General features: G+C 39.9%; 13 protein-coding genes across 17 annotated transcripts in view; 11 read left to right on the top strand and 2 right to left on the bottom strand.

The window, feature by feature from the left end:
• The window catches only part of LOC114568021 (Na(+)/H(+) exchanger beta), a 16,472-nt gene extending 6,094 nt beyond the window's left edge, over window positions 1–10,378 (top strand). The window contains exons 2-12 of the mRNA XM_028597364.1: window positions 65–525; window positions 1,908–2,158; window positions 2,988–3,205; window positions 3,665–3,861; window positions 4,590–4,679; window positions 4,861–4,931; window positions 5,644–5,817; window positions 6,438–6,552; window positions 6,893–6,991; window positions 7,387–7,459; window positions 8,439–10,378. Coding sequence (XP_028453165.1) covers window positions 65–525; window positions 1,908–2,158; window positions 2,988–3,205; window positions 3,665–3,861; window positions 4,590–4,679; window positions 4,861–4,931; window positions 5,644–5,817; window positions 6,438–6,552; window positions 6,893–6,991; window positions 7,387–7,459; window positions 8,439–8,692 — 2,003 coding nt within the window. The 3' untranslated portion in view covers window positions 8,693–10,378. The remainder of the gene's footprint in view (window positions 1–64; window positions 526–1,907; window positions 2,159–2,987; window positions 3,206–3,664; window positions 3,862–4,589; window positions 4,680–4,860; window positions 4,932–5,643; window positions 5,818–6,437; window positions 6,553–6,892; window positions 6,992–7,386; window positions 7,460–8,438) is intronic.
• A 127-nt stretch (window positions 10,379–10,505) lies between these two features.
• Window positions 10,506–11,881, top strand: fabp10b (fatty acid binding protein 10b, liver basic). Its single transcript, XM_028598230.1, has 4 exons — window positions 10,506–10,674; window positions 10,767–10,939; window positions 11,479–11,568; window positions 11,709–11,881. The coding sequence occupies exons 1-4, from the start codon at window positions 10,551–10,553 to the stop codon at window positions 11,757–11,759; spliced, it is 438 nt and encodes a 145-aa protein (XP_028454031.1). The 5' UTR covers window positions 10,506–10,550; the 3' UTR covers window positions 11,760–11,881.
• Window positions 11,882–12,454: 573 nt separating this feature from the next.
• Window positions 12,455–19,936, top strand: srsf10b (serine and arginine rich splicing factor 10b). 3 transcript variants are annotated; one of them, XM_028596707.1, is made up of 6 exons: window positions 12,455–12,660; window positions 14,921–15,219; window positions 15,717–15,823; window positions 16,653–16,824; window positions 16,918–16,968; window positions 18,723–19,936. In XM_028596707.1, exons 2-6 carry the CDS (start codon window positions 15,191–15,193, stop codon window positions 18,949–18,951), a joined length of 588 nt encoding a protein of 195 aa, XP_028452508.1. In that variant the 5' UTR covers window positions 12,455–12,660; window positions 14,921–15,190; the 3' UTR covers window positions 18,952–19,936. The 3 variants fall into 3 exon arrangements, with proteins under 3 accessions (XP_028452508.1, XP_028452507.1, XP_028452506.1); XM_028596706.1 differs by lacking the exon at window positions 12,455–12,660 and adding an exon at window positions 12,828–12,982; XM_028596705.1 differs by lacking the exons at window positions 12,455–12,660; window positions 14,921–15,219 and adding exons at window positions 12,828–12,982; window positions 14,639–14,743 and having other exon boundaries at window positions 15,720–15,823.
• A 3,804-nt stretch (window positions 19,937–23,740) lies between these two features.
• gja9b (gap junction protein alpha 9b) lies at window positions 23,741–26,458 on the top strand. The gene has a single exon (XM_028596704.1). The coding sequence runs from the start codon at window positions 23,741–23,743 to the stop codon at window positions 25,247–25,249; it is 1,509 nt and encodes a 502-aa protein (XP_028452505.1). The 3' UTR covers window positions 25,250–26,458.
• Window positions 26,358–29,031, bottom strand: mycbp (MYC binding protein). The gene is made up of 5 exons (XM_028596708.1): window positions 28,700–29,031; window positions 28,386–28,458; window positions 27,366–27,414; window positions 26,668–26,797; window positions 26,358–26,560 (listed from the first exon to the last, which is right to left on the bottom strand). Exons 1-5 carry the CDS (start codon window positions 28,712–28,714, stop codon window positions 26,516–26,518), a joined length of 312 nt encoding a protein of 103 aa, XP_028452509.1. The 5' UTR covers window positions 28,715–29,031; the 3' UTR covers window positions 26,358–26,515.
• Window positions 29,032–30,691: 1,660 nt separating this feature from the next.
• On the top strand, window positions 30,692–48,916 carry si:ch1073-513e17.1 (sialin). Of its 3 annotated transcripts, none has more exons than XR_003694265.1 (12): window positions 30,692–30,935; window positions 36,703–36,744; window positions 36,957–37,096; window positions 37,560–37,777; window positions 38,294–38,527; window positions 38,909–39,083; window positions 40,009–40,127; window positions 41,163–41,324; window positions 42,352–42,484; window positions 45,753–45,900; window positions 46,179–46,272; window positions 46,404–46,490. XR_003694265.1 is itself a non-coding variant. In XM_028597871.1 (12 exons), exons 3-12 carry the CDS (start codon window positions 37,012–37,014, stop codon window positions 47,741–47,743), a joined length of 1,533 nt encoding a protein of 510 aa, XP_028453672.1. In that variant the 5' UTR covers window positions 30,692–30,935; window positions 36,703–36,744; window positions 36,957–37,011; the 3' UTR covers window positions 47,744–48,916. The 3 variants fall into 3 exon arrangements, 2 of the variants coding, with proteins under 2 accessions (XP_028453672.1, XP_028453673.1); XM_028597871.1 differs by lacking the exon at window positions 46,179–46,272 and adding an exon at window positions 47,576–48,916 and having other exon boundaries at window positions 46,404–46,494; XM_028597872.1 differs by lacking the exon at window positions 46,179–46,272 and adding an exon at window positions 47,576–48,916 and having other exon boundaries at window positions 36,954–37,096; window positions 46,404–46,494.
• A 13,793-nt stretch (window positions 48,917–62,709) lies between these two features.
• On the top strand, window positions 62,710–66,443 carry LOC114568102 (elongation factor 1-alpha). The gene is made up of 8 exons (XM_028597489.1): window positions 62,710–62,817; window positions 63,666–63,820; window positions 64,358–64,537; window positions 64,627–64,923; window positions 65,029–65,179; window positions 65,295–65,551; window positions 65,653–65,887; window positions 65,993–66,443. Exons 2-8 carry the CDS (start codon window positions 63,677–63,679, stop codon window positions 66,112–66,114), a joined length of 1,386 nt encoding a protein of 461 aa, XP_028453290.1. The 5' UTR covers window positions 62,710–62,817; window positions 63,666–63,676; the 3' UTR covers window positions 66,115–66,443.
• Window positions 66,444–66,640: 197 nt separating this feature from the next.
• On the top strand, window positions 66,641–79,438 carry LOC114568100 (elongation factor 1-alpha). Its single transcript, XM_028597487.1, has 8 exons — window positions 66,641–66,748; window positions 67,838–67,990; window positions 69,381–69,560; window positions 69,651–69,947; window positions 70,198–70,348; window positions 74,490–74,746; window positions 75,691–75,925; window positions 79,289–79,438. Exons 2-8 carry the CDS (start codon window positions 67,847–67,849, stop codon window positions 79,411–79,413), a joined length of 1,389 nt encoding a protein of 462 aa, XP_028453288.1. The 5' UTR covers window positions 66,641–66,748; window positions 67,838–67,846; the 3' UTR covers window positions 79,414–79,438.
• A 1,342-nt stretch (window positions 79,439–80,780) lies between these two features.
• LOC114568101 (elongation factor 1-alpha) lies at window positions 80,781–90,090 on the top strand. The gene is made up of 8 exons (XM_028597488.1): window positions 80,781–80,933; window positions 81,628–81,780; window positions 82,767–82,946; window positions 83,421–83,717; window positions 83,794–83,944; window positions 87,353–87,609; window positions 87,885–88,119; window positions 89,768–90,090. The coding sequence occupies exons 2-8, from the start codon at window positions 81,637–81,639 to the stop codon at window positions 89,890–89,892; spliced, it is 1,389 nt and encodes a 462-aa protein (XP_028453289.1). The 5' UTR covers window positions 80,781–80,933; window positions 81,628–81,636; the 3' UTR covers window positions 89,893–90,090.
• Window positions 90,091–90,845: 755 nt separating this feature from the next.
• LOC114568181 (cyclic GMP-AMP synthase) lies at window positions 90,846–99,528 on the top strand. Its single transcript, XM_028597612.1, has 9 exons — window positions 90,846–91,197; window positions 92,431–92,581; window positions 93,202–93,434; window positions 94,542–94,764; window positions 94,930–95,060; window positions 95,919–96,072; window positions 96,252–96,351; window positions 97,195–97,317; window positions 98,595–99,528. Exons 2-9 carry the CDS (start codon window positions 92,461–92,463, stop codon window positions 98,998–99,000), a joined length of 1,491 nt encoding a protein of 496 aa, XP_028453413.1. The 5' UTR covers window positions 90,846–91,197; window positions 92,431–92,460; the 3' UTR covers window positions 99,001–99,528.
• A 431-nt stretch (window positions 99,529–99,959) lies between these two features.
• On the top strand, window positions 99,960–103,872 carry rpl11 (ribosomal protein L11). Its single transcript, XM_028597613.1, has 6 exons — window positions 99,960–100,038; window positions 100,770–100,920; window positions 101,391–101,497; window positions 101,841–101,972; window positions 103,395–103,505; window positions 103,796–103,872. Exons 1-6 carry the CDS (start codon window positions 100,033–100,035, stop codon window positions 103,823–103,825), a joined length of 537 nt encoding a protein of 178 aa, XP_028453414.1. The 5' UTR covers window positions 99,960–100,032; the 3' UTR covers window positions 103,826–103,872.
• A 909-nt stretch (window positions 103,873–104,781) lies between these two features.
• klhl43 (kelch-like family member 43) lies at window positions 104,782–117,849 on the bottom strand. The gene is made up of 7 exons (XM_028596533.1): window positions 117,588–117,849; window positions 110,929–111,421; window positions 110,535–110,683; window positions 109,531–109,877; window positions 108,187–108,486; window positions 107,919–108,094; window positions 104,782–107,078 (listed from the first exon to the last, which is right to left on the bottom strand). Exons 2-7 carry the CDS (start codon window positions 111,225–111,227, stop codon window positions 106,301–106,303), a joined length of 2,049 nt encoding a protein of 682 aa, XP_028452334.1. The 5' UTR covers window positions 111,228–111,421; window positions 117,588–117,849; the 3' UTR covers window positions 104,782–106,300.
• A 1,344-nt stretch (window positions 117,850–119,193) lies between these two features.
• On the top strand, window positions 119,194–138,529 carry eloa (elongin A). The gene is made up of 13 exons (XM_028596534.1): window positions 119,194–119,322; window positions 123,398–123,454; window positions 124,036–124,148; window positions 125,890–126,329; window positions 126,408–126,548; window positions 127,991–128,307; window positions 130,140–130,251; window positions 132,130–132,282; window positions 132,638–132,735; window positions 135,699–135,879; window positions 136,023–136,152; window positions 137,020–137,174; window positions 137,284–138,529. The coding sequence occupies exons 1-13, from the start codon at window positions 119,251–119,253 to the stop codon at window positions 137,343–137,345; spliced, it is 2,031 nt and encodes a 676-aa protein (XP_028452335.1). The 5' UTR covers window positions 119,194–119,250; the 3' UTR covers window positions 137,346–138,529.
• Window positions 138,530–140,749: the final 2,220 nt, after the last annotated feature.

Here is a 140,749-nt window from a genome sequence, read left to right as displayed (position 1 = left end):
ATTTTGACTTGCCTTTCTCTTAAGTTTCCAGGAGTAAAAAGTTCAAATCGTTCTCTCCCTTCAGGTTTTCACATTATTCCCGGAGTGCAGAACATCGTCCCGGAGAGTTGTCTGCTGATCGGCGTAGGTCTGCTGGTGGGCGGCATCATCAAAGCCATCGGGGGGGAAGCCCCCGTCCTCAACACTAAGCTCTTCTTCCTCTACCTGCTGCCTCCCATCATCCTCGATGCCGGCTACTTCCTGCCCATCCGGCCCTTCACAGAGAACATGGGCACCATCCTGGTGTTCGCGGTGGTGGGGACCCTGTGGAACACCTTCTTCATCGGCGGGATGATATACGCCGTGTGTCGGCTTGAAGGAGGCCAGCTGGCCAGCGTGGACCCGCTGTCCTGCCTGCTGTTCGGCAGCATCGTCTCGGCCGTGGACCCCGTGGCCGTCCTGGCCGTGTTCGAGGAGATCCACATCAACGAGCTGCTGCACATCCTCGTGTTCGGGGAGTCGCTGCTCAACGACGCCGTCACCGTGGTGAGCGAACTGGAGACGGGAGGGGGCGAAAATATGAAATTGCGATTTTATTTTATTTTTTTCTGCCAGATATTGCGATTATGATTCGATTTGCGATTATTATTTTAAGCTACGTATGGCACCTTCTGAGTCATGTTAAAGGTGCTCCAAGCAATGTTGGGTGATGTTACTTCTTGTTGACGTTCAAAGTATTTTCAAACAAAACGAAGACTAGCTCGCTCCTCCCTCCTCCTCATCCCGTCCCCTCCCTTCTGTGCTTCTTCTGGGCCACTGCAAAGGCCTCAGCCTACATGGGGCGCACGCTCTTACTAGAGAGCTAGAGGTCGCCCCTCCAGCATTTATCTTATTAAAAAACAGTAAATATAATAATGAAAAGAGGAATAAAAAATGTTAAACCAAACATTCAACTAAACCATTCACATTCGATTAATCGCGGTCTTCACAATTAGCTAATCGCATTCTTTCAAATTGGGATTTCGATGTGAAAACGATTAATCGGTCAGCCCTACTGGAGGTACTGGTACTTGTACTTAAGTATTTCCATCTTCTGCTACCTAACACTTGTACTACATTCCAGAGATAACTATTGCACTTTTTATTCCACTAAATTTATCTTACATCTGCAGTTACTGGTTACATTTTAAATCGAGATTTACAAAAAAAAAAAAAAAACTGCATAATCTTATAAAATACAGCACATTGTTAAAGATTAAACCAGTAAATTCAAGTTTATATCCTTATTTTTGTTCAGTCTGTATTCATTCGCCAATCAGATCAGTGATCTTCAGATTATCAGATCAGTCCTCCTTAACGGGCAATCACTGAGAATATGGAGCGTACAGTAATCAATTTTCAACTAATTCACATTTGTGCTTTCTGTTTTAGAGCTGCAGAGGCTGCTGGAGATTACATGTGGCTGATTGTCTAAAGCATTTAGTAACAAGTTGTTCCTGTTGAAGTGTGTGCAAATATATGATTGCATGACCTGCTGTAATATTATCAACATTATTTGAAAATTAGTAACATGTTTGGAGAGAAAGAAGAAGCGTCGTCAGCTAAATCATAAAGTTTAAAAAGAAGATAAATTCACAGGATTCTGATTCAATTATTTTATTACTGCAGTGGAGGGAAGGAATCATGTAATAAGAAGGGAAGTAAGAAAGCAGGAAAGAAAGAAAGGTAGGTAGAAAGGAAGGAAGGTAGAAGAAAGCAAGGAATGAAAAGAGGAGGAAAATCCTGGATCTGCATGTTTGATCCAGAACAGATAAACTGTTCATAAACAAACGAAGAACGCGAACCTCCTTCAAGTGCAGGGTTGAGAGCCACGTAGACATTTTCTAAAAGTTCTCAGTCTCAGTCCGTGTGTTTCTCTCTCGGTGCAGGTTCTCTATCACCTGTTCGAGGAGTTCACTCACGAAGGAACTGTGACTGTGGTCGACGCCGTCCTCGGTGTCGTCTGTTTCTTTGTGGTTTCACTGGGAGGCATCCTGGTGGGAGCCATCTACGGCATCCTGGGTGCCTTTACCTCCCGCTTCACCTCGCACACCCGAGTCATCGAGCCCCTGTTTGTTTTCCTCTACAGCTACATGGCTTACCTCTCTGCTGAGGTCTTCCACCTGTCAGGCATCATGTCGTGAGTGATCAAAACTTTACCTGAGTTTGTGATAATTCCTCCTGTGTGTACGGTATGGTAATTCCTTATTAGTAAAAAAAAAATGTTTAAACCAGTTGATCCTTGTTGAGGAATAGTTTGGCATTTTGTGAAATGCGCTTATTCATGGAGTGAGATGAGAAAATCGATACCACGCTTATATCCGCATGTTAAATTTAAAGCTGCAGCCAGTTAGCTTAGCTTAACATCAAGAAGATGAGATGAAGAACATGTACACCCCCCACCCCCTAGGACTCATTAATTAACATGTTAAATGTCGTTATATCTTCATATTGCCTAAAAACCTCTCTGTTTCAACGAAACTCAACAACAGTCCGGCATGCAACCCTCATAAAACCACAACTTTTGGTTTTTAAACTTCAGTTTTTGGACGGATTAAGAAAAGGAGATATAACATGTTAATCAGTGAGCTTAAGAGGGGCTGGTAGGTGAATTTAGTTAATTTCAGACAGTGGCCAGGCTAGCTGTTTTCCCCTGTTTCCAGTGTTTATGCTAAGCTAAGCTAACCACTCTAGCTTCATATTTAAGACCCAAACATGGGAGTGGTATCATTCTTTTCATCTAACTCCCGGCAAGAAAAAGGGAAAAAGCACATTTCCCAAGATGTCAAACTACTTCTTTATGTTTTGACTTCCTTATTGCAGCCGAACTTTATGATTTGATGAGTAACCGTTGTTCTTTTCCGGAGGAATACTGTTCCGTGAAGCTTTAAACCTTTCAGGAACTAACTGGCTGCCCTCACTCTGAGTTGTTCATAGCGCTCTCCTTGTTTCCTTCCCGTCACACACAGGTTGATAGCATGTGGCGTGGTAATGCGGCCGTATGTAGAGGCCAACGTCTCCCACAAGTCGTACACCACTATCAAATATTTCCTGAAGATGTGGAGCAGCGTGAGCGAGACGCTCATCTTCATCTTCCTCGGTGTTTCCACGGTGGCCGGTCCTCACGCCTGGAACTGGACCTTCGTCATCGTCACGGTGGTTCTCTGCCTGGTGTCCAGAGTGCTGGGTCAGTAAACCAAACAAGACATGGTCAGACAGTGACGGAGCAGATTAAAATTTTTAACATCAAACACTTCATTTTCGGCATTCTGGTGACTTTTTCTGCAACAAATTGTGCCTTTTCTGCATCAACTTATGGTGCAAATGTCTTTTATTTAAGTAAAGGAAATTATAATAGGTTTTTGGGTTGAGTTCCACTGGACAGTTTTGATTATTGGGGGGTTCAACCCCCCTATCCCTCCTGTAAATTACCCTTATGAACTTTTTAAATACTGTACTTTTCTGATTGTCCTGTTTCTGCACGAATGAGTTCAACATCTTTTCCCTGTAAGAAAGAAGAAGAAAAAAAAAGATAAAAAGGAAAGATAGTTAACCATAAAATTGAAATAAAGTACTGTGATAACATTTCATTTTCCCGTTCCTTTTCCTATACAAACTGTATTATGTTGTTTTCTGTGTTCTTCAGGAGTCATTGGCCTCACATACATCATCAATAAATTCCGTATTGTAAAGTTGACCAAAAAGGACCAGTTCATCGTGGCCTACGGTGGCCTGCGAGGTGCCATTGCCTTCTCACTGGGGTTCCTGCTGACCAACAGCGAGATGAAGAACATGTTCCTCACCGCCATCATCACGGTCATCTTCTTCACTGTCATTGTGCAGGTGAGAGGGCTCGAGTGTTTTATATCACAAACATTTGCATTTCTGTGTTTTATTTGGCTTGAAGTAACTCATGACCAAACCTGACTTTTTTTAAGTTAAACAGATGGTTTCGGATTTTTTGGAGTGGGGTTGTAAGAGGTACTCATGAGTCAGTGTATAACTAATCTCACTTTGCCAGACCTTCCTTCACAGCTCTGCGGAGGAGGGTCTCGCTAGTCCACACAGCATTCCAGGATGGGAGAAAAATGTGCTGTGGTTTATTGGCATTTCTTTAAACCAATCACAATCTTCATGGGCAGCGTTAAGCACCGGGCAAAGACACAGAACCGCTGCAAAATAGCCTCGGGAAGGAACTTGTTTTGGTGGAACATGTTCAAAAGTTGTTTTAGTCGTGCAACAGAAAACTCCGATTGGACAGATAGTCTAGTTAGCTGTCTGGATTTACCCTGCAGAGATCTGAGGAGCAGTTAACCATAGTCCTCAGAAATCCACCGGAGTTTAAAATTCAAACACGAAAGTGTAAGGTAACGGACATTTCCGGCGGCAGCGGAGCAATCCCGGAAGTGCAACGTCGTTGATATAGACTGGTGTATTACCTACAGTAGATGTTCTGCTATAGACGAGGGCAGCATATTTTAGCCCCCTAAAAAACACGGGATTGGTGGTCTGGTTTTTTGTTGTTGTGTTGTCAGTATCCACATGACCTCACGTCCTGTTTCTGTGTTTAGGGAATGACAATCAGGCCTCTGGTGGAGCTACTGGCCGTGAAGAAGAAGAAGGAGAGCAAAAGATCAATTAATGAGGAGATTCACACACAGGTGAGACCAATAATAATTTGTTGCACAATTTACAATAATTGGATAAATAATACTTTAAGTTTTTACGACGTACAATAGAGGAACAGAGACATAAAAGAATATAAAAGATCAAACTTCTGTTTTGCTTATTGTTCATCTTTATGCAGAATTAACCGCATATAAAAACTTGTTTTGTCTTCAGTTCCTGGATCATCTCCTCACAGGAATTGAAGACATCTGTGGTCATTATGGACATCATCACTGGAAAGACAAGTATGATTTTCTTAACTTGTCCTCTGTCTTGTCCCTGTTACGGTCTTTTATGAGGAAAGGCTAAAAGAACCAGCCTTTTAGTGGCATCAAGATTTTGGTTTTAAACATCCAGGGATGCCACTTGTGTCCATTTGTGAGCTGTATACGATGAGTCGGGTTGTGAGGATACTTACTAATATTATATTTTGTAAAATCAATAAATGATGATAGGAGGGAATTAGCTAAAAGGCTGAAAAGTCCATCTGAAGGGGACTTTTTTTGTGTGTGAATATGATCCTCCACAAATTCTCTCATGCTGCTGCTGCTGCTAAGGTTTGGTGCTTCAGAGTGACAGGGAGTTGTTTTGCCAAATTAAAAGTAGTTTCTTGATGAAGATTGAAGCCTCTTTCCCCTCATCTGATGTAATATTTGAATTGAGTATTAGTGATAGTGGGAGCCTGTCAAGGTTCATTTATTTGTTGTTTTACAACACAAGGTTGCCCAATTAAATGTAATCTGTAGCCCCTTCGCGCACCACACACATAGAACATATACACAAATATTTAAATTAGAATAAAATTAAAGAAAATAAACCAATATATGCAAGTGCTTATTTATATATACATAGAGAGACTTTGGTTTATAGGGGGATGAGGGTAGTGCATGAGGTAGTGGTGTGGTAATGTGCAGACAGTATAAATGTCAACATGAGGGCTTCCTCTGCTGCACTCAGGCTGAACCGCTTCAATAAGGCCTACGTGAAGAAGTGGTTGATCGCAGGCGGGCGCTCCACCGAGCCTCAGCTCATCTCCTTCTACAACAAGATGGAGATGAAACAGGCCATGATGCTGGTGGAGAGCGGGAGCGCCGCCAAGCTGCCCACGATTGTGTCGTCCGTCTCCATGCAGTAAGTATCAGTCGTAAGAGGACAAATTATGTTTTTCTCCTAGTCCTGAGGTCGAATACTGGCAGTGATCTTCCTATTTACAAAACTTTTGTAGGACTTTTCTCTCACTATGTTCATTGTTATGAACCAAAATACCAAGGTAAGTTCCTTATACGTGAAAACCTATTTGGCAATAAACCTGATTCTGATTCTGAATATTATGGTTTTTGTTCCAAAATAAAACACAGGAAGTTAGTTTTAAAAGTCCAAAATCTTAAGTAAAGATGGTGTCATTGGTATCGATCCCTGGTGAACAATAGAGAATAAAGGTATGCACACATCCAAAATAACTCTTCAACAGGGGCTGGACCAAGCAGGATATATCATATATTATGTTTTATTTATTTATTTACTGCAATGAATAAAAAAAAAAAAAAAAAACAGGAGCAAAGCACTACATGCAGGTGTTACTTTTGGACATAATATTGATCAGTGGTTCCCAACCTAGAGGTCTGGACAAAAAAATAACATGACATTATTTTTTTTCCTTTTCTTTGTAAATTACGTTTACCTCTGTTGCCGCGTTTTTTTTAAAGTTTGTTGTTTTAAGTAGTAGTAATATGTGATGTGTGTCTCCACAGAAACATTCAGCCGAGAGGGCCGACCAGACAACGGGCCATCCCGAGCATCTCGAAAAGTCGTGAGCAAGAGATCAGAAAGATTCTGCGAGCCAACCTGCAGAAGACCAGACAGAGGGTAGGAGACAGTATGAGTCCAGCATGCATGCAGGTTTTTGGCATTTTAGGCCTTTATTTGTGACAGGACAGCTTAGACACGAAAGGGGAGAGAGAAGGGGAATGATGTGCAGCAAAGGGCCGCAGGTCGGAATTGAACCTGCGGCCGCCGCTTTGAGAATTCAGCCTCTGTATATGGACGCATGCTCTACCAGGTGAGCTACCCAGGCGCCAATGCATGCAGGTTTTGATAATGTTGTTGAGCAGAGTTGGTGTTGCAGGCATAGTAATAACTTATAGTAGTAGGTAACCAGTAAAGAAATGTGTTTCTTACGCTGGCGTTCATGTCTTCTTCTCCTCAGCTTCGTTCCTACAGCAGACACGACCTGATGATCGACCCGTTTGAGGACAATGTGAGTGAAGTTCGCTTCAGGAGGCAGCGCGTAGAGATGGAGAGGAGGGTGAGTTGAACAGCGACTGTGATTCTGTATATGAGTGTTCGAGCTCTGGAAATACAGGATAGTCTCTGTTCCTAAAATTAGCTTCTGTATGTGATCTTATTTACAGTTGTAGTTCTTTGTTCTCAGTTTATTCTTTGAACCTTCATTTTGGTTGCTTGTAATGCTGTTGTAATCCCATTCACTGTGATTAAGAGTGTTGACTAAATGGTTTTCATTAATTACACCCAAATGTCCGGTTTGTGTAACGATTCAATAAGAATGAATGAAGTGAAACTAAATGGCAGTTTGGTCTAATTTAACAATGTCGATTTGTGTCTCAAATTTTAAGAATATGATTATTGGTTGGTACTTAACTTTGTGATGAAGTCCATCCTAATTCAGTGTCTCATTCACAGATGAGTCACTACCTCACAGTTCCCGCAAACCGCCAGGAAACACCGCCAGTGAGAAAAGTTTGCTTTGAATCAGGTCAGAATTTATCTCATCGTATTATAAAAAGTGTATATGGAGAAATCTGCCTTTTTCACACTGCTTTAGAGTCAAAGTGAAGCAATATTTTTCTTTAATTCAACATGTTTCTGGGTAAAAACAGGATGTTGATGAACAGGAAGGGATCAAAACGAAAATACGTAACAGTCATAGTAATACTTCACAACTAATTTGCATGATGAAATGACAATTAAAGCAAGATTATCCATTAATTAATTTGATCAAAATACACATACCTTGGTAAGTAACAAAACGGTGTCGCCATTAGATCATTTGTCCACCAGAGAGTGCTGACACGTTACATTTTGTACTGTGAAATGTTCTGCTATATCCAGATCGTAATTTTATTTAAGAAATTATCATTTAAGATCTGAAATCTGGAAGAAGTATTCAGATATTCTACTTACATAAAAATAGCCAAACAAATCGGAAGGTCGTTAAGGATAAAAGCGTCCGCTTAATGAAATGTAATGTGAAGTCCTGCATTTAAAATCTTGCATACTGAGTAAAAGTACTCGGTATGCAGAATGGCCCATTTCAAAATCATATATATTATAATATTGAATTATAATTATTGATGCATTAATGTGTTCATTACTTTATTGTTGCAGCTGGTTTAGGTGGAGCTGATTTTAGCTACTTTATTTGCTGCTTGGTAGCCTAAAATATAAAAAATATATATCTGCGTTTATTGGTTGACTTATATTTTGTATTTATTATCTAAATCTGCAAAGCAACTAAAGGTTTTGAAATAAATGTAGTGGAGTAGAAGTAGAAAGTGGCATAAAATGGAAATGCAAAGCTGTTGCAAAAGCACATGCAACATCCCCAAAACAGCCCTCACTGAAGCCCAAACTGCTGCAAAAAAAGGCACGTGTTCATAAATTTGCAGCCGCTTGTAAACTGGACTAGATGTTCAAGCACTAATATGTCGCTGCACTGTATCTGTATCCACCAGAACACAAGGTTTACACGTACGATGACAGCAAGAGTCCCCTAGGCCTGACGGCTGAGCCAGATCCCAGCCCTCCTGATGCCGTCAGCCTGTTGAACGAATCCTCCCAGAGGGCCAATCAGAGCAGCGAACACAGAGCCAAACGCAGCAATGAGCTGAGGGCCAAAGTGCCGGATGAGAAGGAGGAGCAAGACCAACTGAAACTATCACGTTGCCTTAGTGACCCCGGTCCAAACAAGGAAGAAGATCTCTCATGATGAAGCACATATTCACAGTTGTTGAAAGCAGAGGATGAATTCTCCTCTTCATGATCCTCTCATGGGATCCCTAAATGAACGGGAGTCATAGCAACGTTTGACATTCATGAAGTCTTATTCAGTTCCGTGTTCTGTTGTTGTTGATATGAGATTATGCAACAACAAAAAATGTTTTCAAAAGTTCATAAGGATTTTTGTCATAAAACACACTACCATGCACCACTGCCTATTTGCTATTTCAGGATTTAATTACAGCCTGAAGTGAGCAGAGTGTCAGCATTTTGGGTCTTAGCAGGCAGACTTGCATCAAATGGTACAAAAAAAGACTTGTTTTGACAAGCTTGAAGCACCAGATTGGTGGAGTCTGCCCCCTAAAAGCACAGTTTAAAGAATCTGTAAAGCAGAGGTCGACCGATACATCGTCTCGGATGATATTAGCCTATTGCAGATATATCAGTATTGGCATATCTACAGTATTTGCCAATGAGGAGCAAGAAGTTGCTGCATAAAAATACCAAAGAAATGTTTAAGGGGATTTAGAAACTGTGTCCGCCAGTTGTAAGCTGTGCTAGTGGCGTCACTAAATGAATGGCAATGTCTGTCTGCCAGTTGGCCCAAACTAAAATATTATAACAGCTATTCGATGGATTTCCGTAAACCTTTATTTGTTAACACGCTAAACTAAAATGGTGAACATTATGTCATCTTAACATGAGCATGTTAGCGTACTGATGATAGCATTTAGCTTAAAGCAGAGCCACTAGCATGGCTGTACACTCTTAGGACTGGGTTATGCTAGAAAAAAACTAGGCTACAGTGTTTTTAGTTGTTCTTACGCAATATTATTTAAATGCGGGGATAACGGTGCACATCCAGACAGCCTCTCCTGGAATACATTCATTAAAAGGTGACAGAAATAGTTGAATGAAAGAAGAGATTTTAGAGAAGTTCACACCCTGGTTCTTTTCTCACCTCCGCACAGCTGACCAATCCAAAGTGGGTGTGAATTTTGAATCTTTGGTCCCAATATGTGCCCGAAAAATCCTTATTGATCGGGCTGTACTATCAAGTATAAAAAACTACAAGAGGGTATTACTTTTAAAAATGTCCTGATGAAATACATGTAGAAAGCACAAATCTGGTGATCCAAGATTGTTAAAATAACTTAAGTCAAGAGTGCTGACCGAGGTCTGTGAACAAGCTTGTATTTAACATCGCTGCATGACTGATCAATGTTTTCTCAGGGACTGCAACACGGCACACAGAAAGAAAATAAGTGTTACTGTCCAAAATGTGCTCCACTCGTCTACTTATAATGTGACTGTTTTGTAAGCGTCCGTGTTTTAAGCTTTAGTAACATTCCAGCAGAAATTGACTTTGTTACATTTGAGCATCTTTGTAACAAAGCTCTACATATCTGTGTTCCTGGTAACTGAGCATGCTTTAAGACTTTTATTGGGAGGTTGAAGAGGTGTATCACCTTTTCATATCTGCCGAGCACTGGACTGCCTGAGCTTTTGCTGCCTGCACATTTGCCTTAAAACATATTGCTTTCTGTGTGTTTGCAATTGAAGTATTTTTATATTTTGAAGGGGAAAAAATTCAAAGTCAAGTCATAAATATTTGCCAAATGAAGCAAAGCTTTTATTCCTGTCTGAAATAAAGATATGTCATTGCTAAATTTCAGTGCAGTGATTCTGTTTGTTTTTTAAAAGAAACCTCCATGCATTCTTGTATCTGGTGCCATATTTCATCTGTTACTTAATATCTGTTGTTCAGCCCATCTTGCCTCTCTCTGGAAATTCCATTCAAAATAACAGGGAGTTTCAAGTCCCCATCATGCCAACCAGCAGTGTGTATGATGCGATTAACAACAAGAACAACAAACCTCCTCGGGCAAGCAACACGACCAGACATGGACTTCAGCGGCACTTGGAAAGTTTATTCTGAGGAAAACCTTGAGGAGTTCTTGAAAGTAGTAGGTAAGAATGTTTTTATATCTAAAGGATTTATTTGCTTATGTATGGTTACAAATATTTCAAATATAATTTTTTATTTTTAATATGCCTTAAAGGTGCACCTGAAATGATTGTCAAAATGCGAAAGGAACTTAAACCAGTGTTGGTGATCGAGCAGAATGGCAAAGACTTCAACTACACAATGAAGACTCCCATTGGCACCAAAGTCCACTCATTCAGCCTAGGAAAGGAGTCTGAGATGACTGCTGCGGATGGCAGGAAGATTAAGGTAATTCAAGGCTAAAAATCTTCATGCGTATTATTAGCACAGAAGGGAAGACCTGAGAGTTGGACGTGAGCCGATGATGCAAAATGTAGTCCTGAAAAGTGTTTTCATTCAGGAAACTATGTAGGCTTCAGTCAGCAAATTTCAGCAAGGCCTAAGTCCTGTTCTTGTGCATTTTTAAATAAAGAGCAGGATGCAAATGATGGAAGCAGCAGCAGATATATCCCTCAGTGTGGCCACATGCAGGTAAAGTTAAAGAAATCTGATTAATGAAGAAACACAGAATACTCAGACACAATAACATAAAAATTTTTTTGTATCCATCTTTGGTGGATGGATACATTTCTGACAGTATAGAAAAGTAAAACAGGAAATGCTTAAGCAAATGTCAGTCATAACTGAAAAAATGTGTGTGCGTGTGTTGGGGGGGGGCAAAATGGCAATTTGGGCAGTTTAAATTGCATTTTTTCATTTGTACATTATTTTTTATTGGTTGCTATAGAACCACTTCCATCACTTGCAATGTTTTTGGTCTTGACCAGTGCACTGTCAGAGAGGAGAACGGGAAGCTGATTGCTGAGAATGAAAAGTTCACCTCTGTCCGAGAGATCCAAGGGGACGACATGGTTGAGGTCAGTGGCTTTAATTCTTTCAATAACTGCTGTAACGACGAGGGATTTGGTGTGACAAAGAAAAATAGACTGTGATTACGTTTTTTTTAAATGTGAAACAGCCGTGTTTTCTTTCTGCCTCTGCTTTATCACGTCTCCAGACTATCACTGCTGGCTCTGTAACTTTCATCAGCAGAAGCAAACGAGTCTGACCCACACCTGGCAGCTGACGGATTCCTTTTACACCTTTTCAGCTTCAAGCAGGGAGCCATGGGGAAATAACACAATAAAATGTTATTTTTTTATTTATACATTTATGAATACATTTGAATGATTAAATAAACCAACGTGATTGTATCACATACTACTTTGTACTACAATGTTTGGTTGCTTTATCATTGGTGGATGATAACTAAATACACATTTTAGGTACTTGCACTTTACTTGAGTATTTCCATTTTATCATAAAATGTATACATTCATTTTATGATAGATTACATTTTTATGCAACTTTATACTTCAACTACATTACATCCCAAAGGGAAATATTGTACTTTTTACTCCACTAAATGTCTGACAGAAACCAACAGTATATAAAGGAGTTAAAATTAGCACAACCATAAACATCTACAGCAGTGAAATGCAACATACACATTATCGCAGCAGTAATATTAATCCCAAAACATAATATATAATAGTAAAACACTGACAGGGAACATTTTACTGCACAATGAATACTTTTACTTTTCATACTTTAAGCTGATAATGCTTCTCCCACCTGTGGTTTGTAGTCAGTTCAGTTTCTGCGACTGCCACAGCTGGGGGTGATGATCTCAAACGACAGGGGGCGCTGGGGTTACTTATCGCCCAAATATTTCGCATATCTCAAGTTTCAGCGATGCAGGCGGATGCAGGTGGAAATGGGAGAGATACCTTGAAGAATAAGAAGGGTCAAGTTAATGCCGGCATACTGGGTTAATCTTCAGGCGCATTGTGATTAACAATGTAAAGACACATGTTCTTACCCAGAGAGACCACCTTTTTTAGAAACTTCGTAAGGCAGACCACCACACTTTTTCACTGTCAGGGCTTTTGGGGAAAACAGCAGGCAAGGTATATCAAAATATGATTAAGTTTATAAGAGAAACTGATTTAGAAAGACAATTTAGTTAATCTCTGTTTTTCTCTGCACTGATTTCTCGTTCACACACTCCAGTCCAGTTGGTGGCGGTAATGCACCTTTAAGTTGGTTTGCCATCCGACCAATAAACCATAAAGAAGAAGAATAAGAAGAAGGAAGCAGAAGAAATATTTTCGCTTCAGATTTTCGTTCACGAAAAGCATTTCTTCTGTTGTGTGAGTGTAACTTTATGGCCAAATACATGAGGCCCCCAAACACGTCTTTGTTCGTCAGAAACATTTCCGATGAGTCCAGGTGAGTCCACATTCAGACGCAATGAGAACCACAGATCATCCGCTAACGTTAACTAACGTTCAGCTATTCATGTTAGCGATAGCTAACGTTAGCTGACTTAGCTTAGCAGCCAAGTTTAGCCTCCTTGTAGGAGCCTCAAGTTACGTTGAACCAGCGTGCAGGGCGCATTATGTTTAAAATATTTATAAACTGCAGCTCACATATTTCAAATGTATAAATTACAAAAAAAAAAATGTTATAACGTGTCTACGTTATGATTTAATATGTTGGTAACGTTTCTTTGTTTGCATTGCGTTTCTGTCAAACGTTCACTGTGCTCGGTTACATGTTTATAAATAAGATAACGTTAAAGAATGAACAATATTACAGTAAATGTTTTGGTAATTTGCAGGTAAAAGACGTTAAACTTAGTATGTCATTTGATCAGACTTCATTTTAACTAGCCTAGCTAATTGTTAGGTTACAACCAACCCGTTATTTCAGTTAACCGTTAACATTTTAAGTTATTACACGGCTTGGTTGAATACTCGATTCTGATTGGTCCCTCACGGCATTCTACGGTCTGTTATTTGAGTTAAGCGTTATTAGGTAAGGGAGAATAATAGAGCGAGCCAGTCATTTGTGAAAATTGGAACCGCGACGAGGGGCTTCGCGGAGGGGTCTTGAATCAGCCTGAAGGGTGTTCAAGTAAGGGTCAATGCCCGACAAGGTGACCATTCAGGAATTAATTAACAACGGGAGAGGCCAGAAAGCTGCGTTTGTTGTGACTCCACACATTGTCACTTAAAAATAGTTTATTTTTTATTTGGAAAATACTAAAAAGGATAAGGATGTCCTTTTGGCAAACTGAATAATGGGATTTCAACACGAACTTCAAAGATGCTTAAAAAGAATACATATGCTACCTAATTCTAGTAACATTATATTACAGTAAAGTAAGTTTAATATCAGCCTTTTACCCGCACATCATCAAACAGTGGCAAAGGTTTCCCTAATCCCTATGCACAACAAAAGAGACGTCTTAACAAATGCTGTATAGAACTACACTTTTCTAATGTGTGTTGTCACACTTTGGGTTGGGTCAGAATACATATGTGAACACAAACTACTTGATGTTGACGCACTTTGTGTAAGAATGTTTGACAAGCATGTTGGTGCTAATCTTAATCTATATTGTTCTCTTCATCGTGGTAACGTATTGACCCATGCCCTCCAGACTTAATTCGTTTTTATTTGCTGATAAATTGAACTTGAACATTTATAAAAATCCAACCTTAATAGAGCAACATTGCTGCATCTGTTGATGTCAAGTTGTAGACTTGTTAGTGGGGTTTACGTTGAATTGCATGTTGAACAAATTGGTGTACGTATCTTAAAGGTCAGTTTACCCCAAAACACAATATAATTGTTCCAAATACAAAATACAACCTCTAGAATAAAACAGCAACAGCCGAACTTGACATAATAACAGAGAAACAGTGTGGACGGATGGGTCACATCACCAGGTAAGAGGTAAAATAAACTGTTTTGGGGTGAACTGTCCCTTTTTTTTAGCCTTCTCATCAGCTGCTCTCCCAGCTGTTGTTACTGGTTAGTGATGTAGGTAGAGCTTCCCGTGATGGTCAGTTGAGTCACACTTGTATTTACGGTGTTCAGGCCTGAGGATTTGCGGCGTGAGTTTGGCCGATATGGGCCAATAGTGGATGTCTACATCCCACTTGACTTCCATACACGTCGACCAAGAGGATTTGCATACATTCAATATCCTTTCCCAATGACTTTTTTCATTTTTTATTTTTTTTTTACTGTTTGTGCTCCTGCTAACAAAACATTTTCATTTTCATTTTCATTTCAGCGGAGAAGATATGCTTTTGTGACGTGTTTTTCACTTAATTTGATTGAATATCTAACACACATATTTCTCTGTTATTGCTTCAGAAAATGTAAAAGCATCCAGTTGTGGAACCGGCCACAAAGAGTAACAAAGACCCGTGTAGAGTAGCTGTAAAGACAAGTCACACAGACCTTCAGGATCAGAGGGAGGGAAAAGGTTGAAAAGAGAAAGTAAAGCATGAAGAGGAAAAGGGAACGGAGACAAAGCTTGGATATGGCGGCAAAGAATTGGGAAAAGAAAAGAGTTTTAAGAGGAAAAGGCAAGCAGGAAACCCGAGTCTCTGTGGGAGTCGATTAAAGAGTGTAAAGATCAAGATGAAGTTCAAAGTCAAGCATGGGCAAAGGTAACAAGTCTGAATTATTTTGTATCCTGACAAGACAATTCCACAAATTTGACATGACCACAAATTCAGCTTTCTTTGTTATATCAATGACTTTTGTAATTTTAATTCAATGACTTTAATAAACTATTTAATGTATTTGATTTGTTTTATACGTTTGTAGTCCTAGTCCCTGAGACAATTATTTGATTTCTTTGAAAAACTTGCTTCATCTTTTATCTCTACAAAAATGAACAGAGGATGTATTTGTTTGATGCTTTTTCACCTGCTATATCATATCAAGTAATGTGTAATTTGTGCCCATTTTAAACTGTTGTCTTATATCTAATCTCTTGATGATGTGAGGGGTGGGACATTGAATTGCTGTTTTTATATTTTATGTGAGGAGACCATTGTTTTTCCTTCTCTTACTTCACCCTTCTGAGAATTAAAAAAAAAAAAACTTGATTTGTGTGGCTTTATCAAAAAATGACAGCAAACAAAAACCCTTAACTACTCAGCATATTTGAGGATGTGCGTGATGCAGAAGATGCTCTTCACAGCCTGGACAGAAAGTGGGTTTGTGGCCGTCAGATTGAAATCCAGTTTGCCCAGGGTGACAGAAAGAGTAAGTGTTTAACGTTTTTATTTATTTTTGCCACCAAATACTAATGGAGTTTTTTTTAGCTGTTTTAGTCAGTGTCGCTTAAATGATACAGTGGGAGATAGAGATGTGGGAGCTAAAATGATGGCATTAAGCCATCTTTAACAGCATGGTGTTAGAGCATCAGTGATAATTAGATTTTCTGCTGACGGAACGTGTATACGGCTGCACAAGTGGTTCAAATTAAAGAGGTGGGATAGAGGGCGTTGATAATTGAAGTGGGTGAAATGAACAACAGTAACAAAGTGCTGTGGTAGCAGGATAAAATAAAAAATAAACGGGAGGAAATATTCAGCAGGTGTTTCCTTTCAACGGAAAAATGCTTACTATGACTGACTGACAGAACCTTTATCGGTTTTTCTTTGCAGCTTATAACATTATTAATGGCTCACCACCATGGCTTACTTGTTAAACTTGAGTGGAGTTATGAGTTCAACTGGTACTCGTCTTGATATGACTCATTAACATGTTCTTCAAGACCGATTTGTTAGCAGTGCAGTGAGAATTTATCTTCTAATGCATATACTCACTGTAGTCACCAACCAAACTAGTCATGGAAGTGTTAACTGGTTCACGTCTGCTGTAATGCTTGATGTAGAGGTGCACCCTGTATTCACTCTGTAGGGCTCATGGGACAGAAAGCACCTTTATTCCAAAACTGAAAAAATACAATAAAAATCTTGCAGAGGAGCTCCCAGTGGAATTCTACACCAGCTGTAGCTCGTGGGAATGTTTGGTGCGTTGTGTTTTCTAGTCTGGGCTCTAACAACCTCTCATCTCTGTCTAATTTCAGCACCAAATCAGATGAAGTCAAAGGAAAGGCATTCTCCAGGCAGGTCCTCTCGATACGACGACTACGATCGAGACAGCCGGCGCAGACGGTCGCGCAGTCGCAGCTACGACCGATACAGGTCACGCAGCCCTTCTTACGATCGACATCGCAGGCGATCGGAGAGTCCTCGAGAGTGAGTTTTACTTTCAGCAGGCTTGTTCCTCACAGTTGCCGTACTTAAATGTTTATTTGAAAGGGAAAATAACCTTTGCATGTCTGTCTTTAGGTCTCGTGGACGAGGGTATGGAGGAAGAAGCAGGAGCCGCGAGGATGAAAGGTACAACTTCTCTTTGGCTGCTTGCAGAGGTTGTGGTTTGCATCCGTTACTCCCTTTCTGACTTGGTCATGGTACTGTCTGTATTACACCGCTTCCTAACATAGAGCGAGGGAGCATACTGTGGCCAATGGGATGTGAAAAGTTGTCCAGATATACTACGAGTTATTGCGCACCACGAGGAGGGGATGGGATTTTTTTTCGTTGTGATATTTATCCAACGCTGCTCTTTTTCAGTCAACAACAGTCATAGAGAGGGTCACAGAAGCCTAATTGAAGGAGTGAAGGTAGATGTGATGTAACGTTTCCTCTTATTGTTACGATCCAAGCAGTGTTGGCTAAAAGCCAACACTGCTTGTAGAGTCTTTTAACCAGACCTACATGAGGCCAATGCGGCGCAAGAAAGGGAGAACTTGTTCGGACGCATGTTCTGGGCTGCCAATAAACCAATGTCCATTACATTAATTAAAGGTGCAATATGTAATATATTTACTGTATTAAATCCAAAAATGACCACAATATGTCATCAGATGTTGAGGAAACCTGCTACATTGAAATACTGTTTTCTGACAATGGCAGTATTTTGTACTTTTGAAATTTCCGTTCCGTGATGAAATTTCTGTTTCTGTGTTTTGATCTGTGTGTTGTTATCAACGGCCCAGTTTGACAGCCAGGCCGGGTTGCCAGATATACCTTTTTTAAAAACATAAACCCAGCGCGCTACAACTGTAATGTTAGTACAGCCATGTAAGCAGCAAACAATCAAACAGGATCAACGGAGATGGATTCTACCCGACCTAAAAAAAATCTTGGCATGTTTCCAACACTTGCATGACCAGAGATGTAATAAAACCCTGGTAAATATTGGAGATGTATGTGAAAGATGAAGACAGCTTAGAGCCCAAAAGGACGCAGAGTTGGCTAATTTCCTCCTGAACAGGTAATAATAGGGGTGTCACGATACTCACAAAAACAATTGAGACGCAGCCAGTAATGTGATTTGACTGGTCCTGGCTAACGCCGCCATGCTAACACGCCATAAATGGGTGCGGTGACCCATTTATTCAACGACGGCATGCTCACCGTAGCACAGGTATATTTCAGTATATTTAATTTCAGGTAAGTTTCAATCTACTTTCCAGTTAAACACAAATCAAACAATACCATTGACACGCCACGCTGACACGGTAAAAAGCTGTTTGCTTTGCCCTTTGCCATACACCTGTACCTGTTGATTCCCTAAATGTATTTCCGGTGACAATGCTCCATCCTGTGATCATACCCAAATCTCCATCGGCATTCATGTCACCAGAGTGCTATATAATATACATATGGCTCCAACACCGCTCTTTTTCAGTCGACTAAAATCCCAGAGAAAGCCGGTCAACGTTGCCTTGACAACTGCTGTGTTCCTCTGAGACTCAGCCTGGTTAGCACTTTACTATTGTTCTGCTAAGGTAAGTTACCTTCTGTCAGCCTTGTTTCTATATCGTTGGAATGCAGTTTCATTTGTCAATTTCGACCAATGCCGTTGAGGAAGTGCGTGAAACTTCACAAAAACAGAGGCAAGGCGAGCTTTTTTTGCCAAAACAATCTATTTGGCCGTTCGCATCGCGCCCGGTTAGGAAGCGGGGTTACTGTACAAATACAGACTTTCTTGGAAAGACCTATTGTACATTTGAGACACAGGACGGTTATGTGGACAGGAGTTTAGATAAACACAGAAGTGTCTAAATGGTCTCATCGTGTGTCTTCAGATACAGGCCGAGGCCTCGGAGAGAGTCCAGAGGAAGATCTCGTTCACGCTCAAAATCTGCATCTCCACGAGAAAACGCCAACCCAGCGTCGACTTCCCATTACACCGAGGAAGAAGTACGACGGACACACTCCCCATCCCGCTCCAGATCCCGGTCTGCATCGAGATCCCGCTCTCGTTCGCGTTCTCGGTCCCGATCCTGGGCTGGGCGCAAGTCGGGCGGACGCTAGAATAGTACCTGCTCGCCCTGTTATCCGTCTGTGTCAGATGCACCAGAGCTGGTTCATTTGTCAAGAAATGTTTGTTTTGACATGAATGTAACATTGTAGACAAACATTTGTAGAAAGCTTGTTTTTGCGGCTCTATTTTAAGAACAACGGTGGTCCTTTGCTTGGTTTTATAAAATTTCATTGATGAGATTTTCCCGATTTTAGAAAGATGAAACGGTCAGCGGCGGTTTCTGTGTTCAGTGGTAGTCTGCCAGGAATAATTGTCTTTTTTATATACGGTTATTGATAGGTTTGTTTTCTAAACCCTATGCACCCATTTTTGCAAAAAGAACATTCAGTATTTTAAAATGAATCCAGTCTGTTGATGGACCAAACCAGCGTTTTCTGTGTGCTTTATCGCATTTATAACAAATCATGTACTTTTTACTCTACTGCTGACCACAGATTTTTCTTCCTTTCTTTCAGCCACAGGTGTTCATTTATTTTACTGTATCAAAGTAAACTGTAAATTCAAGTTTTAGTCTCTGCAAGACAATGATTGTCATACTTTGAAAATGAGTCTGTGGCTGCCAGGAAGAAAAACATAAAAAATGTAAAAGGATATGGTCTGCGTTGGAAAATGATCAGCACTAGCGTCAAGTATGAATATTGAGGCAAAAATACACACAAACGCTGCTGTGGTCCTTAAGTGTTAAGATGTTGTCGACCATTGACTCTAACCACAAGCTGTTTATAAAAAAAAAAAAAAAAAGTACATTAATCTGTTTTTAATTTTGTGGTGTTTTCTGTACGATTTCCGAAAGTATTTTATTTTCCGAATAGTTCTCCAAATTTTGGTTGAGAGGAGGAACAAAAGTTGCTCATTGGTGTTTACATGACTGTGGTTTCCTTCAGAATGAATCTTGTCACTGCATGTTCTATTCTCTAATCTTCTATCTTTAGTAGGAATAAACTGTTATTTTCAGTAATAAATGGATAACATTCAGTATAAGGAAACTGTGTGTGGCTTTAGTTCGTAAACTCTGCTTGCAGATACAAATTGGTCCACTGAAGTGTATTAATATAGGTATTTACACTAGGCAGCCAAGCTCTATCTAAAGATGAAACTTAAATTGATAGTTTGGATCTGGGGTTGTATGAGGTACTTATCCATGGTCTGTGTATATATAGATGGAGGTCGGCCCCCAGTTTGGAGAAACGGACACTAGTTCTGTTAAGGAAGCTAAGCAATAAACTGCTGTGGAAGCAAAACATATTTTAGCCACCTAAAAAAGGACCCACTAAAATACCAATATTAGTTTAAGTATAATGGGTGATGATGGCGCAGTGGATATGGTGTGGGAGACCCAGGTTCAATTCTCAATGTGTCCCTGAGCAAGACACTTAACCCCTAGTTGCTCCAGAGGTGTGCGACCTCTAACATACGGTATAGTAATTGTAAGTCGCTTTGGATAAAAGTGTCAGCTAAATGACATGTAATGTAAAAGGGTACGCTATGTGTAAAATATTTTCACCACTTTACCTTCAGTCAAACTGCCCTTTCCGATACTGGAACTGAAGCTGCTGTATCGCTCTCTTCAAAGCCACCACACTCCTTTAACAAAAACAGTAATTTAACAAAAACAGTGGTGGCTTTGAAGAAAGCATAGACACAACTGCTTCAGTTCCCCATCAAAAAAAAGGCTGTCTGACAGTAAGGTAAAGCAGTGAAAATATTCTAAATTTAGTGTACACAGATATACAGTAGATTTTTTTTTTTTCAAGGTGGATAAAATGTGTGTTGCTCCTGCCCCCGTCCTCAAGCAGTCCATTGCTTAGCTTCTATGTCAGGATATCTGTCTGTTTCTCCAAACATAAATATACACTGATGAATGATTTGTACCTCATGCAACCCCACTTTAAAAGACCCAAACTAACCCTTTGATTAATTTGTGAATTTAAGGAGACAATATGGAGGAAACATCAGGTGAATTAAGTCAGAGGTTCCCATCCAATAGCCTGATGTCCAATAGGTGTTTCAGTATTATGAGAATAAGTGAAATCACAGTCTGCAGTCATCTGCATGGAAAATAGACCAGTCCAGCCGTGAACATCGATTTCCTTTTTAATGGATCAGTAGCTAGGGTGAACTTAAAATTAGATTCACAGCGAAGAAGCAACCATGTATGAAATCGGACGTGCCCCATTGATCCCTGTATTGAAAAAAACAAACATTGATTAAACGAGTACAATGACAGCATGGAGGCTTGACGTGAGTTACTTTATCAAGAATATTGGTATTAAGCACAGGGTTGGTACAAATACAGAACAGACTGAACCGAGATAGTACTGTATTAATGCTATATGACTGAGATATGATCTCACCATTAATAATGGGGTTGCTGGTTCAAGCCCTGCCACTCTTGCAAACTGTTTTAAGTCTGTGTAGACTCTAGCATTACATTTGTTGTGCCCACCATCTCTGATCCCCTGCTCCTTGAACTTTGTTTTGTACCTGATGCTGCACTGTCGCCCCCTGAAGATGTACAAACGTGCACAAGTTGAACATCTATTGAGTCCCTATTCACCATTCTGTCTCTGTAAGCAAACTTGCTGTGATATTAGACCTGAAACAATTAGTCGATTAACAAAAAATGTGTCTGCAGTCATTCAAACAAAAGGGAACATTGTTTGTTTTGTTCTGTTATGGACAAAACAAGCAATTTGAAGATAATAAATTGGGATGGCAATATTTACCCATTTCTCAAAAAGTCGATAAAATAAGTGGGATTTGTTTGGATTTCATGTAAATAATACCTTATTATAAATAGTAAAAGACCAATGTTTTAGATTATATGCTACCCAGTACAATGACTAACACAGATTAGATTTGTAGTGGCTCATGAAGCTGGTCTTTGGAAGTTTTCTGTAGTGAGGAAGGAAACTAAATTGGTGTGTCTATGAACTCTCATCTGTGTGAATGTTCAATCAGTTTAATTAAGAATGTAATAAAGTATTTCAATTAGGTGACAGAAAATTTTAATATTCTTCAAATAAAACTTCTAACAGTTGCTGCTTTTCCTCATCCACCATTATAGTATATTGAATATTTTGGGGGTTTGGACTGTTGGTCACAAAAGTCATTTGAAATTTTGAATGGCATTTTTATGCCAATTATTTTCTCAATTGAATCCTTTTGTTTATAAAATGCTAGAAAATTGTAAAAAAAGAAAAGAAAAAAAAGCCAGTTTAGATCATGCCTTTCGATTAATTTATTTGTCAGCTTACTATCATGTAATACAAAGAAGAGCATAACATCTCCACAACTAAGCTGGAAGCAATTAATGTTTGCTTCTAGCTTCTTAATGCATGCTTGCGGAGAAAAAAAAAGTATGAATAGTCTATCAAAATCATTGTAGATTAATTTGTTATTAATCAATGAAATGATTCAGCTGCTCTAGCTGCATCAACAGCCACCATTCAACACTGGTAACAGAGCAGTGACCCGGACATGAACTTGTTGTGGCTCTAATGCATTATATCTCGCTGTTTTAAATAAGTGTGGGATATCTTGTATTTTAACAAATCCTACAATGTCAGGTCTCAGATTAAATCAGGATATTGATCCTCTTCAGAAGCATTATATCGATCATTATCCACTTTCAAGGCATGATCAGATGCAAGATCCCCATCAAAACCAGTGCACCACTTGTGTCCTGTGTGAATTTAGAGGATCAAATCACTTCAGGGTCTTTTAGGTTCAACCAGAAACGGGCGGCAAACTCTTGCATGCTTTGCAACACATTTCACCCCTGATGACTATCAGGAACTGGCAGTCAGTCAGTCCATTCATACTGCTGCAAGGTAAATGGCAACAGAGCATTGCAACAGTATCGATTGGGTTTGTCTTTCACAGGCTATAAGTTGTGAACAACAAGAGCCAGCAGGGATCATTTGTTTTTGTCCAGTTTTAACCAACAGTGGAGACTGAATTCTCGCCTTGTAGAAGAGGATAAAAAAATATCAAAGATGGGCCTGTAGGATTGTGTTCCACAGCATCAGCACCATTATTGCAAAAGGCCTTTATGGTTATATTTCATATCTCAGATGAAAGGTAAGTTAACTAACTTTAAAATAAATCTTTGACCGTTTTGTGTAAGTCATGTCATTTTGTTAGATAATTACAATGAGCTGAATAGATCAGCTTTACGTAGTGCAATGCTTTCCGTCTTTTGCTGTAGGAAGACTTTTTTTTTCAGTAACTTTTTATGAATAACACCATGGATTAAAATGATTGACTGTTTGATATGATTTGTAATGTATAATTTTTACCAATTTAACCAATATAGCTTGTATCGTTTTAATAAGATGCTGCTCAATGTTGCCATTCATTTCACTTAACACTGGGCAATAAGAACACATTAAAAGTCCTAATGCAGCTATTTAATACTGGTTGTATAATTGAAAAACTAGTTCTGAGCACTGGTGGAAGAAGTATTTGGATCTTAGCAATACCACATTGTAGGAATTTCTGTGTTGCAAGTACGTAAATTAGTACTAGTATTTATATACTTTAAAAAACAAATCAATCTGTTTCAAGATTGTATTTGTTGTATGTATGCATCTGTTGAAAATACTATCAGCCAATGTATCATTTTCAAATTTTTAAATCATATTTATATATACAATGCATATTATATATCTTTTTATATTGTTATCGGCCTCTAAAATCCAGTATCCGTCTGGCTTTATTAATAATCGTAACTTTGATTTTGGCTCTTTATTCCTTACAGCACTTCGAATGTAAAAAATGGGAGACTGGAACTTCCTCGGAGGCATCTTGGAGGAGGTGCATATCCACTCCACCATGGTCGGCAAGATCTGGTTGACCATCCTGTTCATATTCCGGATGTTGGTGCTGGGCGTCGCAGCCGAGGACGTGTGGAACGATGAGCAGTCAGACTTCATCTGCAACACAGACCAGCCCGGCTGCCGCAACGTCTGCTACGACCAGGCCTTCCCCATCTCCCTCATCCGCTACTGGGTGCTGCAGGTGATCTTTGTGTCCTCGCCCTCCCTGGTGTACATGGGTCACGCTATCTACCAGCTGCGAGCCCTGGAGAAGGAGCGCCACTGCAAGAAGGTGGCTCTCCGTCGGGAGCTAGAGGCGGTGGACGCCGAGCTGGTGGAGGTGCGGAAGAGGATTGAAAAGGAGATGAAGCAGCTGGAGCAGGGGAAGCTCAACAAAGCGCCACTGAGGGGCTCTCTGCTGTGTACCTATGTGGTTCACATCGTGACTCGCTCAGTGGTGGAGGTCAGCTTCATGGTGTGTCAGTACATCCTCTATGGACACCGCCTGAACCCTCTCTACAAGTGTGAGAGGGAGCCGTGCCCAAATGTGGTCGACTGCTTCGTCTCCAGGCCCACTGAGAAAACGGTTTTCATGGTGTTCATGCAAGTGATTGCCTGCATCTCCCTCTTTCTCAGCATTCTTGAGATCATGCACCTGGGATACAAGAAGATTAAGAAAGGCATCCTGGACTTCTACCCCCATCTGAAGGCCGATCTCGACGATTATTACGTCGACAAGTCACAAAAGAACTCCGTTGTGCATCAGGTTTGCATAGGCACATCTGCTGGTCGCAAGACTACAATTCCCACTGCACCATGTGGATACACATTACTGTTGGAGAAGCAGGGCAACGGACCTACCTACCCTCTTCTTAATGCCTCCTCTGCATTTGTCCCAATAAAAGGGGACCCTGGGGCAAAGCCAGACAGCCACAAGGACGGCAAGGAGCGGGTGGCGAGCCCCACAGAGCAAAACAGCAATTCCAACAACACAAGCAGCGAGACACGTTCTCCTCCTGCAGACAAACGGGACGAGCCAGAGGAACAATCTTCACCCCATCATGAGGACATGGAGTGTCCCAGCTCGGAGTACCCCACCCTCCCTGTAGCAGACACCTCCTCCTGCACAACTCTGTCAGGCATTGTGAGGAAGTCCCGGAGGGTCAGTCCACCGTGGAACTGCTCCACTCTGGTAGAGGGGAACGGCTCGGACAGTGGAGATTCCTACCACAGGAACAACAGCGTGAAGCCACGTGGCAGCTGTGGCGGTCCCCGAGCAAGACGGCTCTCTAAATCAGACATTAAGAGACCGATCAGGTCTCAGAGCCCGGACTCGGCAGGGGAGCTGAGCTCGGTATCTCGACACAGCCGGGAGAGTAACAGCCCCGTCCCCTCCCCTCCAAACCGCAGAGTGTCACAGGTGAGCAGTTCAGGCAGCAGAAGAGCTCCAACTGATCTGCAGATATAAACAACAGACTGTACGCCCATGCCACGTTTGGGTGCAAGTGAACACTAACTTACTGCACTTTTCACACATTTAAAGTTCTTTAAAAAACAAGCACAAAAGACATCTGTTACCAATTGCTATAGAGATTATGTTCTTGAAACCTGTGGAAGAAAAAGGCCCAATGAACTGGCTTGTTCAGATGAGTTTTATTCACTGGGCAGTGGAGACAGACGCTCACAAGAAGTTGTAGGACAGAATAGTCCTACTATTTTATTGAAATATTTAAAAAAGGTCCTTTGATTAGGTAAGGTGTGAATTTTCGCTGGAGCCGACTTGGGCTCTGAACAAAAGGTCTCGCTGACCAAAGTGAAAGGCACAGTAGAAATGTCATACAGAACAGCAGGAGTTTGATCAGTCAACAGGAAAGAGAATATTAGGATAAAATTAAACCCAAACTCTTAGGTAATTTATTCTCTTCTACAAACCAAAGAACTTTTTCCAGTCATTTAAATCTGCAATCTAACACATTCTTCTCAGATTTTAACAGGTGGTGGTCAGACCACAAAGGACTGTTTTGTTTGTGTACAGTAACAAGTCTGTCACAGAGACTCAGATAGACATTTCATGATTTGAGTGTATACAGCAGCTCTGTCTGAATGATTAGAGGGTAATGGAAAACTGAACCACAAATCTATAATGCAGTTTCAGGTCACAACATGCGGTTACGCAACCGGATACTTTTAAATCCGTGACGCTGCCTGAATTCATTCATCTCCCATTTAACAACACGTCTGAGAGATCTTCTGTAAGAACATTTAACATAATTATTCTAAATGTCTGTCACAATAAGAAATGAGTGCTAAATATCTTAGTTGTTATTGTGACCAAAATGATGTTATGGTGTCATTTATCATACTTTAATTTCCCTTCAGGCACTTGAGCAGCCAACTCTGAATTATTGCTTAAATGACAACTTTTTACTCAGTTATGTAGTTGATATCAATTAAAATATATCTTTGAAAAAATTAAAGGCCTAATTCTAAAAATGTTTGTGTATGTAAGCAGAAGCCTTTGGTTGGGAACAGGAACATTGTGAATTTAGGATATCAAGTGAATTACTGATGCCAAATGCTGAAAAAACATTTATTTACGACAAAGGAAAAGTTGCTTCTTGTTACAACAAAAATAACAGTGATTTTGTGATTATGCAATAAACATTTAAATATTCTTCAAAAAGGCTACTTTTCTCTTTTTACCCCAGACAGCAATGAAAAAAAAAACTCCGTTCTACTCTGGTGCTCCCTCTTCAGGTGACGGTTCATACTGCATCAGCTGAAAAATGATGTGAAGTTAGAGGTTAGAGGTTACAGTATGAGCAGCACACTCAAACACAAGCAGACCTGGTTATCTGTAAATTTAGACTTTTACCAGCATCTCACCCTGTTCCTCAGCTCTTTGTTCTCCTCCATGAGCAGGTTGCATTTCTGTTGTAGGTCAGCCAGCTCCATGCGAAGAGCCACAGCGTCCGCTGGCTCTGGAGCAGATGCACCGAGGTGTAGCTTTATGAAACTGTGCCGGTGGTTAAGGTCACTGTGTGCTATCAATAATCAGTCTACAGAAATCTTTGATTTTAACCAAGCCAGATGGATGAAGATTAGTAAAGAAAAGCAACAGTGACTTGTTCCCCTCTAGGGCCATCCATGTAACACAACATAATGAACTCCTCTGGCTCAAAAATAAGCTCCCTGTGAACTATACTAATCTTCTGCCAAGTGTACTGTATGGAAAGTAAAGACTTTGGTTTCTCACAACACTTGGGTTCCAGAAATTGAAGTGAAGGATCAAGTCACAGAATAGTGCAGAATTTCCAGTTATACGTGTGTGTGGTTCGGAAAAGGACTGTGGTATTCAAGGTGTCATTAATGACCGCAACACACAAACGTACAATAAACTAAAGCCTGGTGTTGATGACACATAAAACTGCAGGCAATGCCGGTTTTAATTATCCAGCAGTGTTTTTCACACTTTAGTCTCCTATAGAGAAAAAAAAATCACGTTTCCACACGTTTTCTCTTTTCTGCCATTTTTACACATAGATCTATGTTATATAGAACTGCATACATGAAAAAAAGGATACTCCAATGCATTGTTAGGTTTGTCATTCTCTTCATAAAGTGTTACTAAAACTGCAAAAAGAGAAACGAAATGGTGATAAAATAGCACAACAGGTATATCGGTGAAAAGTGAGTGAATGTGTGGATTTAACACCATATATTGGATACACATTTACATAGGCGTAGATTTCGGGGAGGGGGGGATGCAGGGGATATGTCCCCCCAATATTTAGAAGACGTAGATTTGTCCCACTCAAAAAATATAAAAGAACCCGGTCCCCAAAAATGGTAAAGAAAAAAATAACCTTTCAGAGGAATCAGACATGTATAAAGTATATCCTTCCCAACGATCTCAACTTTGAACCTTGCAGCAGCACACGGACCGTGTTGCAGTGTCACAAAGCACAATCCCTCTGCCCCCCATCTCTCTCTCTCTCTCTCTCTCTCTCTCTCTCTCTCTCTCTCTCTCTCTCTTCCAGAAATGTCGAGATCTATAAATGATTTGATGAAAAACGGTAGCTGTGAAACATAAAGTCTACTTGTGCTACATTAGGAGGTTAACGAACGCAACAGAGGCCTGACAAATACAGATGTGATGTCTTGTGATTTTGACTTTCATGTCTTTTATGTAGATTTAAACTTATGGAGCGTATGGCTTTAACAAGGTTAGCAAGATGTAAATGATTCCTAAAAAAAAAAACATCCAGAAACATGTGTGATGTTTTAAATAAGCAGAACGTTTCAAACAATACAGGAGAAGAATTAGATTCAATATCAATTTAGATTAAATTAACTTTTTCATCCACCAGCCACATAGCTAATGAACGTTCAAATCTGACCAGCCACTCAATACATTACTATTGTTTTGTTGACTGGTGATTGAAGCAAATCTTCCAGTTAATTGCGTATTTTCCCAGCATTTGGGACGGTGGATAGTGATAATTTTGAACCCTGTCCAGAGATGCCCCCCCCATGTTGACACAAAACCTACGCCCTTGCACTTGGACATGTAAATAAGGTAAGGTAATTGTTTGTATACCTACCGCTTGTTATAGCGTCAAGAACTCCAGATTTTTCCAGATATCTTCTGAATTGCTCTCGTTTCGATTCTGAGGCCTGAAACATGAAACATGAAGCAACTATTTAACTTACACATAAGTTAGCAGCACACGTCTGACTGGTTTTATCCACTGGCTATTTAACGCCCCCGCTTGAGGGAAGTTCACTACTTCATGCAAACAAGCCATCATTATGCTAGTTTAGCTAGCTAGTTAGCCCACACTTCGAATGAGCAGCTACAACATTTACCGAGTAAAAACAATTAACAGCTACAGAAAGTATGACACCAAATACTTACTCTGTAATGGGCCATGGATGCGACGATGTATGTATAATTTACAGAGTCTTACAATTAGCTGAATTTAACTCTTGGCAGCTGGGCTGTAGCTATCGTTACGTTTACTTCAGTTTACAACACTGGAGGTGGATTTCGTTGCCATAACAACACATTAAAACGGCTGCCGGAAATGCATTTCTTCCCGAACAGGTTGGTAAAAAATACAATTTAAAGGAAAAACTACGACTGCTTAGCAGTGAAAATACGTTTTAAATTTGGTTAAATTAAATTATTTTTTAGCACTTCTATAAGCTGACCGTGGTTGAAGCTCGAGCAAGAGAGCAGTGCCGGCCGCAAAATTACGAATCCCACTATGGCCACGCCAAGACCCGCCCTACGAAGCAGCTCGATTGGTTGGGGTTAGGCATTTCACCTCGAGTGGTTAAGGTTAGGGTTAGGGGATTGGTCAGGGGATAGGACCTGTACATGTAAGCATGGACGCCTGGCCAATAGTAGTGTGTGAACGCTATTGAAGGGCGGGTCTTGGCGTGGCCATAGTGGGATTCGTAATATCGCGTGCCGGCCAGCCGTTGGTCACGTGCTGAAAACGTCATATCCTTCGTACTGACAAAGCCGGTCTACGGAAAGTTGGTGGTCTTGAATATTTACGTTTGTGTGATTATAAAATAGAAAAAAATCCCTTAAGTTTATCTAAATTCCACAAACAAATTCTCTTAGCATGGTCATTAATCTACAAACATAATTTCTCCCCACATAGGTGCTTCATCTGGAATAATCGGCTTATTAAATTCAAGAATAAATCTTTATTCTATAAAACTTGGTTTGATAATAACATTATTCTAGTGTCCCAACTACTAAATGGTAATGGATCATTGCTGAATGATTCTGATAACTCCCAAGAGAGTTTGCAATTGTTATGGATGCCACCCCATCTGGTATTTTAACTCTCTTAAAAGGGACTGGAAAACCAATTTGCTTACCAGCTTTGGACCCTAAGTTGACCTCAATTGGTAATATGTGTTTCGCTTCCACAACTAGAAATAATAATCGTAACATTCGCTCTTTATTCCAGAGAGAGGTCACCAGCACCCCTAATGTTGTTCCCTATTGGTCAAACTTTGTTGACAACCTGAACTGGACGATTATTTGGAATCTTCCTTACAAGTACCTCCTTACGAATAAAGTAAGAGAAGTCTCTTTCAAAATCATACACAGGTATTATCCTGCTAAGCAATATCTCCTTAGGTTTAAGCTTGACATTTGTGTTAACTGTTCTTTATGTGGAATATGTCCAGAATCATTGGTGCACCTGTTTTGGCAATGTCCCTATACCATCATGTTCTGGAAGGATTTATCTCGATACATTACTGATAAACTTATCGCTGATTTTTCTTTGTTGTGGAAAGATGTAATGTTTGGTTTCCATGACAACAAAAGTAAAAAACAGAAAGAAATATAATTATCTAGTAAACTTATTGATCATTTTAGGGAAATATCATATTCACAAAGCCAAATTTAGTAACTCTAAACCTTCTTTTATTGCTTTTGGTAAGGAAACGGAGCAATACATCAAAACCATTTATGACTTAAAAAATAAGAAAGCTGCTAAAACCATTCAGTTATGCTCTTTTTTTAATGTTTTTATTTGAATCTCCCCGTGGCTCTCTTCACTAATGTGTTTTTTTTTCTGTATTAATGATTGATTGTTTATGCTGTACTGTACTGTTTGTATCGTATAGTTTTAATAAAGATTGTTTAAAAAAAAAAAAAAAAAAAAATAGTGAAAAAAGCTAGCGGTTAGCCGAATTAGCTGTTAGCTAAACTAACGTTAGCTTCCCGGTGGAGGATAGCCATAGGCTAGCGTGGAACAGATCGTGCAGGTCGTAAACAGTAACATCTTGCGCATGTGCAGAACGGATCGTGCAGGCGGAACCAGAGAACGTCTAATAAGGGGAGAACTTCCACTCTCGGGAAAATTCCGGGTTGGTACAATGCGGCTAATAGGGAGTGAGATAGGGAGTGAACAGGCTCTCCATAGACAGGCTCTGGCAGAATGGATCGTGTACTGACCACTCCAGTGTTTTTTAGCTTTGTGTTTCCTCATAGCTTAGGTCATATGACTGACTCGCCGGCTGTGAGAAAGACACAATTGATATGATACGGTTCATGTTTCATGTTTTTTTACGTTCAGGCTGCCTTCAACCACAGGTGTCTTTGGTTTAAAACCCTTCACAAGGTAAGATGTGTTTGACGAAATATCCATAAAACTAAGTCGTCGTTAAAACAGAAACATTAATACACGAATTATAGTTACATGCTAAACCATACTGTAACCTAGCGGGTTCAGGGTAACTTTAAATCATGTGTGGTCTTATGCTAACAACCGTAGACCTGTGTAATGTTAGTGTTTTTGTTATAGCTATATTGTCTGACACTTGGCACATAACGGACACCATTCACACATATTTGAGGATTTTCCTATGTTAAACTAGCTTGAAATCAATCAAGTTATAATATTAATAATAATTTTATGCCTTATCAGAATGAGATTTTCGCCATACTAATACTTTTTACTGCATTGAATTTGTTTTGGTGTGGGTGGTGCATACATACAATAAACATATGAAAAAGGGAATAAACAATAGACAAAGAGCAAAGTAGGCTATTGCAACAGTCAATTGCATAAATATAGACCGTATAAGTAGCTTTTCTTGGTATTGATCTCGATCATTGATTAAAAAAAACAACACATTTTGCACTTTAATTTCCACTTGTTTTGTTGTTAATTTAAATTACGTAAAAAAATGTAAAAACCTGTAAAATCAATAACGTACATTATTTAGACATATTTGACAATGTTGTCCTTTAATGCAGTAAGCAGTTGGGTTTCAGAAAATTAATCCAATTTGTTTATTTAAAAAAGGGCTTTACTTTCAGCCCAAACAGGTTTAGTAAGCAAAAATGCAACTTGAAAACTTAAAAACTTACCACAGTAACTGACCTTTTCTTCCCCAGTTCCCCCCTAACAAGGAAGAAAACAAGGGGTCTTTAATACTAGATTAACAGTTTCAGAAAAAAAGAAGTGAATTGGGCTTTTTCTCTGAGGATCTCATGATAGGCTCAACACACACACATAGTTAGACAGACATTCTTGTAGACATGTGTCACATGGTAATGGCAAAAAGTATATTCTTTGTCATGCATACATACTTGCCACATAGCACAATGTATTTGGGATACACAATGTGTTGGTCACCTTAATGGTAACTGCCAATAATTGTTTAAAAACAACATGTGTCACACGGATGTTGTGACACAATTTTCTGACATTTTGTAGACCACACGATTATTTGAGAAAATAATTGCCTGATTAATTGATAAAGAAAATAATCATTAGTTGCAGCCCTGAGAAGTTGCCATTTAAAAAATGTTGTGGCAAAACCAATGCTACATGTCATAATAATAACCTTTTATATTTGTTTTAAATAAAATGGTACAAAGTTAAAGCACTTTTAAATGCACCAAAAAAAATGCAATAATACCAATAAAGTCCAGCAAAGCACTTAAATAACTTGAAATGAAAGGAAAACATAAAATGTGAAAATTTCTATGAAAGTGTCTTGAGAATATAATTGATCAATTTCTATAAGATTTCTAATGAAAAGTCCCTGCATGGGGAATGCTCATGCTTTGGATGAGTCAAAAGGTCAGAAATATATTCAGGGGCCAGGTCCGAATGTGCTTTGGGACACATATACTTGGAGGTTTATTCCTCGACGCAGAGGTCCAGGGTTCGAATCCGACCTGTGACGATTTCCAGCATGTCTTTCCCCCCTCTCCCTTTCCCCATTCCAAAATAAAGGCGGAAAAGCCCAACAAATAATCTTTAAAGAAATATATTTCTTTAAAGATATTTTTTATATATATATATATATATATGCACGCACACCTTATTTGACACTATGTCACTGACTGGAAACTTGACAGACCGATCAATGCAAACATTCAAGATGATTGAGCCACATTTTGTACTCAGTAATTAGAGCCACAGATGTTCACACAGTTTTTCCAGTTTGCCTTTTTCTTATACACACTGACACTTACTGTAAATTGTAAAAAAAAAGAGAGAAAACCACTTCCTGAGAAATATATCCTTTTTGGAAACACTTAGTCGATTAATCAATTAAGTTGATAGTCAGAAAATTAATCTGCAACTATTTTGATAATCAATTAATTTTGTTAAGTCACTTATTAATCAAAATTGTGAGTTTGAGCTTTTTTAAATGTTGAATTGATGATTTCCTCTTTTTTGCGATTGTACTTGTATTTGGGTTTTGGACTTTGGGAAATGATTATGATAATTTAGGGTCAAAAATTTGGATGACACATTCCTCAGACAATATGTGTGACCATGAAATGTGAAACATGTTGAGATTGACTGGACAGATGAACTGTAGCTATAATTAAAGGGTTATTTATGATGTGATAACCCCCAGACCAGCTGCTTCAGGTGATCTTTGGCCATTCTGGTCCTATTACTGTATGTACTGTGATGATAACACTGTATATCTACTGTCATGAGAAACTCTTTTAGTGTTATGAAACCCAGCTCGACCCCCACAAAACGTTTTGGATTGTGTCAAAAAAGTATATTTTTCTCAGTTCCTTAAAAGCAGTTCATCCGAAAGGTTTTCTGCTGCCAGCAACATCATGAGTCGTTACTTTTCTGCACATCAAAGCTAACAACAGCAAGTGTAAGAAGTGAAACTCAAAACAATGACTCAGTGTTATTATCCTGGCTATTTCTTTTACAGACAAATCCACTCTATAACATTTAGCACTTACTATACAGAGTCATTACTCTTTGATATGTTTGTCAATGCCACAAATGTCTTTATATTTCTAGTTTTGTCCCACAAACAGTCCCAAACCTACATATACTTTCACGTATGACAAAGGAAAAACATCAAATCCTGATATATCATGAGCTCGAACCAGCAAATATCTGCCGTTTTTGCTTGACTAAATTACTAAAATTGATGAGATCCATCCAGAAATGCTCAAGGCTCTGGGTGTGGAGGGGCTGTCTTGGTTGAAACGCCTCTTCAACATTGCGTGGAAGTCTGGGACGGTGCCAAAGGAGTGGCAGACTGGGACGGTGGTTCCCCTTTTTAAAAAGGGGAACCAGAGGGTGTGTGGCAATTACACGGGTATCACACTTCTCAGCCTCCCTGGTAAAGTCTACTCCAAGGTGCTGGAAAGGAGGGTTTGGCCGATAGTCGAACCTCGGGTTGAGGAGGAACAATGCGGATTCCGTCCTGGTCGTGGAACAACGGACCAGCTCTTCACTCTCGCAAGGATCCTGGAGGGAGCCTGGGAGTATGCCCAACCGGTCTACATGTGTTTTGTGGATTTGGAGAAGGCGTATGACCGGGTCCCCCGGGAGATACTGTGGGAGGTGCTGCGGGAGTATGGGGTGAGGGGGTCCCTTCTCAGGGCCATCCAATCTCTGTATGACCAAAGTGAGAGCTGTGTCCGGGTCCTCGGTAGTAAGTCGGACTCGTTTCAGGTGAGGGTTGGCCTCCGCCAGGGCTGCGCTTTGTCACCAATCCTGTTTGTAACATTTATGGACAGGATATCGAGGCGTAGTCGGGGTGGGGAGGGGTTGCAGTTTGGTGGGCTGGGGATCTCATCGCTGCTCTTTGCAGATGATGTGGTCCTGATGGCATCATCGGCCTGCGACCTTCAGCACTCACTGGATCGGTTCGCAGCCGAGAGTGAAGCAGCGAGGATGAGGATCAGCACCTCTAAATCTGAGGCCATGGTTCTCAGCAGGAAACCGATGGAATGCCTTCTCCAGGTAGGGAATGAGTCCTTACCCCAAGTGAAGGAGTTCAAGTACCTTGGGGTTTTGTTCGCGAGTGAGGGGACAATGGAGCGGGAGATTGGTCAGAGAATCGGCGCAGCGGGTGCGGTATTACGTTCAATTTATCGCACCGCCAGGACGAAAAAGAGAGCTGAGCCAGAAGGCAAAGCTCTCGATCTACCGGTCAGTTTTCGTTCCTACCCTCACCTATGGTCATGAAGGCTGGGTCATGACCGAAAGAACGAGATCCAGGGTACAAGCGGCTGAAATGGGTTTCCTCAGGAGGGTGGCTGGCGTCTCCCTTAGAGATAGGGTGAGAAGCTCAGTCATCGATGAGGAGCTCGGAGTAGAGCCGCTGCTCCTTTGCGTCGAAAGGAGCCAGTTGAGGTGGTTTGGGCATCTGGTAAGGATGCCCCCTGGGCGCCTCCCTAGGGAGGTGTTCCAGGCACGTCCAGTTGGGAGGAGGCCTCGGGGAAGACCCAGGACTAGGTGGAGGGATTATATCTCCAACCTGGCCTGGGAACGCCTCGGGATCCCCCAGTCGGAGCTGGTTAATGTTGCTCGGAAAAGGGAAGTTTGGGGTCCCCTGCTGGAGCTGCTCCCCCCGCGACCCGATACCGGATAAGCGGACGAAGATGGATGGATGGATGGATGACTAAAATAATTATTTGGTGATCAAAATATTTGCCAATTCATTTTCTGTTTGGCAGATTTATCAAAAAACTACTTTTTTGGGTCTGGGCAAGCATTCACAGCTCATTTCCAAAGTGAATGGACGGCGCTCAAATGCCTCCGGGCACAATTGGATAGTCCTTCAACCAATCAGACCAATCGGGGTGACGTAGCAGCGACAGCGGCATCAACGGGTTGCTGCGCTTCGGTGGCTGTCATGTTGAATGTACACAAAAAGCTGCTTGCCGTCGCTGTGCTATCGTCCTCGTGTAAAGCCCACCTCAACGGTTGTGATTGGTGCCTCAATTTGGAAAAATTGGAAATGGGCTTGAATGGGCTCTTGGCCAGACTGAAGGCCTTTTTATAGTTGTGCGTCGAATCAACGGCGTAGGGTCCAGACCCCTCTGCGTCTACGCCGGATCCTACGCCGTAGCCTGACACGCACCTCTCGAAAAATGTAACTACACGTCACAGCAACACACGTCGCTCGGCCGTGGCTTGGTAGTGTTGCATTTTCCCCCGACTCATTTCCAGGTTCTCCTTCTCCATAAACAACATGAAATCAAGGAGAGGGTTAAATGTTCCTGCTACAGATTTCCCACCGTGGTCAGAAAGAACAGGGGAGACACTTTGTTTGTCTCACTAGGACTCTAGAGTCGCTACTCGCTCCGAAGATAATCGCTGGCACTCTCTCACTTCTCCCTCTACCACACACTCCCCACACACACACACACACTCACACATGCGGCTCGCATCAGGCCACTTTTTAAGGCTACGGCGAGAGCTCTGCGTGGAGCCTCCGCACAACTGTAAAACGGCCTTGACTTGCAGAGCAAATCTCAAATTTGCCGGAAGTTTGTCAGGGTTTTTCCCAGGCTAACTTTTACTGAAACCTTTAGGCAAAAAATACAGGAAGAGAAACAAAACCTCATTATTAAAAAATACTATCCTTGACATTAAATGTCCCACTTTCTCCACAAAATGATTAATTTATAAATAATACTAACATTTGTATGCATGATCCACCAGTACAGCAAGAGTACTGGGTCCCAATTGATTTTTATTTTCTGCTTAAGCCTTATTAAAAACAAAACTAATTCCAGGTCACTGAATAGGTGACGTTACAAAGTGTTTCCCAGGCCTTTACCCACACCTCCTCAGGTATTTCCATTACTATCTGTTTTTCCCAACTTTGCCTTTACTGTGTTGAGCTTTTTATGTTTCAATCTGACCTTTGGTTTCATAAAACCTTTTTAATAAACACTTTGTTAAGCTTGTAAAGAGATGTGTGTGTTAAGTCAAGGACACAAGTCAATTTCTTGAAAAGTAGACATTTGAAGATCGAACAGACAGTTTGTTTTGTTGTTATGTGACCTTTTTATTTCATGTTCACAGGTTCCAGTTCAGTAAAAAAAAAGACAAACTCATGCTGAGCTTCATCATTTCTCTCTTCCTCTCTCCGCAGTGTATTCCTTCTGAGCCTCAGTAGACTAATCATAATTTGCAGGTATGGTTAAACTTGTGTGTGTGTGTGTGTGTGTGTGTGTGTGTGTGTGTGTGTGTGTGTGTGTGTGTGTGTGTGTGTGTGTGTGTGTGTGAGATATAAAGCTTTTTATCTAACTCAACTGATGTGTTGTGTCACTTGACTTGACTTGTCTGTGTCATGTGTTTATCTCACAGCCTCTTCCTTTCTGATTACTACTTTTATCCGTCCAGCAGGTTTCGTTGACACAATGGTTCAGTGACTTAATATTTTCCGGGTCAGCCAAGTGTCATGCCGCAACCAAATGGCTACTCCATCAACTCGGCCCCTTCGGACGAGAGCGAGGACATTGAACCCCTCATTGAGAATGATGCAGGTGTTTATTTTTGTAGCAGATCAAAAATGTATTGTAATCAAGATTTTGAGTTTGCTACATGCAAATACTCTCAAGATAAGTTCCAAGGAACGCTTCACAATTTCCCAGATCTTAAGGTGATGAGGTCATGAAATAACTTGTTTGGTCCAACCAGCAGTCCAAAACCTAAATATTCAATTTACTATAAAGTTAACATATTTTCACATAAAGATGATGCTGGTTGTTCTTTTACCAAAACAACAAAACTATTAAAAAAACTATCAAAATAGCGGCAGATTAATTGTCTGTCAATAGACTTATCGTTGCTGTTCTTTCTATTCTATATTTTTATTTAACACAACCTCTGGTGCAAACAAAGAAATTCTCACTTCCAGCAAAACATTAAAACATGAATTATGCTTTAATAAAAAGATGTGCTCACAGTCCAGACTACATGTAAATATCATTGTATTCTTTATAACAGTTCCTCCTCAGTGCTGCTCGGCTCGCCTCAACCTGGCCTTCCTGATGTTTCTCGGGTTCGCTGTAGTCTACGGTCTTCGTGTCAACCTCAGTGTTGCCATGGTAGCCATGGTGAATACCACTGACCCCAAACCAGCCCAGAACACCTCCGTAATCTATGCCTGTCCACTGCCAGCAAGGTCGGAAAACACCAGTGACACTTTCCCACAACCTGAGGGGGTAACAAACTTCAAATCTTACAAATCTTTTAAGCAATTTTCCTTTCGCTGATTCTTAAACATGTTACTATATGTGTGTAGTTTGGAACAAAACACTTGATAACGAACCCACTTCAAGATACCATGTTGTTAGTCCGTTTGTTTCTTTAAATTAAGTAAGTTATGTCCAAATAACTGCAAATCTGACTGGATAGCATCAGAAAAGGTAAATAAAAGAGAACAGAGAAGGGGGGAAAGTGCAAGTACTTCTAATGAGTGGAAAATTCCAGTCTGTGCGTTTTGATAAGAGTTGATTTGCTATATTTCAGATTCCTCTCAGTGTTTCCATATATGAATATGGATCTCAATTCTATCTGCTTTGACCCTATTTACACATTTAAAGACACACTGTACACAACCTATATCACCTTTACCGGGTGGTGAAATCTCATAGGTGTAAATGCGAGTAGGGTACTTGTCAACAGTGTCTGAATGCCTTTTACCGTAAACGGTCCCTCTCTTCGTCCTCTGGTCCCAGACCCCACAGTACCCGTGGGACTCGAAGACTGAGGGCTGGCTGCTGGGAGCCTTCTTCTTCGGCTACCTGTGCACACAGATCCCGGGGGGCTACCTTTCCGGTCACTACGGGGGGAGTATCTTCCTGGGTTTGGGTGTGCTGGGCACTGCTGCCCTCACGCTGCTCACCCCTCTGGCTGCCCAGATGGGTTCGTACTGGCTGTTTGCACTACGAGCGTTGGAGGGCTTTGGAGAGGTAAGAGTGCATGAAGCAGGACACAGGAGGCTGCAGGGAATATGATGTGCACAGTTAGGTGTTTGTAATCGTTTTCCCTCTGATGCTTTAGTTGCTTTTACACTAGAACTGCAACTATCAATTATTGTCATAATTGATTAATCTGCTGATTATTTTTTTGATTAAGTGTTTGGAGTATAAAATGTAAAAAAAACATGACTTAAATGATTAATAGTTTATCAAAAATATTTGCTGATTCATCATTTCAGCTCTGTTTTACATTGCACAATATTTTTTATAACATTGAAACTTTGGATTGCTACACATCTACATTCCATATGTACATATGTTTCTGTCTCACTCTCTGCCTGTCTCTCTGCCTGTGTCTCCATGTTTCACCAGGGTGTGACGTTCCCGGCCATGATGGCCATGTGGGCTCGGTGGGCTCCTCCTCTGGAGCGCTCTCGCCTGACGACCCTGTCGGGATCAGGGGCCAACTTTGGGGCTTTTTTGGCTCTGCCGCTCACCGGCTACATCTGCCAAACCTTAGGCTGGCCCGCTGTCTTCTACCTCTGTGGTGAGCGAGGGAAACCCAAACACAATCACATATAGTACATCATGACATACCTTACTCTCTCACAGGAAAGATGGTTAATGCTGTACAACAATGAGACATTTAAACATGCAGATCATAAATTCCCTATCTGATATTAATGAATAATATGCAAGAAATGTGATGTGACCAACATAGTTGTTGCTGTATGACACTAAGAACACCAAGGCCCAAAAGCAATGGTGGAAGAATAACTAAGTAAAAGTAGTAATACCACATAATATACTAATGCACAGTTTCTTATACAAATAGTTTAACACTAAAATTAAGTTTAAATTAAGACTATAGCAAGCATAACTTTTCTAACCTAATTAGTGAGGCAATAATGTGTACATCGCTTTAATGTTGAAACTTTAAGGTCTAAAGGTACCATAAAGGTAGGGCTATTACTTTATATACTTGCTTGTGAATTTCCACATCAGTAAGGTCTTATCTTAACCTTTTAATAATACAAATATTATTAACTAAAGTTATCAAATAAAGTACAATTTTTGCCTCTGAATTGGGATGGAGTAGAAGTATTAAGTAAAAGATGGAAATACTCAAGTACCTAAAAATTGTACTTAAGTACAGTATTTGAGTTAGTTACTTTCCACCATTGCACAAAAGTAATTTTATGAAAAAAAACTAAGGTATTTATCTCACTTTACTGACCTTGCTACCTTTTATACAGAATGTTCATAATCATCACCATGACAGTGACAATATTACTTTTCCTCTGATTGGGCTTTCAAAATAATCTTCTCCTCTTTGCACGATACATTTGGAGCAGTTTGATATTGTTATGACCTCAAGCATTCACTGTCAACCCTAAAAACCAGCAGCTTTCCTTTTAATTATTCACCAACAATGTACAATAAACCTCTCTCTCTCTGTGTGTCTCTTTCAGGAGGTGCTGGTTGCCTCTGGGCAGTCTTTTGGTTTATTTTTGTATCCAATGACCCTCGCACCCACCGTCGAATCAGTGAAGAGGAGCGAGATTACATCATAAACTCTATCGGACCTCAGGTGCACATCAAACATTGACCAATGTTTTATGAACTGACGTGCAGCTCACATGTTTCAATCTTGCTCTACTTTTTCTGGTCATAATGTAAGCTGTAGTGATTAAAAATGACAAAAGATGTATTAGTTTAAAAATGTTTAAACCAGAGGACCCAGAAGAATGAGATGCCCTGCGTTATTGCTGCTTCTCTTCGTTGATAAGATATTAAACTCTGGCCTATTGCAGCTTTAAATCTTCTATATGAATACATGAAACAACAAATTATTACTCGTACAGGTTCCCTGTATTGCCAGTTGGTATGGAAGCTGCAAAGAAGGTGTTTTATTCACTTATCAAAAGTTTTTTTTTTTCTTTTTTGCTGTATGTCTGAAAGGGAGTTTTGGATGAATTGAAACTGAGTTGTCCCTTAACCTCTACACCATGTTGAAGAGTTTTTTTTTTGTTCTACTTGCAGTGTAATGTTGTTTTTAAGTTCCCTCTCAAACGTCCTGTTACCTTTTTACTCTTCTCTGTTTTTCGTACTTTCTCTTCCCCTTTTGCTGGTGTAATGCCAACAAATCATTTTACATATTTAAATCCAGCTCTGTGTCATGGCAGTGTGGGCAGATGAACAGTGTGTGGCTTCCCTCCATGGCTGCAGCTCACGGATGCTCCCAGCTGAGCAGATCAGCGGAGGTCTGCCAAGATTCGCTGGATGACACCAAACGTGTCACAGAGGCCGCTGAGACCTCGGCTGCTCTGAGCTCCTTGCACTGGCGCCACACAGGGATGCCAATCACCGTTCTTCTAAACAATCTGCCCACACAAAGATGACACAGAGCTGGATTAAACCGGCAAAGTATCCCTTTAGTGAAAGCTTTCCTGTCAATCCATGTATGTAATATTTTAAGTTTACTTGCTTACTAACATTTAAAACCTGATCAAAGCTATTGAATAATCTTTTCTTTTTTTTGTATCATAATATCAGTGATAACGAAGGATTTAGTATAGATCGTATATGGGTAGTGTTTTCTAAAGATTTTGTCATGCACCTGCAGGGCACAGGTCATGGCTGGTCCATGCCCTTGCGGCCCATAATGATGTCCGTCCCTCTGTGGGCCATCATCATCACCCAGATGTGTTCAAACTGGAGCTACTACACCCTGCTCACCTCCCTGCCCACCTACATGGATAATATCTTGCACTTTGACCTACAATCGGTAAGGTTTCAATTTATTTGTTCCCACATTTCATATTTAAAAATGAATAAGAAATGTTGGTAAGTAGTGATTGATCTTGAATTACGTTTGAAGGTTGTGTGTAATTTACTAAAATTAAACAGTTGTAGTTGTGGTTTCTTACCTGTACATTTTCCAAAAGTAAAACGTTAAGATGTATTAAAGTTTGAATATATCAGTCAGCCCGGTTTGGAACAAAGTAAAAAAAATATTTATTATATATACATATTTATTAATGACCTTAAGAGCTGCTGGCAGGCCATTTTTTAGCCTTTGAACAGAGCCAGGCTAGCTGTTTTCCCCTGCTCCCGGTCTTTATGGTTAGCAAAGCTAACCAGCGGCTGTTTCATATTTACTTTACACGCATCAATCTTCTCATCTAACTCTCAGCAAGAAATACAATAAGTGTGCCAAACTATTTTGTTTTTTAATATTACTAAAGGTCATAAATAACTTTGGTGGTCTCATCACTTACATGCTGTACTTCTCCCATTCAACCCCAATGCTGTGTGACAGGGCACTGTAATATGCTTATTATGCATCTCTTAAAACTGAACAAAGACAAGGCTACCTGTAATCATCAAATTAGAGCTGCAAAAATGACTCCATTCATTGATTAGTTGTCAACTTATGACTTAATTGCATCTATTTTGATAATTGATTATTCGTTTTTTTTTATGGAAAAAAAGTAACAATTCTTTGATTCCATCTTTTTAAATGTGAATATTTTCTAGTTTCTTCACTCTTCTATGATAGTAAACTTAATATCTTTGTGTTGTGGACAAAACAAGACATTGGAGGACGTGATCTTGGGCTTTGGAAAACAGTGATTGACATTTTTTACCATTTTCTTACATTTTATAGACCAAACAACTAATCAATTAATCAGGAAAATAATCAACATATTAATCGTCTATGAAAATAATCATTAGTTGCAGCTGTACATCAAATCCTTATATAGTCCAAAATAGGACAACAACTCTGAAAAAATCTCTGTGTCTCTGTCCAGAATGGTTTCCTCTCCGCTCTGCCATACCTCGGTGCCTGGTTATTCTCGACTCTGTCCGGTGTCGTAGCAGACAGTCTGATCGAGAGGAAGGTGTTCAGCGTCACCAACGTACGCAAGCTCTTTACACTCGCAGGTAAAAGAACCTTTTCCTCTCAGATCCTCTTTGTTTATGTCACGTATACAGGTTTATATGCTGCATGTTCTGCATGATTGCTTCTGTGTCTGTTTTTGTTTTGTTTTTTTATTTTGGCCGATTTTACAAGAACTTACAAATGACAAAGTAAGACAAAAAAAAACAGCCATCAAGAACGACAACAAAAAACAGAACACAAACAACCAGCAGACACTCCATTCAAAGCAAAGAAAATGTGGAAATGCACATGCCAAAAAAGAATAGAAAAAAAGGTCATGTCCCAGTTCATGGTTTTCCCTTCCGTATGTACTATATACTCAGTGAAAGGGACCCAAATCTTCTTAAATGTATCGTGGGAATTGGACAGCTTCTGTGTCTGGTTGACTGTCACAGGACAAGGGATAGATGTTTATGTGGAAGTTAAGGACTCGGAGAAGCAATTTACATTGGACCGTTTGACTTCATTTGTGTCAACAAGTGCAGTCTGTATTTCACTTTTGACAGTATTGTTTTAGCTCTAGCATGAAGTGTTGCTCTTTACTTCCACTTTTGATGAACCCTGTAGAGGTTGTGGCCCTTTTTATACAAACCCACACTGATCACGCAATAAGGATGGGGAAGCTAGAAGTCACATTTAACCACAGTCACACTTTCATCTGGATACAATGTGCTGGAGTTTAAGGGCAAGACAATAAACACGTTACTGTCCAAATATGCACAGACTGCACTGTGTATTTTTCCATTGTACAAACAGTGGAAATCAACAGTTATCAGTTACAATTATCCTGCCTGTCTGATGGAAAGTGTGTGTGATTTATCATCTGATATTGACGCGCTCTTTCTTTTGAACTGCTAAGACTTAAATTCTTCACACACTTCCACTTACCAAAGATCATTTTGGAGTAATTACTGGACCATCTGCAACACCGAAATCAATAATGTAACCTACAGGGGCCTGTTTCACAAAACCAGGATAAGGGATTAAGCCTGGATTTCCCAGTTATCCTGGCTCAATTTAGCCTTGACTCGGTTTCACAAAAGCGGAGGCACATAAATCACCATGGAGATTTATTCTGTGCAGCTAGCCTGCTCCTGACCAGGCTAACAGGATTTATTTAATCCTGGAACCTTTTCTGATCACCCAGCAGTGTTCACCTTATTGTTATCAGCCTGGATTAAAATACAACAGGTAGGCTACATATTGCTGTTCATTTAAGTACTGTTATTAGTTAAAGTTGTGACCATTATTTTTTTATAATTATTCATGTGACCGTCATTGTTACTGTTATATTGCTGTATGAAGACTGCTGTTCATATTGTTGTTAGAAGTTTGATGAATATATTATGGCAGTTGTTGAGATAATTAGAAAAGGCTAATAACATTTCAAATGTGTTTTAAATGAAGTCTGTTACTAAGGGCAATACATACAATGCTTTACATTTCTATAGTTGACCAATGCACCTTGAATTATTTTAGTTGAGAATTTTTTTTGTATTATTCTTTAACAATAAGGATCATGTTTATTCGTCTTCCATGTGCATTGTATTTGGCATTCTTAGCACACAATTTGTGTTGTCCAGTAAACTGGGACTATAATTTGGGAGGATTGAACAATTTTAAGAACATATTCTTTGTACAATCCTCCCAAATTATAGTCTTAGTTCACTAGACCAATAACTATCTAGTGATGTAGGCTACTGTACATTCAGGTAACAACAGGGAGAGGACACCTTAATGGTTTTTGAACTTTTTTGCTGGGGGGATATAACTGATGAATATACTCTGTTCCATTCATGTTAACAGTGTGCATGGAATTTATCACTTTATTATCTTTATAGTTTCTAGATTTTAGTCCAATTTCTTCAGTGTCTTTATTTTCTATGTCCATACAGTACATCAGGGAGCAAGGCATATAATATGTAGAGAAAGAAACTCGTCCTCCTATAAAAAATAAAAAACGCCAGAAAAAGCGTGGCAGATAATAGCGGACTGACTGAATGATATATCTAAAAATATACATTTATGAAATACTGCTCTTAATTGAAACCATTCAATATGTAACTTGTCATTTGCAAAAACGAACAGTTGTACACTTTGCATTAAAAGCAAGCAGTGGAAGTTAATATGACTTAGGAAATTTTTATTTTAGCCCATGAGAGAGAGAAAGAGGGAGGAACAGAGTGAAAGAAATATTTACGCATCATATTTTAGCGGTGTAGAAAATGGATCTTGATGGTAAATTTCATGGCAAACTAGGCTACTGTTAATTTGTGAAAATGATTAGTAGCCTAATCATTGAATGGTAGGATTATGACTGTTTCAATTCAGAGTGGTCAGTTAATGTATATGTTTAGGCTGCTTACACATTCAGTCGGTCCGTGATCGTCTTGCTGCGCTTTTTCTCGCTGTTTTATTACAGCGGCCGTGTTATTCTCTTTTTATACAAATAATGTGTTTCACGTCATCATACTTCCACAAGAAGCTGCTGCTCACTCTGTATAAAGTATGTACAATGCGTATTCTCCATTTTGGCATCAGTAAATCTGTGATCGACCTCGCGGTCCTTTTGAGGAAATCCGTGGACGCGCATCTATCTGAATTAGTTCAGCCTGGCTCGACCTAGTCGCTCCTCCTCAGCCTGGCTTGGCCTTCGTGAAACGCACCAAGCCAGGATGCACAGATTAGACTAGGTCAAGCCTCGCTTTATCAGTTATCCTGGATTTATATATTCTGCTTTTGTGAAACAGGCCCCTGAAACAGGTTATGATTTTATGTACTCCAAATGTGAAGGTGCTTTGACGCAAGTAACTGTTTAAATGTACTGTATGTTTACTGGAGTAGTATTCTATCATTACACTTACCTAAGGGAATTATATTTTCACTTGTCCAACACAAAGTCTCAGTTTTCAGCATGTTCTTGTGACAAACAAATAAGGAAGTGTCCTCTACACAGGAATCGGTATGTTGGTTTTCAGTTAGTAAGTAAAACATTTAAGGAGAAATTAATTTATTACAGACAGAAAAACAAATTACAGTATCTCTCATGACTCAGGTTTTGAATGTAGTGATGCTGCCCTCATCTGGTTTAGATTCAGTATTGAAAGAGTCACACAGATATCCAGATATACAAACAACGTGTTTTATGGTTTACTCATTGACTGTAGAGAACGAAAGAAAACCAGCAATACCAGTGATGTTTTCTGTACTGGTATTTCCTTCATTTTTTTTTAACATCCATCTCTCCACACATCCCCCTCCTCTCTGCAGGTGTGTTGCCAGCGTCAGCTCTCCTCGTGGCTGTGAGTTACGCCGGCTGCAGCCACATCCTCACCGTCACCTTCCTCACACTCTCCACAACCATAGGAGGGGCAACCGCCTCCGGAGTCTACATCAACCAAATAGACATCGCTCCTCGGTGGGTGTTACCTTCCATACTGCTTCCCCACTCTGTCTGTTTGTTAGGATTAGGGCTGCATGTGGCCATTTCAATTTTTCAGAATCTCAAGGTCCAGAAATGTCCAGAAATATTCAGTTTACAAAGATATGAAACGGATAAAAGCAGAAAATCGTGTAATTCACAAATCTAAAACCAGAGAATGTTTTGCTTTATTTGTGGAAATTTACTAAAACTTAAATTTAAACTAGTTTAGATAATACAGAATTTTCTTTCTGTTCATCAACTAATCGTTTCAGTTGTGATGAAGACTCAGACGTTTGAACAGTAATATTATGATGTGGACAAGCTTTCAGCCCAATCCTTCAGTTTTGGTCCTCCTGACTCAAACTTGTACGTACAATACTGTATGTGTGATACACATTATGATTAGGCTAATTTCCTACAGTCTTTGTATTATAAAGAAACACTGAAGAATATTTTACCTCTCTTTCTCTCTCTCTCTCTCTCTCTCTCTCTCTCAGATATGCAGGATTCCTTCTAGGAATCACCAACACATTTGGGACCATTCCTGGAGTCTTGGCACCCATTGTTACAGGGTACTTTACTAAGGATGTAAGTCTCTAAAAAGGAATGATTGTTTCATTCCCTTAAATTATCATACAGATGGGGTGCCTGGATAGCTCACCTGGTTGAGCGTGCGCCCCACATACAGAGGCTCAGTCCTTGCCACAGCAGCTGCACGTTAGTTTCCGACCCACAGCCCCTTGCTGCGTCTCATTCCCCCACTCTCTCCCCCTTTCCTGACTTCAGCTGTCCTATCTAATAAAGGCCTAAAATGGCCAAAAATAATCTTTTAAAAAATACCAAATATATGAGGCTTGAGTTCTTTTAATGACATTCTTTGAATGGCTGATCTTTCATCCAAAAGAAGAGATCAGTTTTGTGTATTTTAGTTGGAGTGCAAAAGCCTATGAAACAACATTTAAACTGTTACAGGACTATAACATTTTAAAGTAAAGTTTAGTTTATTATGAGGAGGAGGACATTAAATTACAATCCTCTACAAAATTAAATAAATAAAAGCACTCTAATCAAACTGCCAAAAATAAATCATTAAAAATGTACACAATTTATAACTGGTGATAAAAGAGTTTGGGTGTTTCCAATAAGCTGTAATTTGAATAATTTAGAGGATTGTACTGTTGATTGGACAAAACAAGCATTGTGAAGGTGTTACAGTGGATAGGTAATTGTTAGTATTTGAGACTGCATTTCTCACTTTTTTCAAAATGTTTACAAACCGAACAATCAATTGATTAATCAAGAAAATAATCAACAGATTAATCCATAATGAAAAATAACCATTAGTGGCGGTACGAAACAAAATTTAACAAAAATGAACTCCACCCCAACCAACTACAACAGTAAAATCCTGCTTCTACATTAATGCATGAGTATTATACATAAAAGTAGAACAGACACAGGGGACATTTTAAAGGGGCTGTACTCGACATTCAGAACATTAATATAGCACAAAACAAATATTTGCTTTGTCAAGATATAGTGGAGCAATGGCGTCCTGAGCAGAGAATGAAGTCACTCTCTCGGTGTACAAGTACCCCTGGTTGGGAATCACTGCTGTACACAACGGGGCACTGAAGTAATACACTACCTCTTCTTCTGTGGTTCTTAGCACACCCTGGCAGGCTGGAGGATGGTGTTCTGGGTGGCTGCTGGGATCCAGGTCGGCGGTGCTCTCGTCTACACAATATTCGGCAGCGGGGAGATCCAGCCGTGGGCCGGCACCGAGGAGGAGAGTGCAGAAGCTAAGAAAGACAGGAGCAGGTCCGTCTCCACATAAAACATACAAGTTCAGGTGAATACATCTGACAAACACAAAGAAAAGTGGCAGATGGTGTACAGCTTTAAAAGACCGTGGCATATATTTAAACCCAGGAGAATAGATTTGAGTACTACCTCCTATGAATCGATGCAGTATTCACAATCAACAAATATGAAGAATGGGAGAGGTGTACCGACAATATTTACATCAAGCATACAGTAGCTTAACATTTTTATCCGTGGACCAGGATTGTTTGATCAAGAATAATTTTAAGGTTTTTACATTGTCTGTGGAGTTTTTATCAATAATATCTTGCAATGTTTACACTCAGGTGGCATTTTAACAATAATTCCAGCAAAGCAAATGATTTTATGCACATTTTTATAGTAGGCTTTTAAAGTAGAAAAATTACCTCTGCTGGATATTTAATGCCTTTACCAGTCAGAAACTTGTGAATAATAGTACTGTTCTCTTGTACTGCTTTCTGTTGTAAAAGGTCACAGAAACATCATTTAAGCTACAACTCTTTTTATTAGACTAATATTTACATTATAATCAGTGATATTTGCACCCAGGTTAGAGAAAAACAAATGTGTATGATCTTTTTTGTGTTTTTTTTTTTTTTTTTTTTTAAGTTTTTCTTGAGCTGTGAATGAGATGAGACCACATGTATAATCAACCAAACACTTTAAAGCTTACACTTTGCTTATTCAGCTGCTTCGTTTACAACCGTATATGGTTTCTGACCACTTCTAGACTGAAAATAAACACCAAAGACCTTATATTTGGTAACCGTTCCAATATTGTAATAAATCATCTTTCTAAGAGATTTTAATCAATTATTTAGAAAGATGAGGATTTTAAGTTTTAGTTTCATCCAGAAAACCAAAGCACTTTATACTGCCAGGATTTGAATATTTTTACTAAAAGTGCCATGAACTATGACTTACTTTTTGAGTAATGTTTCTAAGAAATATAGGGATTTGCAGTGTTTGTAATCTGTCATACATTTTTCAACTACAATAATTAGAAAAGACAAGTCATGCAGTATGTCAAAAGTGCAATAATTTATTTACCTTCTGTGTGTGTTGAAAATGTGTGAGGTTGTACAATATGTAAAATATGTTTTATTGTGAAAAGAATCAAGTTTGTATTACTGAGCAAAACTAAAATATGTGGCATCAGAGTGAAGTCTGTGTGTTTATATTTCTGTTCAGACTATTGCGTTGTTGCAGATTGTTGTAATTTTATAGTCAACTATAATTAACACAGGAAATGTACGTATGCGTGCATGACACTCAGATTTTCAGGCAACAAAGTGAGACAAAGAGACAAAAAACTCCATTCAAATATTTCATACGCTAAAACACCACATATGCTTCACAACTCTTTATAAAAACTGTAATTTTCAGATGGTAAAACCTACAAGGACAGGTCCTCCTTGTTTTTCTCTGTCTGTTAAGTATATATGTTTGGGTTTAGTGTGTAACCCCAATCTGTGATCATCGTATGGGTAATATACTACCAGTGTTAGAAGTAAAATACCAATACCATAATTTAAAAATACACTCTTACAAGTAAAACCCCTTTATTCAAAAGCTTACTTAAACAAAAGTATGTATGTATTATCAAGAAAGTGTAGGTATACTTGAAGTATGCAAGTAAAATACTCACATGCAGCCCAAATGGGCTCTGTCATTATTACATTATACGGTATATTATGCCATTAAAATATTATTATTATTATTATTATTATTATTATTATTATTATTATTATTAACAGATAATAACAACCTCTCAAAATATGAAATGATGTGGTAAAAACTGTAGAGAAATATCTGAGATGGATTAACATGTGACAATGATTTTGCCCCTTCTGTAAATCATCTCACAACTCCTCAGATTAATACTGTGGCTCCTCAGACGTGCTCACAAATGCCCAATTTTGTGGCAACAGTTTATTTCTCCCTTTCGCTTTTAAAGTAGATTATTACAATTAAAGGGAGCCTTTCTACTAGTTTCTGTAGAGAACAGAGACAAAGCTGTCTCCGTATCTCTGTTGTTTGTAAATGTGGAGTGCTGTCAGTAGTGAGAAAAACGAAAACAATCGGTGTTGCCTACACCGTGTTATCCTCCTGCTAGCGCTAGCAGCCAGGAGACGGAAACAGGGCAACTTTTAAACATGCTTTTAGCCTTTTCGGCATTTCTTCTGACATTGACCTCCCTGTTGCACTGAGGCAGGCCCTGGTGTTCACATCTCTGCGATCCCGGAGACTGATCTTGCTCAACTGGAGGCTCTCCCGCCCCCCTATACACGATCGTTGGATTAAAGAGGTGCTCGACAATCTGAAGCTTGAGAAGCTTAGATCTTCTCTGAAAGGCTCTGGGCCTGTCCCTCCCCTTCCCCTAGATTTTTGCCCTAACCCTTGTTTTTGCACGTTCTCATGTAGGGGTAGGGTGTCCCAATACTTTAGGAGCAAGGGGGAGTGCTATTTTTCACTTAAAATCAACCCTCAAAACATAGTGAGGTCCGATGCAGGTTTAAAATGAAGTGGGAGATGAAATTACCCAGGATACCTTGCGAACTCAGCGAGCCGGCCAAACTTTTTCAGCCAAGATGGCGGATACCACTGGAAAGGAACAATTGAATTGTAAGTATATTTTCGCAAATAAGCATGTTAAAATTTCAAAATATGTTGTAATGTGTTAGTTTGATGTACATCCAAAGGAATGTTGAGTTTTGAGCACTAATGTTAGAAAATATCTCATGAAGCCAGCTAACGCAAAAGCTAATGGGAAAGTTAACGGAAAAGCTAATGGAAGGGTTAACGGGAAAGCTAATGGGAAAGTTCTTGTCTATTCTAATGACTCTGTTACAAACCGGATCATGCATGCAACAGTAGGCTGTCCCGGTTTCATTCTACTCCAACTAGCATATTATTATGGATACTTGTATCCGATCATAACTGGGATAGTTATGTTCATGTAAACACACTCATCAGATCGTATTGACCATTCAAAAGTCTGTCTTGTTCTCTCCTGTTAATTTGCAATTCACTAAGCTGCAACTGGTGTCTTAGATTTCAGGGACTGTGGAGCAGACATTTGGCCTCATCAGGTTCAGGGCTGAAAATGAAAAGTTTACCAAAAAGTAATTTACCTACAAACCAGATTGTACAATTTAATAACTGATAACAATATCAATGTCTGATAATGCTCTAGCCCCCAGCTACAATTCATTTCAACACAGCTATTTACAGCAGCAGTGGCAGCAAAAAACTGTCCTGTCCTGTTAGTGGTGTCCTCAGGAGTGTCCCAGTCGGACACAGTCCTGCGACTCCCATGACTGTCCCGGGACAGTGTCTGACTGTCCCAGGACACCACTAACCGGACAGGACAGTTTTTGCTGCCACTGCTTCTCGCTATTAATCATATTTGTATGTTTATAGGAAAGCAGTAAAAGACCTGGGCCTGGAAGGAAAGATTACAGGAAAGAAGTGGGATAATCTAAAGAAGCGGTACAAGGTAATTCTTTGGATAGAGAGATAGAGATCTGTTTCATGTCTTCATCACCTACATATTACCTTAAATCCTTTGCATGATTCCTCTGTGTGTGTGTGTGTGTGTGTGTGTGTGGTTGCTATTGTAGGACCTGAAACAACCAAAGACGGGCTCAGGTACAGACAGCGGTGAAAAAACTGTATCCAATTGGCGATACTATGAGGCGATGTATGCCGTTCTGTGGGGAAGGCCACCAATCGACCCTCCCGTGATTGTGGCCTCTTTCAAGCCGGCAGAGGACCCCACATCATTGTTAATGGTAAGTTGATAGGAGTAGGAACTATCACATTTTCAAAAATGTCCTATAACTGATAAATATATATAATACTGATGCACACACTGAAAACTCGTGACACCACACGATAGGAAAGTCCATGGGCAAGCCAAAAGACGTAGATCAGGACTTCTAAATCATTTCCCAAGCCGTGGTCCTGCTCTCTCTGCATCAGGCGCTGCAGAGCATGCATGGCCCGCCTACTTAACCTGGAGTCCTGTTTGGTCTCTAACTCCACATCAAACCACAGGCGTAGGATGGGCACGTCGATACTCAACCTGCAGTATGTTGCTGGACGGTCACTCTGGAAAACAATGAACAACCAATATTATCGCACATGTCATGGCCCAACAACACCAGTTTGATCAAGTGGCCTAATAAAAACACATGCCACAGTCAGTGTAGATTGGTGACATTTACAATAATAACAATGAATGCAAAGACGTGGAGATTAAAAATCTGCAGCCATAAAGTGTTTCTCTCCCTAATCTACTGATCTGACTCCAGTCTCTAGCGGCCCAGATAGTGTGTATGTGTCTTTTGTGTGTTTGTATGTCCCTCCCCCCACTCGAAGGTGTGAATCTTTCTTTCAGTAAACAGCAGTTTTGAAGTATGTAACCTCAATTTAGAGGTCTCTAATAGCTACACCCCTCCCCCAGAGGACTGCAGGAGGTTTTGTACACTGGTCTTGCAGGACTAGCTTGTATTTTGTTTACTTTCTCCTTATGTTACACACAGAAAATTACTACCTATCAAAAACAGTTAAAGGCTACATTACGTTAAATGATTTAACCAGACTGGATTTAACTATACGATCTGAATGTGTAGGTCGTCTTATTTAACAACAGGTAGTTCTAGTTGGGCTAGCGTTACCGTAGTTGGGCTAAAGTTAAATCATCGACAGCTGAGTTGAACATAACCAGTGTTAAGAGTAACGCGCTACAAAGTAACGGGTTACTGTAATTCCACTACTTTTAGCAGTAGCGAGCATGTAACTAAATATTTTTTTTAATCAAGTAACACAATTACAATTAGGCTACTGATATTTAAATGAGTTTGTTACTCGCATTACTCTCTTTTGTGAAACATGAACGCTTGCAGACAAGAAGACAGATAGGCCTGCTTTAGCTGCTTCTGATCTAACGTTGCAGGATGTTATGGTGGCGCAATGATACACCAATCGAACAAGTAAGGGAAAATGTAGAGCGAGGCAGTTGTTATAGCGAATACAACCCCGACAGAGTGATCAGGAGCGGAGGGGTCTTGAATCAGCCTTTGGGAATATTTATGTTGACAGATCTGCTGTCATTGCTTGAATTGGAGGACAGATTAATGATTTAAAAAAATCCACTTCCCGGTGTGCAGAGAATCATCGGTCTAGATGTTGTTTACACAACCAAACATACAACCTGTGAATGATAAATAAACAATCCCTGAATAAGTTTTATTAATATCGTTATTACATATTATTATAAAACATTTTGTGTGGACTCGTTTCAGGTGAGGGTTGGCCTCCGCCAGGGCTGCGCTTTGTCACCAATCCTGTTTGTAACATTTATGGACAGGATATCGAGGCGTAGTCGGGGTGGGGAGGGGTTGCAGTTTGGTGGGCTGGGGATCTCATCGCTGCTCTTTGCAGAGGATGTGGTCCTGATGGCATCATCGGCCTGCGACCTTCAGCACTCACTGGATCGGTTCGCAGCCGAGAGTGAAGCGGTTGGGATGAGGATCAGCACCTCTAAATCTGAGGCCATGGTTCTCAGCAGGAAACCGATGGAGTGCCTTCTCCAGGTAGGGAATGAGTCTTTACCCCAAATGAAGGAGTACAAGTACCTTGGGGTTTTGTTCGCGAGTGAGGGGACAATGGAGCGGGAGATTGGTCGGAGAATCGGCGCAGCGGGTGCGGTATTACACTCAATTTATCGCAACGTTGTGACGAAAAGAGAGCTGAGCCAGAAAGCTCTCGATCTACCGGTCAGTTTTCGTTCCTACCCTCACCTATGGTCATGAAGGCTGGGTCATGACCGAAAGAACGAGATCCAGGGTACAAAGGGCCGAAATGGGTTTCCTCAGGAGGGTGGCTGGCGTCTCCCTTAGAGATAGGGTGAGAAGCTCAGATACTCTGCATCTGCCAAGGTGAGTGTTGGACGGAGTTTGGCGATGTTCTTGAGGTGGTAGAATGATGTCTTACAGAGGTGTTTGATGTGGGTGTAAAATGTGAGTTGAGGATCCATTTCAACACCCAAGTTGGTGACAGATGTGGAAAGGGAGATGTTTGGCCAGAGATAGCGATACTGGTGATGGTGGAAGAGCGGAGCTGATGTGGTGTGCCAACTATGATGGCTTCCGTTTTGTTCAGCTGAAGGAAGTTGAGCTTCATCCACGCCTCTATCTCCTCCAGGCAGGTGGTCAGTGTGGGTGTTGGCAGGGGAGCAGAAGAAGTGGGCGTTGTCCTGAAGTAAAGCTGTGTGTCATCAGCATAACAATAGAATGATATACCATGTCTGCACAGGACTTTGCCAAGGGGGAGCATGCAGATGGAAAAGAGACTGTGGCCCAGCACAGAGCCCCGAGGGACACCGCAGGTGACGTTGTGGGTGTGTGATTTGGCTTTGCCCAGAGTGACGTGCTCGGTTCTGCCGGTTAGGTATGCGATAAACCAGTTAAGAACATTTTCTGTGAGTCCAATGGTGTATTGCAGGCAGTGGAGGAGGATGTTGTGGTCTACTGTATCAAAAGCAACTGTTAGGTCCAGGAGGATGAGTAGAGATGGGGAACCAGTATCTGCTGCCATCAGGAGGTCGTTGGTGACCCTGACCAGGGCGGAAACCAGACTGAAACTTTTCAAACAGGTTATCGTGTTTGAGGTGATCATAAAGTTGTGCTGCAACCGTTGATAGGAATGGAAGATTGTAAATGGGCCTGTAGTTGGAGAGAACTTCTAGATCCAGAGTGGGTTTTAGAGGTTTGATGACAGCAGTTTTTAATACAGATGGGATATGGCTGACCAGGAGGGAGTGGTTTATGATATTGGTGATGATTGGAGAGACGGCAGAGATGTTGGCCTTCAGCATGGAAAGGGTCCAGGGCACAGGTTGATGGCTTAATTATTTTTTTATGACGTCCTCCACTTCTTCCTGTGTGGCATCGGAGAAAGAGCAGAGGGGCTGGACAATCTCAAACGGTGGGTCGGCAGTTGGGAGGGGCGGGACAGCAGTGGCGGAGAGGTGTGAGCAGTGATGTGCATGTTGACACTCTCCTCGGTGGTCTCAGAATGGGAGAGTGAGGGGGGTTTATTGTTAAAAAAAAAAAGTAGTTTGGAGTTACCAGGGCTGTTGTTGATGATGGTGGAATAAAACCTGGACCGTGCATCCCTCAGAGCTTCTGCATATGCCCTCTTGTGTATGCCTGTTTGTGAATAGTCAGTCCAGAGGCTTTAGCCACAATCTGTTTGTTTGAATAAAACACACAGATTGTGTCCTGAGTCCTCTTGAGCTGTAGGGATGTTTTCATGAACCACCTGTGGAAATTTGATACCACAGCACTTGAATTTACAGACTTTTTTTCACTGGATTTTAAACTCAATCAGCAATAAATACCTTTCATTCAAAGGGTTTCTGGGTACTCCATTTTTCTCTGTCGCCACTAGATGGCATAAGAAACTAAATGTTAGCAGTGATCTCTGGACTGTTGAAATGGAGATAATATTGTTATGATTATTATTATTATTAACAGATAACAGACAACCTCTCAAAATATGGAATGATGTGGTAAAAACTGTAGAGAAACATCTGAGATGGTGTAACATATGACACCGATTTTGCCCCTAATACTCGACAGCAGATTTAAAACTTGGGCCACCAGAGGGCTCACTGCCTACTGCACCATTATGACTGATGGGGAACAACCAAGGTTTTCAATCCTAAAAGATAACTTTTAACTGGAACAGAAATATGTTTATAGATTTTTACAAAAATGGCATTTCTATCAAGTAATCAAATGTAGATACACAGAAGAAACACAAAAGACAGGCATAACGAATGTATTCAACCTTGCATTTGTGTCACAAAGCCTAACAAAAGTCATATTTCTAGACAATGGTTTTTTTTCACCAGAAAACATTGTATGGGAAAGAAAAATGGGAACAAGAATGTACTTTAACATTGTCAGAGGAGGACTGGCAGTCTGTGTGCACAGTCCAGTAAAACAACCGCCTCTCTTAAATAGAGAGAATTATTTTTTCCAGCACAGAAAAAAAAAGACTCCACTTTAGTTTTTTAGGTACTACTTTACTTGAGTATTTCCATGTTATTTGACTTTATACTTCTAGTCCACTACATTGTGGAAGCCAATAGGTTTTACTCCACTACATTCATTTCATAACATCAGTTACTTGTTACTTTGCAGATTCAGATTAATAATATATGCTGTATTATTGTAGAGTATGCTGACGACAGTAGATATATGATTCTGTAATTGGCCATTCTGCATAATGAGTAATTTTACTTTTGATAGGCTACTTTAAGTTTATTTACATGCTTAAGCTTATGTTATTTTTTAACGACTTATAGCCTACTTGTAAAATAGTATTCCTACAATCCTACACTGTGGTATTGCGTCTTTCCTTATTATAGACCTTTAAGTAAAAGCTCTGAGTACTTCTTTCAACCAATATTGTGAAAGTAAAGATTTATATTACATTGACCGGCGCTAGGTGTTACCGGAGGCTTGCATCAGATTTTTGATGAATGACCCGGATGTCCTTGTATCCACCGGTGTGGTGTAACTGGAAATGTCGCTCGACGCCCTACCTTTTCGTCACGTATCGCCTTTAAACTTTTCTACCCATTGATATTGTCACTCCACGAAAACGTCACCCTCTCTTCGTCAAATAACTCCTCTTGAATAATGTTAGATTTATCATGAAGCTGGCTTAATGCTTGTTTTTATTGGCGGTTTTATTCGGATATTTACCAAAGGCTGTTAACACATTTTACAACAGCTAACCATAGCTAACGTTAGCAGCTTTAATAGCACGATAAAAGATCTCCTTGACGTTATTCTCTTTCACTAATTTAGACGTTATGGCGTGAATTATTACCCATTCGCGACTATAAAACAACATAGTGACCATAGTGTATTTTTTTCTTGGCGTTTAAAACCTTATATCCAACTTAAAATAATCTTGTCTTAGGTCATGTTAGCATTGTGCTTATGCATTTTTCATGAGAATGCAGTTGTTTGACTGTCCTGGAAGCGAGTATTTTGTTCCCAGGGTGGCATGCCTTCGCCATCCTACGAAAAGAAATGGCGTCCTGGAAAGCGAGTACACTTTATATAACGTTATGTATAATACATTATTAATGCATAGAAAACCCATCCATAAATATGGAGCCTTTATTCTGTAAATAAAAAATGAATTAACCCCCAATTTATTTATGTGTATGTGGTGGCCATATTTAATTGCATTTGTTTGGTTCAATAAAAGAAAGCTGACACAGTCCTAGTCTGTAGCATTTATTAGTACTGTTGTCTCACAAGTAGTAGGCTACATTTATTTATCGGTTTCACATTTAAAATTCACAAATAGTCACCAACACAACTCCAAACTCAGGAGTATATGAACACATGAAGCAAGACATGTTGCTTGAAAAACACTGGCTGAAAGGGAACTTACCTATTCTTTCAACACAGCATTGCTGAGCCAGGTTTTATTGATCATTTCAGTTCCTGCGAGATATGTTTCATGTCCTGACAAAACTGATTATGAACAATTCCCCCAGTGAGGATACATTCATTCTAATTGTTTCTCTTATTTAAATGTTTTTATCAGTTTTCTCAGTTAAGTGGGAGTCCTGCCAATTTTCTTCCTGTGTTTCTGCTGTACCACATACCTCTTCATAAGTGGGAAAAGACAAGAGAAGGAGACCAGTTTGATTTTTAATAATGACGACATTCATAGCTCATATAAAATACTGGAACAGAAACCTCACCAATTTAGTTGGGAGTAGGATGCACATTTTTTTACCTTAAGATATAAATATAAATTTTTTTTATTTCATTTTTAACATGTAATGGGGTTTCAACCAGTTTCAAGGCTCAAATGTTAATGAAACTGCCATTTACAAGTATTTGGAAAAGAAAAACATACACTTAATTATTGAAAAAAGGCTTTATTAAGCCCAATATCACGTATAATATTTCAACAGCTTTACACATCCACAACAGCAATGTGACAGATCCAGAATATGCACATTGGTATAAAACCACAATGGAAGAAGCAACAGGTAATCATAGGCATAGGTGGGTGAATGAAATTCCCTGCTGCCCCCAAAGTAGAAGCCAAGAGTTTATTCATATAGCTACCCTGGAGGTTGCGCATAAACACCTCTCCAAACACTCAGGGTGTGAAACAAATGCAGACGATAGCCTGGACACCAAAAGGGAATACTTTGTTTGCAAGTGTGAAGCGGGGGAGGTGTGGGTTAGCAGACTGCAGGAGATGTCAAACTGGTGTTGTGTTGTAAATGTGATTTATTTGCATTAACTGTCCCCCCACGCCAGATACAATGTAAGCCATCTATTGCTATTTAGATTCAGTTACCTAAAACTCTTGACTGTATGCACATGAATGCTGGAGCCGTGGGATTTTCTGAATGTTGGCTCTGATCAGAATCAATCGGAGCCTTTTTTTTCACTGCACCCACACAGAAACGGAGTCACGTTTCTTAAAACTGGGAGATAAAGACTAATCTGAAGTATCAGTTGATGCTGCTGCCCACAAAAAATGGTTTTAACTGGACTCCATAATGTGTTTAGCATGTCTATTTACTGTACAAGGTAAAATATTGTCTGTTTGTACTCTACTGTATGGCCAAAATTATGTGGAAAAAGTTTACTTATGTGCATTGTACCTTAGATCAGTTTTTTCCAGCCATTTTAATTCATAACCCCTTTAAACTCCTCATCACATTTTCACCTAGTAACAAGTAGTTTTCCCAAAAGAGTGTTAAAACGAGGTAATGTTTCTAATGTCATGCGACCGTCGTCACCAGTTGCATATGTCTACAACTATAACCGACTTCCTTTTTAATTTGGATGGATTTTAGAGGTTTTGTCTCCTTTCTTATTCTGTAAATCATCTCACAACTCCTCAGATTAATACTGTGGCTCCTCAGACGTGCTCACAAATGCCCAATTTTGTGGCCACAGTTTATTTCTCCCTTTCCCTTTTTCAACATACAAATGCCCCCATGCAGAAAGCTGGGTACATGAAGAAATGCTTTCCCCCAGTTTGATGAACACATACCTGACCAGTACATGTTCCTGAAATCAACCCCACCCATCCAACACCTCTGGCATGAGCCAGGCCATATCAACATATTTATTGTTTACAATATAATCAGAAACAGGATTATTGCCAATTAGGTTTTCAGTTACAAGGAATTAGCTTTGGTATTCTGGTGCATAATGGTCACAATAAATAAAGTAAGAGAAAAAAAAAGACAAATAAACAAGTAGGCCCTAATGCAAGTTAAAGTCATTGTCATGACATAATTATAAAAGTAAACCTCAGCAGCAGCAACGTGATTTCATATTTGAAAAAAGACTTTAAACGATTTAAGGTAGATGATTACCATTAAAGGGAGCCTTAAAACATATTGCTTTTTCTACTAGTTTCTGTAGAGAACAGAGGCAAAGCTGACCAGTGCTGCCATCTGTCTATCTATCTATCTATCTATCTATCTATCTATCTATCTATCTATCTATCTATCTATCTATATATGTCTGTCTCTGTCTCTTTCTGTCTGTCTATCTATCTATCTATCTGTTTATCTATCTGTCTCTGTCTGTCTCTGTCTGTCTCTGTCTGTCTCTGCCTCTGTCTCTTTCTGTCTGTCTATCTATCTATCTATCTGTTTATCTATCTGTCTCTGTCTGTCTCTGTCTGTCTCTGCCTCTGTCTCTTTCTGTCTATCTATCTATCTATCTATCTCTGTCTCTTTCTGTCTATCTATCTATCTATCTATCTATCTATCTATCTATCTATCTATCTGTCTCTTTCTGTCTATATATATATCTATCTATCTATCTATCTATCTATCTATCTATCTATCTAGGTTTTTCTCAGTCTTGTTATATGTTCACATCTCTCGTTGCTATAACCACCACCAACCAACCCACCGCTCATACCGATGACTCATCACTGACGTGTTGTCTGTTGAATCATATTCTCCCTTTCACACACTGACACACACAAATGCACGCACACACTCACACACACCCTGTTGTACTGAGTGTATGAAATAAGATCACAGCTGTTGTACTTTGCTCTGTTCAGTTATTAGATCATTCAAGGCTTCATGAACCAAGCAGTGTGTTTTTAGCCATGCTAGCAGCATAGCACTCTGGGGATGGCAGTGCAGGTCAATTGTCCAGACTCAAATATCTCAACAACTATTTAATGGCACACTCATGATTTCCAGAGGATGAATCCTCATGACTTTGTTGCTCCTTTGACTTTCCTTTTGACTTTTACAGTATACCTATAAAACTAACATCCCCCTCAGCTATACTTTGTTGTTCAGTTTATCTTATCGGATTGTGGATTTGTGTATGGTATAAAGTACGGTACTTTGGTACAATTTTTGAGGTAGGCTACTTGTACGTTACTTTAGCTTTTCCATTTTCAACTACTTATCTGTTTCAAACCAATTGACCAAGAGACTGAGCGAGCTGTCACTGTAAAATATGGCTGGTTTACTTTTCTGTACACACAAGTTGACAGAACCAGTCATATCCCATGAAGCCTACAACTGAGAGAAAGTATGGTTTACAACTAATCTAAGCTACCATTTACGCTTGCTTATGTGTTAAAAAATGTATTTCTTATCTGGCCTTCCAAAGTGAAATCAAAAGCCAGGAAAGCTGTGTATGCCTTTTAAAGTTAAGATTGAAAACTTCACCTTGTTAAATGAGTATCAGTGTTGCTCATTTTACTTTAAATAATCCAAATTTATTTGTAATTTATAATAATTTCTAAATTATTTTTAAGTCTTTGGTTAGGAATAGCAGTTGCTCGACATTGTGGCAACTGGTGGATTCAGAAGACATTTAAAAGTACATAATGCTTTGTGAGATACTAAGGTGTGGCTCAGTCAGATGGGTTATATAATGTGAATTACGTAAAACGCAGCAGAACCTGTTTGTTGACATGCATACAAAAGCACTGCATATAACTGACATTTAACAGGGATTTATTTACAATAAATAATTAATAACGAATGTTCCATCTATGACTCCAGCTGAGAAAACAACACACATTTTAAACTCTCTCTTTCTGCCCCTCAGTCATCCTAACAACTCCCTCTCCTCCCCGTATCTCACCCGGCTTGCCTCTCTCTGCTTCCTCCTCTCGTGGTCGCTCTCTTCTCTGCGCTGAGTGAAAGCAGCAGCTGTCAAGTTAAAGTGGCTGATACCTGAACTGCAGGGAAAGCCGAGCGTGTGTGTGTGTGTGTGTGTGTGTGTGTGTGTGTGTGTGTGTGTGTGTGTGTGTGTGTGTGTGTGTGTGTGTGTGTGTGTGTGTGTGTGTGTGTGTGTGTGTGTGTGTGTGTGTGTGTGTGTGTGTGTGTGTGTGTGTGTGTGTGTGTGTGTGTGTGTGTGTGTGTGTGTGTGTGTGTGTGTGTGTGTGTGTGTGTGTGTGTGTGTGTGTGTGTGTGTGTGTGTGCCAGGGGATGCCAGCTGCCTCTATACTGGGCAACATGCCACACTGATGGAAGAAGAGGCAGAATCTGACCTCTTGTCCCCCAAGTAGCATCCAAGTGACAAAACAGGCCTTTACCCAGTCTAATTCATAACTCACATTTACGGGATGCAGTGGGCAGCTTTAAGATGTGAATATGGGTGAGATTGTGTACATTTACCCAAGATAATTCAAATATTTTAATTAACTAGACACCTCTGCCACTTTTATAGGTGGAAAACGGATCAAAAGAGAATACGCTGATGAAACTCACAGCAAAGTTAACAAAGGAGAGATTGTATAAGGATATCATGTTTGTGTGGTTGTTGATACTTATTTCCCACTATGTTTTTGGGGTTGTTAAGCAGCTGGTCCTGAAATACACTTCACCCTGAGAACATCACATTTAATTTAATCAAACACTTGTGTATATGCGTCTGTTGTAAATGTAAACAACCAGCAAGATAAGGTGTCTTAAAAACAGCCTGAGTTAATCTTTTAAGGGTCTGGGCTCTGTTTGAATGCAAATGTCGGATTGAGATAATCTCTTCAGGCTGATGAGTCGTCCCAATATTACCAGAAGGTGGGTGTGAGGGCTTCCAGGGCGAGAGCTTGGTGGTAGATCTGTAAATAGTGATTTTATTTTTTAATTAATGATAAAAAACAAGAAAAGAATCATCTGTCTAAATGTTGTTTACACAACCAAACATACAACTTGTGAATGATGAATAACTTTTATTAATGTCGTTATTACATATTATTAAACAACATTTTGTGTGTCTTTGTATTTGTTTTTGAAATTTTCACTTTGAAATACGCCCTGTCCTCCCAAAAATTTTCTATGACACATTTGTCATAATAATAACTGGGTGAAGCTGTACCCGGTTATGGTGGAAAAATATGATATATTTTAATAATACATTTCAATCTTCATTATGCCCATTACTTGGAATGTGGATGGTATTAATCTTAAATGGATGTTTTTTTTATAATCTCTTCAGCATGACATAATAGTTTGTCAATGGCTAAAGAATAAGTCATATCAAAGAATCTTTCAGTATATTTTTTGTTTCATACAAAAATCAACGTCGTTGATGTCGACCAGCTGATCGATGAATGTCAAGGACGTTTTTAGTTCAAACAACCATAAAACCACTCAGCAACAAGATCAATTGTGTGCTTTTACACCCTGTTTCTCTATAATTGATACTGTACTGAACACCCATAGTAGTGTCCCTGTTGTTAGTTTCAATGTTAAGCTAAACTGCACAGTCCCTGGTAAGACCATGGGTGTAAAATAACATGAGACATCATACATGTTGCAGGCGGTTCATCCGGTGGCGTGCTGACGTTTTTGCAGGAATGTGTGTGATTTGCAGGGTCTGTACCGGGGAGGCCGCCGGGAAGTCAGGCCGCCTCCCATTCAGTATAAAACCCCCAGTCCAACCCTTGACTTCCTCTTTCTGTTACCTGGCTAGGGGCAGCAGCTTAGGCCGTGAAAACCCAGAAACACCGGTAAGTTTAACTTTGATTCAATACGGTGGGGGCCATAGAGCACGAAATCAGGTCGTTACATGTTTCGGGACATTTAGCCGAGAGTTTGCCTTCGAGCATTTGTCTTTATCCAAAACTTTGCATCATCCGTTAACGTTATGTAACGGAAACTTTACAAACCTGTGGCTTTTTTTTAAGGAATTGGCAGAACATTTAAAGTAATGTTATTACGTGTCCTTTTTTATATTTCTAACCCGCTTGATGTAAGTGTCGTAGTGAGTTTGTTTTTTTTTTTTAAATCTTGATGTAAGTTTTTGATAAAGCGGTTTCATGGAGGAGAGATTGTTGAAAGGAACAAAGGAGGCTGGAAAGCAGAGAGCCAGGGAAGCTGGGCTGGCTGTTCTTCTATCGCCACTTTATAACAACTGCAAATAATCTCCAGTGACAGGTGCTGGACGAAATAGCTCCTGAATATTTGGCAGTCTTTGTAACTTTATACGACGTGGCTCATGGAGTAACACGTGTCTCTGGCTCTTGGCCGAGTGAGGCCTAGCCGCCGCCTGTTAACGCTAGCCCGGTTAACGTTAGCTGCTTAAATCCCATAACGTTACCGATTATTAGCTAGCTAGCTAGTGTTAATGTGTTTTAACTAGCTCTGTGTTTTCGAAATGTGACAATTTTATGTGGCTGGTTCAGTCACTTAGCATGAGCTATTGCTAAACCGGTGTTAATATTAAGCTGGGCCCTATATATATCATGGCTTAATATAACAACGTTATCGCGCTCTATAGCTAGTTAAATGCAAAAATTTTGATCTGGTAATAATGATGGCGCGCCTCTTAACGAAAGCTTTTTTTCCCCCGTGACAGAAACTACAACAATGGGAAAGGAAAAGATCCACATCAACATCGTGGTCATTGGCCATGTCGACTCCGGCAAGTCCACCTCCACCGGTCATCTGATCTACAAGTGCGGAGGAATCGACAAGAGGACCATCGAGAAGTTCGAGAAGGAAGCCGCTGAGGTGAGCGGTTGAAATTATATTGTATTCTTTTGCTTCATCTTTCTGACCGTTAACGTACATTAAATAGCCAAGATGGCGGCGTCAGCGTGCCCACTCTGAGCCCTACTGCCCGGCACCAGGTTGAGGCACCGTGTGCGCGCACGCAGGGGTGTGGCTTAACGCCGATAGCTTTTATGGTGACTGTGCACTTCAGTAGAGGCCTCTTGCTGGTGTACAAAGACAAAATATAATTTCCTACTAAATGTCATCAAATGTAAAAGGTAACATTAATGTTTAATATTTGAAAAGTAATTAAATAAACTAATAGCCAGGCAGTTAGTTTATTGGGTATTTTACTTGACCTTGACTTTAATCCTTTGATATTTTAAATATGTACATATTGCGTTCTTAAATGCACATAAAATGACTTTTTTTTTTTTTTTTTAATATATATATTTTTTTTATTTGTTTTTGTGAACTTATAGCTATGTCCCTTTCCTTCTAACAACTGTTAATAGAAGCAAAAAATGATGTAATATACCTAATTTATCTCTCCAGATGGGCAAGGGTTCCTTCAAGTACGCCTGGGTGCTGGACAAACTGAAGGCTGAGCGTGAGCGTGGTATCACCATCGACATCGCTCTCTGGAAGTTTGAGACCGGCAAGTACTATGTGACCATCATTGATGCCCCTGGACACAGGGACTTCATCAAGAACATGATCACTGGTACCTCTCAGGTAAGTTAGCATCTTAATGCATGGTTAGCCCAAAGTGTGAACACCATTTGCATCTTGTTGGTGTACTAAACTACTTTTTTATCTTTCAGGCTGACTGCGCCGTGCTTATTGTTGCTGCTGGTGTTGGTGAGTTTGAGGCCGGTATCTCAAAGAACGGCCAGACCCGCGAGCACGCCCTGCTGGCCTTCACCCTCGGTGTGAAGCAGCTCATCGTTGGAGTCAACAAAATGGACTCCACCGAGCCCCCTTACAGCCAGGCCCGTTTCGAAGAAATCACCAAGGAAGTGAGCACCTACATCAAGAAGATCGGCTACAACCCCGCCACGGTTGCCTTTGTCCCCATCTCTGGGTGGCATGGAGACAACATGTTGGAGACCAGTGAGAAGGTGAGTGACTTATTACCTTGTGGTGTTTAACTTGTGTTAACCTGATTAACTGACTAATTTCTCTCTTGAACATGGACTGATTTCTCTCTTTGAATCTGTCTGCAGATGGGCTGGTTCAAGGGATGGAAGGTTGAGCGCAAGGATGGTAATGCCAGTGGAACCACACTGCTGGAGGCTCTGGATGCCATCTTGCCTCCAGCCCGCCCCACCGACAAGCCCCTTCGTCTGCCCCTGCAGGACGTCTACAAGATTGGCGGTAAAAAATTATTTTTACTTACTAAATTAAGATTATTTACGAGAAGAAAATGGCATGAACTACAGCTTCTCAACTGTCGGGTCTAGTACTTAAAAACTACAATTGTTTTTCTCAGGTATCGGAACTGTACCCGTCGGCCGTGTTGAGACCGGTCTCCTGAAGTCCGGTATGGTCGTCACCTTCGCTCCCTGCAACCTGACCACTGAGGTGAAGTCTGTGGAGATGCACCACGAGACTCTGACCGAGGCTGTCCCTGGTGACAACGTCGGCTTCAACATCAAGAACGTGTCCGTGAAGGAAATCCGTCGTGGATATGTGGCTGGCGACAGCAAGAACGACCCACCCAAGGGAGCTGACAACTTCAACGCCCAGGTTGGTATTGTGAACTTAAAACGCTTAACGGATATTGAATAGCTTCCAGTTTTGGGCAAAGTTGCAGTTTTGTGGAGTTCTAATTTAAAATGTGTCCACAGGTCATCATCCTGAACCACCCTGGCCAGATCAACGCTGGTTACGCCCCTGTGCTGGATTGCCACACAGCTCACATTGCCTGCAAGTTCAGCGAGCTCATAGAGAAGATCGACCGTCGTTCTGGCAAAAAGCTTGAGGACGCCCCCAAGTTCGTCAAGTCTGGAGACGCCGCCATTGTCAAACTGATCCCACAGAAGCCCATGGTTGTGGAGTCCTTCTCCAGCTACCCTCCCCTCGGTATGTACTTGAAAGCTTACTATATACACAATTTTTAGAAATGCTTTATGATAAAAGGAGACGGCGATGATCTGGTGAACTAACTGCTCACCTTTTCTCTTCAAGGTCGTTTCGCCGTGCGTGACATGAGGCAGACAGTGGCTGTTGGTGTCATCAAGGCTGTCGAGACCAAGGACGTATCCGGAAAGACAACTAAGGCTGCAGAGAAGGCCCAGAAGAAGAAATGAATGGCCGTGCAGGACATCCAGCAACAAGATGTGTGCCGGCAGCAGCGGGCCACTCCTTCCCCCCTGTCTGGCCCTCACCCTGGATCATCTTCTCTGTGGCAGAGCTCTCTACTTAAGGACTGGCTTATGCTGATTAAAACGCATCGCAAAAGTTTTCGCAGGAAAAAAAAGAACTACGTGGCATTGTCCCTTACGTGAATCACATGACAGTGCCTCTTCTCAGTTAAGTTTAAGTTGGAAATGTTGTTAAAAATGTAAAATGCCACAAATTTAATTGGAAAGAAAGCTGCTGGTAACTAATAAAATAAATGTCTTTGAAAAAATTGAAATGGGCTTGTCTGTCTTTACTGTGTTGCAGTTGGTATAGTTTTTGACTGTCAAAGGCAAGCAGCTCTGTGGTGCAACTGTTTTTGACCATGCTATGTGTGTCCAGTGATGCACTCGTCATCCAATCGCCTCGATAGGAATTATGCCACCCCAGCCAATGGCAAACCGTATTCTAGTCTGACAGCAACAAGAGAATGCACAGCCCCCCCCAGCTCTCCTGGCTCAGTATAAAAACTCGGGACTCATCACATTCTGTCCTTTTTTCCCCTCCGCTCTAAATCAGGACATCTTTAGTTGCTGGGCACAGGTTAGTGAAGTCATCCTTTTTATCAGACTCCTAAAGCTAAACTCTAAAAAATGCACGTACATAACAATGCATGTTAACAGACAGGAGCTGTGGTAATCTTCAGGCCAGGGAATTAAGAATCAGGTTTGGCTGAAATGTCACGAAGTCGGTGCATCACGACTAAATCTGAGCCTGCTTGACTTTCTTTTTTTTCTTTTTAAATGTTGAGGTGCACATAAAAGGTAAACATGCCAGTTCACATCTTTGATTGCGATCCAAACCTTGTATCGCATGGCATTTATTTGGCCTTGTCTTAACAGGGCTTTAATACACTGTTACAAAAAACGTTAATTAGGAACCTCGAGCTATACGTTTTTTCTCAAAAGTGTTTCTGCCAGTCATGGTAGTCCTTTATGTCTACCGTCGTGAACGCGCACACACTGCTGTGGCTGTATGGTGTCGGTTGCGCGCTTGCATCAGTCGGTAACATGGCGGCTCTGCGCTCCCGGCGCAACATGGAGGCCGAGAAGCATTAGCCCGGCATCGTTATCGAGCACATGGCGCGTGACTCACCAGTGTCGCCTTTCCGGTGGCGTGCACGAGCACCGAAAATGAGTTATAGCTAAGATTTTCGCATAATGTCGCATTTCACAATCTTGCAATGTCTCGCTGAAGTCAATTAATCTGTATTGACGCATATGATACAGCTACCGTTAGTTATATTCGGTTTAATACTAAATGACCGGCAACGTGACGTTAGCTAACGTCAGCTGTTTATGCCGCAGTTGTTACTAAGATAAATAGTTTCAAAAAACATGATACACTATTGTGTCACCTGATTTTCGATTAAAGGAGTCATGTGGTGTAGCAGGTGGTCCCCACAGATCTCCAGCTATTTAGACTTTTTAGCTACATTTTTAAATTGAATGTCAACGGAACTACTCACTGTGGTATTCCTTAATTAGATTAACATAATATAACGGCCATCAACAGCTCATTAGCTAAAGTCATAATGACCTCCCGGTGTGCTCACCCCATTTTGGAGATGAGTTTAAACCTAAAAGATTTCATTTTAATGTAAATATAACTGCTCCCCATGTTTATAACCAGTACATCGAAATGGGAAAGGAAAAGATTCACATCAACATCGTGGTAATTGGCCATGTCGACTCCGGCAAGTCCACCACCACCGGTCATCTGATCTACAAGTGCGGAGGAATCGACAAGAGGACCATCGAGAAGTTCGAGAAGGAAGCCGCTGAGGTCGGTTTTTGAGACTCAGCCTCTATATAAGTTATTAAATAAGAATTATAGCAAAGGACACATATGTATGAGACCATAAAGGTCAAAGGCTGTATAGCGTCTTAAGATATGTGGGAAACGGGTGCGGTGGGTGAAACTGCTCACTGATATTACTTGGTTAAAACTGCCACCTACTGTTTAAAGACACGTACTGTCCGTATTACTGCATCAATACTGAAAATATCCCTGGTAAAATCTATTGTTTAACTTACATAAAAGTTAAAATGCAATGTGTTATGGATTAATATAGCTAGTACTCAATTATGGAATTATTTCCACTTTACTATAACGAGTATTTATTTTAGTAAATATTAGAACAAATAGAAATCCATATGAAAGATTATACACAAATATTTGGACACTGAACTAAAACTCATTAAAGCCTATATGAACACTGATTTGTTAAAATAGGATTATACACAAAGTTGACATTTGAATTGAACATTGTAAGACGAATCCAGAAAAACCTACATTTTAAAATATGTACAGTAGTAAAGAAAAATGATTAACAGCTTCAAACAAATGATAATATAAATGTATATACTTCTAAGGGGCGAGCCCCATAAAACTATGACTCGGTAACTTACTGATAATTGTGGATAAATGGACATTTAATGCTTAGTCAAACTCTTAGGTCTGTTAACCAATTATTTGCTTAGATCAGGAACTTTATGGTCCATTTTAGGAAAACTATCACTAAAGTATTTAGAAATTTGGCATATTTTGCTAAATGAAAAAAAGGGTCTAAAACATGTTTTTGTTCCCCCAACTAAGGTATCTTAACTACCTAAACTAATCTTCGGTTTAACTTTTTTTGGCTGATTCCTAATTTTGTCCCATTTCATTTCCTGTTTTAACCACAGTAGATGGGCAAGGATTCTTCACTTAACATATAAGAATAAAAAAACACAAGGACAGTGAGAAATATATAAAAAAAAAATACTGTTAAGTGTACAGTATAACAATACAATATCATTTAGAACTTTACAAAAATATACAATAACCATTGAAGAGAAGGAAGGAATAGTGCAATATCAGTATGGTCTGAGATTTAAGATTTTAATATTTAGTAATGAAAAACTTTTCATTTGAGTAATGAAAAATTAACTTGTTAGATAATTGAATATTATAGTAAATGCTAAAATATATCCCTTTAGAAGACATAAATAACTCGCTACAGCACACTATAGTAAAGTAAATTAATTACTGACTTTAAGCAAATTATATTACTTAAAAAAATATGTTTTGCATGATGTAAATGTTTTTATTTTTAATAATGGCAACGGTTAAACTTCTGTCTGTTGCTCTCCCTGTTTCCCTTGCTCTATTTTTGTTGTTTTAACCACAATAGATGGGAAAGGGTTCCTTCAAGTACGCCTGGGTGCTGGACAAACTGAAGGCTGAGCGTGAGCGTGGTATCACCATCGACATCGCTCTCTGGAAGTTTGAGACCAGCAAGTACTACGTGACCATCATTGATGCCCCTGGACACAGGGACTTTATCAAGAACATGATCACTGGTACCTCTCAGGTAAAGGCACACCTTTGACCTAATCTGTTGTCTGCTGCCTCATCACTTTATACTTTACGTATGAATATGTACAAAATTCTCCCTGTTCAGGCTGACTGCGCCGTGCTTATTGTTGCTGCTGGTGTTGGTGAGTTTGAGGCCGGTATCTCAAAGAATGGCCAGACCCGCGAGCACGCCCTGCTGGCCTACACTCTGGGTGTGAAGCAGCTCATCGTTGGAGTCAACAAGATGGACTCCACCGAGCCCCCTTACAGCCAGAAGCGTTTTGAGGAAATCACCAAGGAAGTGAGCACCTACATCAAGAAGATCGGCTACAACCCCGCCACTGTTGCCTTTGTCCCCATCTCTGGGTGGCATGGAGACAACATGCTGGAGGCCAGCGACAAGGTGAGTGACTTATTACATGGAAAGCTCTAGTCAACATACTGTAGTTGTGGTTGGTAGGTAAATCAGTCCATCGAACATCTGTGACAGTGACTCAGATTTATATAATTTCTGTCAAAAGATAATACGTTGTGGATTTCTTGGATTTTCTTATCAATTAATCCTCTTGAACTAATCATTGTTCGTTCTCTTACCCCATTACTTTCTCTGTCTTCCTCTCTCTCTGTCTCTGTTTCTGCACTCTCCATTTTAGATGGGCTGGTTCAAGGGTTGGAAGATCGAGCGTAAGGAGGGCGGTGCCTCTGGCGTTACCCTGCTTGAGGCTCTGGACTCCATCCTGCCCCCAGCCCGCCCAACAGACAAGGCCTTGCGTCTGCCCCTGCAGGACGTCTACAAGATTGGCGGTAAGGACTGTCATGTCACCAGTGTTGGGAAGGATACGTTCAAAACGTATTCCGTTACAGAATACAGAATACATGCCCACAAATGTAATTTGTAACGTATTCCGTTACGTTACTCAATCTGAGTAACGTATTCTGAATACTTCACATTGAATGGTATTTTATAAGTGTAGGAATGCGGCCATCACATACAGCTTACTAAACAGGCCTAGTCTGGTGTGTTCTTCTGTTCCAACTGGCTGAATGTGTACCTGAACAAACAGATAGATTTTTGTATTTGTAGTCCCGACCTGCATACTACAAAAATCTAAGCTACCACGAGCTAATTTTAGCTAACGTTAGCTAGCATGTCAAACGGGGCTAGTAAGTCTGTCAACAGCTCTGGAGCTAGTAAAGCAGCACATAGGAGAAGTTAAAGTTGCACGTCAACTATAAAATAGCAAGGTGACCAGTAAAACTACAGCAGACGACTACCCTTGGCTAATTAAAAAAAATAACTTACTTTAAGATGCTTCTTCAGGTTGGAGGTGGAGTAATTTGGAGCTGAAAGGAGGCTGGTTGCTGGCAAGCAGAGGCTGCACGGCACAGTTAGCTGTATTTCATTCTCCCTGTTCGTTCTTTAATGTGAAATGCTGTTTGAATTTCCAAGATAGAAACTTATTCCTGCCTTGCTCTGTTGTGCCGGTTCCGACTCCATTGTGACTGATAACGCAAATAGCTAATTTTTTCGTTTTCATATTGGGGGCTTCTGGGAAATGCATAGTGGCCTTAATTTATTTAGAGAGTGAATACACTCATGAAACAGAGACGTATTGTCATGTAATCCATTGATTTCAACAATGTAACTGTATTCTCAATGTAACTGTATTCTAATAATAATAATAATAAATACCAACTATTTATATTGTAACTTTAACGGAATACATTTACTCATAATTTGTATTCTGAATACGTAACGCTGGTACATGTATTCCTTTACTCCCCAACACTGCATGTCACCTCATAATTACATGCACCTTAAGGGAAAAGGAAGCAGTACAATGTCAGTGGAATTGGGCACTACTTTCTACATCTTATATTTTAGGTCTGCCTACCTGTCTAATAATAATTTGTAATATTTCCTTTATTTGTCAATATATACATATACAGTACAGGCCAAAAGTTTGGACACACCTTCTCATTCAATGTGTTTCCTTTTTATTTTCATGAATATTTACATTGTAGAATCTCACTGAAGGCATCAAAACTATGAATTAACACATGTGAAATTATGTACTTAACAAAAAAGTGTGAAATAACTGAAAACATGTCTTATATTTTAGATTCTTCAAAGTAGCCACCCTTTGCTTTTTTATTAATAAGGGAAAAAATTCCACTAATTAACCCTGACAAAGCACACCTGTGAAGTGAAAACCATTTCAGGTGACTACCTCATGAAGCTCATTGAGAGAACACCAAGGGTTTGCAGAGTTATCAAAAAAAGCAAAGGGTGGCTACTTTGAGGAATCTAAAATATAAGACATGTTTTCAGTTATTTCACACTTTTTTGTTAAGTACATAATTCCATTTGTGTTCATTCATAGTTTTGATGTCTTCAGTGAGAATCTACAATGTAAATAGTCATGAAAATAAAGGAAACACATTGAATGAGAAGGTGTGTCCAAACTTTTGGCCTGTACTGTATGTATATACATTTATTTAACCCATCCTAACTAATTAGGAGCCAAAGTCCGGCCTGCCAGGACCAACTTTAGTTGTAATGCCAGTGCCTACGTCAAGGGCAATGGCCTAGCATGTCTTTAAGGTAGGTGGCGCACTCAGCAGTGCTTGCTGTGACGCAGCAGTGCTAACCACTGAGCTACCACGCCACCATGCAAATATAAACTAATCTTATGACTGATTGCACTTTGAAGCCAGGCACAGCAATCAGTAATCTTACTAGGTCAGACCTGGTAACATTTCCGTATTATTTCAAACACATCACAAGTCTAAATCCAATTCTGTAATTATCATCTCCCATATAAAAAAAAAAAAATCGGTTTAGTAAGCCAAGTAACACGGAAAATGAGCCAAGAATCTTCACATCAAATCAGTCTATGCAAATAGATTTTTTTTTCCTCACCGTGCGAGGTAAAAGAGTCTTAAAAACAACTTGTACAGTCAGCATAATAACCCATCCAGCAATCTCTCTCCAGTTTATGAATATCCAGTCAAATGTTTTATAAAGGCATTAGAGCAAATATAAATTAAATCCCAATTTAAGGTTGTGTGGGACATTATAAAATAGGTAGCACAATCTTATCTTCTTAAATTGCTTGTCTTACTTTAGATGCAGAATGAGCCTCTCCCTTGCCCATGATCATCATGAATCAGGGCTTCAATGGCATAAAAATGTTTTTTGAACATTGCTGTTGCAGCATGTGACAGAACAGAAAACACTCCTCTTCCTTCGTATCATTACTTTCCAGGTAGTGGTGCCACGCCTCCCACCTGCGTAGCAAAGTTGCATGCGTGCATTGTGGCCCCGTAACTCTATCTTGTTCTGTCTGAATGAAGCCTTACAGGATTTGTGGTTATATGTACAGAAAACTCTCCAAATGACAAAAAAGCTATTACTTTAACACAAATACATGAAGCCTGAAATGTCAATTATTCCATATTTGAAAAAGGGTTAATTTACCTTTTAAAAACAAAACCCACGATGGGCAGCCAACACTTGTACTTACAAGTCCATGCTAACTAACAATAGAGATCACAAAAGATCAAAACCAATCAAAGAGGCACAGAGTCGAGTTTCTCACCTGACATCCTGAAAGTTGCACCAACAACAGTAACAACTGCAGCTTGTGGTGAAATCAGAGTCCGGATTGATTCGTCACACCTTGTATACTCAGCCTCCAATATTTGCGGAAGGACAAATTCTGGGATTGGATCCAGACCCCTTTTCAACTAGTTTAGACAGGCTTATCACAGAGGTGAAACTGGATATACAGGTATACACAAACTATGCCAATTCCCAGACCTGACATGTATTCATACTACCATGTTACTCCTTTATTTGTAGCAGGACCAGGCCATACAGCCTGTATGCGTTTCCAGGGGTCGAAGAAGTATTCAGATCCTTTACTTAAAGGTGCAGTAAGCGATGCTGCGCAAAAAGATTGTTGATATTTGAACTAAACTGCCAAACAAAAACAACCCCTTCTTTAGGCGCTCCGCCCTCCAGATTCATGGACAGATAACTACTGGCCAGCCGGCACATTCACATGTTGCCTCCACCCCCCTCCCCTCCTACCATCAACTATCGCTGCCTGTTGCCGATTGGCTGGAATAGTGTTTTGTGACTCATGCTCTCCTTTCTGTTTGTTTTCTATTTATCTATCTTTCTATCTATTAGCGCACACAGAAAATAGAGAGCTAGGTGACCGTGACCGTTTGCTGAATTTGACAGAAAGTGTATTGTGTTAACATCGTTTACTATACCTTCAAGTTAAAGTACTAATGCCACACAGTTAAATACTTTGTCCTGCATTGAAAATGTTACTTAAGTAAAAGTGTGTAAGTATCATCAGGAAAATGTACTTAAAGTGTTAAAACTAAAAGTACTTAATGCAGAAAAATCCTCACATTTTAAAAACAATCCAAACAGTTCTGTTTAATTGGCTTATCATTTCAGCTGTACTCATAGGCCTATAAATTGTTGGGTAGTTAAATGTACGTGTCTTGTGTGCAAAAAAGAATCTTAATTTGTAAAGTAACTAGTAAGAAAGCTGTCAATTCTGTTAATGTAGTGGAGTAAAAAGTACAATATTTCTCTCTGAAATGTATTTGAGTAGAAGTAGAAAGTGGCATTAAAAACGTAAAGTACAAGTACCTCAAATGTGTATTTAAGTACAGTACTTAGTTACATTTTACCACTCTACGTTTCAAACTGTGAAATCACAAATAATCAAATGGATGGCTGCAGAGAAACACTGACAAGATGTGTGAGTGAGAATTTACTTTACAGCTGCTACAAGCCCTTCATTAATGTCTTTAACAGCTCTCACAGTGGCCATCAAAACCTCTGCTAATTTAATTTTTTTTAATATTTTGAGGTTAACTGAAAAGCGTTCTAGCAACATATTGCCTCCTGCTCTCTCAGGTATCGGAACTGTCCCCGTCGGCCGCGTTGAGACCGGCGTCCTGAAGCCCGGTATGGTCGTCACCTTCGCTCCCCCCAACCTGACCACTGAGGTGAAGTCTGTGGAGATGCACCACGAGACTCTGACCGAAGCTCTTCCTGGTGACAACGTCGGCTTCAACATCAAGAACGTGTCCGTTAAGGAAATCCGCCGTGGAAACGTGGCTGGCGACAGCAAGAACGACCCTCCCATGGCAGCTGACAACTTCACCGCGCAGGTCAGTCTCAGGAATGTTTGTATGAAGTAGATACAGAAACCAAAACAGAACACACCACATCTATTGTTTTTTTAGAGCTTTTTATTTAGTTATTTGCCTTAGCCAACCCAATTCTCATTACATTCACACAGTGGGAAATCAATCAGTTGTTAATACAAACTCCAACCGATAAACAATTAGCAAACAAAACCGCTTTTCTCTCACTAATGGAAATCTACTAGTTTTCAGTCATAATTAAAGTTTATCAAGCTAGTATGTGAAGCCTGAGTTAGGATTTGGTCAAAATACTGGTTTCCTATAAATTAAAGGGACATTTTAAACATCATATTCAGTTGACGTGTTACGATGACTACGGCTCAGTCTGTAAACGCAGTTGTGTAATGACTTCTGTGGCTCTGATGGGTCCAATGAAAGACACTATTGAGTTGCATTATGGGAAATGCTGGATCCAGTGTTTTTGGAGTTTGACCCGGCCACAACTAAAACTCAGGATATCTCAGCCTCTGCTGCTTTTTTTTTTCTTCAATTTGTCACTTGCGAGTCTGCCAAATATATGGAGGTGCTTCACTTGATTAAGGAAGCAAAATGCTCTCTGAATGTCACTTTATTGTGACTTTATTTTACAGTCGACAGTGTGCAGATGGACAGTACAACATGGGGAGAGAGAGGGGCATGCAATAAAAGTCCCTAAATCTCTAGAATCTATCACTATTTCTAAGTGTACTTAACTATATATGTCTGGAAAAGTATATTTCCCCTTCAATTTAGGCTACTATCACACAGCAGAATGAACATCGAACCACACTATTTAGTGTCCCTGTTAGTCCACACAGCAGTCAGTCTACCTCCAGCCACTCTTCTGGGAGAATAACTCCGTGGTATCCAGCACCAACCAGTCCACATCCTTAGATGTTGCTCTTTTGACCGCACTCCTCTCTCTGCAGGTCATCATCCTGAACCACCCCGGTCAGATCTCCCAGGGTTACGCCCCCGTGCTGGACTGCCACACCGCTCACATTGCCTGCAAGTTCAGTGAGCTCAAGGAGAAGATTGACCGCCGTTCTGGCAAGAAGCTTGAGGACAACCCTAAGGCTCTCAAGTCTGGAGACGCCGCCATCATCACCATGGTGCCCGGAAAACCCATGTGTGTTGAGAGCTTCTCCCAGTATCCTCCACTGGGTGAGTGAAACGCTTTCTTCTTGTTGGCCTGATAGTTAGTAATAGATCCTTTACACGGCGTGCTATGACATTTTGACTTGTCATAGCGGGACAGGCAGAGGTGTAACTGAAGATTTTAATGATGGTTGCGCTCTATTTTGAGTCAGCGTCTGCTGTGAAAAAAGGTATATTTAAAAGCTGCACTAATCACTATTTTTAAGGGCTGTCAATCGCATCATCGCCCATCGTTAATTGCCAATTAATCACACATTTTCTTATCTGTTCAAAATGTACCTTAAAGGGATATTTCTAAGGGATATACATATTTAATACTCTTATCAACATGGGAGTGGACAAATATGCTTGCTTTATCCAAATGTATATAAATATTTATTATTGGAAATCAATTAACGCCGTTAAATAATGACAACTATTGTCCAGAAACCCTCATAGCAGTGTTTTCATTATATGTTAATTAAGTCATTTTTTTAACCGGTAAAATCTGTTAAAGTCTGTCGTATTTAAATCTCTCTGGTCATAATGTCTAGTGAAAATTATTCCCTCCAGTGTATGCAGCAGTAGTCACCACTCTGTCTCACTCAGTGTTCCACCTTGCCTGACACGCCAGACAAGCCAGACCCACATCAAGATGTTGGGTCTGGGAACTCACCATTGACGGAGTTTAATCCGAGGGGCAGGATAAACGGTTGTCTTTCAAATTCCCTTTGCACATAATAGGATAGCGCTACAACTAGGGCTGGGCGATATGGACCAAAAGTCATATCCCGATATATTTTGGCTGAATATCGATATACGATATATATCCCGATATTTTTTTCCGCAAAGTGAGAGCAAATGTTCAGTCAAAGCCAAAATCAAATATGACATGTCACAAGTAGTTTCATAGAAACAGTTGCAAAATCAAATAAATAATAAACCGGTTTCTTCACCTGGTTCATGATTAAATGCTCAGCTGTTCAAATAATAAAATGTAAACCTAAATACTGTATAACAGGAGTACCTTTTTTGAAATCAAAGCTCCATATTTGTGATTCGTTCCAAAGGTCAATTAAGCTTTTGATATTAATATAATCTACTTTGTTCAAAATGTAATGCCTCATGCCTGTAAGCCTAGGTTTATAGTCCCATTCTTCCACTTGATACTGCTTCCACTTAAGTAAACTAAAAGATGAACTATCGACTACAAAACAAAGAAACTAATTAATGTGTTAATACAAAGAATATTTATTATGATCGGTTCACAGATCTGAGTCCAAACGGAAACTTCACCCTTCTGAACTAAGAGTTTCTGCTTCAAGGTGAAGTTTAAAACAGACTGAAATGTCCAGGCTCATTCCTCCACTATTTATTTCTGTATGTATTTATGCGTTACATGTCATTTTAACGGGCACTGAGCTCCAGATCCTGCAGCCGCAGACGCTCTCTGCTGCCCCGCTGTAGCTTCTCTCCGTCCGCCTGCCGCCGCAAACTTAGTGGAACTTTCCCCGATATCGACATACAGGTCGTCCTGGACTACGTGTAAGATCCTACCGATCACCACTCTGTCTTTGGCTGGTCCGATTTGGATCAGCGGGGACCCGGCGCAGCAGCGAGGCAAAGCTGTGTTTTTCCGGGGAAGAGACGCTGCGGCCCGGCCACGGAGCTCTCCGCCTCCCGCTGCCGCCCGGAGCTCAGGTTGCTGGTCGACGGTGGCATACATAATCATAAAACACATTGTCATCTGTTAAATGTTATTCATTGCTGTTTGTTCTTTTCATTTCCTCTATCGAACATAATTAAGCAGTACAAAAGTCCGGCATCTTTAGCGTTGATCTGAATGCTTCGGACCCCTGTTCCAAGATGGCGGCGGTTTTGACGTATGTTTAGAACCTCAAGGCGACATCTGTGTATATATCTATGGGAGCAAGGATCACATTTGAACTATATCGATATATGCGATATGGTCTAATTCCATATCTCATTTAAAAATATATCGATATATTTTTTATATCGATATATCGCCCAGCCCTAGCTACAACCAGGCAGAGCAACGAAGAAGGTAGCAGAGCTAGTTGATAGATTAAACTTTTGCCGTATCCAGTCGGCAAAACTCCGAACGCATCTTCCTTTTTTAAGAATGATTTCTGGGCCGTTCTTTGTTCTTTTCTCAAAGAAAAGTTTAACTCCAAGTCTTCCAGAAGACCGCCGTTCCCAGCAGCAGCAGCCATAAGCCCCGCCCACCGACTCTATACACGATGTGATTGGCCTGACCAGAATTAGTTTTTTCCAGCTCGCAAGCCAACGGAGAGTGCCTAGACCTGCTGCAAATTAAATTTGCTGCCACTAGGGTGCGTCTAGATTTCTAGGCTACGTTCCACCCACAGCACTTCCAAACCACTCAAAGCTGCTTCGTTGAGCGAGCACAGCTGCGGTCAAACGAAAGGCAGCAGATACTACTCAAAACCTCACAATCCTTCACGCCGAAGTTGCAAAGAATCGTTTTGCCTCCCCCAATTGAAAATAGTAGTTACTGGATATGCGCATTCAACCTGCGTTGGACACATTCAGAGACTCCAGTCCATAGAACCTTTGTTATTGCGTTAAAAAAATGAGTGCTGTTGATGCGATAACACGTTAACTTTGACAGCCTAGATGCTTTTATATTAATAATGCATTAAATGACTACAGAGAATTTATTACCCGAATCCTCTTTGCCCAGACTGGCATCAATTCTCAAAATTATTTAGGACTCTATTTGGTATTATTCGGAAAGATGGTGATGTCCTGCTCGCTCCATTATCTGCACTGTACTTATGGTCTTGTGATGCTGGGAGGAAGTGCAAATCCTATGCCGGCCAGCTCAGCAGTTTTTTCAATGAAAAACAACCCATTGATTTTGAAGCTGTAGTGCTTCATTAACTCTGCTGGGCCAGCCCAATACTGACTGTATAGGTACTGTATGTCCATTGAAGATGTCTTTCCACATAGCCTCATAGGCTGGGTCACACCAAGACCCAAGAGGCCTCAGCTGACCCGACAGTCAGTAATCTTTAAGAATATGGATATTCCTTCCAAAGCAGTCTCCTCTTTGTTAGCTTGGGCCAGTGTTTCAATAAAAAGGTTGAAAAGTAATTGACTAAGTGGGCAGCCTTGTTTCTGTATAGATGTGATATGATTGCTATCATTAATGTATGGCCTAAACCCTTTGTGAATCATTAACATTTCTACTGGCAATGTTTGTGCTCAATTACTTAGTTAAAAGTATTTATCTTTTGTATAATGCGCACTGTATATTCACCAGCTCATTACTCATATCAAAGGCATCGTTTCAGCCTCTCATTCACTCCTCTGTTTCTGTCTCACTTGTCCATCTCCACCTCTCAGGTCGCTTTGCTGTGCGTGACATGAGGCAGACCGTGGCCGTCGGTGTCATCAAGTCGGTTGACAAGAAGCTCGCCTCTGGTGGAAAGGTCACCAAGTCTGCACAGAAGGCCGAAAAGAAGAAATGAATTCACATGCAGGACGTCCAACAAAGAGTCACGTCTCAGCAGCAGCGGTCCGCACCATCCCTTCTTCTTCCCTGCCACCCAGCGCCGTCTGCTCTGAGGCAGAGCTCTCTACTTAAGGACTGGCTTATGCTGATTAAAACCCATCGGAAAAGTTTCCGCAGGAAAGGAAGGCTTGTGCCTTTTAGGGAAAGCTATGGTCATTATTAACTTGAAACCAAAACAATAAAAATCTTAAACATTGCCAACAGAAAAAAAAAAAAGTGTTTTTAATTGCAAACTGCAGCAGCACTTCTCCAGAAGCATCAAACATAAATAGCATAGCAGAGCAGCAATTGGTTAACAAGGTCAAAACACTGTGTTTTGTATTAGTTCACATTCCTTCTGCAGACTAGAGACACTCATGTACAAAAAATGGGAAAGGCAAGTTTTTAAGATGTGTTTTATATTATGAACAAGACCATCCTGGCAAAACAAGCTGGCCAAGTATTTCTGTGTATGGCTACACAGAACAAGTTGAGCAGCTGTCGAATTATTCATGAGATGTGTCCAGGAGGAGGAGGAGGAGGCTAGAAGAAGGTGTTGTCCTCAGATAACTTTTCTGTTGTGTGTAGAAGTCTGGTCACCCGTCGAATAGTGTTTCCTGTTTCTTTTACGGAAACAGCAGTAAGTGAAGGTGCAGATAGATCAAGCAGGAGACGACAGGCATCAACCACCTTCATTTAGCTAGTCCACATGTGAGATAAATACTGTAGTGCTGTACTGTTGTGGTATAGTTTCTACACGCAATCAAAACTCCTTAAATACCACCAAAAGCTATTAGATAGCCTACATGAAATAAATCGAGAGGGCGTCTTTGAATGCTAGTTAATGGTGTGGATAACATTTCCAGAAGGCGAAATATCACTGACTGCTTTATTTTCTAATAATAGTATGTCATGGTCTCTTATAATGTTTTTTTCGTGTGCAAATTATATACTTATAGTAGTGCAATTTTGAATACAGGCGTTATTAGGAGGTATTGGGTAGTATTGCTACTATTATGTAAGATAAGGTACAAAGTTACTTGATGAGACTGTCTCATTTGCTTGATTAGAGTTGATTAGCAGATGCTTAATGGCCACATTCCTTCAGTAGACTAGAGACAATCGTGTACAAAAAAACGGGAAAGGCAAGTTTTTAATATGTGTTTTATATAATGAACAAGACCAGACTGGCAAAACAAGCTGGCCAAGTACAGTTATGTATGGCTATACAGAACAGGTTGAGCAGCTGTCGAATTATTCATGAGATGTGTCCTGTCTATGGATGTGTCCAGGAGGAGGAGGAGAAGGAGGAGGAGGAGGAGGAGGAGGAGGAGGTTAAAAGAAGGCGTTGTCCTCAAATAACTTTTCTGTTGTGTAGAAGTCTGGTCACCCGTCGAATAGTGTTTCCTCTTTTACGAAAACAGCAGTAAGTGAAGGTGCAGATAGATCAAGCAGGAGACGACAGGCATCAACCACTTTCATTTAGCTTGTCAACAGGTGAGATAAAATACTGTAGTGCTGTATTGTTGTGGTATAGTTTCTACACGCAGTCAAAACTCCTTAAATACCACCAAAAGCTATTAGATAGCCTACATGAAATAAATCGAGAGGGCGTTTTTGGATGCAAGCTAATCTCATGGTTTGGATTAGCTACATTTCCAGAAGGCGAAATATCACTGAGTGCTTTATTTTCTAATAATAGTATGTCATGGTCTCTCATAGTTTACATTTTAGGGTGAACTATAGTTACAATTGGTCTTCATATTAAGATTTTTTACAAAACTATAGGCTACTGATACTTTTTTTTTCGTGTGCAAATTAAATACTTCTAGTAGTGCAATTTTGAATACAGGAGTTAGTAGGAGGTATTGGGTAGTATTGATACTATTCTGTAACATGAGGTACACCGTTAGCTACTTGACGAGACTGCGTCTCATTTGCTTGATTAGAGTTGATTAGCAGGTGCTTAATGGCCCGCTAGCTGACGTTAGCTTAATTTTTTTTTTTTTTTTTTTAATAACCGTTGGAGTCCATAGATATACGTTAGAACTTTCAACGTATTTATATCTACGGTTGGAGTCCATGACTGGTGGTCGCACGGAGCTCACCTTCATTTTCTAAACTAATTTAAGCCTGGAATATTTCATTTTATTAAGTCAACATAACTGCTCCCCGTGTCGTTTATAACCAGTACATCGAAATGGGAAAACAAAAGTTCCACCTCAACATCGTGGTAATTGGCCATGTCGACTCCGGCAAGTCCACCACCACCGGCCATCTGATCTACAAGTGCGGAGGAATCGACAAGAGGACCATCGAGAAGTTCGAGAAGGAAGCCCAAGAGGTTGGTTTTTTTGAGACATCAGAGGCCAAGTTACGTTATCTTTGAGTTATTAACAAATATTCACACCATATAAAACGAGGCCACAAACAATGACGCATTAACGTTACAGGTGTGGGGAAACTGGTTTGGCGGATGTAAAGTGCTCCTTAATTTTGGGTAGGTGCTTGATCGGATCCGCTAGACGTGTCGACGTCAAAGGACGTGCCTCGTGGCCCGCCTTATTCTGCTTCTGATTGGCTTACCATGGTAACCCTAACCAATGCCCACTCCTCTTGCCTAAACCTAACTACGTCGATCATTCTAGCAGATAAGATTTAGGATTTACTTTAATTTATTTATTGTAATTTATTTCTTTTACTGTATGTGGGATTTACCCTAATTTTGCTTGACGTTAGTTACATAGAAGTAAAATGGATGATTAGTTTTATGGTTACAACTGCCATCCACTGTTGAAATATGAGTACTATCTATTCTATACAGAATATGATATGACTATGTCTCCTGTTTTGATAAATTACAGTTCAAGGTTTTAACATACATTTTAAAATATGTTACTTATACAGCTAGAAAAGGGGGGAAATCGGCCTCAAATACATAATCATTTGATTTTTTTCAAATATCATAACCAACGTTGCCTAATGGGTACTAACTTTAATAATTAGTAATGATTGAAGACTAACAAGGTTATTTTAGTCATCTCCATGAAAGACAATAAATAAGTTAACTTGATATTAAAGTAAATGCTAAAATCTCTTTTTAGAAGACTCAAATAACTTGCTACATCAAACCCTGGACAAAATGCTCAGGCACATTATAGTAAATTAAATTAATTACTGACTTTAAGCAAATTATATTACTTAAAAAAATATGTTTTGCATGATGTAAATGTTTTTATTTTTAATAATGGCTATGGTTAAACTTCTGTCTGTTGCTCTCCCTGTTTCCCTGTTTCCATTGCTCTATTTGTGTTGTTTTAACCACAATAGATGGGAAAGGGTTCCTTCAAGTACGCCTGGGTGCTGGACAAACTGAAGGCTGAGCGTGAGCGTGGTATCACCATCGACATCGCTCTCTGGAAGTTTGAGACCACCAAGTACTACGTGACCATCATTGATGCCCCTGGACACAGGGACTTTATCAAGAACATGATCACTGGTACCTCTCAGGTAAAGGCACACCTTTTTAACCTGTTCTTTATTGACTTCTCACCTTAAGGTTTGTACATTATACCTCAAATTGTAAGTAAGTTTAACTCAAGGTCTTATCAGGGTTAGGGTACAGAGGATGCAATGACTGTATATGCTTAACTTTCCATATTGCAAACATTACAAGCAACCCGTAATAGGAATGGTAGTAATTCCAGAAAATCACTTTATTTTTTTAAAGTGAAGTTGAAGTTAACATCCCAGACGCTCAGCTGACTAGGGCATGTAAAATCAACTCTAAAATCTATCCCTATTATTCTATTCATTTCCATTGTGTCCTTAGCAAATTCCCAAACATTACATTTTGAAAGTGGAGGTAATATGTGGGAGCCGTGCATATGTTTTAGAAAACCACACACAGATCATAGACAACCTTCATTTTGGCATCAGTTTTGGCTTTAACTGTAGAAAAATAGTAATATTCTCCCTGTTCAGGCCGACTGCGGTGTGCTGATCGTTGCTGCAGGTGTTGGTGAGTTTGAGGCCGGTATCTCAAAGAACGGCCAGACCCGCGAGCACGCCCTGCTGGCCTACACTCTGGGTGTGAAGCAGCTCATTGTCGGAATCAACAAGATGGACTCCACCGAGCCCCCTTACAGCCAGAAGCGTTTTGAGGAAATCACCAAGGAAGTGAGCACCTACATCAAGAAGATTGGCTACAACCCCGCCACTGTTGCCTTTGTCCCCATCTCTGGGTGGCATGGAGACAACATGCTGGAGGCCAGCGACAAGGTGAGGACATTTTCAACTTGTGTCAACCTGATGATTGAGAACATGGACTGATTTCTTTCTTTGAACCTCTCGGTAGATGAGCTGGTTCAAGGGATGGAAGGTTGAGCGCAAGGATGGTAATGCCACTGGAAACACACTGCTGGAGGCTCTGGACTCCATCTTGCCTCCAGCCCGCCCCACCGACAAGCCCCTTCGTCTGCCCCTGCAGGACGTCTACAAGATTGGCGGTAAGTAGGGTCTTATTTGTGCCTTATGTCACATCACATTATAGCTCAGCACCTCATATTACTTAACATGACATTTGTTGCACATATTGAGTTTTAACACACAGCTGACATCCATATTACTACGCTGCTACAATCCAGAACACAGACAGAATTATCTAAATCAAACCAAAAGGCATTGAAAGTTACAGCTGCTTTTTCTGGCAAAAACATGGTGAAAGTGGAGAATTGTGATTGGTACATGAGACTGTCGACTCAGCCGCAGTTAAAAAGCCTCACCTTGTAACTTTTGTCTCTTGTCCAGTTCTTAGTCCTTCTACTTCTGCCTATGTATGGGCTGTAATCTAAGGGTGATTTCACATCTGAGCAGTCTGGTCCGTTTTAATCAAGCGTTTTGTTTGGAGCGTTTTGTCAGATAGTCCGGTTCATTAGGGGTGGTGTTGAAGCTCATTCAAATTCTGGTGCGGACCAAACACCTGAACTCTGGTCCCCATGAAAACAGGGGTGTAATTTAATTTACAGACTTCATGATTTAAAGATTGGCTTAACTATAGTGACCATACCTCGTTCGTCGTCTGTGTGACATAAAACTCTGATCAGAGCCCGCCCTCTCCTTCACTCGCTGCATTGTCAGCTGCTCATATTGTTCAGCTTCTTCTATAATATTAGAAACCCCAACGCAAAACCAGAAAACCTTAGACGTTATAAATTTGGTGTTGCTCTATAATTTCTGTGTGTCGGCCGGTTCTCAAATATTTGTCTAATAGACCAGCGACCGTTTTGACCATGTGACATTTGTTTAGTGTTTAGTACAAAGTGCAGTGTTAACACTAACCAAACTAAATGAAAAATGCAACCCCCAAATTCCACCAAGTCTATCAAACTACAGGTGTGAAAATGCCCTAAAGCATGTAACTTGGGTGTTATTTTAGACTCATCTTAACCTGGAGAAACAAATATCTTCTGTTGTAAAGACCAGTTTTTACCAACTAAGAATCATTTCCAAACTCAAGTCTGTTCTGTCATACAATGATCTGGAAAAAGTCATCCATGCCTTCATAACCTCCCGCTGAGACTATTAAGTAACTCTCTACTTGGGTCTCCCTCTGACTCTGGTGGCACCATAGATATAGAACAATAGATATGACATGTAATTCTGACTTGCCCTTCCAGGATGGAGCCACTTGGCGGCCATCTTACCAGGGTTAAGTTTTAAAATTGCTTCCATTGGAATCAATGGGGAAAGAGGCTCATGTTGTCTGTATTATCCTTATATTTTTCTACCAATACATCAATAGTGGTTTCAATTCAAAGTAATGACTGTAAGACAACTGTGCCTTTCTAGAAAGAAACAAAAAATAGAGATTTGGGTGGAATTTTGATTTGATATAGATCCAAGAGAACAAGTAATTCGTTCAATTATGAAAATAATCTCATAATTTTGCATTTATATTGCAGGTGATAATTTTATTTTTTCAATTTTGCATGGACTTAATATGTAAAAACTGTCTTTGGTATTCTGAATGGCTAATATACATTAAATATTTTTTAATGTCAATCTCAACTATAAGACCACATTTCCCCTCAACCCCGCTACTTCCTGTTTAGCGTTTTGTTTTCTTACGGTCAGCTGGCCGGCGTGGAGTTTGTTTTGACGATGAGCGGAGTAGTTGAAGAGCCTCGCTAGCTTCAATGAGTTTTTGTTGAAAGACTATAATGACTTCACCAGAACTGCTGATGGACTTGTCGCAATTTTCATTGCGTTAACGTTATGGAAATTACATTTACGATAGTAATGCGGAGACTTGCTGCTGAAGTCTTTCTGGACGTTACTTTACCTCGTCAAGACATGGATTATTAAGTTTTAATTTGCTTTACTGAAAGGAAAATCGTGTAAAGGCATGAGGTAAGCTGACAACAATAGATAGGTAATGTAATATAATAGTTAATATATGATGACTGACAGCAGCATTCAACATGGCTAATGTTTGGGGAGCTAACGTCAGCTGGTGAAAATGTACCGCTAAGTGCGGCTGGTCTGTTAGGCTCCGTGTTGCTGGATGTGGCTACTGTTTTGTGTAACGTAACTTTTTACTCTGTGTAACGTTACAGTACTTGTAGTTAACTTTAACTTAAACTAACGTAAACTTAACACAGATTGAGTGAAATCAGCTGCAGCAGTCAATGTATGTATGTCAATATTAACGACGTGTTAAAAAAAACTGTTATAACGTTAACGTTACTAAATGTCTTATTTGAGGTTAAAAAATCAATCAACTAAAACGATGTTTGCTGTTCATAAATGATAAGAGCTAGCTAGCAATCGCCACTAACTGACATCTCAGCCGGTCTGTTAACAGTTGCTAGGCAACGTAACTAGCTAGCTAGCTAGTTCACAAACTTTTCTGTATTTATACTATAAATACAGAAAAGTTTGTAACTATTTATAGTTTAACTATAAATTTTATAGTTAAAAAAAGAAGAGAAAAAATACTATCTTCTCCTACTGAAGTGTGGAAAGTGATGGCAGCCTCCTGGTCTCTTTGGTCCTTCTGGTAAAGCAGTTAGGTGCTGCACAGCTGATAACCATACTTGCTGCCATAGGTGACAATTGTAAACCGTACCCTAGTAAGATGGCGGACAGTTATGCCATAAGTTATGACGTCATATCTATTGTTCTGTATCTATGGGTGGCACGGCTTCAGATGGTCCAAAATGCAGCGGCTAGGCTGCTGACGAATACAAAAAAGCGTGAACACATTACACCTGTCCTAGCCTCCTTGCACTGGCTTCCAGGTCAGTCTAGGATACAATTTTTAAAATACTGTTGATGGTTTTTAAAGTTCTTCACGCCCTGGCCCCCAGCTACATAGCTGATATCATTCATCCGATCCTTCAGCCAAGGCCTCCTCCATGTCCCACGGTCCCGGCTTAAGCAAAAAGGTGACCGAGCCTTTTCTGTTGCTGGCCCTCAGCTGTGGAACCGACTGCCACCTGACATCAGAAGTGCCCCTTCAATTGTGATATTTAAAGCCAGGCTCATCTTTTTATATTGGCCTTCCCGGCATCTTAATGGTCTTATCCTGCTGGGTTTGTAATTGTTTGTCTTTCGATGTCCTTTTTATCCTAAATCACTAATTTGTACGTGTGTTTTTATTTTTTTTATCACCCTGTGGCTAATGCGTTATGTACAGCACTTTGGTCAGTGCAAAGATGCATTTTTTATTTTTAAATGTGCTATAAAAATAAACTTTACTTAATTAATGACTTACTAAAGTGTTTCACAGCCTGTACGACAAGCCTACAATTACAGTTCACACTCTTGTGTCCGTCAAATCTTCTCCAAACCAAGGACTCTTTTAAAGCTAACTGAAAAGCGTTGTAGCAACATATTGCCTCCTGCTCTCTCAGGTATCGGAACTGTCCCCGTCGGCCGCGTTGAGACCGGTGTCCTGAAGCCCGGTATGGTCGTCACCTTTTCTCCCCCCAACCTGACCACTGAGGTGAAGTCTGTGGAGATGCACCACGAGTCCCTGGCCGAGGCTGCCCCTGGTGACAACGTCGGCTTCAACATCAAGAACGTGTCCGTCAAGGAGATCCGCCGTGGAAACGTGGCTGGCGACAGCAAGAACGACCCTCCAATTGCAGCTGACAACTTTAGCGCCCAGGTGAGTCTGAGCAAATGAAAAGAAGTGAATATGAAGAAATGGGCTTGGATTTTTGAATGTGATGGTTTCTTGTAAATTTGTATTTAGAAAATAAACCTGTACTGAACATAGAGAAGCAGGAAGCACGATTGAACTTGACTTTAAAGTTTCTTTAAGGTGGACCTCTGCTGGCCACTAGCAGGAACTGCAACGGTGTTCACCTCAGGCATGAAGTGAATGCTGGATGGGGAGCTCTCATCACACTTTCTAAATGCACTTAAACCTTAATATTTCAGGTCATTGTTCTGAACCACCCTGGCCAGATCAGCGCGGGTTACGCCCCCGTGCTGGACTGCCACACCGCTCACATTGCCTGCAAGTTCGCCGAGCTCAAGGAGAAGATCGACCGTCGTTCCGGCAAGGTGATTGAGCAAAATCCCAAGTTCATCAAGTCTGGAGACGCCTCCATTATCAAACTGGTTCCACAGAAGCCCATGTGTGTTGAGACCTTCGCCAACTATCCTCCACTGGGTGAGTAAAATTATTTTTCTCCTGCATTTGTAGGTTACAGCCCATTTTGTTAAGAGAATGGGTTGAGACGGCACATCAACTGACCCTTGAACTGATTTTTATCAACTGATACTGAAGACTAAAGACGATAAATACTTTAAGGCTGTAATCTCAAATATTTTCATTTAAATACATGTCTGTTAATTATTATCTTTTCCTGAAATAGGTAACACGTGTGTGTGTGTGTGTGTGTGTGTGTGTGTGTGTGTGTGTGTGTGTGTGTGTGTGTGTGTGTGTGTGTGTGTGTGTGTGTGTGTGTGTGTGTGTGTGTGTGTGTGTGTGTGTGTGTGTGTGTGTGTGTGTGTGTGTGTGTGTGTGTGTGTGTGTGTGTGTGTGTGTGTGTGTGTGTGTGTGTGTGTGTGTGTGTGTGTGTGTGTGTGTGTGTTACTGGGCAACATGCCACACTGATGGAAGAAGAGGCAGAATCTGACCTCTTGTCCCCCAAGTAGCATCCAAGTGACAAAACAGGCCTTTACCCAGTCTAATTCATAACTCTCATTTACAGGATGCAGCACAATTCTTTATCAACCAGACTCCAGACAATATTTCTTGCAGTACAATTACATTGTTTTCCCTGAAATAGAAATTCTGAATCAACCAGGTCTGAAATGTTAAGGATTGACACTGAGGTTTCATCTGCTGACACAGACTTCAACTATCTTTAAAACTTCAACTCAGTTTTTTTTTTTTTTTTTTTTTTTAATGACTTCATGTTAGAAGGTGCAGTTCTCTCCAGTCGCCTCTCTGTGAACTTGCAAAATCTATGCTTTTTGTCTATTTTTACTAAAATTAGTTGTGCCTTATGTGGATGAGATTAGACGGTGATGCTGTGTGGCTAGGAGTCCCTCATCAGGTTTGGGAAATCAACTTGCCAGTCTCCTGCCGACTCTGATAGCCTAGGCTAATTAGCCAGCTGGCCGGTCAAGTTTTCAAATGTAAACGCAGAGGAAGGTGGAGAAGATGAGCTCAAGCTAGCAAGACCATCTCTGCGTCCAACTCCATGTCTACATCAGAGGGGGCAGCGTGGAGCAATTGAAAACCGACTGCAACTTCCTGCTAGCCAGTGTGCTAAGTGGCCTCCACTGATTTCCAGTTTTTTATTTAAACAAACTTTATCCTAATAGTCACATACACAAAGTACAATGTAGTGACACTTTATTAGGGGCTGGAATGCAGGGTTCAAAATTAACTTTTTGTCCTCCAGCCAAATACTGGTGAATGTTAAAATTGTACTTATTTTTGGTTGGTGAGTTAAGCAAATCTACCAGCCACTCTCATATTTCACCAGCATTTGGCTGGTAAAATGGTGCTAATTTTGGATCCTGCTTTACATGTCTTTGTTAGAAAATTATCAGCGTCTTCTGAGACTCACTGTGTGATAAACAGACACTCGCACCAATGGACGGACCGGGCCATAGTCCCTCCCGTTGATTTCCAAAAAATAATGACCAGCATCATCCAGACTCTTATTAACCTCTGTTTATCATGACTGATTCATTCCGGTTCTGGCAGGACATAAAGGGCACAAATAGCTCTTCAAACATTTGTTGTGGGTTATATCGGCGGCATCTTTTGAGCGTCTCATGGCCTGTCCGTCTCTTCCTCTCAGGGCGTTTTGCTGTGCGGGACATGAGGCAGACCGTGGCCGTCGGTGTCATTAAGGAGGTCGTGAAGAAGGACCTCACCGCCGGAAAGATCACCAAGGCTGCTCTGAAGGCCGACAAGAAGAAATGAATTCTCATGCGGGATGTCCAACAACAAGTCCTGTCTCCGAAGCAACCCCCTCTTCATCCCCACGTCGTCTTCTGGCTTATGAAGATGAAAATGATGAAAAGCCATCGGAAAAGTTTCCGCCGAAAAGGAAGGCTTGTGCCTTTTAAGAAAACTATTGGTTTGAAAGCAAAACAATTAAAATCTTAAAATTGCCAAATGAAGAAGTTTCTTTTGTTGTTGTTCTTAATATCCTTTTTTTGTTGTGTTGAATTTCAAAAAGTGTTCATAAGATGTTGATTTGGTTTATGTTCATTATAAACTACATAAACAAAGTCCAACACCTTATGAACATGAAGACCTTTATAACATGAGAAAGAAAACAAGGATTCATTTGTTAATATTTACACAGTCTGGTCCAAAGGATGAAATGTAAATTGGAATTATTTTTTATTTATTTTTCCCCCCCCCCTTCTCAACATATGTATCCTTTTTGTTGTTCCATGTGTTTCCATTTCTTAGTTTAGGATTTCTTACAAGCATTCAACAGTATTCTCAACCAATACTTATCTTGCTTCATCTGTTCAAGTTCCTCCAGCTTAATCTGCTGAAAGTAAAGATAATTTTGGTTTGAAAGACAGTTTCCAGGATACAAAGATTTTTGGCATCTGTTCAGAGCTAACCATGACACCACAGGCATGATCAGCTGTATAAGTTCCTCATATCTTCTCTCAACTGAGAAGACTGGTTTCAAGGACGCCCGGATAGCTCAGCTGGTAGAGCGGATGCCCATATATAGAGGTTGATTCCAACCTGCGGCCCTTTGCTGCATGTCATTCCCTCTCTCTCCCCTTTCATTTCTTCTGCTGTCCTGTCAATAAAGGCCTAAAAATGCCCCAAAAATAATCTTAAAAAGACTGGTTTCAAGTCCTCATAAATGCACAGGGTTTTTGTGATTTTTTTTTTTTTTTTTTTTTTTTTTTTCCTTTTGCATGCCTATTGTGGAACTTGTTACATTACTATAAGAAGTTACATAACAACCTATTATTTAGTTGGTACAATAGATGAACGGCTACATAACGTGAAGAATTTCAAAGTTATAGTGTGACACAGTGATGTTATTTATGACTAAAACTGGCACAATTTTTAACCTTTTAAGTGTTCGTAAAATGATTTCAGACAGACCGGTATCCATTAGGGAGGAAGAGGGAGGCATTATCCTCGGATTACATTTAATGGGAATTGAAAGTGAAAGGAAATAATGGATAGAGCTGGAGAGAAGGAAAGACACAGTCATCTCCGTTTGCAGCAGAAGCTTCTAAAACACAGGTGAGTTATCTATCTGTTTTACTAACTATATATATTTTGATCTATCTGCCTATTTATCTAGCTATCTATCTGCCTATTTATCAATCTATCTGCCTATTTATCTATCCATGTTTTCTGTACCTGGTCTCTAATAGATTGTAATGGTTTCTTATGGTTTCCATTGTAGGATGTACTGGTTTCAAAATTTGTTTCTACGGTTTGCCGTGCCTTCCACTGGTTTCTTTTTTTCATATTTATTTGTATAGGGACAAGTATGTAGCATAAACTGCCACACACCACGGCATTTATACCCTAGGCTAATTTACCAAGCTCTTCCCTCAATGGGCCTTTAAAATAAATAAAACTTAACAACAAAGACATAAAAGACAAAACACAATCTCAACAATAGATACAACAAAAGGCCAAACTCAGACCTCAACAAGAAAATACAAGACAAACGATACAAGACAAATGATACAAGACATAAGACTAATACAATAAATCACCATAAAACCGGAAGCACCAGATCACTTCTGGTTTGTGCTGGTCTCTGCCATTTGCGGTGACTTGCAGTAAGATAATACTTTATTGTCTCCCTTAGGAGAAATTTGTCTTGGGCGTTTTGAAAGAACACAGGTGACAGCACATAGCCTATATACACACCAAACAAACTACAGTTAACATAATAGAAACACACAAAGATCCATATACATATACAGTACATTCACGCCAAGAAAACTTCTGTTACAGGTTGTTTTGTGTATGGATTATATGAGACAGCAGTGGGCCCTGAGGCAAAGATGTATGAATCACCCTAAGTTAGCAGCTGGAAAACACCAAAAGAAACCTGTCAAGTTGTCAAACTTGTAAAAATTACAGTAATATTGTTTGTACAATGTGTTGCAGATGGACATAAATACATACATTATTACATAACACTCTCAAGATTTAGTTTACTAACTTGCTATTTTGGATTGCACATAATCAGTAAACATCAGGCAAACATACATCAAATCAAATGTAAAGATTGACTGTAATGTTTATAAAACTTATGTAATACTGTATTTTGAATAACATAATAATGTACATGCTGTGTGACTTACTTAAATCACAGTGACCTGATGCTCTTTTTCCCATTAGAAAAATTCGTTCTCTTGTGTCCTTTCATCAGACATATACACTAAAACCTTTCAATCCAAACTTTTTTACTAGTCTCTAATGTTTGATAAGTTGGTGTTTCTCTGTTTCGTGTAGATTAATATTCAAGGCTGAGACGTGTGAGTTATGGACAGAGAGGACAGAGATGTGCAGGGCAGTCTGACTGAAGCAAAGCAGCGTAAGCCGAGTCCTGCGCAACTCCCACCAGCCAGGCCGAGACAAAAAGCTCAGCAACAACGAGCTGCAGGTGATGCTGCAGTTTAAATTCATTTTAGTGTGTAAAACTTTGACATCTTCATCTCAAAATACCTTTTTCTGTTGGCATGGTTGCTTGATGTGAGTGATGTAGAAGTATTTAGATCCTTTACTTAAGTAAAAGTATCAATACCACACTGTGAAAATACTCCACTACAAGTAAAAATCCTTATATTAATAAGTATTATGTGCTGCATTAATGTGTATGTTGCATTTCCTGCTGTAGATGTTTAGGGTTGTGTTCATTTTAACCCCTTTATATGTTGGGTAGTTTAATCTTCAGCAATGCATCATATTCTATAAGATCATCATCATATGTTTGTAGCGGCGCTGTGCTACAAAAATCTACTTTTCATGGTGTCAAAAAAATAGCCCAGTTTTGTGACGATGCATTTTCCAGCTGATCAAAGAGAGTTTTTTAAATAGTTTATTTAACTTAAGAAGTAAAGGAATTTTCTCAACACATAAAGGAACCCAGCACATTATTTCTAAATTGTAATGGAGTAGAAGTCTAATGTTGCTCAACAGAAACTAGGCCTACTCAAATTTGTACATACTGTAGGTACAGAAGTTGAGTAAATGTACTTATCTACAGTCCTTGTCTCTTGGCAGAGGAGGAATCCCAAGTGTCTGAGGAGTCAATCTCCGTCTCCCCGGAGCTGACCAGCTGGATCAAACTCAACGCTAAAGACCTCAAGATCCGGATGACCGACTGCCGATGGGCTGCAGAGGTGGTCAACGATTTCCAAGACAACCTGCTGAAATTCCTGCGGAGCAGCAATGATCAGCCTTTCTTCCAGTCAGCTGACTTCCTCAACGCCGGCAGCTACTTTGAGAAAGTTAAGGTGAGGTTGTGATTAAAACTCACAATTTCTGATGGCAACAACACAGCCACAGAGACTACTACAAACACTGGTGGACTCAAGGGGGGCCCAAAGGGGGCAACTGCAGCAAAAGTGCCCCCTTGGATGACGTTATGGTGGATAAAACATGATGCAGTGCCCTCAAGGGCAGCAATTCCCAACCAGGGGTACTTGTTCAGGGCACTTCTGCAGTTGCCACGGGTTACGTGGAAAGATTGCAGAGTAGCTCAACTAATTTGAAAAAAATAGAAACTATGATTTGATTGAACGAATATATCTACATATTAACATTAAGTCAACTGTAACACCTGAACACTACATGTCGTTACGTAATGTTCAAGTAATGTGTGTAAAAACTAGTTAGTTAGCAACCGAGCACAGAAGTTTGAGCAGGTAGCTTAAAGTAATGCTAGAAATAAATAGCTAAAAGAAATGACTAAACAGTTCAAATGATTAACTAAAAGTAACGGATAAATAGTTGTAACATTCAGCTTCACTCCGAGTGTTAGTTGTTGGATTGTCGACCAAACCAACCTAATTATTGATAGTTCAATTGTATGAAAAAATTAACAATGTCCACATTTATATAATGAATAGTGTTATCCATTTGGAACACAGATTGGGAATCGATGAAGGGGTATTTGAGTTCATCTGACAGAACTGTGGGGCTACCTCAGACCAAAAAGGTTGGGAAAAGGGTGCCCTTCCAGTAGAGAAAATGTGTTATTTACATAAGTCTTTAAAATTAGCCCCACAGGTGGTTGGGTTGGCTCAGTGGGTGGAGAAGGCGCACATGTACTTGGAGGTTTATGCCTCGACGCAGAGGTCCAGGGTTCGAGTCCGACCTGTGACGATTTCCTGCATGTCTTTACCCTTTCTCTCTCCCCTTTTTCACCTAACCGTCTTGTCAAAAATAAAGGCCAAAAAGCCCCCAAAAACGTGATACACATTAATGATTATGCTTATAATTAAATCAGTGTTGCATGATGGTTTGGGCAGTAGAGAGAAGAGAGAAAGTAAACAGACATTCCAAGTGTATGGAAGACAAAACAAGCACCACCACTGTCTCTGTGTTGCGTTGAATCTCAGATCCGCAGCCCCGATGAGTTTGACATGATGCTGAAGCTTCAGGTTCCCTCACGCGTCAACGTGACCAACCTCCACGGCGGCCTCTTCTACCGGATCGATCTTTCCCGGCCCACTCGGAGCCCCATACAAGCCTTTCTTCTGGAGAATGAGCGCACCGTCTCATCGAGCAAGTTCCTGAGTGAGATGTATCGCGTGGTCCGCAAGTTTCTCAAGACCTACAAAGGTCTGATCATCACCTTTTATTCCTCATCTGTTGTTGTTTCTGTAACAGTCATCAGTCCTCTACTTTCTGTTGGAGGTGAAATTATCTTCTTTTTATACTTTGTTGACCTCCTTCTCACTTTGGGAACCTGAATAACTGTCTATATTTATGTATCCATGCTTCCAGTGCCTGAAGAGGGCTGTTGCTGGGAGGTGAACAGGAAGCGAATTCACTCGCCAGCTGTGACTTTGTCTCTGTGCAGGCCGGAGATCAGCAGTGATGAGTTGATCTCTGTGGACCTGGTTCCTGCTCTGGAGGTAATCATTTCATTTGTTTTATGAGGAGTAGTGTAAATCCAGAGATTTAAAATCATCCATGGTTCTCTGATTACAGACACTGAAGAAAGAATACTTAAAATCTGGATATGATTTAGGAGATTAGAAGAGAAAAAAGACCAAATGCATTAATATATATTTTAAATATGAAATAGAATACACACATCTGTATCTATGTTTTCTTTACCGTGTTAACTTGATGTTAACAGTAACTATGGGTGCATATATTTCAGTATTTTAACGGTTTTATGGAGATTACATTAATGGGATTTATTTACATCTTAATTTATTACGATTCATTCCCAATACTCTCAGTCACTGTAAGGTGTCAAGGTAAAAGTACTGTAACTTTGTACATTTACTAAAGTGTTGGTGTATGAGGCTCCAGTGATTCCTTCCCTTGTATGGGCAAAAGAGCCAAATTATGCAAAGTACTTTGTAGTAACAAAAGTTTTAAAACGTAGTGTAGTAAAAAGTATAATATTTGCTTCTGAAATGCAGTGGAGTAGAAGTTTAAAGAAACATACAATCGAAACACTGAAGTAAAGTACAAGTACCTCAAAATTGTACTTAAGTTTATAAATAAATGAACCCATTTGCTTTCCACCACTGGATAATAATGTTTTGTTTACTTCTAAAATACTTAGCTAACTTTACTTTAGTACTCTAGTTTGTTTTATAAAAAGCTGATACTTTTACCTCTCGTAGTAGCATTATAAGTCATAATTGTAAAGGCAGTAGTAGCGGTGCTGTGTACTAATGTAACGGAAGAGGTAGTAATAGTAGTACAGGTAGTAATAGTGACAGTAGTATTGACCTTAATGTAACACCTGTCTAAAGGTTCAGTCTCAGGGCTGCTGGCCGCTCCCTGAGTGTCACGGTCCAGATGTGGACAAATGGCTGGGAAGGAAGGTTCGCCTAGAAATCAAAAGTTTACCGTGTTACTTCATACCAAAGAGGCTCAAAGGACGCAACCTCAGCGAGGACGCCAAAGGTGAGAGAAACGTCGGTCTGGCTGTTGTCGTACGTGAATAGCAGTGACTGTGACGAAATAAAGAAGTCAGTTTATTTGTCGATGATGTTTCTGCAAGAAAAAACAAACTCGGTGGTCGACCTGAAGTTGTTTTTACGCTGACATCATCCCTTCAGCTTGATTTTCTCCGTCTGTCATAGAAAGTTGGAGGATTTCTTTCTCTCACGTTGAGAAGAAAATCATCAGGAGCCACGGCAACAAGAAAACCTGCTGTGAGAGCAAAGCCACCAAATGCTGCCGGTGAGACTCTGCACTGTTTATTTTCACATTGTCCCACTCATCAACGTCTTTGTTAATCGAATCGTTTAGTTAGCTGTAGGAGAGCCGTGCAGCGTCACACAGGACAGTGTGGTATCACTTGAATAGTAACGTGTTGATAAAAGCGCTTTAAAAATGCAACTGATTGCATGTTTAGTATTTATAGCATTTTCTGTACCGCTTTCTAATGAGACACTTTTTATAAAGGGTTTCTTAGTTTTAATTAATGGTTTGATTTTTTAAGAAATCCTTTACAAATGCTATATAGATCAGAGTAATAAGACAAGCGTTTAGGTTGCCAGGTTGTGAAAAATCTCTTTGCATGGTCGATCATTTGACCAGAAAAGGGCTGTAAGCAATCCATTTATTAACTTAACTTATTAGACTTCAGATTTGATAATAAAACCTTTTATTAATGACTAATTAACATTTATAACTACATACGTGATGGCTTATTAAAGATAAACATTTATTACCATCATGAATAACTGCATTATACCAAACACAAAGGATTTTTCAAACCTGGCAGCCACAACTATGTTTATTTGGTTTCTAACCAGTCTAAATTATTGTTGAACCAAAAATAAAATTACTTACAACTTTTAAACCCTTTATAAAGCGCGCCTTGTTAAAGGTGAATTCTGTACATAGTCAACAATTTAATAGAAGCACAAAAGGTGAAGAGATTTGAAAAAGGACATTATAAAAGCCGCCAATTGAAGAAGCTTTTCTAGTTTTTAGATAAACTGTCGACAAATTAATTTGGAATAAATAGTTTTTCTTGTGGCCCTTTTACAATAAATGATGTAATCTTCTCTCTGGTAGTAAACCGTGCTTGATGCTCCTCAAGTCTCTGATTGAGGGCCTGAAACAACGTTTCCCCAATGAGCTGGATCACCTCTGCTCGTACCATGGGAAGACCGCCTTCCTCCACACCCTGTCCATTAGGTAATTATTATTAAAATATCGTCATTGTGATGGTAATGGAAACAAGAGCACCAGTTGTTGTTGTAGAAGTCTTGTAAGTAGCTGTTGTAACAGCAGTACTGATGTGTGGACGTTGTAGCAGTAACGGTTTCAGTAAAAGTGCTAATAGTTGTAGATCACTGTTAAGTGAATATTATTTGTGCATTAAAAGCATCTATTATCTATATTGTTATAAATATAAACAATGTTACAATGTGAAAGAAGTCATAGTGATGAACACACAGATAATTATCACGAATGTGCAGCTCTGCTCGGCTTTTCAGAGCTTTACAACAAGTTTCAGCTCATTGTTTAGCTGCCCAGTCTGCAACCTTACTCTTTTGGCTCACTCTCACCGCTCTCATAACGTCGTTTTCAGTGAAAAAAACTCTAAAAACCCACTTTACACAACCTGCTCAGCACCAAACAGCGTACATACACAGTTAGAGACTAGCTGGTGAATAAAGTGGAGCATTAAGCACCTAAAGAGATAGATATTTACTGCAGGAGTTGGTAGAGACCCAAAACAGAGCTAAAAGAGAGTGAAAATTGGACAGAACACAATTACAAATTAATGATAAAGTTGCTCCGTGTCAGCTGGAGGTGGAAAAAGCAACTGTTTGCTAACATATCAACCTAAAACGTGATGACATGTCATTGTCATCACATTTATGTATGTTTTAACTTGTTTCCACTGCCCCCAAGTGGCCAAAAGAGTCAGTTTTGGAAGGTTAAAAGACATCTTTTCATCATTTTTTACTATTTTCTTGGCATTTTACTGAAGCTGTCAGATTAATCAATGAAATCATTAGTAGATGCATGTAAGCACAGAAGTGCCCCTATTGAAATCCTTGATAATAGCATGTATTTGCCCCATTGTGCAAACGTGAGAAAATGGCTCAATATGGTGAAAAATAGTAAAAACTACAATTATGAAGCCAGGGCTCTTGAAAGCCTGATATAATAGAATGCATTGTTTTATTATGTGATGGCCATGGGACCAAACAACAATTATTAAAAATCAAAAAAATGTCCCTATGCCCAAGGGTTATGAATTAATCAATTAATGAAGTTCAGATTATTAATAAATAATACAAATAATCACCAGTTGCAGCCTTATTTAGCAATCATTGGTAGTTTGTTGTAGGAATAGAAGTTGTAGTGGTGTTTGAAATGGTATTAGTAGTACAGGTTGTAAAAACTACTGATAAATATCTGTCAGTATCATCATTTCTCTGACGTCTTCTTCCCCCTGTCAGGTTTGACGACTCCATGTGGGCTTGCCAGCAGCTCCCCGCCTGCTTCCTGAACCTCCTCGGGGCTCTGCAGTGTTACGCTTGCAAAGGCTTCCTCCCTCACTTCTTCGTTCCTGACTACAACCTCTTCTCCGCGGCTGTCTTCCCCAAAAAAGCGCTGTCTTTCCTCATCAACGCCTTGGAGGAGCAGAGGAGGGAAGGACTGCCGCTTCTGAAGCCTCCAGCTCCTCTCCCACTTCTCAGACTAATGAGTCCTTCAGGAGATGACACCTCTGAGATATCCAGCGATCAGTCGTCCATTCTGACTGCAGTTTGCTCTCTGGACACTGCATTTGTAAATACACTGGTCCTAGTGTTTGCTGTAGCTGTAGTTTGTATCCTATTCTGTATGCAAGTGATAGGAAATTAGGATACACACAAAATATATGCAGTATTACATACAAGAATTACTTACATACTCCCTCTTTTTATGGAGTGTATACATCAAGTGAAAACAAGGTAGTAAAGAGCATCATTTCAAATTGATTTGAATTAAACTGTGACTCTATCAAATCTTCCATGGTGATACAAGTTTTACCATTTATAATGTGAAAGGATAATAATTATAATTATACAAATTGTTCATCTTTAATGCAGATTGCTTCAGAAATGTTTTAATATGAGCCATTGATCTTGCAATTATTTTCAAAAAGTGTTTTGTAACACATTGTTTATTACAGTTGAGACTGATATCATCTCTCTGCAAGTCCTTTGTTTATAAATTTCCTCTATGAATTTAAATTATTAAGTTTATTTGGTACTTTTTGTTTTAATGTTTTTGGTATTGTGTTTTGTTTTTGTAACTTTCAGGGCACTGTTTTTGTTATAAGGAATATAGTGTGTTAAATGTCTGTGGCAAAAGCATATACAGTGAAAAACAATAAATACGGCAACAACTCATGATTGTTTTGTTAATTATTGTGATTGTTATTTTCTCAATCAAAAGTGTAAGAAAATAATAAAATGCCCATCACAATTCCCCAGAGCCCATGCTGACATTTTTCTTCTTGATTTGTCCAACTACAAGTCAGAATCAAGAAAAATATTTAATTCACAATAATTATATTAAATATTAGCAAATCCACATATTTGGGACTCTTGAAAAGGCTTCGAATTATTTTCTGATTATCAAAACTGTTGCTGATTCATTTTATATTGAAAATGTATTAATCAAATATTCAAAAAAACTAATATTAAACTTATGATTACTGTCAAAGCTCCATAATTACTGCAAACGATAAAAAAAATAATTTACAAATGTTTGAACTAATATTTTGCTTTTAGTGCCGTGAACCGGAACCCTCACGTTTCTACGCGAATTCTCCCCGAGTTCATTTGCGGCGAACACTTCACTATAAATAGCCCTCGCCGGAAACGTAACGTCCTCTTCTAGTGATCCAACATGGCGGTGAGTACTGTCTCAAATCGTACGATGGCGATCAAATGTGAAGTTGTAGTTGAAATCCACAATCATCGGAGCCGTGGGGTCATCCTAACTGCTGGTTGACGTACAGAGACCTAAACTCCATCATGCATTATTAAACTAGACTCTTATTTCTTTAATAAATGTAACCGAAGACCGTAAAACTAAAAACCGAGTGAAGCTAACAGACTAACATTAGCTACTGGAAAATACGGCCCCCTCGTACACTTATTAAGTAATTAAAAGCGGTATTACAGCTATATGATGACACTGCGCTTACACAGCAGACATGTTGATCTTTATATTATCTTCTTAGTTGTGTAGAAAATCTATTTAATTCCCGGACACGTATGTGATCTGTGAGAATGCTAACTAGTAGCAGTGGGGATATGTACGGACATGTTCTCCGGGCGGCATGTGTTGGTCGAAGACTGTTGAGCTTGATGTCCGACGGAAGAGCAGTGTCAGGGCTCGTGGATTTAGAGAAAATAATGATTTGAGATCATTAAACTGAAGCTCGGGTGAAACTGTCGACACGTTTGGTTTATTTAACTTGTCTGTGCTAACCTGTCAGCAGGCTAGCGCTAGTAGATAGGTAGGTAAACTCGACATGGTAGCATCAACCGCTTCGTAGTCAGGTGTTTCTGAGTTGTTATTCTGTTATTTTGTAACTTTGTGGTGTGTGAATCCAAACCTTTTTATTTTGTGTCCTCCAGGACCAGGGTGAGAAGAAGGAGAACCCCATGAGAGAGCTTCGCATTCGCAAGCTCTGCCTGAACATCTGCGTCGGTGAGAGCGGAGACAGACTGACCCGTGCTGCTAAGGTGCTGGAGCAGCTCACCGGACAGACCCCCGTGTTCTCCAAGGGTGAGTGTTAGTGTGTGGAGGAGGATGATGGGAACTCAAGCTGTGGTAGAGTTTCCATGATGAAACGGCCAAACTGTACATATTTCTAAAGGTGCTAAACTTGAGACTAGCAGCTGACAGTCGAGGTTAATCCTGGCTGAAGAGTGGAAGTGATTATGTAAAGTTGGGTTAACCCTTGTGTGGTCCTTCGGGTCCTTGTGACCCAAAGGACAAAACAAGGGTTAATACAGCACCTTAGTGCTTGTTTGTACAACATTTTGGCCAGCTTCAACGGTGTTTAAATGTGCTCTAGAAACAAACTTACAAGAGACAGGGTTTAGAGAGCAATTCTCAACAAAATAAACAGAAGTACATAACCCTTGTGTTGTCCTTTGGGTCCCGGTGACCCGAAGGACAACACAAGGGTTAACGTAAAAAAGGGTTTGAGATGTCACTGTACTGTGTTCACTCTTACGTTTTTCTTTTCGCAGCCCGCTACACTGTGCGATCCTTCGGTATCCGCAGAAATGAAAAGATTGCTGTCCACTGCACCGTCCGTGGTGCCAAAGCAGAGGAGATCCTGGAAAAAGGACTCAAGGTGAGAAAGTCCATGTTGCTTATTCTTCTAAACTTCTCCCTACTATAGTCGAAAAAACCTTTCGTTGCAGATCAGCGAAAGGGTAGCGTGCGATTTTCAGATTGTTGTGAATAGTTGGAGCAATTCAGTATTTCAAAATGAATTGGACCAAGTTAATATGCCCATGTAAAATATATTTTGCTTCATCAGTTTTATCATCCAACTTTCTAAAAATGCAGAGAAACTTAAAAAGCAACGTTTGAATACTCTCATTGGACGGTTTGTCATGCACTAGGGCTGGATAATTATTTAATTTGGAGATGTATTACAATCTTATGAACATATTATTGCTTCCTTTTTCCAGGTGCGTGAGTACGAGTTGAGAAAGAACAACTTCTCTGATACCGGAAACTTTGGCTTCGGTATCCAGGAGCACATCGATCTGGGTATCAAGTACGACCCCAGCATCGGCATCTACGGACTGGACTTCTACGTGGTGAGTTGCAAACATAATATCCTTAATTATGCTGGTGATGGGTTTGAGAATGTGTTGCGAGTTGCTGAAGCTATTAAGTAACGGCACAGATTGGACATTTGTGTGTAAAAGTGGCGTACACACAGTTTATATATTTTTTTTTTTTTTTTTGTGTTGTGGCTGAATATTTGTCACATTTAAATTAATACAAAACCGCTGTAATTGTCTTGGAAGTTAACTAATTGAACATCTGTCATATTCTTTGGTGGTACAATTAAAACTGAGGGTTTTGTATCGTAAACCTTTTTATTGTGAAAGGTTTTATACGAAGTGTGAGGTTCAGGGTTACAGCGAAAATAAAACTATTCAAAATAAAAACCCCTAGGTTCATGGTGATTTTGGCGGTCTTGACATGCAATCAGGCACACAGGGAGAGGCGACCGAGTGACACACGCACACGTTAGAATTACCAGTTTCCCCCACTCGTCCTGTCTCTTCTTATTGGGGCGAGAGAGATATAGCCGATAGGAGAAGGATCACTTTGTGACCGGCCAGGCACAAGATCAGGCACGTATCTACGAGGGCTAAACGCTTATGCGCCCGGTGTGTTTTCGCTGTTAAGATGCGTGAATGTGTTTGTAGTGACATTCTAATATATTTTAATATTTGGTTAACGTTTGCTGGTTACTACTTCCTCAGATGGTCAATGGAGAAAGTAAAATAGTTAAATGCCATTATGTTTGTCTGAAGTAAATCCCTTCCATGGTCAGCGGTCATGTTGAGTAGGCACTTTGAGACTATACTTACTTTGACTGCTTTGTATGTCTTTACTAGGGCTGGGCGATATGGAGAAAATCAGATATCACGATATTCTTGACCAAATACCTCAATGTCGATATCGCGGTTATAAATAATCCTCAGTAATGTGGATATAATGACTAAGTGGGTAAAGGCAAATAATTTAAGTTAGTACAGTCTGGTAAGTTCAGAACATGACATCACTTTACTGTAATGCAGCCTTTAAAACCAGGAACAGACACTCATGTCATATTACAATATCCAAAATCTAAGACGATATCTAGTATCATATCACGATATCTATATAATGATATATTGCCCAGGCCTAGTCTTGACTCTTGTCGACTATAAAACAAGATTTCTTGTGTAAATTTACAGTAGTGCTGAAACGATAAGCTGATACATTTTAATTTGATTAAATATTAAGCAAGTGATCTTTCAAATTATTTATCCAGTGAATATTTTTAAACGCAGCTTCTCAAATGTAAAGATACAGTTTTTATGTCACGGTAAATGTTCTTTTGGGTTGTAAAAAATCAACACTGGACTTCTGTTACTGAATCTTAAATCCCAGATTTCCAACATTGTGTTCAACAAGTTTTTTTTACCAGCTTTTCTGACCAGCTCTGTTGGTTTGGTGTTCAGGTTCTGGGCAGACCCGGCTTCAGCATCGCCGACAAGAAGCGGAAAAGAGGCCGCATCGGTTTCAGGCACCGCATCCGCAAAGAGGAGGCCATGCGCTGGTTCCAGCAGAAAGTGAGTAGTGTTGACACCTGGAAGATTTCCAGGTTTTCTTAAAAGTTCATATTGAACATTTGAAAATATTATTCCTCAAATAATTCCTGTGAAGAATCCCTGATATAGTTTGTTGTTGCATTTACATTAATGTTACATCAAACATGTTTATGATGTGAGACTTGAAACAAATTTTAAAATTGGTTTTGTAATGTTTTCTCCATTGTTGGGGGTTAGCTCGTGGCACCCTGCATGGTGCATTTTTTTTACTGCAGATTAAATTCTAATACATTTATTTCTTTTATTTTCAGTATGACGGCATCATCCTCCCCGGCAAGTAAAGGACCACCTTTTGATGTTTGTAACAAATAAAATCAGAAAAAAACAACTCTTGTCTCCTGTTGTTACTCTGGTATTTCTAGATTTTCTATTTTTAGATTTTTAAACATGGCTACTAATTAGTGTCCTGCCTCCAGTTTATCTTAAACAAATGTTGTGTGCAGTTGTGTAATCCCCTAACTGCTGAGGACTGAGTGAACTTTGTAGAAAGGTCACTTTGACTCTCAGAATGAGGGTTAGGGTTATTTACATATTAAAAAAAAAACTTGCTTGCTAATAGAATCGTCTCTCTTTTAAAGAGCCAGATTAACTGAGTTATACTGAGAAATTTTCCAAACAACCCCCTCCCCCACTATGGAAACGTCTGGACTGATGTGTGAAGTAATAACTGTTATGAAAGATGGCTCTGGGAAGAATATAGGAACAAACTTAATTTCCCTACTGTATCTGTGGGGACATCAGGGCAGGTAAAGTAATTGTTACTGAGTTACTTTACTAATACTAAACTAAAACTACAAGTAAAAACTACCAGTTTCTTTCTTTTTCTATTCTTCCACAGCTTGCCCAGCTACAATGTCAAAATGCTGCTTACACTTCATTGCATCTGTAATACAATAGTGAAAGTGGCTGTGAGTACTACATATTTTGTTGATACTTTCAACTTCCTAAACATTATTTGTAAACGTAATTTAATTAGTTTTTTTACATTGTGGTATTCCTTCTGGTACTTGAGTAAAGGTATCTGAATCCTTCCATCCAAGTCTTTTTCAATCCTGCTCCATGTCACTTAAAGTAACGATCCCTTTTATTGCTGAATTCTCAATACTCAATTTTATCTTAACCTGACTTTGGATGACTTGTTTCTAGCAGCAATTAAGCAGAGACAATTTATGGTCGAACTACATTTCCCAGCAGCCCGGTCCAGTAGTATAGTTAAAAAAATAACAGGAAATCAGCATGTTTTGATCACATTGGCTTTATTCAGTGAAACCACCAGCACAGAGCTCATCCACTAACTAATAGAGAGGGATTCATCCAATCAAATGAGCCAGATCAGCCTCATTGCATCTACAGATAAATCATATTTATCAATAACTCAATATGCAGTTGCCACTTTTAAGCGGTTACTCTTTCCACCTGCTGGAGTCTCACTGGTTCAATTGGTTTGTCTTAGTTTCAGTAAGAATTAGACAACGTCTGATGACGGCAAATACACAAACATGGGTGAGGTTTGGGTGGATTTTTTTTTGTTAGATTTTTATGCATTCTTTTAAGATGTTTCACCTGTGTTGAGTTCACCCGCCTTCCTTGTATTCACTCTAAATCCTTTGACTCCATTGCACTTATAAAATACATATTTACTAAATCTATAAATACTTTTGTCACAATTGAGCTACACTACTTCTGACAGATATCCGTTAAATAGATAAATCAAACAGGTTGGTTTATTGCTGACCTGCTTTGATCCTCATGAGAAATATTAAAATTTTGCTGGTGAGAAATCTGAAAGGTTTTTGTCAGAATTGCCTCATTTTCCTGTTCCAGCCAAACACTCCTCTCTGTCAGACGCACACACACACACACACACACACACACACACACACACACACACATTTATTGTCACAGTTAAACCACACACACATTCACATTTATTTTCACCGTTAAAACACACACACACACACACACACAGCTTAGATACATCTTTGTACACAAACTGCCAGGGGATTCACAGTGAGGTTTTAACTTTTTTCAACCCGCTCAAACGCAGACAGCCACTGTTCCCTTCTTTCCATCATCCTCCTCCACCCATCACCTCTCTACCTCCACCTGTTCCGCTCTACAATTCAACCCTTATCGACCTTTTCTTCTCAGTTTCCATCAATGTTAAACTTTCTGAGACCACTTTGGATCATGCAAGCTCTCTTTTCTTTTCTTGCACAACCTGGGCATTCAAATTAGCATCTTCCTCCTCTAGTAATTATAATAATAAAGGTCTAATGTCAAGTAAAAATGTTTTTTTTAGAAACCCTAAAATCACCTCAAAAAGGATTAAGCACCAATGCTAAATCTAAATTGTGTAAATCTATGGAAAATATGCAAAATGTTGTCCAATCAAATTCTCAATAATCATGTTAGATTTTTATTTCCAAAATATATTTTACTTACTTTTAATGCTCGGAAGAAAAAAATCTTTTTGCTGGTTTGTTTTCTATAGTAATTAGTATAGTTTGTTGTATTTTTTATTGTTTTTTTTTTTCTTTATCCACATTATTTGTGGGATTAATTGCAGACTGAAATACATTTTAGTAAGTAAGTAGGTAAATTTTTCCACATACACTGGATATAACACACTATATATATATATATATATATATATATATATATACACACACAGAGAATAAAGAGCAGACATGATCCAGATGTTGTCCAGTGGTTTAACCAGCCCTCCTCTCCTAGTCTCTCCCATGCATGTTTCTCTATGCCACGCTGCTCTCTCCGCTCCGGTTCTTCCCGGCCTGCTGCTGTTCTTCGTGGGCCGGGGTGTTGCGGTGCTGCTGGCGGCGCGGTGTGTGGCGGGGCGGCAGGCTCAGGGTGCAGCAGGACACCCCCACGGTGGGCTCGGGCAGGTCCTCGGCCACGGACCAGCTGTCTGTGGCCGGGTCGTACTTCTGGACGGCCGCCTTGTAGCGCTTCTCCGCCTCGTTCCAGCCTCCCAGCAGGTACAGCTGGTCGGCCAGCGGGGACAGACCCGCGGTGCTCACGCCGAGAGGGAGCGGCGCGGCGCGGCTCCAGGCGCCGCCCTCCAGGGAGAAGACCTCCACGGAGAGCACGTCCACCCGCTCGCCGCCGGGCCCCAGCTGGCTTCCTCCCACCACGTACACCTTCCCTCCGAGGGCGGCGGAGCAGTGCCAGCCGCGCGGCGTCTCCATGGACGCCTTCTCGCTCCACGTGTCGGCGTCCACGCTGTAGCACGCCACGGAGCGGGAGTAGGCGCAGTTGACGTACCCGCCGGTCACCAGGACGTCTCCGGAGGGCAGCGTGGCGCTGGAGTGGCAGCAGCGGGGCACCTCCATGGGGGCGCGCATCTGCCAGGTGTTGGAGGAGGGCAGGTAGCTCTCGGTGGTGGCCAGCAGACCCTCAACGTTGCGGCCGCCGATGGCGAACAGGCGGCCGCCGCTGGCCGTCAGGGAGAAGTGGGTGCGGCGCTGACGCATGCTGGCCAGGTGGAGCCAGGTGTTGAAGCGAGGATCATATCTGGTGGAGGGCAGACGGTCACGTTTATGTTCAGAGGGGCCTCGACTCCCAGAGGAAGCAAAATGACTCACATCGATTATCAAAACAGTTAGACAACTAATCGCTCTACAAATAATGTGAGTGCATGTTTCTAAATAAAGGTGTGTTTAATCACATTTAACAACCTGCAAATTTGGGACTACGTAGGCTATAATGCAGAGAGGGAAAGTAAGTTAAGTTAATAGTGGCCTCCTAATGAATCCATCAACGAGTTTGTGTGTGCTCATACAGTGTTTTCTGTGTTTATTACAGACTACAGTACAGGCCAAAAGTTTGGACACACCTTCTCATTCAATGTGTTTCCTTTTTATTTTCATGACTATTTACATTGTAGATTCTCACTGAAGGCATCAAAACTATGAATGAACACACGTGTAATTATGTAATTAACAAAAAAGTGTGAAATAAGTGAAAACATGTCTTATATTTTAGCTTCTTCAAAGTAGCCACCCTTTGCTTTTTTATTAATAATGGAAAAACTTCCACTAATGAACCCTGACAAAGCACACCTGTGAAGTAAAAACCATTTCAGGTGACTACCTCATGAAGCTCACTGAGAGAACACCAAGGGTTTGCAGAGTTATCAAAAAAAGCAAAGGGTGGCTACTTTGAAGAATCTAAAATATAAGACATGTTTTCAGTTATTTCACACTTTTTTGTTAAGTACATAATTCCATATGTGTTCATTCATAGTTTTGATGCCTTCAGTGATAATCTACAATGTAAATAGTCATGAAAACACATTGAATGAGAAGGTGTGTCCAAACTTTTGGCCTGTACTGTATGTCAGCCCCCTCCTACCTGCTGAGGGTGCTGACGGCGTGCTTGGCCTGGTTGCGGGCGTCGTTCTGGTCCTCTCCTCCAGCCACGTACAGGAAGCCGTCCATCACAGCCACACACTGGTTGAAGCTCTTCGCCGGCAGCTGGGTGAGGTGACGCCAGGTGGCTCCTCCTTCACGAGGGTCTCGCCACAGCACCTGCACACAGAGAGGGCAAAGGTCAGTGAGGGATTTTCTTGTGTTTCTTTTAAAGTGCCGCGTGATAGAGACAGAGAAACCAAAGCACTGACCTCGCGGCTGAGAGCTCTCTCGGTGAGCGATGGTCGACCCCCGACGGTGAGCAGGGTCTGCTGACTGGCGCGGACCTGTGTGCGTCGGGACTGCAGGGTGTTCTGCTGGTAGGGCAGCAGGTGGTAGTTCATGGCGTCCACCAGCAGGCGGTGGCAGTGAGGGTCCATCATCATGCGGGGCACCGGCTGGATCTGGCTCACCAGCTCGCTGGCCGGGATCGTCTCAAAGCGGATGTGGGACAGCAGCTCGGTGGCGTGGCCCTGACGAGAGGCGTCGAAGTCAAGCCACCTCATGGCCAGCTGGAGGGAGAGACGTTTACAGTGAACATATATAATACTGACCTATGTCATGGGCTATATAATATTATTATCTTTATAGAGCACCTTCCAAAACAAGAGTTACAAAAATGGCTTCATACGTAGCTGCAAAACGGACTCAAGGGTACCAAACAAGTTAAAAATATGACAAACAATACATCAATAAATAATATAGTTAGGTAGAAAGGTAGGAAATGTTGCTTGGGAAAAATAGGAAATAGATAAATAATTAAATATGTGGCAAGAGCCCAAATAATGTTAAACTAACTAAGGAGTTGGAAATGAACATCAGCTAAAGCCTGTCTTAATTTATTTCATCAACTGATTGGAGGTAAGAAAATAAGCTCTTTTTTTACCAACTGATTGGAGGTTGATTGAAAAGTATAACGCTTTATATTTATTTTAGTTATTCAAAAAACAGTATTCAGCAACATTTTTTTATCTTCTCTGATGACATTTAACGCCCTATGTCAGTTTTAAGACTTTCACACAAGGCAGCAATCTCAAATCATGACATTATAAGATCAAATCTAATCATATGGATTTGGATTTTATACAATTGTATATGAATTGAAGAAATCAGGATAATAGTCACATTCAGTGCCGTCGGACTTACATGTGTTCTAGTTTATAAATACAACGATAACTGCTTCTCTCAGCTGTCCGTCTATTTAGGTCTGTAACGGAGTTGTATATTAATAAACGAGCTCTCTTCTCGCATACAGTGAGTTATACTTGGTGGTTTCTGCTCACGGTCGGACTGCAGATGACTTGCTTAGCTTCATGGATCTGTGTTATGCTCTGAGCAGCTGGTCTGGGGTCTGTTTTTAGGTTTGTATGAAAATAGCACGAAGGCCCAGAGGGTCGGCGAGTTAAAGCGCTTCCTAGAAGACCTTCCATTCTCCTCCGTCAGGAAATCAAAAGCGGACGTTGACACTTGACAGCACATCCCGTTTCAACCTACATTTTCAGCTACACATTTTTTTTTTAACCTCTGACCTTCAAAGCCAAAGTTTGACGTCTCACCTGGAAGGCGGTGACCTCTGAAGGCAACAGCAGCGAGTCGTCCTGCAGGAAGGCGGAGATCTGCTCCAGGGTCAGCTGGTTGAACAGCGGCGTGTCGGCGAACTGCACAAAGTTCTCCAGGACGAAGCGGCGCGCGGCATCGCACACCGGCCTCAGGCCGTAGGCGGCCGCGATGTTCCAGATGTAGACGCAGGTCTGCACGTTGAGCTCGGCCAGCAGGAAGTCCATGCACATCTTGAGCAGCTGAGAGATCTGCAGGGTGGCGGCGGCGGAGACGGTGCAGCCGATGGTGTAGAGGGACATGTGGACGCGACCCAGGTAGGCGAAGGTGATGACGTTAGCGAGGCCTGCAGACAACGCGAGACAGACAGTTTGATTTAAAACGAGATATTTTATCAGGAAGTAGAAACTAAACTAAATAACTTAAACCTGATTTATTTCCCTCAAGCAGCTTAAAGCATCATCGAGGCTTTATGATGCATAATGCTGAGTGAGATATAAACAACATTTTGTCGTGTGGATCTTTTTAGGGCTGAAACTAATATTTTTTTTATCCAAATGATCAATTAATCTGGCAATTGTTTTCCTATTTGTCCTGTAAAATGTCAGAAAATCGTACCGAGTGGCCATCACACTTTGCCTGAAGCCTGGGGTTACGTCATTAAATGGCTTGTTTTGTCTAACGAACGCTCCAAAACTCATAGATATTGAGTTTACTACAGTTAAAAAAAAAAGGCTGGATCTATATCATTTTAACTTAATTTAACAATGATTAAAATCAACTAATCGACTGTTTCCCCTGTTATGCTAATTTCCAGAAAATTAAGCATAATTTATTTGGCATCTAGAAAGTTTGGGATCTTGACTAGAAGGTAAAATAAAGTCCTGGAGGTTTGAACTACGTTTGGCTGCATAACATATATTTATCGATGGACACACCAGGTAAATAAATAGTATTCATATATAGCTTTACAGCTTAACATAAAGTAAATTGGTAGATATACCTAGAGGTGAGAGGGAGGGGAGCTCCAGGCGCTTCATGCCCGGGTCTTTAGCCAAAATCTCTCTGAAGTACTGACTGACGGAGGAGATGACAAGCTTGTGGACGTCGAAGGCCTTCGTCTTACAGGCCAACTCCAGATCAGTGAGGAACCTGAGGAGGAGATCAGGAGGATGGATATGATACTCATGACACATGTTATAAAATAATGGTACATTGAAGTAGGAAAGTGCCAGTTATCATAAAATACAATATCATTTGTGACAGTAGTATATGAGTATATGAGTTTTGTTTTGTATCATAATTGTATTGTATCGTTACTGCAAATTATCGTTATTGTATCGTAACTTTATGTATCTATTTATATCACGAATGTCCCAATCGGTGTCAGAACCTACTTCTCCTGCCGCATCTTGCTGAGCTCCTCCAGCAGGGCGTTGCCGTGCAGGGGCCGCGTCAGCTCGCTGCCCAGGCCGAGGCCTCTCTCTCCGGGCTTGATGACGGGCGGCGGCAGCGGCAGGTTGAGGCTGTTGAGCTGCGCGATGTCCAGCGCCGCCATCTGCTCGATCTTCTTCATCCCGCCCTCCACCACCACCACACCGTCACCACGGCTCTCCACCTTCAGCTGGATTGGGAGGGTCTCCATGGTTTCCGCGGCAGGCTTCTTCTGACGGGAGGCCTTCTTCTTGGGGGCCATTGTGTGAGTGTTGAGGTTGTTTTTTGTTGTTGTAGGTTTTAAGGTTCTACTTTTCTCGACAAACAGGGAAACCTGTTCACTTGCTAAAAATCCAGCTGATCAACGAAATGTTTCCTGAGGTGTTTCTCTGAGGGAAGTGCTTTGACTGGTTTGGGATTTTGTTGGTGGTTTCGCTTTAACACAGCACACAGCACCTAAAAAAAGTTACAAAGATTTAATTCTCCTTGGCAAAGTGAGGACAAAAACTGTTCAACCCTTGGATTTATCTTAATTTATAACATTGTGTGTAGAAACACACAAATGTTGCTTAATGAAGCACACCAGTGTATACATTTATTCCACATATTCAACATATTTGGGATATTTTTAGGTGTTTTTCTGACTTTCGCTATTAGTTTCTACTTATTTCAGCAAAGTTGTATCATTGTTTTTGGTGTACGAGAAGCAATATGTGACAAACTGTTTTTGGATATTTTTCTAACTTTAGGCAGCCATCAGTATGGATTAATTTAAGATAAGTATGAAAATCAACATTCAGAGAAATGACAGAGACACTGTGTTACCATAATGTAACTTGATAGTGATAAAAGAAAACATGACGTCCACAGTAACGGATTAGATATGCAAAGTAAGATTAAACGTTCTGGAATTTGATTTTCCTCCTGCACTGAAATGACATATACAACATGAAAGCTTTGGACTATGTTGATCAGTAATTTTATTAGATTTATGTGCAAAAAAACATATTTATTCTACATGATTTTACAAGAATCACTTTCCACCTTAAAATCTTGTGTCATCTCTTCTTTGTCTGCAACAATGTGTCGTATTACTAAAGAGAAAGGCGTCTTGTGTGGAACAGTGTGTTCCAAATAAACAACTGAAACACGCCGGGCAAATGTTTCCAGGCTCTAAATCACAGTTTCATGGTCACTGGAGGGCACAACAGACCCACTGACAGATGCACATTTCTCTGCTAATCTCTGAACATCACACAACACAACAACACAACAACACAGACTAACACCTTATCTACGTAAATCTGAGGATCACCCACAATCTCTGTGTCTCTGTGAGCCGGCAGCAGTGTGAATGACAGCTGCGAGTGGCCAGGTGTCAGGTTTTGTGATTTACGGCAGCCATCCGGCATTCAGTGTAACTGGGGAATCTTATTCATGATCGCAATGAGCCACGGTCTGCAAACTGCAGCAGATCGGTGTAGAGAGGAAAGACCGTAACGAAGAGTGAAGGGATCACATTAAAGTGCCGATATGCAGGGTGAATAGTGTCTGAAATAAAGAAACAGCAGAAATGGTGTACAAGGTGTGGCGTTAGGGTTATAACTAAGGGAATATACGGAGAATAGATCTCAATTTTTGGAGTGTTTTCTTTGTACTTATTGTGTTTTCTTGGTTTGGTTTTTGTATCTGTTGCATGACGCTTAGGTGGAAGGAATTGTTTTCTCTTCTTGTGTTTGTGTCTCTTTCGTCATTTGATTTGTAAAACGATAAAAATGACTAAAAGCACACCGGGTCCGAATCAAAACCTCACTGTGGGATTGTGAAAAGTTTGTTTTGTACTTGAACAATGCAACAAAACTCATGCCCGAGGCAAAACTGTACACTCGTTTGAGTTCTCTTTATTAATTTTTTTGTATAACTGGTCAGCAATAGTGTCCAAACTCTACCTTATACTATAATAACTATACAATGAGAATAGTGAAATTCCTGTTGAAAAGTATTGGGTGTTCCCCAACACCCATGGCAATGAGAGAATTGAGATTTCACCAATTGACAGCATGTTTGATAAAGCAATATTATGTTTTTATTTGTTGACAGGGCCACTAAATCTCTGTAGTTCTTTTTTGTATAAAAAAATGTCTCTAATAGCTTCGGAAACAACAACACAAGTTTAACGCAAGTCTTCCCCCACCACAGCAAGACTATGTAAATCTTTCTAAACAGCACACTGCAACCACAAATGACAATTGTGGGATAATCTTAACTGCTAAAATACTTTTTAACATTTAGCTAAAACAGTAAGCTATTGTGACAGTAGTTAAAGTAGAGAGTAGTCCTAAAGTCAGCGTTCTGACTCCGTAATATCACAATATATTACTGCAGCAGGAGACGATGATCAGTCTCTGGCTCACAGTTCGTCTGTTGTTGTTTACCTGAGCCGCTGTGCAGAGATCACCTCCGTGCTGTGTCAGGGTGGAAATTAAACATATAACCCCAGTGCCTATTTAGGGCCTCATCTGTGTGCCAGTTACAAATGATCTCTCTCTCTCACTGAGCCTCATCAAGATCTCTACATTTTCTCTTCTTTGCTTCAGCTCAGTTATATATTAGATTGAACTGAATCTTTTCATAGTCTGACTTTTGGTTTGTTTTTTCATGTTGCATATTTACACCAATGTTATGTTCTGTCAGTCGGTTCACCACTTTGGATCAGACTGAAATATCTCAAAAACTGTCAAATTAATTGCCATGAAACTTGGTTCAGACATTCATAGTTCCCAGACGATGAATCCTAATAACTTTGGTGATTTTCATACTTTTCATATAGCGCCATCATCAGGTCAAATTTTCCGTTTAATGACCAAATACCTGCAGAACTAATGGCATTCCCATCTACCTCCGCTGTACTTTGATGTGCTAATTAGCAGATGTTAGCATGCTAACACGCTAAACTAACATGGTGAAAATGGAACCTGCTTAGCATCGGCATGTTAGTACTGTCAATTGTGAGCGAGTTAGGGTTAGCATGCCGACATTAGCACATAGCTCAAGTACAGCCTGACAGTGATGCAAGCATGGCTGTAAACTTGTAGTCTTGTTTATCATTTAACTAAAACTGGACTTTTTATGTTAATTATTGTGCTTTCAAAGTTTCTTTAGCTTACAGCACCTGAAACAACTGTTTCACACCACTGTCTGGGACCTCTTTATTAACCTCATCTGATGGCCATTTTAAATAACATTGGCAATGCTAAAACCACAAGTGCATCTGACCACAAACATGTACACGTTTCTCTCCGTCCCTTTTTTTTTTTTTTTTTTTTTGCCCCCCCCCCTCATTCGTTCTGTGTATGAACTTGGCTCTTTTTAAATAGCCTCTATTGGCTCACCGGCCAACTGCCTCCACACATGGACAGACGGGGACGGAGCAGCAGCTGTTGTCTGTGTCATATGAAGAGGAAGGGCTCACTGTTACTGCCCATACAGGCTTCTTCAGCAATGTCCAGCAGCCAGGACACTGCATAACCTCCTGACACCAAAAATTAACCGAGAAGAAAGGTTATTTGACAGCAGCCAAGAGTTTCCGTGAATGTGACCCTCAGTCTTATGATCACCGGGGCACGGTGCCAATCAAACATGTGGGTGAGAAATTCAGTATCGGGGCCAACTGGAGACACGAGGGGCAGGGTGATGACAAAAATGAGATAGATTCATGCCAAAAACAACAAGGTAGAAGATAAAAAAATAATACCTTGTGTCCAGTTTTTACCAATGACCAGTAAACCTTGAGCACAGGTTATGGAGAATGATACTTAAAAAAAATAAAGAAGTATTACCAATATCTTACTCACAGGATGAACAATCTTGTCCCACATTATTTTCTGTTTTTTCATAAATGTTTAACTTATTATTCCCCTTTTCTTAAGTAGTTGTACCATAATCACAGTGTAAAAGAACTCCATTACAAGTAAAAGTCCTACAGAAGTATTATCAGCTAAATATATTTAAAGTAAAGTTTACTGTTGTAGCTGTTCGAGGTGGAGCTGGTTTAACTATTTATATACAGTTAAGTCCAATGGACTAGGGGTCGGGCCCCTCCAAAGGGTCACAAGATCAATTTTGAAGGGTCTTGAGATGATTATTGGGAGAGGAAAGAGGAAAAACAAAGTTCTGTTTAACAAATTGGTTGTCATATTTTTTTTTTGTGAATTATTAGATACTTTTATCTCTTTGGGCATAAAAACTGTTTATTTAAATGTATTTAAACAATCTTTGTTGAACCACAGGATTAATGGGTTGTGTTTTATAAGCTCATCATGTGTTTTCTAAAGTAAACAGTAACTATAGCTGTTATATGAACAGGGATACTCTAATGTACAAATGCCTAAAAAGTAGAAGTAGCCTACAGTACTATGACTGTGTAGACTACTTGGGTAAATGTACGTTGGAACTTTCCCTACTGCAGATAACGTGAAATGTAAAATCAAGGTCTTGGCAACGTTTCAGACTAACGAACCACTTGTTCAGTGATTCTGTGCCATGAAAATAATCTCTGCACAGATCAGCCTTCAGAAATATCAGGGACCAAGGTTAGAGGCGGGAGCAGCTGCTCTGTCATCCACCATACTGGGACCTCACTACCACCCACCCCCCACACCCCACCACGAACATTACTGACAAATATACTGTAACTAACAACAGCATCTCCTTTCAAAACAACAGCACCGTGGCCATATTGGCTACCACAGGAGAACTGACTAGAAGTTTCCTGAAACAAATAATCTGTAAAATCAAGACATGTTTTTACTGTTTTTACTGGACTCATAATGTAATAATATTTACAACTGAATGCTAAAGTATAGGATAACACAGCGTCTTTTAGTCACATATCTGAACATGCAAAACTGGGTGACTTGTCGACAGGAGAAAAACTCAACATACATAACTTTTTTTGCATTTATTTCTTATTTATTTATTTATTTACATAATAGTATTTATGTACCTATTTGTTGTTGTTTATGTGTTTGCATATGTATGTATGTTTATGTGAATGTATATTTTTTATTCTTTTATTATTTTAAAATATATTTTTGCTCATTAAGTTATTGTGACTTTCATATTAATGAGAATAAACCCTTAGGCCACATTACATATAACAACTGTGTGTTGCCGCAGTACGACCACATTCTTATGAGTCTGACTCACTGTGTCTTTATTGTTACGTTTGATGTGTATTCCCCTGATTAAATAATTTTCATGCTGTCACAAGATTTCTGAAGGAAAAAATACCACATTATTTCACTTTTAAATGAAAAGTTGAATTACAGGTACTGTTTATTTTTTAGGTTTAGCCTGAGCACAGCTGTTTCCCATCTTTATGCTAAGCTAATTGCCTCTGGCTCCATACTTAATGTATAAACATGAGATTTACTGTATATCAATCTTGTCATCTAACTTTCAGCAACAAGGCAAATAGCGCATTTTCCCAAAAAAAAAACCCTCTTTTTGCTCTGTTTTTGGTCTCCTCCAACTCATGAGAGAAATATCTGTCTCTTTAGCTGCTAAATGCTCCACTATGTTCAACAGCTGGTCTCTAACTGTGTGTGTCTGTTGTTTGGTACTGAGCAGGTAGTGTAAAGTGAGTTTTTAGAGCTTTTCTATTAAAAATAGCTGCCTGCGGCAATCGAAGATTACAATATGAGAGCAGTTAGAGTAAACCAAAACAATGAGCTAAAAGGCGTTAAAACACACTGCAGAGTTGGGCAATAATTTTGTGTGGGTTTGTCAAAATATTGCCTACTCAAAATGATCACTGAATCGAATCAATACTACTGCACAGTCTTAATAAAACCTGAACATTATATGAGCTGTATCAGAGAGGTATATTAACTCTTATGGAGTGTTTCTTTTATGTTGCCCCTCACTAGTACCTGCTCATACACACTAAAAAACACCACCCTGCGTGCCTCTCCACCACTTCTATCGCTCTGTGGCTGCAGCTGAATTCCTTGTCTATCTCATGAGTGTATTTATAGGTGCTGACACACACAACATGTACTTTGTGTGAGTATTTTGTGTGTTTTACAGCTAAGGACTGGAAAGAGAAGGACCGACACCCCCATGCGGTGCAGCAGTATCCCAACGGCAAATGGCAACTACTTCACATTTCTTCCATTCAGCAGTAAATATAAATATTAGTATACATTACTAATTAATACGATGATGTCATTAAGCGTATCATTTGATATGCAGTTTAATGTTCCAGCTGGTGGAGAAGGAGCTAATGTTAACTACTTTCTATGTTGGATAGTTAAATGTTTAATGTTTATCATACTGATCATATGTAGATGTAGAGTAACAGGTGGCTAATTAAAAAGTAGTCTACAATATTTCACTCTGAAATGTAATGTAAAGTAAGTAAGTAGTGTAAAGTAAAGCTCAAGTGACTAAATGTACTTCTATGTAAACAGACAGTCTTCATTTGAACTCACTTCATTGAAACTTTAGTTGAAATAAAAGTGTAAGTGAAGATTTTAAGATACAAAAATCAGCTTCCTTTAGTTACAAACTCTTCTTGACTCAACAAGCTGTGAAGCTGTGAAATTCAATGTATTTTTACCTCTTTCTCCCGGCTGATTCCTGCTCTTCTTCCTTTCCTTTGCTTTCTCAGCTTCGCTTCTTTGAGCTTTCTTTTGCCTTCTTTCTTTTTTCTTTGTTGTTCCTGCTTGCTTCGTCCGTCCGTCCGTCCGTCCGTCCTCTGTCCGTCTGTCAGAGTGCTGTGTGTGTTTGTGTTTGTATGTGTGTCAGGATCAGAAGGAAATCAGGGTCTCAACCAAAGCTCTAACGTATAATTCAACGCCCCCCCTCCCTAGAACCTCTAAAATTCAACCACGCCCCCCTGAGCTCACATCAGATCCTCTTCTTTCATTTCCCACCTCCATTTCCAAATACAGGCACTCCTCGTCGCCCTCCCGTCCAAAAATATCCCATAGTGGCCGTCTCTCCTCTCACCCGACCCCGCCTCACCCCCCTCGTGGCCTTTGTGGTTTCAGGTTTTAGATTTGGTTGTGTGTCTGCTTTCTTTGTTTGATTGTTAATTTCACTCATTCCTCTTTCACACCCAACCACACAGGAAAAACTCTCACCGAGTACATGCATACACTGGCTTAAAACACGTTATCTAATGTATGCCCATATTAATGGGGGAGCACAGGTTGCTAGAGTTACTATAGGATTACGATAGTTACTTAAGATAGTAACTAGCAGTGGTAGAAGTAATTCAGATACTTTACTTGAGTATAAGTAGCAATACCACAGTCTAGTGTAAGCCATGCATTACACATTTTACTTAAAGTACAAAGTATTAGTATCAAAATATCCTTAAATTACCAAGAGCAAAAGTATTCTACTCTTTATGCAGAATGGCACATTTCAGAATAATGTGTTATTGGATTATAATTATTGATGCATTAATGTGTTCAATACTTCAGTAGTGCAGCTGGTAAAGGTGGGGCTAATTAGATTTACTATGTATATAGCATACAGCTGGGTAGCTTATAAATTTCCCCCCATTATCAATTATCAACATTATTCCAGTGATCAAAAATGTCTTATCTTATGTTATTAACCTATAATAATGTGTTTGTTGATTATATTTTGTATTAGAAATCTGAAGCTGCAAAGTAATGTGTAACTTAAGCTATACAATAAATATAGTGAAGTAAAAAGTACACTAAGTAAAACGTAGCAGAACATGCACTTGCATGTACATGCACAATACTCAAGTCAGGTACCTCAAAATTGTATTCAAGTATACAGTACTTCAATACAGCACTTAGCTAATTTCCACCCCTGCTAATATGTGTCTATAGTAATATTGTACTTCTTTATATGAAAGAAGACACAGTGTTGCCAGGTTACACAGTAAATACTACTACTTGCTAATTCAGCGTTTTCCCTGACGTCAAACTATAACAGGTGTTCCCTGCGTGCTGCGTCAGCTGTGACCGTGACGTAGTTCCGTCTTTCACGACTGTTTTCTTAATGTAGCTAGCTATAAACTTCAGGGGTTTTCCCCATTCCTCTTAAAATGTAATTATTTATGTATTTATTGATGCTGTTTTATAACTAAATATTATCCGTTTAATTTTAAACGGTTATGAAGCGCTTTTTTTTTTCGTTGTAGCGGTCACCTAACAAGCGGAACCTCTCCATTTTTTTCTCCCTTTCTCGGTTCAGTCAGAATGAAGTAGTTTCCGGGCGACACGGTACCAGCAGTAAACATGGCGGAGGAACTGCTGGAAACAGTGGATAGACTTCAGTCCCGGCTCCTGGAGAATCCGGAGCCTCGAAAGGTAACGACTGGACAGGTCGAGACGGACAGATTTGGTGTTTAGCACCGACTGTCTCCCTAAATGCGACGGTTTGTCTCCGGTACCCGAAACGAAGCCGCGGCCACGGCAGTTCTCCGAAAGTCGCAACGGTTTTTTAAATGCTGCGTTTGAGGGCCGCTCTCGGGCTTCGTCTTCTGAATATCTTTTACCTTAAACAGCATTCAACTGCTTTTTCCGGGGTCGGAAATACAAACGATAGCCTAGTTGTAAATATAAGCGATAGTTCTGAAACTACAGTAGTTTTCTGTAGTTGTCCTAGTTGTTTAATATATAAATCGTGTAGTTCATTGGTACTGAAGGCAAATCATTCTGTGGCAACTTGTGACAACTGTAAAGTAAACAAACGACACAGGAATGCAAATCATGACAGTCCATTAATCCCCATAATAGGGCAGAAATAAATAAATTGCATCATGTTGTTTATAGACTGCATCGAATCCAACCATTAACCCTATAAGTGTAGTTTATGTCATCACAAATGCAAGTTTATAGAGGTTGACGTGACAGACATAAGATCAATTCTGTCTGTCAGACAAAACACTGACTTGTTAACAGTAAATTATTTTAAAATGTTCATAAATAACATTTAAAATACATTCACCAACAGAAGTATAATAAAAATGAGAAATGAGAGTCTTTACCACTAATATCCCATCATAATGACTTGTGTACTCACCTTCCAGATTTTCCTTCTTTTTTTTTTATCCTGTACTGAACAATACAACAACGAGGCAGCACAACTGTGGAACTACAGATCGTTGGGATATGTCTTGAGTAGCAAAATCATTTAAAAAATATAATTAAGTATAGAGTACGTGACATTAAAATAAAATATAATAAATATTTGACAGTTCTTTTGCAGTTGAATTTCAGGAAAATGTAGGGCTTATTAATTTAGCTTTGTGATCTTTCACAATTACGAGAATGTGTATATCAGTACATTTTCTAGTTTTTCTTTTCATTACCAATCTATATTTCCCTACATATTTTATTTGTATTTACATTATAAAGGAACATAGGCTACATTGCTTTCTAATTCATCAGATATACGTGTCTAACTTTTGATAGTATTGCATACTGTAAAAGTTCTTAGTATCTTAATACTTTTGAAGAATTCAAGACAATACTTTGTTGGATTGTTGAATAGATTTGTACATGTATTGCTCACTTTAGAATTTCAGCATTTTCGACAGCCTGTGAAGGCATCATGTGAGACGTCACGATAATTAAGGGGTTTTAACTAGTTATAACGTACTTCTTTACGCTGGCTTTTAGCTTACATTAACACCTGTCAGCGTGGTTTGTTACCGCCCATACACACTCTATCTGTTAATAAAATAATAACAATAACCACAACATAATTTATCTTTGTAACGAAACTCGTGCCAGAGTAGCCGTTAGCCTTTTAGCTAACGTTAACTAACGTGTGGAAAGTAATGACAGTTACACCGACTCCAGGCCTGTAATGTTAACTGATTTATGGAATTTCACGTTACACAAAAGCTGCACATCACTGCACTGGGATCTGCTCTTTAATAGTTTAACATGATTAGATGATAAATAACAATGACAATGACCGACCTCTCCTTTGTTTACTTCCACTGCTAAAAATGTAGCCTCCCAAAACAAAGCAGTCATGATCTGTGTGTTAACGTTAGGTTTGGTAAACAGGAGCTATACTCGAAGTCATTTTTACTTTTATTTAAAAAAAAAAAAATGGTGAAATCACAGCTGAGAGATTTTTACTACAGCCCGGCCCGGTTAGGCCACGTTGTTATTCAGTCTCCATGACGCAGGGCTGCTAAATGCTGCTGTTTGCAGTGTGAATCAGACACTGCTGTTTAATTTAAATGATCTGTAACCAGCAGGTAACGTTATAAACTAGGTGTGATTTCTGTAGGTCACCGAGCTTTATATAAGACAATAATGAGAACAAAGGGAGTCCACATCTGAGAATATTATATATATATAAATCATTCAGGGAGTGATTGAACAATGATTGTAATTGAAACCTGTGAACAAGCCGGTCGTGCATGCATACAGCTATATGCTTTCAAATTAAGAAATTAATGAACAGTTATCATGAAGATTTGTTTTCAGTGATGGCATACAGTGTATTATGAATGATACAGTTACAAGTAGACTGAGAATGACACCTCCATCCTATCTTTATTATGATGATTATTATTTCTTTATTTATTCTAAGAACATCACTGTGTTACTTCTTCTGCAATATATATATATATATATATATATATATATATATATATATATATATATATATATATACATATACACACACACTACCGGTCAAAAGTTTGGGGTCACTTAGAAATTTCCATTCCAGACACAATACCTGCTGAGATCAGTTGTTTTGTTTTTTTTAATCAGGGCAGCAGTTTTCAGATTACATTATTTGCTTACATAATTGCAAAAGGGTTCTCGACTGTTGTAGAAAGAAGTGGCTGAAGAAACACTTGAAATTCATGCTTTTTGGTCTAAACGTCATACCCAAATTAAAAGATGTACAGCTCCCATATACTTTGACACTCAGGGGTGTGCCTGATATCATTGGAAAGGTGATTGATGTGGGTTTGTTTGTGTATTTGAGAAGTGTTGTATTTTGTAGTTTTTTGGCTTTTTTATTTGCACTTTTCAAATAGAAATAAAAAAACGCAAAGTATATGGGAGCTGTACCACTTTTAATTTGGGTATGACGTTTAGACCAAAAAGCATGAATTTCAAGTGTTTCTTCAGCCACTTCTTTCTACAACAGTCGAGAACCCTTTTGCAATTATGTAAGCAAATAATGTAATCTGAAAACTGCTGCCCTGGTTAAAAAAAACAATACAACTGATCTCAGCAGGTATTGTGTCTGGAATGGAGTGGAATGGAAATTTCTAAGTGACCCCAAACTTTTGACCGGTTGTGTGTGTGTGTATATGTGTATATGTGTATATGTATATATATATATATATATATATATATATATATATATAGATAGATAGATAGATAGATAGATAGATAGATAGATAGATAGATAGATAGAGAGAGAACTCCTTTTCTTATGCAACTTTATATCTCAATTTCTTTTTTTTTGCATATTTTAGTAGTTGGTATTTAATTGACTTAAATATTGCAATACAAATATATGAAATAACTTCAATAATATTCCATATAAAATACAATTCATTTAATATTATATTTAAAATACATTTTCTACTGACATTAAAATAACCTTAACTAAAGGTGAACTTGCCTGCTTTTGCTGTTCTTCAACCTCATCACTTGCTCTAATTTAGCAGATAGTTTGCTCTATTGTCATGGAGATGGCTCAGTTGTCGCCAGGTGACCCTTAGCATTGAACTTGCACCGTATGGTAACAGGTGGTCATCTATGACAACTGAGCCATCTCCATCTGCTGAGGAAGACCGTGAGATGAAGCTGTAAACTCTGGAAAACTTATACTGTAAGATTAACATACAAGATTATTAGTCAAACTACAGTTTTACAGTGTTTATGGATGAAAAGAGCGAGACAGGAGTGACTGTTTTTGGATAATCCAGTTAAATAGATATGTTTATCAATTAAATACCTTACCAAATCAAAATATTTGATCACATTAATGCCAAAAATCATATAAAAAGGCAGTCTTGACTGCAAGCAGTCCTGCTAATAGAGCTATAATATTACCTGCAGAGATATTAAAGGAATAATTAAATTGGTTTTAATCTCACAGTATATAATGTCATATTGTCCAACCCATAATAATCATATGGTAATAATCAGCAAAATGGTAATAATGACTCATTTACAGTCCATCACTGCTAAGAGAAATAGGTACTTTACTCTTCCCAAAGATTTTAGATTTAAATGAAGATTCACATTTAATTATTTTCAGTAATACCAAAGTAATAGTACCACTTATATTTAGCCACACTGTGTAGACCTCTGCTATAGTATTGATGCTGAAAATATGTCCACTTTAATACTAGACTCTTTCTCTAAATTATTAAAATGTTCTCTTGTTTTCCAGCTTCTAAAGACTTTTAAAAGACTGGGGGAACTTCCCATGACTGTGGACATACTAGTGGTAAGGATCCTCTTGATATTATTATAATTTTGTTGGGGCTTTTCTCTTTATTAGATAGTGACAGTGGATAGACAGGAAAGGGGGAGAGAGATGGGGGATGACACGTAGCAAAGGGCAGCGGGTTGGATTTGAAACCCGCTCCGCTGCAAAGGACTCTGCTTACATGGGGCGCACGCTCTTACTGGGTGAGCTAGAGGCCGCCCCAGGATCCTCTTGATTTCTAAACTAGATTGTCAGCCAGTTAGTCTGTATCCCTGACGTTCCACTTCCAGGATTGCTCCGGTGTTGCAGGAAATTCCACCGGATGCATGTCTTTTCCGTTTCCTTCCGCTTTCTTTGTGTTGGAATTTTAAATTCTGTGGATTTATGAGGACTATAATTGTGGTGAAACTGTTCCAAGTTACAGCGACCTGCTGGACCTCCAGAGTCAGACAGACAAGACCAGATAGCCAGATTGTCTTGTGTTGTTGAGTTAAAAAAATATAAAAATATAAAATATAAATCTGGGCTTAGATGGGAGAAAGAAAGAGAGTGATCAGTGTCCCATGTTTTCACTTCGTTTTGCTCTCTCTCTCTTGTAGGAAACTGGAGTCGGGAAGACTGTCAATTCTTTTAGGAAACATGAACTGGCTGGAGAAGTGGCAAAGGGCCTTGTAGCCAAATGGAAAAAACTGGTTCCACAGTCGGCGGACAGGTATGTTCTGCATTACTGTGCCTAGACTAGCAAACAGTAGTAAGGAGTGGAGAGCTCCATGCTTTAGCTCTCATGTCCCCGTTACTGTATGTCTCTGTCTCTGCAGTGATCATATTCAATATAGATGCACCATCTACTTGTAAGTTATTGTCAATAATCAGGGGCCCAGTTTTTCCTCTCCCCAGGAGGCCTCTTGAACACCTAGTTGTCTTTTTTTAAACAAACAAACTCCAGTTTGGACCACATTGGACCACATTCACTCTGAAGATGAGTCATATTGTGGCCCATGTTTAGTAGAGTAATGCTGCTGAGACGATGTTTCAGGTGAGAGACACGATAAGAAAGGAAGCAAGCAATCAAACTCCACGGAGAAGTAATCAATAGTTTACCTCTCTTGAAAGTTTGTTCCTGATCAACTTTTCTTTCAGGTTCAGGAAAAATAAGATAAAGCAGAACTTTATTTATCCCAAGGGAAATTGTTGTGCAGCAGTTGCAGAAAAGTAAGAGTAAGTAAGAGAGAGTGCAAAAAATATAACATTTAATTAATTTCAATAAATTTAAATTTATTTATTTATTATTAGTTCTTTTTGCATCCAGCTTTATGAATAAAGGGATCATTTGGCCTCATTCACCAATATCTTCCTAAGTTTTTTCTTACATTTTTAAATTTTAAATTTGTCTGATTCATGACGTTTTCTTAAACAGCAGAATTGTTTGCAGGTGTGTTCTTAGAATGATGAATCCTAATGCCTTCGTAAATTGAAAGCTCGTGCCTGTCGCTCCTATTTAGCATAGGTAAACGTCCCGTTAATTCCCATAAAAGGGCACGAGATGACAGGGCTGTGTGCACACTGTGACGTTAACATTATTGATGAGAATTGAAGACAAAGCAAGGCAAGTTTATTTATATAGGCCTAGCACTTTTCATTCACAATGGGAATTCAAAGTGCTTTACAAATTAGCAGAAGTGTAATTGTAGTGTGTATTTATTAAAACAAACAAACCTGTAATTATGTGTAAAATAACGGAGGACATAAATATTAAACTAAAACTGAGGAAAATGGTTTTACTACTTGTTTTGCTGAAACATGTCCGCTCTCAATAGTGCGTAAGAGTGCTCTTGAGTGTGCGTAGATTCTGTTCTTACCTAAGAACAAATCCCAAATAAGAAAACATTGGTGAAGGCCAGAATCTTCGTGAAAACTGCGTAAGTGGGGTATAAGAACACATTTCTTCATAAGAACGTTTGTTTGGTGAATGTGGCCCATTGTAAAGAACTGTCCTTTTCATTATTGACACGTTGACTCGTAAGAGGCGTATAAATGTTGTTATTGTTGGGTCGGTTAAAAAGCTTAAAAAGCTTCATGTGATTTATTGCATATTTTGCATGAAAAAATGTAATCTGCAAAGTATCTGGTAACTACGGGCATCAGATACATACATGTGGTGGAAGTGCAACGTCTCCCCAAATGGAAACAGTGTCCATTAAGGCTGCTGGATGTGAGCTCCAACCTTTTTAAAGCTTTAATAACTCATTGTTAGTTTGTAATTACAAGTCGCTTGTAATCATTATTCGGACAACAGAACGTAGTATGATCACATCACTGAAAGACGATAAATAATAATATTGATTCTCTCCCAGACATATTACCAATACATCACATTTGTGTTGAAATACTGTAGTTGAGTTAAACAGTACCGTGATTGGTGTTTTTCACCACGGTGTATCTTTCTACCTCAGACCCACCAACAGCCACGTCAAAGAGGCACCGCGGTCGCACACGCACCCTCGAGGCCCAGAGGCAGCAGGAGGTGGAGGAGGCCACAGACGCACCCGGGAGCCCTCCCCTGAAGAAGAGCCCTCCTTCATGGAAGAAGAAGAAGAAGAAGAAGAAGAAGAAGAAGAACAGGAGGAGGAGGAGAGAGGCTATCACACGAACTACTCGCCCTCACCTCCTCAACACAAGCAGTACAGCCCTCCACAGCGAGGAGGCTACCAGTCGGACGAGTACGAGAGCCCTGAGCCTGACCTGGAACCAGAACCAGAACCTGAGCCTGAGCCTGAGCCCAGTCCTCCTCCTCCTCGCAAAGAGGTCCGCCACACCAAACCAAACAAAGAACCCAACAAAAACCACCACCACGGCGACAAAAACAGGGACAGAGACGAGGAGCGGCGGCAACGCCATGCACAGATGAGTAGCGATCGAGGAGGAGGAGGAGGAGGAGGAGGAGGAGGAGGAGGAGGAGGAGGAGGAGGAGGAAGGGAAGACGGTGAAGGGAAGAAACGCAGCGCAGACAGAGAGAGACAGCAGAGTCCAGTACTAAAGTCTGCGAAGCACAGCAAGAAGTCCACCACACATGAGAGTAAGAGGGAGGAGAAGAAGAAAGGAGGCGATGATGGTGAGTGTGTTTGTGAACGTACAATTTGTGTTCGATGGGCGCCTGGGTAGCTCACCTGGTAGAGCCCATTTACAGAGGCTCAGTTCTCGGCGCCGCGGGTTCGATTCCGACCTGCAGCCCTTTGCTGCATGTCCTCTCTCTCCCCTTTCATGTAAGGAGAGCTTTCCTGTTAAAAATAAAGGCCAAAAAATAAGTACAATCAGTTTGTGTTTGATGGAAGAGGCTCACTGTGACACCAGAGATACTTGGGTTACAGTGTTATCAAGATTATATCGCTTTAATAAAGAGCTGGAACAAGAAGATACAGAATATATTTATGATACTGTTAGACAGCGTAAAATAAAAATATTATAGCTACTGTACTTAAGAGAAAACAAAAATGGGGAAAACAGGGGTTAAGGCTGCACAAGTAGGACTGCAGTAGCATACGCCAGAAATGACTTTTATGGTTACAATATTGAAATCAGGACTGTTTATCTCTTTACCTTATACAGTAGCTTATCTTATTGAACTTGATTTCAAATTGCAAAAAATGCCTTTACTTTCATCTTTTGCTCAACAAAAAACCTAAAAGAAACAACCTCAAATGTACAAAAACCTTAAATTTAAACAAGAATTTCTTCCTGTTGTTTTGTAAACATTTATATTTTGGTAGGTAGATGGAGTGACTTCTTAAAACTAATGATCAATAAAACTGGACTCTATGATAATTATACCACAGCCAGCAACAAATGTAAAGGATGTATTACTAATAAAGAAGGCAGTTACATTACACCTGCTCATGTTTGGAAAGCAGAGATTAGCTAATTAAAGCTATGAACACTTTGCACTTCTTTTGGTGCTCCATCCATGCTATTGTAAACACAAAGCGGACAATACAATTGCATTTCATAAACCTTTTAATCATTATACCGTAGAAGCCCAAAATAATAACTGTGTTTTTATTTGATGATTAGTTGTGCAGCTCTGTGCACCAGTTTCTGTTTCATCATTCATCATTCAGCAACATCCTGTAGAGATACAATCTGTTTGTTAAGTAACTCTGCTGACAGGAAAGTAGTTTTAATCCAAATTTTAAAAAAATGTTCAAGTATAAATGCCAAATATTTGCTGTCTGTTCTTAAATGTAAAGACTTTCTTCTTTCCTTTTCACATATTTTAGTTAATTTCTTTAATTTGTCAAACTATTTTTGAAGACGTCACTTGAAGAAGTCTGGGAACTTGTGATGGGCTTTTTCGCTATTTTATAGACTAAACAGTGAATCAATTAATAGAGAAAATAATTGGCACATTAAGCGTGACTTGCAGCCCTAGTTTGACCCGGCCAACCAGCTATTTGGAAGGTTTCACCATTTCTTAGCTTCTGGTAGTTGTAAGTCACTTAGGACTTGGCTCTTTATTTCTGCATCATCTAACTTTTCCATTTGCCCCCGTGTTTCCAGGGCGACCGCGGGTGCCGAAGGACTCTCCACCCAAGGAGGAGGAAGAGGACTTTGAGACTCCCACCATGTCCTTTGAGTCTTTCCTCACATATGACGCCCCAACGCCTGTCAAGAAGAAGAAGAAGCCATCATCGTCATCCTCGTCACACAGTCGACCGCCTCACTCTTCTTCCTCCACGTCGTCCTCCCATCGTTCACGCACCCCTCCGCCTGCCCCCTCATCCTCCTCATCAAAAGGGAGCAAGGCTAACGGCACTCAGAGTACCAAGAGGCCACATTCAAGCTCCAGTTCGGCATCACAGGAAAAACGCAAGAAGGTAAGGACAGCAGCAGACATTATGAGAAGAACATCTTACATTTGCTTTTTGATTTTTTTCAGTATAATTTAAGTAGGGTTGTAACCAACAGTTATTTTCATTACCGATTTATCTTCCGGATTTATTTTTGGTCAATAAAATATCAGAAAAATTTGAAAAAGGCCCATTATAACTTCTCACAGCTCAAGGTGATGTCTTCATATTGCTTGTTTATTCGACCAACAGTCCAAACCTTCTATATAATCACTTCACTATCATTGAAGAAGATAGCGAATGTTTGCCATGTTTTCTTGAGAAATGAGGGAAAAGATTCATCGATTATCCAAATTGTTGCTGACTAATTTTCTGTTGATCGACTGGTTGAATAATCGACTAATTGTTGAAGCTCTAAATTTAAACCCGCCATTTTTAAATGTTAAAAATCAGTTGAGATTTGGTTGTGTTTAAAGACCCACTACTTCTCTCCAGTAATCAAAGATGTGCTTTTATTTTGTAAAAAAGTTTGTCTCCCAGCAGCAGTAGCTTATTCCACTGGCAAGATAATTCAGGGAAGAGCAGGAACTGGCAGATTTCAAAGGCTTTAACAAGTTTAGAGTCTCAAGTTTAACTAAAGCTTTCTTTTTGTGGTTTCTCTACAACTTGCAACAGTCTAATGAAATAATTTGTCATTGGAAACTGGCAGAGGTGTATAAAGTACTAGAGACCCATACTTGAGTAAAAGTACAAGTGCTCTATCAAAAAAGTGCCTTCAGTAGAAGTAGAAGTGCTCTTTAAGTACCCCACTTAAGTGGAAGTACTAAAGTATTCAACATTTTTTGTACTTAAGTATTGCAAGTAGGTTATTTTAAAATGTACTACTCAAGTACTAAAAGTACAAGTATTGTGTTATGTAGGTATTAAAGAAAGCAGTCACATTTTGAATATCATATTGTTGGACTTCCACTATTTACTTGGTATTAAGACGGTGCATTACAGGCAGTCACAAACTGTACATTGCTGGATATGAAGGAAGTATCTGAAATAAACCCAAAAAGGTACATTAATGTCACAGCTGTTATAACTACTATTATCTGAAATAACAGTGGGTTATTAATCACTTATTAACAAATACTGAAATAAAATGTGTGATGTAGTGGAAAGTTAGCAAGCTAGCAAAATACAGATAAACTAGCAGCTTCACATCACAGGGTCAAACGGTTAACATTCAGGACTCACTGCAGACTCAAACTACTCAGGAATAGATTCATCTGCTGCAATAATAACTAAATAGAAAGAGTACAAACTTACATCGTCTCTGACTTCTGAACGGGCAACCATAAAGAAAAGAAACACGACGCGATCTCGGGGATTTGTTATGTAACTTACGTAGCTGTGACTACACAGTCTCCGTAGCGTGAGGAATTCACAACAGTAACGAGTAACGATGCAGCACATAAAAAATGTATCAGAGTAAAAGTATTAAACTCATCGAAAATATGTACTCAAGTAAAAGTGGAAGTAGGAGAAAAAAAATAATACTCCAGTAGAGTACAGATACAGCTTTTTAGTACTTAAGTACAGTAGTATAGTAGTTTCTTCTTCGTTACTATACAGCTCTGGAAACTGGGAAACAGCTCACCTGGCTGTTACTTCATATTTAACATGTGTGCGTGGTATCAATGTTTTTATCTAATTATCGCAAAAAGAACACTTATTTTTTAATTTGACTGCTTTTCTCTGCCTACCAACTTTTAATGTGCCTTGATTTATTACCTATTGTATATGAAACCTTTAGTTTGAGAAGTTGTAATCAGATCCTGTTTGTCAATGTTAATGTTTTATATTGTTTGCAGGGGGTTGAGGCTGTTGCGACTATTCCTGAAATCCCTCTGCCAGCGATTCAGCCCTATTACAGACCTCTGCCCTCCATCGATGTCACTCCGCTGTCCCCTCAGAGACGGAAAGGTAACGCCCTCACCCTAATGATTCACACCTTGTTGATGAGACACAGTTCCTTCTTCTCTAAAATAATGATCATTAGTCTACCGTCATTTTTTTACAACTATACAACTCGTAGTCCATTCTAGTTTTTCATAGACAAACAATTTCACTGGTCAATATTTCCTTCACATGTTCCTGTATTTTCTTGCTGACAATGCTTGAGTCATTTATGAACTTCTGTGGAGTTGTGACTACCATGCAGTCGAGTTACAATCAACTTTCTCCAGTAACCTGATTTACAGGAAACCTGGTTTCTGTAATCAAAAGGGGACAGGGATTAGAGGAACAAAAGTTCCCAGCTACATTTCTCCTGGAGCTCGCTGATTTGTTGGCCATTTATAAGGGTAATAGGGTTCCTAATCTGATTTTTACAGTTACAATGCATTTTTCAATGCAAATGCAAATAATTTTCCTATCTAAAATGTTTCCATTTAAAGTTTGACTAAAGCTTAAACAAAGTAGCCTCTAGAAGGCTAAATACGTTTGTTTCTCCTGCTGAACATTTGATTTGTAAAGAGAAGCTGAGTTTTCACTACACAGCCACTGTCACTCTGACCCACACCTTTCCTGTGTGTACTTTAAATTATCTGTCTTATTTGACTGTTTACTGAATGCTTTCAAGGCAAGGCAAGGCAGCTTTATTTATATATCCCAGTTCAACAACAAGGCATTTCAAAGTGCTTTAGTTGTATTGGAGTTACTGCTAATGCAAACCCAACCTTTCCAGCTGTTGCTGCTTCACAATGAAACTTTTCCACTGGCGGAGCAGCGGGATGCTTTTATTGTGAAGAAGTTATAGGAAATGCAAAGAGTTCGTCATCCAGTTAGCAGAGCTTTATTAGCGGTGGTGTTCTTTAATTAAAAACAGTCTAGTCAACCAGATATGGAAATATTTTGCACAGTTTTGTTATTGGATACCTTTTAAATACTGCAGGGAGAAATGGCACAAACAGAATCTAACCCTACTACTGGAAAATGTCTATAAATACACTTGTAATAAGAAAGCCATGCTGCCAAAATAAGGTCAGATGTAGGAGAGAAATATTACTGACTGTCTATGCAGATTCACTGTAACCAACTAGGTTACTAAAGTGCATGTAAACACGTTCTCTGATTACCTGTGTAAGCTGGTTTCAGTCCTGGTTTCTGGTGTCTATGTAAATGTACTGAGGGAGGTGAGTGAGCACGTGTAGATATTGACTGAATTTGCTTTTTGAATTTTCTGAAAGTTCACCAATTTGCTTTGCTCATTTCAGTGATGAATGTTTTGTATCTCCCAACGCATAACTGTAAATGTGCATCTATGAACCTCAGAGGCCTGGAGGCTTCTGGGTAGAGCTGCAAAATTAATTGATTAGTTGTCAACTATTAAATTAATCGGCAACTATTTTGATAATTGAATGATCGGTTTGAGTCATTTTTTTTAAGAAAAAGAATTTGCTGTTCCAGCTTCTTGAATGTGGATATTTTCTAGTTTCTACTCTCCTCTGTGAAAGTAAACTGAATATCTTTGAGTTGTGGGCAAAACAAGACATTTGAGGACGTCATCTTTAGCCTTGACATTTTATAGACCAAAAAACTAATTGATTAATCCAATAAATAATCAACAATAAACATAATCGCTAGTTGCAGCCCTACTGGGGTCGCTTAGACTCAATTAGACAAAACTGGGGTGTCAAATACCAAATTGTAGGCTGTGCAAACAAGTGAATTTTTGCAAACAATAATCTAGTTCTTCTTGGTTTTTTTTCTTTCTAGTCAGTGTCGCCATATCTGTAAAGAGTTCATCCTGCCCTGCTCGGTGTCACACTGTCTGACTTTCACTCCCTTCTTTACTTTCAGTTCCTGTCTGCAACGACGAGGAGGATTCCGGGTTCACAGGGAAGCGATTCAACTCTAAGATGGTGGTCTACTCGGGATCAAAGACAGCTTACTTGCCCAGGATGATGACTCTGTACGAGCAGTGCATCCGTGTGCTGCAGAACAACATTGACTGTGAGTGGTGGTGCTGCTGTATATTCTATAAAGCTACAGAACAGTCTTTGGGTCTTCCAGCAGGTGGCACCAGAGCTTAATCTATGTATACCGTAAAATAAGCACTAATGTTATGTTTTATTATACATTCTATATTCTATACAAACGTGAAACTGTGATAGAGGTGCCAGAGGGTGGGGCTTACCACAAAGAATTAAAGATAAACGGAAGGTCTACATGATCCCGGGACAAATGTTTTGAGAGTCAATATGAACTCCTCTGTGGTCACTTCCCAACCCCACCTGCCTGTTATCTTAAGGTGGTTAAAACAAATACACACTGTTGCACAGATGTAACTGTTCTGTGCCTCTTTCAGCCATCGCTGAGGTTGGAGGAGTGCCGTTCGAGATCCTGGAGCCAGTGCTGGAGCGATGTACACCAGAGCAGCTGTACCGCATCGAGCAGAGCAACCAGGTAACACACACACGCACACTTCACACTTTGTCTTTATATACCCAGGTCAATATAATGCATTCCATAGTGTTATGCTCCGTCAAGGCTTGGTTGAGACACAACATGAAAAAGACCCGTCTTAGCCAAGTCTTAGCCAGCCACAGAGACAGAATGCTCAGATTTAACAACTGAGGTGTTTATGTACAAAGTGCTTTAAAATAGATGGGGCTCCTTAGTGACTTCAGGGTGGGCAAACAAATCAAACTAGCAACGTACTGTATACAGGGTTTCCCCCACAAAAGTAGTTTAGCCCGGTGGCAAGTGTCTTATTTTTTTTTTTTTTGACGAGGGCCCGGCTGGGGACAGTTACAGACTGATGTCAGTATTAATGTAAAGCCCAATAGTTTCTGTGATAACAGAATCATGGACAGAATCACGAAATTAAGAATTTAAAAAAAGCTATAAGACCAATTCCATAGGGGCTCTACATTAGGTCAGTGCTTAAAGCTAACTGGAGATTCTAAAATATGACTAAGTCTATGTCTAAGTTTCCAACCCGAGCCGCCCCACTGTAACTGTAGTTTAGAAACGTCTTAAAAATACATTACAAAATAATTCCCAGTGACTTAGGCCTGGCGGGGGGCTACTTGGGCCCGGTGGGTCACCAGGCTTGCAATACACTGGGGGAACTACTGGTATAACGAATAGAACCCAACAAAATCAGAGAAACCAACGACTTACCTCTCTAACTGAAATAGACGAGAACTATAGAATGACGAGCACAGTGTGTAGGGAGCCTGAGAAGCCCAGGGGCGGATCTACCGGGGTGGCATAGGGTGGCAAATGCCACCCTTAAAGAAAGCCTTGCCACCCCTGCTGCCACCCCAGTTGGCAGCAACGAATAACGGTAAAAGTTATGGCCAATTTGACAATTTACGAGCGGGAATCTCCAATGTCCGGCTGCAGCAAATGCAGCACGAGATGACGCTAGAGCGGAGAGAGCCTGATTTGTTTGGAAAACTGAGTGGCGCGAAGCGAGGGAGCCAGGGGTCGCGATGAATGGAGACACAGGAGAAAAGAGGTCAAAACGGATTAACTATCTATCAAGAAATGAAATTATAACGAAAGCACAGTGCTAGCATAGTTGCAATGCTGATTTTGAGATGATAAAAATCAGGTTGAAGAACGTTATTTCGCCAACTATACATATAATGTTACTTAGGTCTGACGTTTGTTCTGTGTAAAGTAGGCTAAAATCTAATATTGATTCAACGTCTGTCAAGGAAAACATTGTTACTTTAAATCTTACAGAAATGAAGAGGAAAGGTAGTATATTCAGTTTTTGTCTCCAAAGAGAAAGGCGAGAGAAATAGAAAATGAACAAGTGAGCAAGGTAGACGGAGAAGATGAGGTGGAAGGAGAGAGAATAGAGGTGGAAGGAGCGAGAGAAGACGAGGTGGAGAGAAAAGGGCCACAGAAATGTAACAGAGCTAGGATACAAAGCCAAGGTGACCAGGGCCAGGAGGAGGTGGAGAAGACCACAGCGGTGAACATATGGAGGGAGAGGATCGCCAAGATGAGGAGGGAGAAAGCGAGAGACAAGAGAACGTGCAGGGCTCAGACAGTGAAAGGGAAAGCAGAGTGCCTGGGCCATCACCAACCATCTCCTGTCCAGCTGGTCCACACGGTATGGAAACTGTTGCTGCATAGTATACTAAGTTAGATATGAATAAGAACAACAAATGACTTGAATAATTAGGGAAAGTTGTCAGTGTGAAAGTGTGATGAGATGGGGAGATGAGTTTTTATATTTTGTGTAGAATGTATTTTAGATCTATTGCTCAGATTAAATATAAAACATATACAGTACAGGCCAAAAGTTTGGACACACCTTCTCATTCAATGCGTTTCCTTTTTATTTTCATGACTATTTACATTGTAGATTCTCACTGAAGGCATCAAAACTATGAATGAACACATATGGAATTATGTACTAACTGAAAACATGTCTTATATTTTAGATTGTTCAAAGTAGCCACCCTTTGCTTTTTTATTAATAAGGGAAAAAATTCAACTAATTAACCCTTAAAAGGCACACCTGTGAAGTGAAAAACATTTCAGGTGACTACCTCATGAAGCTCACTGAGAGAACACCAAGGGTTTGCAGAGTTATCAAAAAAAGCAAAGGGTGGCTACTTTGAAGAATCTAAAATATAAGACATGTTTTCACTTATTTCTTTTTTTTTGTTAAGTACATAATTCCATATGTGTTCATTCATAGTTTTGATGCCTTCAGTGAGAATCTACAATGTAAATAGTCATGAAAATAAAGAAACACATTGAATAAGAAGGTGTGTCCAAACTTTTGGCCTGTACTGTATATAAATAAAACAAAAAATAAACAAATGAACCTAAAAATACTCTCCCAGGCTAAAATGTGAGTGTGTGTTAACACAGTCTGATGGTTATAACTAATCAATGACAGTTCCTAATCTTGTACAAATGCTGCCTGCATCGCTGCCTCTCTGACACAGTCGAAAACAGTTTGCTTCCCCTCTCACACATCTGCCACTCATCGCCTGTGTCTTACCTTAATGCCTTTCCTGTGATAATGCCCCTTACTTCTATCATACTTCTATCTCTTAAGTGAGATCACATTGTATGGTTACTTATTCCTAATATGAACTGCTTCAAATGAAACCTCAAATGCAGGACATTGATTGCATGAGATTACCGTAAGTTTGTCTGTATGAGTTTGTAAATGGCAGCCTGTGCCCTTTTGTACTGTACTGTGTAGCCTACTGTACATACTATTTCTCATCAAACTGTGATAACTGATTAAATTCAGTATATATACGTCTGCCATATGTTGCCACCCCTCAAAAATTCCTGCCCCCCTCTTGCCACCCCATAAATATTTTTCTAGATCCGCCCCTGGAGAAGCCTGATGGCGCTTCTTGTTGATTGTTCCCCTGTTCTTTTAGTGGTTTACGGAGGAATCTGACGAGCTGTGGATGCGTCACTGTCAGCGGGACTTTAAACGCGAGTCTCCTCAGGAGTACGAGTCGTGGAGGGAGATGTATCTGAGGCTGCACGACGAGCGCGAGGAGCGACTGAGGATGCTCACCCAGAACATCTCCTCCGCCCACGCCAACAAGCCAAAAGGTAGGAGAAGCATCGAGTCACTTATAGTTTTATATTAATGAGCATTCATTAAAAAAAACCTCTCAGATTGATGTTGAATGTTTGTTTTTTAAGGTCTTTGAGTGTTGGGGATTTAGTGTGAGTGTTGCGTGTTGTCCTGGCAGGTCGGCAGGTGAAGATGGCGTTTGTGAATTCTGTCGCCAAGCCGCCACGTGACGTCCGCCGCCGACAGGAGAAGTTCGGCACCATCAGTGGTTCGTCGGCCACGTCCACCGCAGCTGCAGCTCCCATCAAGTCAGTACCACATCCAGCATATTGACATATTTGGCATTTAGGTTTATGACTTGCATTTGGTGATGAAGTGGCACTGTTGCGATAGAATAGGCATAAAACAGAGAGATCACTTTACATAAATATTTTATTTATGTATGCACAGGGTTTTTCCAAAGGTGTATTTACTGTTAATGAGGGGAGTTATTATGTGTCATAATTACAGACCTTCATAAAATATTTGTTGATTATGCTAACCTAAATTTGTCAATGGGTGTTTTTAAAAGTAAACCTATGTATTTTTCTAATTTTACAAAGATTGTACATTTTCTGTATTCTCTAATTTCACAAAATTGGTGACACACGTGTGTTTCAAGATATACAGTATATGCAACTACTGTTTACTAATGACACTCATTCTGGACAAATATATTTGTATATCTTTAAATCATAATTTATAAAGACAGCATTTTTAAACATATTTGTACGCATATAATACCCTAATTAATTAGCCGTACATTTAAAAGAAAAGGTTTTTCTCCAAAAGTATATATGGAAATGAAGCATTGATCAACAGAAAATTCATTGACAACAATTTTGATAATTGATAAATTGTTTATGTAGTTTACAAGGCAAAAATAAACCAAATTCTCTGTTCTCTGCCTCTCAAATGTGGGGATTTACTGTTTTTCTACATTATAATACATGATAAATCAGTAATTGGAAAGAAAATCAGTAGACAATCAATAATAATACTAATCATTAGTTGCACCTCGATAGAAATTTGAAATAGTCTATTTTCTGCACTTCTTGATTTAGTTCAGTGTTTTGTGGCCCTTTGTTTTAGATTTAGCACAGTCACAGATTTTTTGCTCTTCCTGTGTCTTTCAGAATACGACCAGCTCCCTCAAATTACTCTGGTGAATCGAGCCACTCCTCTTCCTCCCAACTTAACCCTTCTCCCAGCTCGTCTCGCTCCTCAGCACCAGAAGGAGGAGGAGGAGGAGGAGGAGGACCTGCCGCCCGGGACAAGCCACAGGTCAAAAGTAAGTGTGTGTGTGTGTGTTAGCAGTCCTGAGTTTAGGCTCATAAAAAGAGCCAGAATTATGTTTTGAGTTCTTTTAAATCTCACGAACCATTTGTTTCCTCTCGCAGAAATCGCCCCCATGATGGCCAAAACTATCAAAGCTTTCAAGAACAGATTCTCCCGCCGATAGTGTGAAAGAGACTGAATGTATTTTATGAATTCCAACTGTGTTTTTAATTTAAGTATAGAAAGGTTTTACTGGAGAGCCCTTGACCCCACACACACACACACACACACACACACACACACACACACACTCTTTTTACCCACCAAACATATGGATATAGGAACTTTTCAGTATTGGTGGATAAAAGGTTGATTTTTAATTTCTTTTTTTATTTAACTAGTGGCATCTGTTTTTAGGGGTCTTTGATTAAGTATTTAAATCATCAATGACGGTCAGTGGGTGTGACATCTGTGAAAATTTACGAAAACGAAGTCGCCAACTTTTTACAAGACGCAACGGACACGCACACCTGCAAACACACAGTCTGTTATTTTTCTTGTTTTCTTGCACCATTTTAAAAGGAATAGCTTGACCCTTCGGTTAAAAAAACTCTTTGTTGCTTTCTTACAGAGAGTTAGACAAGAAGACTGATACCACTCTCACGTCTGTACGCTAAATATGAAGCTCAAATCAGGAGACGGTTAGCTTAGCATGAGGACTGCAAGCAGAGGGAAACGGCTAGCCTGTCCAAAGCTAACAAAATCTGCCTACCTCCCAGCACCTTTAAAGTTCACCAAGTTGTGTCTTGTTTGTTTACACTGTAAAAAAAACATTACTTAAAATTGTGTGTAAAAACGACAATTCGTAGTTTTATGGGGGGTAATGTGCTAAACTACAATTTGGCCAGGATCAGTTGCCAGGCAACCAGTGGAGACGCCAGGATGTTACTGGTCAGAACCTAGAAAAGATTTAGAAGGTATCCCCTTGCGAAACACAGAGTTGTCGTTTTTTACACAGGAAACTACACACTTTTAACTAAGACGCAACGTGTTAATGAGAGATGAGATGTGCTGGTAGGTGTCTGCTCCCATGCTCGCTGTTTCCCCGTTTCCAGTCTTTATGTTGCGCTAAGTTAGCCGGCTACTGGCTGTAGCTTTATATTTAGTGTACAGACACGAGAGTAGTATAGATCTTCTCATCTAACTCCTAGCAAGAAAGCAAAAAAAAAACATACTTTGTCTACTAAAATATTAAATTTTTCCTTCACGGGACAGGAAAATTACTTATTATTTTCCTTTTAAAGAATAGTTGTTTGTTATGTTTCAAATGATACACTACATGAAGAACGCAAACTTTTTTTTTTTTTTTTTTTTTATCATAATGGCACGCAAGGTGCATGTCAGCCGAGACATCAACAGGCTGGTTAAAGACTCTGCTTTTTTAAAAACAAATGCATATTTAAACATGTTGCATTTTTTTAATATGTTGTACGAACACACACACACACACACACACACACACACACACACACACACACACACACACACACACACACACACACACACACACACACACACACACACACACACACACACACACACACACACACACACACACTGTAAAGTTATTTTAACCCTCCTGTGGCTTCAGATCATGATTCCCTGCTGTTAAATGTGTGTGTGTGTGTGTCTCTGTTAATATCTGCTTCACTGTGAGAAATAGCTGGAGCGAATGCTGAAGAGACTGCAGGAAGAGAAGAGGAAGAACAGGAAAACCGAACAATAAGGAAGGAAGTTAATAGGACGTCTGCAGCTTCAGTCTACAACAATGATGAGATGTATTTATTTTCAACACTGGGACCTGGCACCCCACATCATGGGCCTGAAAGGAAGTAGAGTCAAAATTGTAATTTTAGTAGATTTTAATAAATGTTATATGGTCATTTTTATTAAAATTGACGTTTTGCCCTTAAAAACTGTGTGTGTGCAGAAACCTTTGTGTGGTGGGGTTTTATCAAGCAACACAAACATCCTCTGTGCTTTTTCATGCATCTTCATTTTCTCTCTAAATGACTAATCCATTTTTTTTTAAAAGTCTGCAGAGGAGGAGGTACAGTAATATGGAAAAACTCACTTCTAGATAATGTCCTGTTGGCCTGAATGACGAGGTTTTAGTATATTGTTTACATAATGTTTTCCTTAAATCATGTAATGTGGCATTTATTCCCAATTAAACCTACATTTTGTGTTTTTCCTTGTTTCAAATATCTCTTATCATTAACGTCCAGGATGTAAATAGATGGTATCCGTCTTAGTGGTTATAGCTTCCATTAAATTTAATAGGCCAGTTTAAATTTACTCAAGCAGAAAAATTCGTGAAACTTAAATGAGTATGTGAAGGTTGTGCAGCTTTATATTTTAGGGAAGGGATTCTCAAGCTGGGGGCCAGAGAGGGGTTACATGATTGATACCACAAATGAAACCATCTGAGAAGAATAAAAGATAACTCAATACATTTACTCTACTGTACTAAAGTACAATTTTGAAATACTTGTACTTAAGTATTTCAATGTTATGCTACTTTCTACTCCACCATTTTATTATATTTGACAGCGTTAGTTATTTATGTTGCAGATTGAGATTAATACAAAATATAAATGAGTTAATTAATTGTGATGTATTATTACAAATTAAGCTACACAGCAGTATATACAGTAATTAAAATCAGCTCAAACTGTACCAGCTGCAAAAGTGATGATCAGTACTTATCTAATAATGCATTAATACTTATATAATATCGAGGAGTATAGTGAATCTGAAATGGGCCATTCAGAATAAGGACTCATTTAACTTTAGGTACTCAAAGTATATTTTTAATCTAATGCTTTTTAAGATTTAAAAAAAATGTGTGACTCTCCCCATTGTGGGATTAATACTTTATTACTTAAGAGTTTGAATGCATGGCTTTTACTTCAATTCAATTTTATTTATAGTATCAAATCATAACATAGGTTATCTCGAGACACTTTACAGATAGAGTAGGTCTAGACCACACTCTATAATTTACAAAGCCCCAACAATTCCAACAATTACAGTAATTCCCTCAAGAGCAAGCAGTGCGACAGTGGCGAGGAAAAACTCCCTCTTGGGAAGAAACCTCGGACAGACCTAGGCTCTTGGTAGGCAATAGTAGTCACATTAATAATGGAACAGTGACTGGACGTAGCGGGAAGCTGCAGGGTTCAGCAGGAAGCAGCATGACATTGCAGGGCACCGCTGAGCTCGGCAGGGAGTGCAGCAGGACCACGGCGACAGCTGGAACCAGGATCTTGGTGCCAACGTTCTCCAAGGAAATACGCTGGGGGAAAAAACATAAGCACTCCGGGGAGTAAACTCCCCAGAAGCTAGGATTAGTAACAAGCATTTCTGGGACGGGATACACACAAATAGTAATAGCTCAGTGTGTCAAAGGAAGGAAGTCCCCCGGCAGTCTAGAACTATAACAGCGTAACTATAACATCGTAACTATAACAGCGTAACTAAGAGAGACAGGTCATAAGGAGAGGTAGCTTTTTCGGGCTTAGAACT

The sequence above is a fragment of the Perca flavescens genome, chromosome 14 (genome assembly GCF_004354835.1).
Source record: "Perca flavescens isolate YP-PL-M2 chromosome 14, PFLA_1.0, whole genome shotgun sequence".
Classification (NCBI taxonomy): Eukaryota; Metazoa; Chordata; class Actinopteri; order Perciformes; family Percidae; genus Perca; species Perca flavescens.
The sequence above is the reverse complement of the archived record's forward strand: the minus strand, read 5'-3'. Positions and strand labels throughout refer to the sequence as shown.

Excerpts from the sequence above, each read along its gene's own strand:
- fabp10b (XM_028598230.1), top strand. The coding sequence starts at position 10,551 with ATGATGCGATTAACAACAAGAACAACAAACCTCCTCGGGCAAGCAACA. Across the intron at positions 10,940-11,478 it reads CGGATGGCAGGAAGATTAAG|TGCACTGTCAGAGAGGAGAA; the intron begins GTAATTCAAGGC and ends GGTCTTGACCAG. Across the intron at positions 11,569-11,708 it reads AAGGGGACGACATGGTTGAG|ACTATCACTGCTGGCTCTGT; the intron begins GTCAGTGGCTTT and ends TCACGTCTCCAG.
- srsf10b (XM_028596705.1), top strand. The coding sequence starts at position 12,918 with ATGGCCAAATACATGAGGCCCCCAAACACGTCTTTGTTCGTCAGAAAC. Across the intron at positions 15,824-16,652 it reads TGCCCAGGGTGACAGAAAGA|CACCAAATCAGATGAAGTCA; the intron begins GTAAGTGTTTAA and ends GTCTAATTTCAG. Across the intron at positions 16,969-18,722 it reads AGGAGCCGCGAGGATGAAAG|ATACAGGCCGAGGCCTCGGA; the intron begins GTACAACTTCTC and ends GTGTGTCTTCAG.
- gja9b (XM_028596704.1), top strand. The coding sequence starts at position 23,741 with ATGGGAGACTGGAACTTCCTCGGAGGCATCTTGGAGGAGGTGCATATC.
- mycbp (XM_028596708.1), bottom strand. Across the intron at positions 27,415-28,385 it reads TCTTGACGCTATAACAAGCG|TTTTAGTAACACTTTATGAA; the intron begins GTAGGTATACAA and ends CTCTTTTTGCAG. Across the intron at positions 26,561-26,667 it reads ACAAAGAGCTGAGGAACAGG|CTGATGCAGTATGAACCGTC; the intron begins GTGAGATGCTGG and ends ATCATTTTTCAG.
- si:ch1073-513e17.1 (XM_028597871.1), top strand. The coding sequence starts at position 37,012 with ATGCCGCAACCAAATGGCTACTCCATCAACTCGGCCCCTTCGGACGAG. Across the intron at positions 39,084-40,008 it reads CGCTGTCTTCTACCTCTGTG|GAGGTGCTGGTTGCCTCTGG; the intron begins GTGAGCGAGGGA and ends TGTCTCTTTCAG. Across the intron at positions 45,901-46,403 it reads CAAATAGACATCGCTCCTCG|ATATGCAGGATTCCTTCTAG; the intron begins GTGGGTGTTACC and ends TCTCTCTCTCAG.
- LOC114568102 (XM_028597489.1), top strand. The coding sequence starts at position 63,677 with ATGGGAAAGGAAAAGATCCACATCAACATCGTGGTCATTGGCCATGTC. Across the intron at positions 65,552-65,652 it reads CTGACAACTTCAACGCCCAG|GTCATCATCCTGAACCACCC; the intron begins GTTGGTATTGTG and ends ATGTGTCCACAG. Across the intron at positions 65,888-65,992 it reads CTCCAGCTACCCTCCCCTCG|GTCGTTTCGCCGTGCGTGAC; the intron begins GTATGTACTTGA and ends TTTCTCTTCAAG.
- LOC114568100 (XM_028597487.1), top strand. The coding sequence starts at position 67,847 with ATGGGAAAGGAAAAGATTCACATCAACATCGTGGTAATTGGCCATGTC. Across the intron at positions 74,747-75,690 it reads CTGACAACTTCACCGCGCAG|GTCATCATCCTGAACCACCC; the intron begins GTCAGTCTCAGG and ends CTCTCTCTGCAG. Across the intron at positions 75,926-79,288 it reads CTCCCAGTATCCTCCACTGG|GTCGCTTTGCTGTGCGTGAC; the intron begins GTGAGTGAAACG and ends TCCACCTCTCAG.
- LOC114568101 (XM_028597488.1), top strand. The coding sequence starts at position 81,637 with ATGGGAAAACAAAAGTTCCACCTCAACATCGTGGTAATTGGCCATGTC. Across the intron at positions 82,947-83,420 it reads TGATCACTGGTACCTCTCAG|GCCGACTGCGGTGTGCTGAT; the intron begins GTAAAGGCACAC and ends CTCCCTGTTCAG. Across the intron at positions 83,945-87,352 it reads GGACGTCTACAAGATTGGCG|GTATCGGAACTGTCCCCGTC; the intron begins GTAAGTAGGGTC and ends CTGCTCTCTCAG.
- LOC114568181 (XM_028597612.1), top strand. The coding sequence starts at position 92,461 with ATGGACAGAGAGGACAGAGATGTGCAGGGCAGTCTGACTGAAGCAAAG. Across the intron at positions 93,435-94,541 it reads GCTACTTTGAGAAAGTTAAG|ATCCGCAGCCCCGATGAGTT; the intron begins GTGAGGTTGTGA and ends GTTGAATCTCAG. Across the intron at positions 97,318-98,594 it reads CTCCACACCCTGTCCATTAG|GTTTGACGACTCCATGTGGG; the intron begins GTAATTATTATT and ends TCCCCCTGTCAG.
- rpl11 (XM_028597613.1), top strand. Across the intron at positions 101,973-103,394 it reads ACGGACTGGACTTCTACGTG|GTTCTGGGCAGACCCGGCTT; the intron begins GTGAGTTGCAAA and ends TTTGGTGTTCAG. Across the intron at positions 103,506-103,795 it reads TGCGCTGGTTCCAGCAGAAA|TATGACGGCATCATCCTCCC; the intron begins GTGAGTAGTGTT and ends TTTTATTTTCAG.
- klhl43 (XM_028596533.1), bottom strand. The coding sequence starts at position 111,227 with ATGGCCCCCAAGAAGAAGGCCTCCCGTCAGAAGAAGCCTGCCGCGGAA. Across the intron at positions 108,487-109,530 it reads CAGAGGTCACCGCCTTCCAG|CTGGCCATGAGGTGGCTTGA; the intron begins GTGAGACGTCAA and ends CTCTCCCTCCAG. Across the intron at positions 107,079-107,918 it reads GCCGTCAGCACCCTCAGCAG|ATATGATCCTCGCTTCAACA; the intron begins GTAGGAGGGGGC and ends GCCCTCCACCAG.
- eloa (XM_028596534.1), top strand. The coding sequence starts at position 119,251 with ATGGCGGAGGAACTGCTGGAAACAGTGGATAGACTTCAGTCCCGGCTC. Across the intron at positions 119,323-123,397 it reads AGAATCCGGAGCCTCGAAAG|CTTCTAAAGACTTTTAAAAG; the intron begins GTAACGACTGGA and ends CTTGTTTTCCAG. Across the intron at positions 128,308-130,139 it reads CACAGGAAAAACGCAAGAAG|GGGGTTGAGGCTGTTGCGAC; the intron begins GTAAGGACAGCA and ends TATTGTTTGCAG.